General features: G+C 45.1%; 1 long non-coding RNA gene across 1 annotated transcript; it reads right to left on the bottom strand.

Annotated features, from left to right (window-relative positions):
• Window positions 1-10,848: 10,848 nt before the first annotated feature.
• On the bottom strand, window positions 10,849-76,569 carry LOC140485493 (uncharacterized). Its single transcript, XR_011962354.1, has 6 exons — window positions 76,476-76,569; window positions 51,760-51,896; window positions 47,634-47,761; window positions 37,454-37,588; window positions 21,237-21,348; window positions 10,849-11,084 (listed from the first exon to the last, which is right to left on the bottom strand). It is a non-coding gene; the product is annotated as an uncharacterized lncRNA (long non-coding RNA).
• Window positions 76,570-130,725: the final 54,156 nt, after the last annotated feature.

Here is a 130,725-nt window from a genome sequence, read left to right as displayed (position 1 = left end):
TAGGTGGCTGAGGGGTGACCGTATAAAGGTTTATAAAACCATTAGAGGTACAGGTTATCCAACGTCTTTACCCCAGGGTAGTGGAGTCCATAACTAGATGGGATTGAACTGCAGAAGGATAAGGTGTTAGCAATTCTGGTAAGTGAAAGAAAATGTCCCCTGGGCCAGATGGGATTTATTCTTGGCTTCTCTGGGAGGCCAGTAAGGAGATTGCTGAGCCTTTGGCTTTGATCTTTATGTCATCATTGCCTTCAGGAATAGTGACAGAAGGCTGAAGGACAGCAAACATTGTCCCCTTGACCAAGAACAGGAATAGAGACAACCCTGGGTAATTATAGAGCTGTGAGCCTCTCTTCGATTCTGGGCAAAGTGTTGGAAAGGCTCGTAAAAGCTAGCATTTATAATCATCTGGAGATGAATACGTTGATGAGGGACAGTCAGAACGGTTTTGTGAAGGGTAGGTCATTCCTCACAAACCTTGTTGACTTCTTTGAGGTGACCAAACAGGTGGATGTGGGTAAAGCAGAACTTGATAGTGCAGATGAGCAGAGAGATCACTGTGTCCATGAACATGGATTGCTGAAAGTTGCCACCCAGTTTGATAGGGTTGTTCAGAAGGCATTCAACGTGTGAGTTTTTATTGGTACAGGGATTGAGTTTCGGAACCATGAGATAATTCTGCAGCTGTACAAAACTCTGGTGCTGTCGCATTTGGAGTGTTGCCTATGGTCCAGGTCACCGCATTAGAAGAAGGATGTTAAAATATTCGGAAAGGGTTCCGAGGAGTTTTACTACGATGTTACCTGGTACGGAGGGAAGGTGTTATGAGGAAGGCTGAGGGACTTGAATCTGTTTTTGTTTGAGAGAAGAGATTAAGTTCAATTAATTGAGACATATAAGATAATCAGAGGGTGACATGGTTGGGACAACGAGAGCCTTTTCCCTCGGATGGCAATGCCTAACACGAGGGCAAATAGCTTTATATTGAGATAGTAATTAATATTAATATTAATTAATAGATATGGGACAGATGTCAGAGGTAGGTTCTTTACTCAGAATAGTAGTCTGGCGCACTGACCTGTACACCGCTGAAGCCATATGCCAACTCGAGGACACCTCTTCCTATTGCCCCCTCGACCAAGACCCCACCCCCCATCACCAAACCATCATCTCCCAGACAATACAGAACCTCATCACCTCAGGAGATCTCCCACTCACAGCTTCCAACCTCACAGTCCAGGAACCCCGCACTGCCCCGTCCTACCTCCTTCCCAAGATCCACAAGCCTGACTACCCTGGCCGACCCATTGTCTCAGCATGCTCCTGCCCCACTGAACTTATCTCTACCTATCTCGACACTGTCCTATCCCCCCTATTCCAGGAATACCCCACATATGTTCGAGACGCCACCCATGCACTCCACCTCCTTCAAGACTTCCGTTTCTCCGGCCCGCAATGCCTCATTTTCACCATAGATATCCAATCCCTCTCCACCTCCATCTTCCATGACTTGGGCCTCCAAGCCCTCTGTTTTTGCCTCTCCAGATGTCCCCAACAGTACCCTTCCACCGACACTCTCATTCGTTTGGCTGAACTGGTCCTCATCCTTAACAATTTCTCCTTCGAATCCTCCCACTTCCGCTAGACCAAAGGGGTAGCCATGGGCACACGTATGAGGCCCAGCTATGCCTGTCTCTTTGTTGGCTACGTAGTTACGGTGTAACTTCCATAGTTACACCGGCACCACTCCCCACCTCTTCTGCCGCTACACTGATGACTGCATTGGTGCCACCTCATGCTCCCGCGAGGAGGTTGAGCAATTCATCAACTTCACCAACAAATTCCACCCTGACCTTAAATTTACCTGGACCATCTCTGACACCTCCCTCCCCTTCCTGGACCTCTCCATCTCCACTAATGACAACCGACTTGACACTGACATTTTTTACAAACCCACCGACTCCCTCAGCTACCTGGATTACACTTCTTCCCACCCTACCTCTTGCAAAAATGCCATCCCGTATTCCCAATTCCTCCGCCTCCACCGTATCTGCTCCCAGGAGGACCAGTTCCACCACAGAACACACCAGATGGCCTCCTTCTTTAGAGACCACAATTTTCCTTCCCACATGGTTAAAGATGCCCTCCAACGCATCTCGTCCACATCCCGCACCTCCGCCCTCAGACGCCACCCTTCCCCTGGTGCTCACTTTCCACCTTACCAACCTTCGCATAAACCAAATCATCCACCGACATTTCCAACACCTCCAAAAAGATCCCACCACCAGGAATATATTTCCCTCCCCACCCCTTTCCGCCTCCGCAAAGACCGTTCCCTCCATGACTACCTGCGCTCACACCTCCTCCCTCACCTCTATCCAAGTTCCTAAAGGAGCCTTCCACATCCAAAGTTTTACCAGCACATCCTCTAATATCATTTATTACATCCGTTGCTCCCAATGCGGTCTCCTCTATATTGGGGAGATTTACCCCCCCCCCCCCCCATAGCAGAGCACTTTAGGGAACATCTCCAGCACTAAACAACCACACCGCCTCGTGACCCAACATTTCAACTCCCCTTCCCTCTCTGCCGAGGACATGGAGGTCCCGGGCCTCCTTCACCGCTGCATCTATCCTTTTATCCATCCTCCATTCACCTTAAAATTACACCCCCTTGTAATAGTCATTAATTCCATAGGAGAAAAAGCCTCTGACTATTCACTCTCTCTGTGACTCTCATCATCTTGTTCACCTCTACCACATTGTCCCATCCCTTTCTTCACTCCAATGAGAAAAGCCTTAGCCCCCTCAACCTTTCATCATAAGAAATGCCATCCATTCCAGGCAGCATTCTGGTAGATCTCCTGTGTACACTCTCTAAAACTTGCACATCCTTCCTGTAAAGACAGGACCAGAACTGAACACAATATTCCAAGTGTGGTCTCACCCAGACACGATAAAGATGCAGTAAAACCTCACTGTTCTTAAAATCAATCCCCTTGCTAAGGAAAGCCAACACAACATATGCATTTTTAACAACCCTATCAACGTGCGTGGCAACTTTGAGGGATCTATGGACATGGACCCCTTGATCTGTCTGATCCTCCACCCTGCCAAGCATTCTGCCTTTCACCCTGTATTCTGTATTCAAATTCCACCTTCCAGAATAAATCACTTCACACTTTTCCAGCTTGAACTCCATTTGCCATTTCTGGCTCAACTCTGCGTCCTGTCAATGCCCCATTGCAACCTACAACATCCCTCGACATTATCCACCACTCCACCAGATTGGCAAACTTACTAACCCACTCTCCAACATCCACATCCAAGTCATTTATAAAAATCACAAAGAGCAGAGTCCCAGAGCCGATTGTTACAGAACCCCACTGCTCACCGAGCTCCAGGCTCAATACTGTCCATCTGCTCCTATACTCTGTCTTCTCTGTGCCATCCAATCCTGTATCCAGTCAGACAGATTTCCCTGTATCCCATGCCTCCTTATTTTCTGAATGAGCTTCAACATATTCTGCCATATCCTCAAAGAATTCAGTAAGATTTGTGACGGATGACCTGCCCCTGACAAACCCATGCTGACCTTCTAAAGTTTAACTATGGTTTTCCAAGTAGTTATAAATCCTGTCTTTAGAGTCCTCTCCAATAATCTGCACTTCACAGACATTCGACCAAATCTGTAATTCCCAGGATTCTACCTCCGTAACATGGCTCGGACTCGACAAATCTTCCCTCCTCTGCCAGGTTCCCCAAAAGGGCACTGGGTGGTGGAGGTTACAGAGATAGGGAGGGATATCAAGAGAGGAGGATTTTGCAGACATTAGGAGGGTTGCAGTACCAAAAGGAGGATACAGTAATTGTGAGGTTACATGGTAATGAACGCATTTGAAGAGAGAGGGAGGGAGGATTGTAGGGAAATGAAAAGTTTCACAGTTTAGGTGTTTTGTTCAGACTGCAAGAGGTTACTGAGTTGGGGAAGGTTTAAGCACTGATGGATTTATCATAAACATGATTTTGATTGCAATTTCAGGAAGCTGGAGAGAATAGGGTCTGAACGAGGTTACACAAATGGGTAGAGTTGTCAGAGGTGGAGGTGTTTACAGAGATAGCAATGGTCTGATCTGGAGCAGAGGACCCAGATTGGGAGGGATGTGGGGACTGGAGGTGGTTTCACAGGGAGGGAGGACCATAGAGCCACAGGAGGTTACAGAAATGTGGAGAGCTGTCGGGAGTTCATGGAGATGGGGAGGTTGAGAGGGATGGATCAGTTTACAGGGATAAGGATAGTGGTAGGACAGTGCTGGTTTATACTGACAGGGACTATTTAGGGAATGGAGCAGATTACAGAGATAATGTAGGTTGTATAGGCTGGAAGAAAAAACACACAGATGGAAGTTGTCAGGACTGAACAGGTTTAGAAATATCGAAATTCTTCGGTTCTGGGGTTATTTAGACATGGAGAATATGGAATCGGAGAGATTTTCCTGGAGATTAGAACAGCAATTTTGATTGGAGACAGTTACACAGATAAAGGAGCATTAGTAATCTCCTCCAGTTTGGTCTAAGTGGGGAAGTGTTGTTGGGGAGGTTGTTGTTAACACAGATAGGGGTGTAAGAGCTGAAGAAGTTTATGTAGATGAGTAGATGGGTGGAAATATTGGAAGAGCTTACATTGACAGGGTGGGTGATACTGATGAGAGCATGTTACACAGACCGTGGTTCCTTTTGGAACTGGATCGGGACAGTCACAGGGACTGGAGTGGGTTCTACAGGTCGGAGTGTGGCAGAGACCTGAGAAGATTATAGGGTCGCCACAGATTGATTGTGTCTTTCGGGCTGGAGGAGGTTCGGTAGATATGGAACCCTTAAACCCAATGTATACCATCTTCATTTGCCAGACCAGAGCCTCAATATCCCTCATCAGCCAGGGATCTCTAAACCTGCCATTCTCCCTTCACCCTAACAGGTACATACTGACCCTGGATTTTCAGTATCACACTTTTAAAAGCCTCCCATTTTCCAGTCGTTTCTTTTCCTTCAAACAGACTCACCCACCCAAGCTCTGCGAGGTCCTGCTTCATGGCCCCAAAACTGATTGTGTTCCAGCATAGCTTCTTAACCTGTGAACCTCTCCTATCATTTTCTGTAGTTATGTTAAAACTAAGACAGTTGCGGTCACTGGACACAAAGTGCTCTCTGACTGACACTTCAGTCACTTCCTCATCTCATTTTCTCAGGGAATATTCAATGTTGCGCCCACCTGAGTAGAGTAGGATCGTCTACATATTGGTCAAGGAAACTTTCTTGGACCCATTTGACAAATTGTTACCCATATGGGCCTTTTAGTCTCTGAGTGTACAAGTCAATCCAGGGGAAATTAAAACCTCCAATAAATACTGCGCTCTTATTCCAACACCTATCTACAATCTCTCTACACATCTGCTCTTCTCATACCCGCTGGCTATTTGCAAGTCTGTAATACAGTCCCAACAAAGTGACCGCCCCCTTCTTTCTAACTCCTAAAAATATGGCCTAATTTGATGACTCTTTAGGAATATCCTCTCCGACCACTGTTGTTATGCTCTCCCTTATCAAAAGCGCATTTATCTTTCTGTCACACTTGTACCTTCTGTATCCCGGAACACTGAGCTGTCGGTCCTGCCCTTCTCTCAGCATGTTTCTATTATGGCTATAACATCCCAGTCCCCAGAGCCAATCCATGCTCTGAGCTCACCTGCCTTCCCAGTCAGGCCTCATGAAACAAATGCCCTTTAAACCAGAAGTCTTTTCTGTCCCTTGACTGTGCCCCTGGATATCCTGAATAGGAAACTTGCTCTCAGTGGCTGGTGTATTTTCCTCTGACTGGCCGATGGTCTCTCTCTTTTGCAGAATCCTAATCGCCTGGCAACCAGATTAAGCCCTCGCAGGTAACACTAGCAAATCTCCCTCTGGTTCAAGTCTAACCAGTCCTCCTTGTCCAGGTCACCTCTACTGCAGAAGAGATCCCAATGATCCAAGACGTAAAAACCCTTGCCCCTCCACCAGCTCCTCTGGCACTCATTCATCAGCTTATCTTTCTATTTCCGTAATCAATGATGAGCGGCACTGGGAGTAATCTGGAGCTCACTGCCCTTGTAGTCCTGTTTTTTAACTTCTTACCTAACTCTCAATACTCACTTGACCAGAACCCACCTAACTGTATCGATGTCATGTGTACTGATGTGCACAATTACCACTGATTGTTCACCTTCCCCCTGGAGAAAAGGGCAAAATCTGACCTCCCCTTGGGGAAAAAGGTAGGGAAAGGGACTGAGGTGTTAGTTGGGGAGCACTTTGACAAAGTGACCACAACTATATTAGTTTGAAAACAGTTATGGAAAAGGACAGGCCTGGTCCATAAGTGAAACAGCAACATTGTCCTGCGCCAATCCAGAAGGTATTGGTCAAGAGCTTTTAACAGTTGATTGTGGAGACTATTTGCAGGTAAATGGATCTCAGGCAGGTGGGAAGTTTTCAAAAGAGCGATAAAATGAGAGTTCAGGGTGAGAGTATTTCTGTTATTGTGAAGGATAATGCTGATTACAAGTAGACAATTCTGGATGACTGGGGATATTGAGGTTCTGGTTAAGAAAATGGCAGTCCACATCATATATGACCAGCTGGATTCCTTGAAGAATATTGTGGGTACAGTAATACACTGAAGAAGGAGAGCAGTAGGACAAACAAGAGACCTGAGTAAACTTTGGCTGATAATGCTGAGGAAAATCCAAAGGGATTCTACATGAATACTAATGACAGAAGATTAACTCGGCACAGAATGTGTCCCCTTGAAGATCAATGGGATAATCCATGTGTGGAACGACAGGAGATGGGTGAGATCCTTAACGAAAATTTCACATCAGAACTTAAAGACTGGGGAAGTCAGGGAAATAAAGTCTTCAAAAGACTCCGCATATCAGAACAGGAGTTGCCGGAGATTTCAAAATGCATAAAAAAATAGACAAATCCCTGGAGCTAATCATGTATATCCGAGGACATTGGGGGAAACTCAGGAAGAATTGCCCCTTAAAGAGGTATTTATATCAGTGACAGCCCCGGGTGATGAGCTGGAAGCCTGCACAAGTAGTGTCTCACAAACTTGACTGAGTTTGTTGAAGAAGAGGTGACTAAGAAGATCGGTGATGACAGAACAGGAGACTTTGTCTATACTGACCACAGCAAGGCCTTGGACAGGGTTCAGCGTGGAACATTGGTTGATAAGGTGAGATCACGTGGGAGCAGGGAGAGCTATCCAACTGGATACAAAATTGGCTAGACACTGGGAGACAGAGAGTGGTGGGAGAGACTTGTTGTGCAGACGACGGGCCTATCACCAGCAGTGTGCCATAAGGAACATTACTAGATCCACTGTTATGCATCATTTACAGACATTATTTCTGTAAGAGCATAGGAGTCATTGTTAGTAAGCTTGCTGATGAAAGTCCGGATAGAACACAGCTTATAGTGCGCAGGGAATACAGTTATCGAAGGGGATCTCCAACAACTGAGCCAGTGGGCCAAGGAATGAAAGATGGAGTTGAATTCAGGTGATGGATTTTGTTGAAACAAACTAGGGAAGACTAACACAATTAATGGTCGGGCCCTGGGCAATGTTGGCGAACAGAGAGAGAGACCAAGGAGTCCAGTTACATTGATCCTTGGATGTGGCATCACACAGGGACAGGGTGAGGAAAGGGCATTTTGCAGACTTACTCTCATGGGTCACAGCATTGACTACATGAGTTGGTACATCATGATAAGGCTGTATAAGGCATTGCTGGGTGGCTAGTTGGAGTACTGCATAGAATTCTGATCTTCCTGCTTTAGGAAGCATTTCCTGAAACTGTAAATGGAGTAAAGATTGACGAAAATGTTACTGATACTGGAGGGTTTGACAGAAACTGAGAGGCTGGGTAAGGTGGAAAGCAGCATAGGGGGATGAGATAGATTTGGCATTTTAGGTCAATGAGAATGCAAGGAAATTCTACAGCACACAAGTACAAAAAAGCAACTAGAGGGACACTAGGGCCCTGCAAAGATCAATAAGGCCATCCATGAGTGATACCCTACATGAACATTTTATGTCAGAAATTACTGCAGACAAGTCAGTTAAAGAAATGGTGATGGCTTGAAAAGAGTTCTCTTTCCAGAAGAGGTGGTGCTGAGGTCTTAGAACACAAAGGTAGAGAAAGCACTAGGTCCTGAACAAGTGTATCCCAGAACATTGTGGCAAAGTAGTGGCAGGGACCCGAGCAGAACTATTTGTATCATTGTCCTTCGATGATACAAATCGCAGGACGATGATTAAAACCACGAGGGATACAGGTAAGATGATTAGCCAACGTCTTTACCCCATGGCAGTGGAGTCCATAACTAGATTGGATCGAAGTGCAAAAGGAGGAGATGTTCGCAATTCTGTAAAGTCTAAAAATAGATAAGTCCCCGGGGCTGGATGGGATTTATTCTTGGATTCTCTGGGAATCCAGGAAGGAGATTGCCAAGCCTTTGGCTTTGAGGTTTATGTCATCAATGTTTACTGCAATAGTGCCAGAAGGTTGGAGGAGAGCAAATGTTATCCCCCGAGATAAGATTACTTGCAGTGTGGAAACAGGCTCTTCAGCCCAACAAGTCCACACTGACCCTCTGATGAGCAACCCACCCAGACCCATTCCCTTAATTCATCCCTTCACCTAACACTATGGGCAATTTAGCGGCCAATTCACCGAACCTGAACATTTTGGACTGTGGGAGGATACCGGAACACCTGGAGGAAACCCACGCAGACACGGAGAGAATGTGCAAACTCCACACAGACAGTTGGCTGAGGCAGGAATTGAAACCCGGTCTGTGGCGCTGTGAGGCAACAGTGCTAACCACTGTGTCACCGCGCCACCCCAAGCAGGGGAGTGGAGACAATCCTGGTAGTTATAGACCTGTGAGCCTTAATTTGATTCTGGGTAAAGTGTTGGAAAGGCTTGTAAGGGATAGGATTTATATTCATCTGGAGATGAGTAAGTTGATAAGGGATAGTCAACATGATTTTGTGATGGGTAGGTTGTGCCTCACAAACCTTATTGAGGTCTTTAAGAAGGAGAACAAAGACAGAGATGGATGACGGTGAAGCAGTTGATGTGGTGTATATGTATTTCAGTAAGGCGTTTGCTAAGGTACCTCATAGTAGGCTATTGCCGATAATACGGAGGTATGGGATTGTGGGTGATTAAGCAGTTTGGATCAGAAATTGGCTCACTGAAAGAAGACAGAGGGTAGTGGTTGATGGGAAAGACTGACCCTGGAGTTCAGTTACTAGTGGATACTGCCAGGATGTGTTTTGGGTCCACTGTTGCTGTCATTTATCTCAATGACCTGAACGAGGGCATTGAAGGATGGGTTAGTAAATTTGCAGAAGACACCAAGGGTTGGTAGAGATGTGGATAGTGACGAAGGATGTTGTAGGTTACAGAAAGGTATAGATAAGCAGCACAGCAGGACTGAAAGTTCGTAAATGGAGTTTAACGTGGAAAGGTTGGTGCGATTCACTCTGGAGGGAGTAACAGGAACACAGAGTACTGGGATAATGGTAAGATTGTTGTTAGTGTAGATGAACAGAGATCTCTATGTCCATGTACATAGATCCTTGAAAGTTGCCTCCCAGGATTAAGAAGCCATTCAGTGTGTGAGCTTGTATTGGTCGAGGGATTGAGTTTTGGAACCATTAGATCATGCTGCAGCTGTACAAAACTCTGGTGTGGCCACATTTGTTCAGGTCACTGCATTACGGGATGGATGTGTAAGCTTTGGAAAGGATTCCGAGGAGATTTACTCAGAAGTTACCTGGTATGGAGGGAAGGTCGTATGAGGAAAGGCTGAGGGACTTTAAGCTGTATTTGTTCAAGAGAATGTGTTTGAGGTCAATTAATTGAGATATATAAGAGAAATCAGCAGGTGAGATGGGTTGGACAGCGAGAGCCTTTTCTCTTGGATGGCGGTGTCTAGCACGAGGGGAGATAGCTTTAAATTGAGGTAGATAGTAATATTAATAAATAGATATGGGATAGATGCCAGAGGTAGGTTCTTTACTCAGAATAGTCGGGGCCAACTTTAAAGGCATTTCAACAGTCTTTGGGGAGGCATATGGACAAGAATTGGAATAGTGTTGGTTCGATTGGCTTCAGATTGGTTCCACACATTGGCCCAAAATTGAAGGCAGAAGGGGTTGTATTGCGCTGTCATGTTCTATGTTCCAGTGGGCATAAATATGAGATGGGAGAGGAAAGACAAAAGATTTTAGGAGAAAATTTTCTACACAGAGGATGGTGCAGTTATGGAATGAGCTTCCAGGGGAAATGGTAGAGAAAAGTACAATTACAACATGGAAATGTTGGGCAGGTACATGGGGAGGAGAAGGTTTGAAGGGATATGGGTCAAATGCTGGGAAATGTGACTCATTCATGGACTCTGGTCAGCATGGATGAGTTGGATTGAAGGAATAGTTTCCGTGCTGCATGGCTCTGTCTCCAGTTATTGGAGGAGGAGACCACCGAGATAAGACATGTTGTGGACAATGAAGCAAGTTACAGCGATAGGGATGGTAGTCCGGAATGCAGTACATTTCAAGTATGTGGAGGGACTATTGGGCTAGTTGGAGGTTACAGAAATAGGAACTGTTATAGGAGTTACAAATTATTGAAGACACTAGTGCACAAGACATGCCATAGATACACTGTTGCAGAGTAGTGAGTCTTAGTACAACAGAACTTACATTAGGAGTAGTGATTGAGCCTGGGGTGTGTCTGTACTGTGCTCCCCCTCCAGAACTGTATCTATGTCATGTCTTATTGCCCGATGTTTGGAGCCATCTTGTTGCTCTCTGTTCTGTGCACTGTGAGTGATCTTACCTCACTGCAGGATTTATTGACGGCTCCAGATCTCCCTGCCCTTTGTCTCTCTGGCTGACCAAACATCTTCAATGTGGTGAAGGACGAGACACCCAGCAGCTGGGAAGTTAATTGAGTCTGACCCTTCCTGAGTACCTACAGGAGAGAGAGGAATAGACAGAATGGGAAATTAGACTGATGCGGTGAGGATTAAAAATGGCACTGAGTACCACCATAGAGATCTGGAAACTCCCAGTCTCCATCCCTGGCCTGTGCTCCCTCATCTATCTGGAGTGGAGAATTCTGTTGGCTCAGGATCTGGTGTAGCTGCATAGAGAGAGAAAGAGGAAGAGAGAGCGTGAAAGCGAGAGCAAGAGCAAGAGACTAAGTGATATCACCAGACTACTGGAAGATATCAGGAACACATAATTGTGTTGGAAGAACAGGTTTTGCTTCATGATGCACTGATATCACTGGTCAAGAATGAGCAACCTGTGAGCAGGTGAAGTGATGGCCTAGTGGTATTATTGCTAGAGCATGTATCCCAAACCTCAGCTAATGTTCAAGGGATGCAGGCTGGAATCCCACCATCAAAAATGGTGGAATTTGAAATCAATAATTTTAAAAATAGTAATTAACAATCCACAAATAAGTATGAGACCATTGCTGATGTACAACAAATCCAAACACTTGTCCTTTAGAGAAGAACATCTGCCCATCCTCACGTGGTCTGCACGACATACACACAGCATAGTGTTTGCCTTTAAATTACCCTCTGAAATGGCCGAGTAAGTTACTCAGCTCAAGGGCAGCTAGTGCTGGGCAAGAAAAGGCTGGTCAGCCAGAGACACCCACATCCCATACCAGATTTAAAAAATACTCTATTCGGATCGTCCCCTGGAAGTGTGCTGGGACCAGTGTCCTGACCAATCACGTCGGTAGGTTTATGGACAGAGAGGATGCAGGGACAGGGTCCAGGTGAAAGGAGCTTTCCAAATCCAAAGAGAAAAGGTGACGAATCGGAACAGCATGGGAATGTGGCTGAAGACAATCAGAAAGGAACAGGATGGGACCAAGTTTAACTAAAATTGAACGTCAGTGAACAGATTTATGACAAAAATTGTGGGAAAGAGTAAGTTATGCTTTATTTTGAATAGACAACGTCGCTGCAATAAGGTAGATGGATTTAAGACTCAGAGATAAATGAGATTTAGACACCAGGGAGATATGGATACAGGGTGAACAAAAATATTCAATGGTTCACAATTTTGTGGAAACTCAGGCAAAATGGGTAACGCTAACAATAATGGATAACAAAGGCATTACAGAGAAAGCATTTGGCTGCAGATCATGAAGTAGAGTCAGTCTGAATGTAAATTCTAGCTACGACTTGCCAAGGACATAAGCAGCAGAACAGTTTTAGTCACCAAACAGCATTCCATTGCTCATCACTGCATTACACAGGAACTCATTGGAATTGTTAACAAAGGCTTGGGGATAATTCAGTGAAACTTCAATATTTGTATTATCTTGTCAATCACACTGACAACAGTGATATTGCAAGAGGGGTTGGGAGATTCTTCTTCAATGTTTCTTTGAATAACACACTGTGCAACTGGCTAGGGATGTAACCATGTCAGACCGACTGTTGTGTGATGGAATTTAGTGACTGAGTAATGTCACCTGGCGAGATCCTCTGGAAAATTGTGATAAAATGCAGTTTGAAGGAATTTAAACTTTTAAAGTGAATCACAGAAAGGACAAATTACAACTAGAAACAAAAATAGCCAGTTACATGAGGTTGAGAGGAGAACTGACCAAGATAAACAGGCTAAACAGACTGAAATATGTGTCTGTAAATGAACAGTGGAAAACATTTGAGGGAAGTGTAAAACACTCAACAGAAGGACATTCCATTGAAACAGATAAAACCTCAGCAAGAAATTCCCACCCGTCCCTCACTCAGGACAAAATGGATCAGAGTAGATTATGAGGCTAAGCAGATCACCAAAAAGTACATCAAATCCTGAAGTAAGAGAATATTTGAGGAGTAAGTGTTAAAGGGATTGCAAAGGGTCACCTAGCAGGAGGAGGGCAGTGGGAAGGGGAATCATGATCAGGGTTTAATGACACAACAGGAACAGGGAGAAGTGAAGGTGCTGGAGGTGGTGAGAGTGTTACAGAGAGTGGTTCTGGACTGAACGGTGTTACAAAGTCAGTACGGATTGTTGAAGATGGAGGGGTTTGCAGAGATAAGTAGGGACATATGTATTTTAATTTATTCATTAATGCGATGTGGGTGTCACTGATTGGACCAGTATTCTTTGTCCCACTGTGAATTGCCCAGAGGGTAGCACAGAGTCAGCAATATTGCTGTGGGTCTGGAGTCACATGTTAGCCAGACCAGGTTAGAATGTCAGATGTCCTTCCCTAAAGGAGGTAAGAGAACCTGATGAGTTCTCCCTACATATCAGCAATGCTTTTACGGTGACCTCACCAGTGTCTTGTGCAGATACAACATGGTAAAAACAAGGGCAGCAGATGCTGGAAACCAGAGTCTAGATAGTCGTGGTACTGGAAAAGTACAGCAGGTCAAGCAACATCTTGACATCCCAACTCCTACTCTCAATGCTCTGCCCAATGAAGGTAACCACCCCAAACACCTGTGTCACCAACCTGTCTACCTGTGACACCACTTTCAAAGAACTGTGTACCTGCATCCCTGGGTCTCTGACTGACAATACTACCCAGGGCCCGAACATTAACTGTACAAGTCCCACCCTGGTTTGTTTTAAGAAAATGGAACATTTTGCATTTATCTAAGTAAACCCCATCTGCTATTCTTCAGCCCACTATCCCAGCAGTAAAGTTCATCCTGTTGAACCACAGACAACCTTATTCACTGTCCATTTTACCACCAATGTCAGTGTCACCCAAAAAAAACTTACCAGGAAACCAATACTCCCATCCAAACCATTTATCCAAATGACAAACAACAGGGGACCCACTCCACTGCTGGTCACATGTCTCCTGTCAGAAAAACATGTCTCCCATCACCCTCTGTCTCTGACCATCAAGCCCAATTTTGTATCCAGTTGACTAGCTCCTCATGAATGCCATATCCTTTTATATTGATCTGAACTTATTACCCAGTTTTCCATACAGAACATTGAACACAGAACAAAACAGCAGAAGACCCTTCGGCCATGATGCCATTCCAACCTTTTGCCCGACTGTAAGATCAAATTAACCTACATAACCTTCATTTTACTATCATCCATGTGCCTAACCAAGAGTCTATTAAATCTCCAGTTACACCCACCCACCACTCTCTGTGGAAAGAACTTACATCTGAAATCTCCCCTTAGCCATCCTCCAATTACCTTAAAATTATGCCAACTTGTACCATGTATGCCATGGGATAAAGAAAACTCTCACTATTCACTCTATTTTTGCCTCAGACCATCTTGTTTACCTCTACCAAGTCGCCCCTCACCCTTCTTCACTCCAATGAGAACAGCCGAAGCTCCCTCAACCTTTCGTCATAAGACATGCTCTCCAGTCCTGGCAGTATCCTGGTAATCTCTTCTTTACGCTCTCTGAGGCTTTCACATCCTTCCTATAATGAGAGGGTCCAAACTCAACACTATATTCGAAGTGGGGTCTAAACAGGGATCTCGAGAGCTGCAGCATAACTTCATGGCTTTAAAACTCAATCCCCCAGCTAATGAAAACCAATACAACATAATCCTTCTTAACAACATTTTCAGCTTGGGTGACAAATTTGACAGATCTCTGGTCATGAAATCCAAGATCCAACTGTTCCTCCACACTATCCAGTATTCTGCCTTTACCCCTGTATTCTGAAAAATGAGTCACTTCACACTTTTCCAGATTTGACTTCACCTGCCACTTCTCAGCCCAGCTCTACATCCTGTCAATGTCCCGTTGCAACCTACAACAGCCCTCCACACTATTCACCACTCCACCAACCTTCGTCTCATTGGCAAAGTTATTAACCAACTCTTCCACTCACACATCCAAGTCGTTCATAAACTCACAATGAGCAGAGGTCCTGGAACCTCTCCATGCAGAAAACCACTGGTCACCGAGTTCCAGGCTGAATGATTTCCATCTGTCATCACCCTCTGTCTTCTATGGGCCAGGAATTCTGTATCCAGACTGGCAGGTTTCCCTGTATCCCATGCTCTGTACTTTCTCAATGAGCCATAAATGTGTTTTGTCACATTCTCAAAGGATTCAGTAAGATTTGTGAGGCATGACCTGTCCCTTACAAAGCCATGCTGACCCTCTGTAATCAAACTATGGTTTTCCAAGGAATCATAAATCCTGTCTCTCAGCATCCTCTCCAATAATCTGCACATCACAGACAGTAGACTGACAGGTCTGTAGTTCCCAGGATTATCTCTATTCCCTTTATTGAACAACGCATGGCTGATTCACCAAACCTGCTCATCTTTGGACTGTGCGTGGAAACTGGAGCACGTGTTGGAAACCCACGCAGACATGGAGAGAATGTGCAAACTCGACACAGTCAGTCGCCTGGGGCTGGAATGGAAATTGCGTCCCTGGTGCTGTGAGGCAGCAGTGCTAACCACTGAGCCACTGTGCTGGCCCATGTAACTCTCTAAAGCCCTGCTTCTGATCCTTGGTTCCTCAACCTAAATTTAGCTTCCTTCTTCCTCTTGACTAGATGTTCTACATCGCTTGGAACCTTCGCAAGTGCTTTGCTGAAGTCCAAGTAGACAACTCTGCCTTCATCTATCTCTTGGCCAACTCCTCGAAGAGTCAATCCGGTTTGTGAAATATGGTTTCCCACTCACAAAGCCATGCTGACTATCTCTAATTAGCCCTTGCCTTTCCAAATATATGTAGCTCCTTTCTCTCAGAATCTCCTCCAGCAACCTCCCCATCACTGGACTCACGCGGCTGTAATTTCCTGGCTGCTCCCCGTGGCCCTTAAGTGATGGAACAGCATTAGCCACCCTCCAGTCTTCCAACACCTCACTGTGTCTGTTGATAATATAAATATCTCTGTTAGGGACACCGCAATCTCTTCGCTAGCTTCCCATAATATTCAAGGATAGACCTAATGAGCTACTGAGGATTGATCTACCTTTATTTGTTGTAAGATTCCAGCACTTTCTCTTCTCTGGTGAGGATTCTTTCCATGACATCGCTATTTATTTCCCCAACTTCCTGGGCTTCCATCTCTTTCTCCACAGTAAATTCTGACATCACTATTTTGTCTAATATCTCACCCACCTCCTGACAGTTAAGGTGCCCTATTCTCTACCAAGTTACTCCTTAGTCCTTATTAAAACTTGTGTAAAGGTTTCTGAAAATTTAAATTAACCGTATCCTCGGTACAACCACTCCTACACCCGTATCTATCCTGCCATTTATATTCACACCAATAAAAATACAATCCAACAGGCTCAAAACCACATTCTCTTTTTATTAAATGTGTTTCTGAGGGTCCAGTTATTATTTATTGACATATCCTTTCAAACACATTCCAGCTCCCGACCTACTGTCAGCGTAACACTATATGGTTTCACACTGACAGGAGAAAGGGTTATGGGAATTCTTGTTTCTCAATCTGAAAAAGGTAGCTTACAGGTTCAACAGGCTTTGGAAATAGGGACGGTCTTTAGATTAGATTACTTACCATGTGGAAACAGGCCCTTCGGCCCAACAAGTCCACACTGACCCGCAACCCACCCATACATTTACCCCTTTACCTAACACTATGGGCAATTTAGCATGGCCAATTCACCTGGCCTGCACGTGTTTGGACTGTGGGAGGAAACCGGAGCACCCGGAGGAAACCCACGCAGACACAGGGAGAATGTGCAAACTCCACACAGACAGTCGCCTGAGGCGGGAACTGAACCCAGGTCTCTGGCGCTGTGAGGCAGCAGTGCTAAACCCTGTGCTACCGTGTCATGGTGACTGAAGAACAATATGGATATGGGGAGTGATGTGGTGCTTGAAAGAGGCCAAAGAGATATGGAGGGCTGTTGGGATTTAAGGAGGTTACACAGATCAGGAGGATCATATTACTTAAAGTGTGGAAACAGGCCCTTCGGCCCAACAAGTCCACACCGACCCACCGAAGCGCACCCACCCAGACTCATTCCCTTACGTTTACCCCTGCACCTAACACTATGGGGAATTTAGCATGGCCAGTTCAACTAACCTGCACATTTTTGGACTGTGGGAGGAAACCGGAGCACTCGGAAGAAACACACGCAGACACGGGGAGAATGTGCAAACTCCATACAGTCAGTGGCTTGAGGCGGGAAATGAACCCGAGTCTCTGGCAATGTGAAGCAGCAGTGCTAACCACCGTGCCACCGTGCCGCCCACTAAGATTGAAGGAGGTTACTCTGAATGGGAGGGTCATCGGGTCTGGATGAGATTATGGAGATCAGGAGGGTCGTTGGGACTTTTGGAGGTTATGGATTTAGGGAGGTTTGTGGGGAATGATTCAGGTTACATGGATCGGAAGAGTCGTGGGGACTGAAGGAGTTTTTGGAGACAGGGAGCGCTGTGGGGACTGAAGGGGCTTACACACGTAGGGAGGATTGTGGGGACATGAAGGAGTTTATGGTGCTAGTAAGTTTATAGAGAAGCACAGGAAAGAAGAGCAGGTATCGGCCATTTGACTACAGAGTCAGTCCCACCATTCAATATGATCACGACTGATCATCTAACCCAGTACAGTATTCCTGCTTTCACACCTTATTCTGATATTATAGTGACTACTGGCCTTTAGTGATACAGCGGGCTGCAGTAACTGGGACAGGGGTGTATCTTACAGAGAGAGGGAAGGTTGTGGAAGCTGGAACAGGTGACAGATACAGGGAAGGTTTTAGGAATGGGAGGACTTTACACGGATTTGGAGGAATGCAGGGATGGGACGTGGTAACAAACAAAGGGAGGATTTTGGGAGCTCGATCTGAGACGGGTACAGCTGAGAACAGAAGTGAGTCAAACAGTGAGGGCAGGCAGGGACAAGGTAGGAGTAATAAATTAAACTGCATTTATTTCAATGCAAGGGGCCTAACAGGGAAGGCTGATGAATTCAGGGCATGGTTAGGAACATGGGACTGGGATCTCATAGCAATTACAGAAACATGACTCAGGGATGGGCAGGACTGGTAGCTTAATGTTCCAGGATACAAATGCTACAGGAAGGATAGAAAGGGAGGCAAGAGAGGAGGGGAAGTGGCATTTTTAATAAGGGATAGCATTACAGCTGTGCTGACGGAGGATATTCCCAGAAATACATCCAGGGAAGTTATTTGGGTGGAACTGAGATATAAGAAAGGGGTGATCACCTTGTTGGAATTGCATTATAGACCCCCTAATAGTCAGAGGGAAATTGAGAAACAAACTTGTAAGGAGATCGCAGCTATCTGTAAGAATAATAGGGTAGTTATGGTAGGGGATTTTAACTTTCCAAACATCGACTCGGATTGCCATAGTGTGAAAGGTTTAGATGGAGATGAATTTCCTACGTGTGTACAAGACAGTTTTCTGATTCAGTATGTGGATGCACCTATGAGAGAAGGTACAAAACTTGACCGACTCTTGGGAAATAAGGCAGGGCAGGTGACTGAGGTGTCAGTGGGGGAGTACTTTGGGACCAACGACCATAATTCTATTTGTTTTAAAATAGTGATGAAAAAGGATAGACCAGATCTAAAAGTTGAAGTTCTAAATTGGAGAAAGGCCCATTTTGAAGGTATTAGGCAAGAAATTTCAAAAGTTGATTGGAGGCAGATGTTCAAAGGTAAAGGGACGGCTGGAAAATGGGAAGCCTTCAGAAATGAGATGACAAGAGTCCAGAGAAAATATATGCTGGTCAAGATGAAAGGGAAGTCTGGTAGGTGTAGGGAATGCTGGATGATGACAGAAGTTGAGGTTTTGGTTAGGAAAAAGAAGGAAGCATATGTCAGGTATCGATAGGATTGATCGAGTGAATACTTAGGAGAGTATAAAGGAAGTAGGAGTATACTAAAGAGGGAAATCAAGAGGGCAAAACGGGGACATGAGACAGCTCTGGCAAATAGAATTCAGGAGAATCCAAAGGGATTTTACAAATGTATTAAGGACTAAGGAAAAGTATGGAGAAAATAGGGCCCCTCAAAGGGCAGCAAGCTGGTCTTTGTGTGGAGCCCCAAGAAATGGGGGAGATACTAACTGAATATTTTGCATCAGTATTTACTGTGGAAAATGATATGGAAGATATAGACTGCAGGGAAATAGATGGTGACATCTTGCAAAATGTCCACATTACAGAGTAGGAAGTGCTGGATGTCTTGAAATGGTTAAAGGTGGATCGAGGACCTGATCAGGTGTACCCGAGAACTCTGTGGGAGGCTACAGAAGTGATTGCTGGGCCTCTTGCTGAGATATTTGTATCATCGATAGTGACAGGTGAGGTGCCAGAAGACTGGAGGTTGGCAAATGTGTTGCCCGTGTTTAAGAACGGCGGTAAAGACATGCCAGGGAACTATAGAACGATGAGCCTGACCTCAGTGGTGGGCAAGTTGTTGGAGGGAATCCTGAGGGACAGGATGTACATGTATTTGGAAAGGCAGGGACTGATTCGGGAAAGTCAACATGGCTTTGTGTGTGGGAAATCATGTCTCGCAAACTTGATTGAGTTTTTTGAAAAAGTAACAAAGAAGATTGATGAGGGCAGAGCAGTAGATGTGATCTATATGGACTTCAGGAAGGCGTTCGACAAGGTTCCCCATGGGAGACTGATTAGCAAGGTTAGATCTCATGAAATACAGGGAGAACTAGCCATGTGGATACAGAACTGGCTCAAAGGTAGAAGACAGAGGGTGGTGGAGGAGGGTTGTTTTTCAGACTGGAGACCTGTGACCAGTGGAGTACCACTGGGATCGGTGCTGGGTCCTCTACTGTTTGTCATTTCCATAAATGATTTGGATGCGAGCATAAGATGTACAGTTAGTAAGTTTGCAGATGACACCAAATTTGCAGGTGTCTTGGACAGCGAAGAGTGTTAACTCAGATTACAACAGGATCTGGACCAGATGGGCTAATGGGCTGAGAAGTGGCAGATGGAGTTTAATTCAGATAAATGCGAGGTGATGCATTTTGGAAAAGCAAATCTTAGCAGGACTTCTACACTTAATGGTAAGATCCAAGTGAGTGTTGTTGAACAAAGAGACCTTGGAGAGCAAGTTCATAGCTCCTTGAAAATGTAGCCACAGGTAGATCGGATAGTGAAGAAGGCGTTTGGTATGCTTTCCTTTATTGGCCAGAGTATTGAGTACAGGAGTTGGGAAGTCATGTTGCGGCTGTACAGGACAGTGGTTAGGCCACTGTTGGAATATTGCATGCAATTCTGGTCTCCTTCCTATGAGAAAGAGGTTGTGAAACTTGAAAGGGTTCCGAAAAGATTTACAAGGATGTTGCCAGGGTTGGAGGATCTGAGCTACAAGGAGAGGCTGACCAGGCTTGGGCAGTTTTCCCTGAAGTGTCGGAGGCTGAGGGGTGACCTTACAGAGGTTTACAAAATTATTAGGAGCTGGGTTAGGATAAATAGACAAAGCCTTTTCCTTTGGGTCGAGGAGTCCAGAACTAGAGGGCATAGGCTAAGGGTGAGAGGGGAAAGATATAACAGAGACCAAAGGGGAAACGTTTTCACACAGAGGGTTGTACGTGAATGGAATGCGATGCCAGAGAATGTGGTGGAGGCTGGTACAACTGCAACATTTAAGAGGCATGTGGATGTGTGTATGAATAGAAAGCGTTTGGAGGGATACGGGCCGGGTGCTGGCAGGTGGGACTATATTGGGTTAGGATATCTGGTCGGCATGGACAGGTTGGACCGCAGGGTCTGTTTCCATGCTGTATATCTCTATGACTCTATTACTCATGGAGGTTATAGAAATAAACTGTGTGGTCGCACCTGGAGGGTAAGGAGAAATGTGACAGAACCTGGGATTAAAAGCAAAGGCAGAGACATGGAGGCTTGTACTGGTAGGAAGAGCTTACATGGATAGGCAAGATTGTAGGGGCTGATAGAGATAGGGGAAGTGGTATCGATGAAACAGACAGTGGAGAAAATGACAGACATAGGGAGGTTCTGTGGAACAGATGAAATTACAGACAAGATGCTGATAATGAAGCATGAGACTTTTCTCATGTTCCTTGCCCAGCATTGTTCCTACATCATGCCCTCAGGGTTTGAATTAAAGTCCACTAACTCCTCCCTGTGCTGTTTACTGTGAGTGATCTTACGGGTTGCAGGAATTACTGAAGGCTCCAGATCTCCCTTTCCATCTCTCTCTGGCTGACCAACCGTCTTCAATGAGGTGATGGACGAGACAGGAGTTAGGAATATCCTAATGACCTGCATGAGACAGAAATAGACAGAATGGGAAATTAGACTGATGCAGTGAGGATAACTCATGCAGAGTGGCACTGAGTCCAGCAGAGATCTCGATAATCCCAGTTTCCATCCCTTGCCCGTGCTGCTGCATCTCTCTGGAGTGGACAATTCTGTTGACTCAGGATCTCAGACCATCTGTAAGAGGGAGGAATGCGGACAGAGGCAGCAAACAGACCGACACAGCGAGGGATACTACATGGAGAGATACTGAGTGATATCACATTATTAGACATTGCATTAACAGGGAATTGTTTGAATTTGTAACAAAGGCACTGGGATAATTGTGAGAGGATTCAACCTTCCTATCTCATCATCTCTTTGACGGTGGGTCACAGACGAGGCTGACTCTCTCCCACTCTCAGTGGGTGGGTGGAGGGGGGGGTGGGGGGGTGGAGATGGAAGATGTCTGGAGCTGGCTGTACAGACCGATGTGGCCTTCCACACACACTGTTACACTTGGGGCAGAAGGTGGACATGGAAAGGGGGTGGGTGGTGTGTTGATATGACAGCGCGCTCCTTGTGCTGTTTTCTCCTGGATTCCCATTTTCCCCACAGTAAGTCTCGAGGTGCTCGACACCTTCCCAATGCTCCTTCCCCACTTCAGACGGTCTTGGCCCAGGACTTAACAGATTTGATAAAGAAATGAAAAAAACCTATCAATTCTGAAGAAGCCAACGTTTAGAAACTTGGACACTTATGTTACAGAGATCGCTATGGATTGTCCGAGCAGGAGGAGTGCAGTAGAAAGAGGAAACATTGTCAGATGAGAGGAATAGGGACAATTGAAGGTGCTGGAGGTGGTGAGTGTGTTACAGAGAGGGGCAAAGGCATGAACAACATTACAAAGCCATTACGGATTGCTGCAGCTAGAGCTGTTTGCAAAGGTAGGGATGGACATATGTATTTTTCATTAACTCATTCACGGCCTAAGGATGTCACCGGATGGACCAGCATACATTACCCCACTGCTAATTACTAGAATCAGAGTCAAAATGGCTCAGAGTCAGCCATATTGCTGTGGGACTGGAGTCACATGTGAGCCAGACCAGGTAAGAATGCCAGATGCCCCTCCCTAAAAGGACATACGTGAACAAGTTGATTTTTACCAGATAATCACCAATGCTTATACGGTGGTCTCACTAATGTCCTGTACAGATACACCATGACATCCCAACTCCTACTCTCAATGCTCTACACAATGAAGGGTAACCATCCCAAACGCCTGCTTCACCAGCCTGTCTACCCGTGACACTACTTTCAAAAAACTGCGTACTTGCATCCCTGGGTCACTGATTGACAACAGTACCCAGGGCCCGAACATTAATTGTACAAGTCCAGCCTGGTCTGCTTTACCACAATACAACATCTTGCATTTCTCCACCTGTTATTCCTAACCTCACTGGTCCAGCAGTACTGTTGATCCCATTGTACTCTTCGATAACCCTCTTCACAGTCCACATTATCACCAATTTCCGTCTCACTTACAAACTTGCTAACCATGACTCCTGTTTATCATTTATTATATAAATGATGCAAAACAGTGACCCAGCACTGAACCCATGGCACACTGTTGGTACAGGCCTGTAGTTTGAGCAGCAACCCTCTATGAACACGCTCTGTCTCCTACCATCAATCCTGTTTTGTATCCAGTTGGTGAGTGCTCCCTGGTTATGTCTGATCTAAACTTACTATCCAGTCTGCCATGCAGAACCTTGTCAAAGGCCTTGCTAAAGTTCATGTGGACATCATGAACTGCTCTGCTTTGACCTCTCACTTGTCTACCTCCACACTCACATTTGAGACATGATTCCCCGTGCACAAAGCCATGCTGACGATCATTAATCTGTCCTTACCTTTCCAAATGCATGATGACCGTTTCTCTCAGAATCTCCTCCAACAACTTACCACCCTGCCATCAGTCTCACTGGTCCGTCGTAGCTGTTGATGATGCAAATATCTCTGGTCCTGTAATTTCCTCCCTCGCTTCTCACAAGGCGCTGGGATACATCTGACCATGTCCCAAGGTTTTATCTAACTTATTGCATTTTGAGACATCCAGCACCTCCTGTTCTCCAATGTGCACTCTTTTCAAGACATCCCTATGTATTTTCCCAAGTTCCCGAGCTTCCATGTCTTTCACCACAGTAAATCCTAACACAAAATATTTGTTCAGTATCTCACCCATCAGCAGTGATTCCACACAGACAGCCTCATTGACCTTTCAGGGGCCCTATTCTCTCACGAGCAAAGTTTTAGCCCTGGTTGAAACTTGTCTAAATGCTTCTAAAATTTCAAATATTCCTCTACCGCAATTAGCCTCCCCACCCTTATCTATTCTGCATTTATGATCACACCAAAATATAGAATCCAACAGATTTAAAAATATTCCCCTTTTATAAAATCATACACCTCCCATTGTTTCTAAGTATCCAGTTATCATTTATTGTCATATCCTTCATAACACATTCCAGCACATTCCCCACTTACTGTCAAGCTAACACCGTTTGGTTCAGACTGACTGCACAAAGGTTTTGGGAATCCTTGTGTATCAATCTGAAAAAGGTAGCTTACAGGATCAGCAGGTCATAGAGAAGGCAAAGGGAATGGAGTCTAAAAATAAGGAGGTCTTGCTAAAACGGTGTCAGACCACACCGAGATTATAATGAACAGTATGCATGCCCTAAGCAAAGACATTCTTGTGTTGGAGGCAGGCCAGGGAAGGTTCACTCAGCTGATCCTGGAGATGGCGGGATTTTGCAATGAGAAGAGGTGGAGTAGATTGCCCTTGAACCTATTGGGGTTTTGAAGAATGGGAGAGAAATTGAATGAAACATCCAGGATTTGGAGGGGCTTTGACAGGTTAGATGTCGTTAAGTTAGAAAATCGAACAGTACAGCAGAGTAATCGGCCCTTCGGCCCACCATGGCTGTGCTGACCATGATGCTATTCTAAACTAATCCCATCTGCCTGCACATCGGCGATATCCCTCTATTCTCTGCCTGTTCATGTTTCTGTCTAAATGCCAATTCAAAACTTTGCTCTCATTGCCACCTCTCCCACCTCCTGAGCAGCTTCTACCCTCTCAGTAAAGACAACTGGCCTCATTCATCTCACTTAAAACTTCTCACTCTCACCTTAAACCGATGCACCCTAGAATTTGATATTTCTACATTGGAAGGAGGATTCCAACTATCCACACTATTCACACCTCTCCTAATGCTATATACCTGTACCCGGTCACCCCTCAGTCTCCGATACTCACGCAAAACAATCCAACTGCATCCAACCTCCTTACAGTAAACACATTCTCATCCAGGCAACATTCTGCCAACCCTCTGTTACACCCTCCACATCCTTCCTGTAGTGTGGCAACGAGAATGACACGCAATCTTTCAAACATGGCTGACTGAAGTTTCATTCAGTCACAACATGACATGCAAACGTCTGTACTCAATACTGTGCCCAATAAAGGTAAGCATACCATACTCCCCCCTCGACCACCACATCCTACTGTGTTGTTATTTTGAGGGAGCTACGGACTTGCTTCCAATGTCTCTCTGTTTATCAATGTTTCCAACTAGTCAATTAGTGCACTTCTCTCTTCCATTTGGCTTCATAAATGCATCACTTCACACCTGTCCCGATGAAATTCAATTTGCCACATCTCTGCCCAGCGTTCCAGCTGATCTACATACTGCTGCAACCCTTGAACACTCTTCCTCACTATCCACAATTCCCCGAACTATCCCTAATCATTACATGCCTTTCCAAATGTCATCTGCAAAATACTAATCAAACTGCTGACCTTTTCATCTGAATCACAGATATAAATTACACACAGACATCGCAGCACTGATCCTTGTGAAACAGCATTGGCCACAGACGTCCAATCAGAAATTGATCACTCCACATGCCTCTGTCTACTATCACCAAGAAAATATTGCATCCAACTTACCAACGAGCATGGATTGTGATTTGATCTTCCAGATCCCCCTTGCTATTTGGAAGCTGTCCATTCAAAATGACTCTATATTTTGATTCCCAGATTAAATTGGCTGTCTTACTAATGCGCTGACTGCATCCTTTCTTCACAACAAAACGTGACCTTGTTTGGTTTTTTTGCTGATCCTGCCTAAATCCCTACAACCCCTCAATAATCACATTGCTGTCATGATCAATCTGCAGCCACCCCTCCACAATGACAGTTCGATCATATCTGTTCCCTTCAGTTAATGCTGTCATTCCATCTGCCTTGTTGCAAATGCATGGCGCGTGTCACCGAGAGAGAGTCTTGGAGGGATGGATAGAGGTCACAGAGTGGGAGAGATGTTTGGGGGCGCAACAATGTTGCAGGGTTAAACATAGTTACAGTTGCTACAGAATGTTCACAGGAGAAAACATTTTATTGTTTGGAGGAAGTTAGAGAGATAAAGCGTCTTTGATTAAACTTCAGAGAAAGGGATGTGTGTAGGGTTGTGGATCATTACATGAGAATATCACAGTGATAGGGAGGATGGTATGGACTGGAGAATATTACTGGGAAAGGGAGGGTGATATGGACTGGAGAATGTTGCAAACACATGGAACATGATATAGACTGGAGAATGTTGCATGGATAGGGAGGAAGTTGTAGACTGGATAAAGTTAGAAGGAGAGATGATTTTATGCACTGGAAGGTATGCCAGAGAGAGTGAGTGGTGTGCATGCTGCAAGATATTACAGGGATAGGGAAGCTTGTAGACACTGGAGGAGAGAGTCATAGAGAGGCTTGTGAGAGACCAGATTCACTTATGAGCATAGGATGTGCTACAGTGAACAGAGCCTTTTGCAGATATAACTGAGGATACAATGGCCACAAAGCAGTCACACCAATACATAGGTATATAGGAACTGAAGGAATTGAAGAGACTACACAGGCTAGGAGTGTTGTGTGCAGTGGAGGAGATCAAACTGATAGGGATGGTTTTGGAGACTCAACAATGTTAGGAAATAATGGGAGTTACAATGGTGAGAGCAGGTTTCAACAATTCGGAGGATATAGACCTGAAGGAGCTTTGACAGATAGCGATGGTGCAGTACAGGGAATTGTAGTGGCTTCCCTTTCATAAGCAATCCATAAGCACTTAAAATAGCCTGATTAACATGTACATTATCTCTCGACAATTCATCAAATTCTTCACTGCCTCCGCCGACCAGCTTAGACTGAACTAGCATTACCCAGAAGACCTCGGGCCACTCTACCGGTCTGTGCAATTTTTCAAATGAAATACAGAGTTCCTTGACAGTAGAGTCACAGGTAGTCATGATAGCGAAGAAGGCGCTTGGTATGCATTCCTTTACTGGTCAGAGTATTGAGTACAGGAGTTGGGAGGTCATGTTGCGGCCATACAGGACAGTGGTTAGGCCACTTTTGGAAGACTGCATGCAACTCTGTTCTACTTCCTATCAGAAGGATGTTGTGAAAATTGAAAGGGTTCAGAAAAGATTTACAAGGATGTTGCCAGGGTTGAGCTATAGGGAGAGTTGAAAAGGTGATGGTTGTTTTCCCTGGAGAGTCGGAGGCTGAGGAGTGACCTTATAGAGGTTTATAATATCAAGAGGGGCATGGATAGGGTAAACAGACAAAGTATTTCCCGTGGGGTGTGCGAGTCTAGAATTGTAGGGTGAGGTTTAGGGTGAGAGTAGAAAGATATAAAAGATAATTAAGGGGCAACTTTTTCACGCAGAGGATAGTACATGTATGGAATGAACTGCCAGAGGAAGTGGTGGAGGCTAGTACAATTGCAACAGTTAAAAGGCACCTGGATGGGTGTATGAATAGGAAGGGTTTAGAGGGAGATGGGCCGGGTGCTAGCAGGTGGGACTACATTGGGTTGGGATATCTGATCTGCAGGATGGGACCATGAATGTGTTGTGGAACCTGGAGGATGTTATGATTTAAACCACAGGTAATATTTGATTGGATCTTTCAGCCAATCTTACAGATGGTACAACTGCAACATTTAAGAAGCATTCTGATGGATATATGAATAGAAAGGGTTTGGAGGCATATAGGCCAGGTACTGGCAGGTGGGACTAGATTGGGTTGGAATATCCTGTTGGCATGGACGGGTTTGACTGAATGGTCTGTTTCCATGCTGTACATCTCTATGACTGTAAGATCGGCTGAATGGTCCAATCACAAATTACCTGTGCTTCAAATCATCATATCCTCCAGGTTCCACAACTCATCCACAGTCGCATCCTGCAGGTTCTATGAATCCCCCAACCTCCTGTAGGTCCCACGTCCCTTCCGTCATTTGTACCATCCTCCAGGTTCTGCAGCCCTTCATACCTCATAACATGGCCCAGACTCTCCAACTCCTCCTTCCTCTGCAATGTTCCCCAAAAGAGCACTGGAGGATGGTGGTGGTTACAGAGATATGGAGGGACATTGGGACGGGAGGATTTTGTAGACATTAGGAATATAGGGACTTGAGGAGGTTTCACAGTTTATGAGTGTTGTAGGGACTGGAGGAACTTACAAAGATAGGGATAGTTTTAGGTTGGAGGATTCTGCAGAAAACCTTTACGTGGTTAAAGGCAGGATTCATAGCAGCATGCAGGAACAAAGGGATCCAGTGTCCCTCAGGTTACCACCCAAGTTGACAGGCTGTTAAGAAGGCGGATGGTGTGTTGGCTTTCATTAGCAGGGGGATTAAATTTAAGAGATGTGAGATTTTGCTGCAGCTCTACAGAACCCCAGTTAGACCACACTTGGAATATTGTGAACAGTTCTGTTCACTTCATTACAGGGAGGATGTGGAAGCTTTAAAGACAGTGCAGAGGAGATTTAGCAGGATGCTGCCTAGACTGGAGGGCATGCCCATAGAAGGTCGGTTGTGGAAGCTCGGGCTTTTCTGATCACAGCGAAGGAGGAAGAATGGTGACTTGTTAGAGGTGTACAAGGGAATGAGAGGCATAGATAGAGTGGATAACCAGAGACTATTTCCCATGGCGAAATGGCTATCACAAGGAGACATAAGTTTAAGGTAATTGGCGGAAGGTTTACCTTAGATATCAGAGGGATATGGGCCAGGTACTGACAGGTAGGACTAGATTGGGTTGGGATATCCTGTCGGTATGGAAGGGACTGGTATGTTATTTACACAGAGTGTGGTGGGTGCGTGGAATGGACTGCCAGCCATGGTAGTAGATTCAGACACATTACAGACATCTCAGCAACTCTTGGATAGGCACATCAATGATAGTAAAATGTAAGGTATGTAGGTTCGTTTCATCTTCAGAGTAGGCTAAAGGTCAGCACCATATTGAGGGCGGAAGGGCTTGTACTGGAATGTGCTATTCCATGTTCTAAATAGCAAGGGTTATGATGGCAGCAAGAGGGTTCGGGAAGCGGGAGAGGATGCGATCTGAATGACACAAATAGGAGGCGTCGCTAAAGTTGTATGAGGTAACAGAGACAGCAATGGTCTGATCTGGAGCAGATGACCAGACTGCGAGAATTGTGGGGACTGGAGGTGCTTTCACAGGAAGGGAGGAGCATAGAGCCACAGGAGGTTACAGAAATGTGGAGAGCTGACGGGCCTACAGGAGGACATGGAGATGGGGAGGTTGGGAGGAATGGAGCAGTTTACAGGGATAAGGATGTTGGTAGGATGGGGAGTTTTACACAGACAGGAATGTTTCAGGTGAAAGGAGCTGAGTACAGAGATAAAGTGGGTTGGACAGATTGGAAAAACAACTAGACGTATGGAGGGTAGTCGTGACTGAAGATGTTTATAGACACAGGAAGGCTTAGGTTCTGCAGGTTATTTAGATAAAGGGGGTGTGGAATCAGACAGATTCTCCAAGTGACAAAGACAGCAATTTTGGTTGGAGACAGTTTCACAGATTAGGGAGCATTAGTAACCTCCTCCAGTTTGGTCAGAGTGGGAAGGGTTGTAGGGGAGGGTGATGTTTACACATGGAAGAGCTGGAGACGATTGTGGAAATGAGTAGATGGATGGAGACACTGGAGGAGCTTACATTGACAGGGTGGGTGCTGGCAATGAAAAGATATCACATCGATAGAGGGTCTTGTAGGAAATGGATTGAAAGAGTCACAGGCATTGGAATGACTTCTGCAGATTGGGAGTGTTACAGGGACTGAGAGGATTGTAGGGTCTCCACAGATTGATCGTGTCTTTAAGAATATGTAGATACGGAAATCTTAAACCCAATGCATGCAGCCTTCATTTCAAGACCAGACCTTATTATCTCTCATCAGCCAAGGATCCCTAACCCTGTCAGCTTTTCCCTTTACCCCAATGGGGCATACTGGTCCTGGATTCCTGAGATCACACTTTGAAAAGCCTCCCATTTGCCAGTTGTTCCATTTCCTTCAAACAGACTCACCCAATCGATTAGAATCATAATGTGGAGGTGCCAGTGTCGGACTGGGGGTGTACTAAGTTAAAAATCACCCAACACTCGGTTCCAGTCCAACCGGTTTATTTGAAAGCACTAGCTTTCAGAGCACTGCTTCTTCATCAGGTGGTTGTGGAGCACAATCCTAAGGTACAGAATTTATAGCAACAGGATGGCAGTGTCATGGAATATAATATGAAACAAATTTAGTTTAAGCCTTTCATCTGTTACAGTGATCACAAGCGCTTCCAAAGCGAGTTGGATTATAACTGGGCATTGTGCAATTTTAAATTCACAGCATTGACGCTGGCCAGATCCTGCAGAATGGCCCCAAACCTGGCCCTGTTCCAGTTTTCCTCTTCAATCTGTGGACCTGCTGATCTTTTACCATAACTATGTTAAAACGAAGACAGTTGTGGGCACTGGACCCAAAGTGCTCTCTGAATGATAGTTCAGTCACTTGCCCAACCTCGATTTCTGAGGGAGGTTCAGTGTTGCACCCGCCTGAGTAGAGTAGGGCCCTCTGCATATTGATTTAGGAACCTTCCTTGGACACATTTGAAAAATTGCCCTCCATCCAGTTCTTTTTATACTCTAGGTGGCCCAGTCAATACAGGGAATATTAAAATCTCCAGCCTGCACTCCTCTATTATTCCTATAGTTATCTGCAATCTCTCTACACAGCTGCTCCTCTGGTATCTGTTGGGTCTACAACAGTCTACAATACAATCCCAACAAAGTGACCACCCCCCTTCTTCTTTCTAACCTCTAACCATGTGGAATTTTAAATGAATATATGTTTTAAAAATTGGAATTAACAATCCATAAATAAGTATTGATAAAAATCCAAACACTTGACCTTCAGAGAAAGACAACAGTTCACTCTCATGTGGTCTGCACGACATACCCACAGCAAAGTGTTTGCCTCTCAATGACCCTGTGAAATGGGCGAGCCAGCTGCTTAGCTCAAGGGCAGCAAGGGGTGGGCAATAAAGGCTAGTCAGACAGAGACACCCACATCCCATACCTGATTATTAAAAAATCCATTCAGATTGGTCCCAGCACAGTTCCAGTGGAACAATGTCCTGGCCAATCACGTTGGTAGATTTATGGACAGGGCTTTAAACTGACAGAGAGGATGCTGGGACAGGCTTCAGGTGAAAGGAGCTCTCCAAATGCAAAGAGAAAATGTGAAGCATTAGAGCAGCGTGGGAATGTGACCGAAGACAACAGAAAGGAACAGGATGGGACAAAGTTTAACTAAAACTGTAGATCAGTAAATCCATTTGTGCCAGGAAATTGTGGGAACGAGTAAATTATGTTTTTTTTATTAATGAACAAAGTCTCTGCAACAAGGTAGATGGATTTGTGACACAGAGATAAAAAGGATTTAGACACCAGAGAGATGTGGTTACAGGGTGAACAAAAGGTGGAACATAAATATTCAATTGTTCACAACCTTGTGCATAATCAGTCAAAATGGACGACGCTAACAATAATGGGGAAGAAAGGCATTACAGAGAAAGCATTTGGCATCAGATCATGAAGTAGAGTCAGTCTGAATGTAACTTCTGGCTACTACTTGCCAAGGACACAAGCAGCAGAACAGTTTTAGACCACCCACCGAACAGCATTTCATGGCTCGTCACTGCAATAAAGAGGAATTTATTGGAATGTTTAATACAGGCATGGTGAACATTTAGTGAAACGTCAATATTCGCAAAGTCTGGGACAATCACACTGACAACAGTGATATTGGAAGAGGAGTTCAGAGAATTTTTTTCAGTATTTTTTCGAATAACACATTGTGCAACTGGCGAGGGACGTAACTGTCTCAGAGAGACTGTTGTGTGATGAAACGTAGTGAATGAGTAATGTCACCTGGAGAGATCCTCTGGGAAATTGTGATAAAGTGCAGGTTAAAGAAATATAAAGTTTTAAAGTGAATCACAAAAAGGACAACCTACAACTAGAAACAAAAATAGCCAGTTACATGAGTTGGAGAGGAGAACTGACCAAGATAAACAGGCTAAACAGACTGAAATATGTGCCTGTAAATGAACAGTGGAAACCATTTGAAGGAACAGTGTAAAATACTCAACAAAAGGACATTCCACTGAAACAGACAAAAACTCAGCAAGAAATCCCCACCGGTCCCTCACTCAGGACAAAATGGATCAAATTAGATTTTGAGGCTGAGAAGATCACCACAAAGTACTTTAAATCCTGAAGTGAGAGAGAGTTTTAGAGTAAGTTTTAAAGGGATTGCAATGGGTCTGCTCGCAGGAGGAGGGCAATGGGAAGGGGAATCGTTGTCAAGGTTTATTGACACGATACGAACATGGAGAGGTGAAGGTGCTGGAGGTGGTGAGAGTGTTACAGAGAGTGGTCAGGGCCTGAACGGTGTTCCAAAGCCAGTACGGATTGCTGCAGCTGGAGGGGTTTGTAGAGGTAGGGAGGGATATATGTATTTTAATTTATTCATTCATGGGATGTGGGTGTCACTGCCTGGACCAGCATTCTTTGACCCGATGCTAATTACCCAGAGATTTTTGGGGCCCTGGTGGATAAATATAATACTTTGCTGGCGACAGGTGAAGTGCTGAATGACTGGAGGATCGCTAATGTGGTTCCTTTGTTCAAGAAGGGCAGCAGGGATAGGCCAGCTAATTGCAGAGCAGATAGTCTGACAGCAGGGGTAGGGACATTATTGGAAACAATTGTGAGGATGAATCAACACTTGCAAAGGTAAGGATCAACTCGGTTTAGTCATCACGGATTTGGCAGAGGAAGATACTGTCTGAGGAATTCAGTTCAGTTTTTTTGAAATTGTGCTTAAGTATATTGATGCAGATGATATGGTTTACATGGACTTGAATAAGTCCTTAAACAAGATCCAACATGGAAGGTTGGTCCAAAAGGACTGGGTTCCAAGGCAAGTTGGCAAATTGGATGCAAAATTGGTGGATAGAGATCTGTGCAGGAACCATTGAACATTAATAACTCGGATGTGAAAGCAGAAGATATCATTAGTCGGTTTGCAGATGACATGAAAGGTGAGGGTGTTGTTCACAGTGAGAAGGATGGTCTCTGTCTACAGTCTGATGTCGATCGGATGATAATCTAAGCAGAGTTTAGGTCTGATCGAAGTGAGGGAATACTCTGTGGGAGGTATAATAAGCGAAGAACAGACATAATAAACGGTAGGTCCTTGCGGAGTACTGAGCAATACAGGGACCTTGGTGGACAAGTCCATAGATCCCTGAAGGTGTCAGCACAGGGAGACAGGTTGGGAAAGGCACCTCAACTGGGAGCGAGAGAGGGACCCATATCCTGGTGGGGTGAATTGCTAGAGCTGCTTGAGAGGATATGACCCAGTCTGGCAGGGTGTTGGACCTTAAATAAACGTAAGGCCAGAAAGAAGATTGAGACTGGTACACAAGTTAAAGACAGCAATTTCAGCAGACAAGGCAGGCAAGAACATAGCAGGGAATGGGGGAAAACTGATTATTAAACTACATTTATTTCAATGCAAGGGGCCAGACAGCTAAGGAAGATGAACTCAAGGCATGGATTAGAACATGGGACTGGGATATTATAGTTAGTACAGAAACACTGATGAGGGAGGGGCAGGATTGGCAGTTCATTGTTTCAAGGTAGAGATACTACAGGAAGGGGAGGCAAGAGAGGACGTGTGGTGGTGGGTTTTGATTGCACGAATCATCACAGCAGTACTTAGAGAGAATATTCCTGTGGGATTGCCCAGTGAAGCTATGTTAGTGGAACAGAGAAATAAGAATGGGTCATCACTTTGATACGATCGGACTGCTGACCCTGAATAATCTGTGGCAGACTGAGGAACAAATATGTCGGGACATCTGAAATATCAACCATAATAATAGGGCTGTTATGGTAGGGTTTTTTAAACTTTCCAAACCTAGACTGGGACTGCCAGTGTTCAGTGTTTGCAAGGGAGAAACTTGGTAATTGTGTTCCAGAAAACCGCCAATCAACATGTAAATGGCCTGAAAAGAGAAAGGGGCAAAACCTGACCTCCACTTGGGAATTAAGGTAGGGAGAGGGACTGAGATATGAGTGGGAAAGCGTTTTGCCAAAGTGACCACTGTTCTAGTAGTTTGAAAACAGCTTTGGAAAAGGACAGGCCAGGTCCACAAGTGCAAGTTATAAAATGGAGCCTGACCAATCTTGATCGTATTAGCCAGGAACTTTCAAAATGTGATTGGGGAAGGGAATTATTTACAGGGAAAGGGAAGTTTGGCAAGTGAGAATATTTTAAAAGTGAGATAAACTGATCGATCGGCGCCAGCATTTTCCTGTTTGTGTGCAGGTCAATGCTGACAGCATTCAGAAACACTGACTGTCTATTCAGGGTCTGGTCAAGGAAAAGGGGGCACATGTCAGGTAAAGCCAGCTGGATCAAGGGAATCCCTGAGGATATACAGGGGCTGTAGGAATAGAGTAGAAAACAGGAATGGAGAAAGGCTAAATGAAATAGCCTCAGCAGAGAAGGAAAGGGGAATCCAAAAGTGATTGTATCAGTATATTAAGAGTGCATAAGTAAGTCAGGACAAAATAGTGTTCATTAAAGATCAATGAGGCCATCGATGTGTGGAACTGCAGGATATTTGCTAAGATCCTAAACATTGTTTTCACTCCAGAACTTACTGTGGAGAAAGACTGGGGAACTCAGGGAACAAGAGAAATTGTTAGACCACAATTGGAGTTCTCTGCAATTCCAGTCTCTCTGCTATAGGAAGGATGTTGTGAGACTTGAAAGGGCTCAGAAAAGATTAACAAGATATTGCCTGTGTTGTTGCTGAATAAGCTGGGGTTACTGTCACTGGAGAATTGGAGACTGAGGGATGACTTTACAGAGGTTTATATAAACATTAGGGGTATGGATAGGGTAAGCATTCAAGGCCTTTTTCCAGAAGTTGGGGAGTCCAAAACTAGAGGGCATAGGTTGAAGGTTAGAGGTGAATGGTTTACCGAGGGACTGAAGGGACAGCTTCTTCACACACATGGTGATGTGTGTATCGAATGAGCTGAGAGAGAAAGTAATGGAGACTGACAGAATTACAACATTTAAAAGGTGTCTGGATGGGCATCTGAATAGTAAGGGTGTAGATGTATATGGGCCAAATGCTGGAAAAGGGAATGGATTTATTTAGATCTTCTGGGAAGCCTGGACGAGTTGGGGACCGAAGGGTCTCTTTCTATGCTGTATATCTCTATGACTTGAAAAGAGTGCATGTTATAGAAGAGGTGGTGCTGGAGGTCTTAAAACACAAAGCTATGGCAAGTCCCAGAACCTGATTAAGTGTATCACAGGACACTGTGGGATGCTAGGGAAGAAATTGTGGAGACCCTAGCAAAGGCATGTGTACTACTGACAGCCATGTGTGATGGGCTGGCAGGCTGGAGGGTGGCATCATTGACAGTGAAGGAGGTTTTCTGAGATTACAAAGGGATCTTGATGAAGGGAGTGAATGGGCTGAAAAACTAGAGATGGAATTCAATCTGAATAAATACGAGGTAATGCATTTTGTAAAACAAACAAGGGTAGAGCTTATACAATTAATGTTTGGGCTTCAGTTAATGTTTTAGAGCAGAGGGTCCTCCGGGTTCAGGTACATAATCCTTGAAGGTTGCATCACAGGATGGATAAGACAGTGCTTTGCATGCCTGACTATTGCTCAGTCCATTGAGTGGAGGATTTGGGACGTCATGTTGAGATTGCACAGACATTTGTGAGGCCTGTTCTGCAATACTCTGTCCAGTTCTGGTCGCCCAGTTATAGAGAGGATATTATTAAGCTGCAGAGCATTCAGAAGAGATTTCCCAGGATATTGCTGGGTATGGAAGGCCTGAGTTCTGAAAAATGGCTGGATGGGCTGAGTCTTTTTTCACTGGAGCCTGGAGGTTGAGACATGATGCTTTCAAGGTTTATGAAAAAAAAGTGATTTATAGATCAATTTAATGGTAGTTGCCTTTTCCTCAGAATGGGGGAGTCTCAAGAGGAGGGGCCACATTTTTAAGGTTAGAGGAGAGAGATGTTCAAAAAAAAGATATGGGGCAATTTGCTACACAGAGGGTGGTTTGAGTGTGGAATGAACTTCCTGAGAAAACGTTTGATGTGGGTACAATTACAACATTTAAAAGATATTTGGATAAAGAGGTGAATAGGGAAGGTTTGGAGTGATATGGGCCAGCAACAGGCAGCTGGGAAGAGTTTAGTTTTAGATGATGGTGGGTATCAACTGCAGGGTCAGTTTCCATGCTGTATGGCTCTATGACAAGAATATGGTTTGATTCCATTATTGAAGAAAGGCTCAGGGCTGGGTCCACTGATGTGCATCATCTACATAAACAATTTGGGTGAAAATATAGGAGTGATTGTGCGAAAGTTTGTTGATGATCAAATGAATGGTGTTGTGGGCAGTAAATACGGTTATCAAAGGGGATCTTGACCAACTGGGCCAGTGGGCCAAGGAATGAAAGATGGAGTTTAATTCAGGGGTTGGATTTTGTTAAGACAAACCAGGGAGGACTAATACAGTTAATGGAAGGGCTCTGGCCAGGGTTGTTGAACAGAGAGAGGGAGACCAGGGGGTGCAAGTTACATTGTTCTTCGGAAGTGGCATCACAGGTGGACAGGGTGGGGAAAGTGGCATTTGGCACATTTGACATCATTGGCCAACACTTTGTTGCACACTTTGGAGATATTTGTAACATTGCCCTAAATATTTCCCTTGGGCAGAGGAGGCCACGGGGTGACCCGAAGAATGGTGAATAACCAAGAGTAGGTGAGTCCAAAACTAGAGGGTATAAATGGGAGGTGAGAGAGAGCAAGAATTTAAAGAGGGAGCTGAGGGGGAACATTATCCAGAGAGGATGGTGCACAGACAGAACAGACTGCCTCAGGCACATGGGAGAAACAAGAACAATTATAGCATGGAAAAGACATTTGGGAGGTACATGGAGAGGAGAAGGTTTGAAGAGATAAGGGCCAAATGCAGGGAAATGAGACTCATTCAGTTTAGGTAACATGGGCAGCATTGGGGAGTTGGACCACAGGTTCTGTTTCAGTGCTGTATCACTCTGTATCCAGCTAAAGAGGATTAGTGTACCATAATAAGGCATGTTGTAGACACTGAAGCAAGTTACAGCGATGGGGATGGTCGTCTGGAATGCAGTACGTCTCAAATATGTGGAGGGACTGTCGGGAATGGAGCAGGTTACAGGGATAACTACTGTTATATGAGTTAAAAATGACTGAAGACACTGGTGCACAAGCCATGCCACAGATACAGTGTTGCAGAGTAGTGAGTCTGAGTACAGTGTTGGAGGGAGAACACAGAACAGAAAGATCCCAGGCAGCATTCCCAACCTCTCGTCGGAGGCCTGCTTTAACCTCTGTTGTCCTGATGCTCACTAAGACAGCGCAGGCCTGGATTGATAACTCTGAACTCCCATTGCTTTCTCAGTGCAACATAAGTTAAAGTAGACGTGGTGATTGAACATGGGATATGTCTATACTGTGTTCCCCATCCAGCACTTATCTATATCATGTCTTGTCAGCGATGTTTGGAGCCCTCTCATTGCTCTCTGCTCTGTGCACTGTGAGTGATCTTACCTCACTGCAGGATTTATTGAAGGCTCCAGATCTCCCTGCCCTTTGTCTCTCTGGCTGACCAACCATCTTCAATGAGGTGATGGATGAGACACACAGCAGTTGGGAAGTCTATTGAGTCAGCAACTTCCTGAGTACCTACAGGAGACAGGGAAATAGACAGAATGGGAAATTAGACTGATGCAGTGACAATTACACAAGGAGAATGGAAATGAGCCCCACAGATATCTGGAAAATCCCAAACTCCATCCCTAGCCTGCACTGTTGCGTCTCTCTGGAGTGGAGAATTCTGTTGGCCCAGGATCTGGAGTAGCTGCAAGAGCGAGAGACAATGACAGAGGCAGCAATTAGACCCACACAGTGAGGGATACAACATGGAGAGATACTGAGTGATATCACTGGAGTGCTGGAAGTCTTCAGGATCACACAATCATGTTGGAAGAATGGGTTTAGCTTCATGTATCAGTGCTCAGGGATGAGCAACCAGTGAGCAGGTAAAGTGATGGCCTAGTAACATTATTGTTAGGGCATTTGTCCAAAACCTCAGTTAGTGCTCAGGGGAGGCAGGTTTGAATCTCATCATAAGATATGGTGGAATTTAAAATCAATAATTTTAAAAATATCAATGAACAATCCATAAACAAATATGAAACCATTGCTGATGTAGAAAAAACACAATCCCTTACATTACCTACAGTGTGGAAACAGGCCTTTCGACCCAAGAGTAACCCACTCAGACCCATCACCCTCGACCTAATACACCTAACATTAGGGGCAACGTAGCATGGCCAATTCGCCTGACCTGCGCATCTTGGGACCGTGGAAGGAAACCGGAGCATCCGGAGGCAATTCACACAGACATGTGGAGAAAGTGCAAACTCCACAAAGTCGCCCGGGGCTGGAATTGAACCTGGGACGCTGGTGCTGTGAGGCAGGAGTGCTAATCACTGAGCCACCGTGCTGCCCACTTGTCCTTGTGACAACAAAATCTGATCATCCTCACGTGGTCTGCACGACATACCCACAGCAAAGTGTTTGACTCTCAATTGCCTTCTGAAATGGCCGAGCAAGCTATTCAGCTCATGGGCAGCTAGGGATAGGCAATAAAGGCTGCTCAGCCAGAGACACCCACATCCCCTACCTGATTTATAAAAAAATCCATTAGGATGGTCCTACTGGAACTGTGCTAGGGCCTGTGACCTAGCCAATCATGTCTGTAGGTATATGGATAGGGCTTTAAATTGACAGAGAGGATGCTGGGACAGGGTCCAGGTGAAAGGAGCTTTCCAAATCCAAAGAGAAAAGGTGAAGTAATGGAGCAACATGAGAATGTGGCTGAAGGCAATCAGAAAGGAACAGGATGGGACAGAGTTTAATTAAAACTGTACATCAGTGAATAGGTTTGTGACAGGAAATTGTGGGAAAGAGTAAATTATGATTTTTTTTGAATGGACGAAGTCTTATCAATGAGGTAGATAGATTTCTGACACTGAGATAAAAAAAGATTTAGACACCAGAGAGACGTGGTTACAGGGCGAACAAAAGGTGGACATAAATATTCAATGGTTCACAACCTTGCAGAAACTCAGGCAAAATGGGTAACACTAACAATAATGGATAAGAAAGGCATCACAGAGAAAGCATTTGGTCTCAGATCATGAAGTAGAGTCAGTCTGAATGTAAATTCTGGCTACAACTTGCCAAGGACACAAGCAGCAGAACAGTTTTAGCCACCGAACAGCATTCCGTTGCTCATCACTGCATTACACAGGAACTGATTGGAATTTTTTAACAAACACATTGTGATAATTTTGGAAAATTTCAATATTCACATAATCTGGGACAGTCACACTGACAACAGTGATATTGGAAGAGGAGTTCAGAGAAGTTTTTTTCAGTGTTTCTTTGAATAATAAATTGTGCAACTGGCTAGGGATATAACTGTCTCAGAGCGACCATTGTGTGATGAAACTGAGTGAATGAGTAATGTCACCTGGAGAGATCCTCATGGAAATTGTGATAAAGTGCAGTTTAAAGAACTATAAAGTTTTAAAGTAAATCACAGAAAGGACAAGCTACAACTAGAAACAAAAATAACCAATAACATGAGTTTGAGAGGAGAACTGACCAAGGTAAACAGGCTAAACAGACTGAAATATGTGCCTGTCAATGAACAGTGGAAAACATTTGAAGGAGCAGTGTAAAACACTCAACAAAAGGACATTCCATTGAAACAGACAAATCCTCAGCAAGAAATCCCCATCGGTCCCTCACTCAAGTAAAAAGGATCATATTAGATTATTGGGCTAAGAGGATCACCAAAAAGTATTTAAAATCCTGAAGTGAGAGAACGTTTAAGGAGTAAGTTTTAAAGGGATTGCAAAGGGTCTGCTCGCAGGAGAAGGTCAGATGGAAGAGGGAATAATTGTCAAGGTTTTATGTCACAAAAGGAACCGGGAGGGCTGAAGGTGCTGGAGGTGGTGAGAGTGTTACAGAGAGTGGTCAGGGACTGAATGGTGTTCCAAAGCAGGTACGGATTGCTGCAGCTGGAGGTGTTTGCAGAGGTAGGGAGGGACATAGGCATTTTTATTTATTCATTCATGGGATGAGGGTGTTACTGATTAGACCAACATTCTTTGCCCCACTGCTAATTACCCTGAGTATAGCACAGAGTCAGCCATATTGCTGTGGGTCTGGTGTCACGTCCAGGCCAGACCAGGTTAGAATGTCAGATGTTCTTCTCTCAAGGACGCAAGTGAACCAGATGAGTACTTCCTAGTGGTCAACAATGCTTTTATGGTGGCCTCACCAATGTCCTGTACAGCCACAACATGACGTCCCAACTTTTACTCTCAATGCTCTGCCCAACGAAGGTAACCATCCCAAACGCCTGCTTCACCAACCTGTCTACCTGTGACATCACTTTCAAAGAACCGTGTACCTGCATCCCTGGGTCTCTGACTGACAACACTACCCAGGGCCCGAACATTAACTGTACAGGCCCCACCCTGGTTTGTTTCACCAAAATGGAACACTTCACGTTTATCTAATTAAACTCCATCTGCTATTCTTCAGCCCACTATCCCAGCAGGACTGTTCATCCTGTTGTATCACAGATAACCTTCTTCATTGTCCACTTTGCCACATATTTCAGTGTGAACCAAGAAGCTTACTTACCACAAAACCAATATTCCCATCCAAACCATTTATCCAAATGACAAACAACAGGTGACCCACTTCACCGCTGGGCACATGTCTCCAGTCAGAAAAACAACATGTCTCCCATCACCCTCTGTCTCCTACCATCAGGCCAATTTTGTATCCAGTTGACTAGCTCCTCCTGAATGCCATATCCTTCTACATTGATCTAAACATATTACCCAGTTTACCATACGGATCGTAGAACACAAACAGTACAGCACAAGACCCTTCGGCCACGATGCCATGCCCATCTTTTACCCGACTGTGAGATCAAACGAACTTACATACCCTTCATTTTGCTATCATCCATGTGCCTATCCAAGAGTCTGTTAAAATGTCCCGTTCCACCCACCCACCACTCTCTGTGTAAAGGACCAACATCTGAATTCTCCCCTTACCCATCCTCCAATCACCTTACAATTATGCCCCCTTGTACCATGTATGCCATGGAATAAAGAGATCTCTCACTATTCAATCTATCTATGCCTCACACCATCTTGTTCACCTCTTCCAAGTCACACCACACTCTTCTTCACTCCAATGAGAAAAGCCTTCGTTCCCTCAACCTTTCTTCATAAGACATGCCCTCCAGTCCAGGCAGAATCCTGGTAAATCTCCTCTTTGCCCTCTCTAAAGCTTCCATGTCCTTCCTGAAATGAAGGGACGAAACCTGAACACAATATGCTAAATGGGATCTGAACAGGGCTGTATAGAGCTGTAGCATAACTTCACGCTTTAAAACTCAATCCCCCAGCTAATGAAAGCGAATTCAACATATTCCTTCTTAACAACATTATCAGCTTGGGTGGCAAATTTGACGGATCTCAGATCATGAAATCCAAGATCCGTCTGTTCCTCCACACTATCCAGTATTCTGCCTTTATCCCTGTATTCTGCATTCAAGTCTCACCTTCCAAAATGAATCACTTCACACTTTTCCTGATTTGACTCCATCTACCACTTCTCAGCCCAGCTCGACATCCAGTCAATGTCCCGTTGCAACCTACAATAGACCTCCACACTATTCACCACTCCACCAACCTTCATGTCATTGGCAAACTTACTAACCCACTCTTCCACGCACACATCCAAGTCATTCATAAAATCACAACGAGCAGAGGTCCTGTAACCTCTCTCTGCAGAAAACCACTGGTCACTGAGCTCCAGGCTGAATGATTTCCATCTGTCATCACCCTCTGTCCTCTATCGGCCAGGAATTCTGTATCCAGACAGGCAGGTTTCCCTGTATCCCATGCTCTGTACTTTCTCAATGAGGCATAAATGTGTTTTGTCACATTCTCAAAGGATTCAATAATATTTGTGAGGCATGACCTGTCCTTTACAAAGTCATGATGACTTTCTCTAATCAAACTATGGTTTTCCAAGGAATCATAAATCCTGTATCTCAGAGTCCTCTCCAATAATCTGCACATCACAGACAGAAGACTGACAGGTCTGTGATTCCCAGGATTATCTCTATTCCCTTTCTTGAAAAACGCATGGCTGATTCACCAAACTTGCACATCTTTGGGCTTTGGAAACCTGAGCACCTATTGGAAACTCACACAGACATGGAGAGAATGTGCAAACTCCACACAGACAATTGCCTGGGGCTGGAATCAAAATCACGTCCCTGGTGCTGTGAGGCAGCAGTGCTAACCACTGAGCCACCGTGCTGCCCCATGTCACTCTCCAGAGCCCTGCTTCTGATTCTTGGTTCCTCAACCTCAGGTTAGCTTCCTTCTTCCTCTTGACTAGATGTTCTACATCCCTTGGAACCTTGTTAAATGCTTTGCTGAAGCTCATGTCGACAACGGTGACTGCTCTGCCTTCATCTATCTCTTGGCCAACCCCTCAAAGAATCAATCCGGTTTGTGAAACATGGTTTCCCACTCACAAAGCCATGCTGACTATCTCTAATCAGCCCTTGCCTTTCCAAATATATGTAGCTCCTTTCTCTCAGAATCTCCTCCAACAACTTCCCCATCACTGGGTTCACGGGACTGTAATTTCCTGGCTTTTCCCTGCAACCCTTAAGTGATGGAATAACATTAGCCACCTTCCAGTCTTCCGGTAACTCATTGTGTCTGTGGATAATATAAATATCTCTGTTAGGGACACCGCAACCTCTTCCCTAGCTTCCCACAATATTCTAGGATAGACATAATGAGCTACTGAGGATTGATCAACCTTTATTTGTTTTAAGACTCCAACACTTTCTCTTCTCTGTTGAGGATTCTTTTCAACACATCACTCTTTATTTCCCCAAGTTCCCAAGCTTCCATGTCTTTCTCCACAGTAACTTCTGACAACACTATCTTGTCCAATATCTCACCCACCTCCTGATAGTTAAGGTGCCCTATTCTCTACCAGGTTACTCCTTAGCCCTTATTGAAACTTGTGTAAAGGTTTCTGATAATTCAAATACACCGTATCCTCACTACAGCTACTCCTTTACCCATATCTACTCTGCCATTTATACTCACACCAATAAAAATACAATCCAACAGGCTCAAATCCACATTGTCTTTTAATTCAATGTGTTTCTAAGGGTCCAGTTATTGTATATTGACATATCATTTCAATCATATTTCAGCTCCCGACCTACTGTCAGGCTGACACTGTTTGGTTTCAGACTGGCAGCAGAAATGGTTATGGGAGTTCTTGTTTCTCAGTCTGGAAAAGGTAGCTTACAGGTTCAACAGGTAATACAGGCTTTGGAATTAAGGAGGGAATGATGTGGGGACTGTATTAGATTATGGATATAGAGAGTGCAGTGGTGACTGAAGAACATTATGGAGATAGGGAGTGCTGTGGGGCCTGAAAGGGGCCAAAGAGATCTGCAGGGCTGTTGGGCCAGAAGGAGGTTGCACAGATCAGGAGGATCATGGGGACTGAAGGAGGTTACTCTGAATGGGAGGGTCATCGGGTCTGGATGAGATTATGGAGAGAGGGAGGGTCGTGGGGCCATTTGGAGTTTATGCAGTTAGGGAGGTTTGTGGGGAATGATTCAGATTACATAGATAGGAAGAGTCGTGGGGACTGAAGAAGTTTATGGAGACAGGGAGGGCTGTGGGGACTGAAGGAGGTTATATGGATAGTAAGTTTATAGAGATGCACAGTGACTACTGGCATTTAGTGATGCAGCGGGCTGTAGTAACTGGGACGGGGGGGCTGTCTTACAGTGATAGGGAGGGTTGTGGAAGATGGAACAGCTGACAGATACAGGGCGGGTTTTAGGAATGGGAGGACTTTACAGGGATTTTAAGGAATGCAGGGATGGGACGTGGTAACAATCACAGGGAAGATTTTGGGAACTTGATCTGAGATGGGTACAGCTGAGAACAGAAGTGAACCAAACAGTCAGGACAGGCAGGGACAAGATAGGATTAATAAATTAAGCTGCATTTATTTCAATGCAAGGGGTCTATCAGGGAAGGCAGCTTAACTAAGGGCATGGTTAGGAACATGGGACTGGGATCGAATTGCAATTGCAGAAATATGGCTCAGGGATGGGCAGGACTGGCAGCTTAATGTTCCAGGATACAAATGCTACAGGAAGGATAGAAAGGGAAGCAACAGAGGAGGGGGAGTGGTATTTTTGATAAGGGATAGCATTACAGCTGTGCTGAGGGAGGATATTCCCAGAAATACATCCAGGGAAGTTATTTGGGTGGAACTGAGAAATAAAAAGGGATGATCACCTTATTAGGATTGTATTACAGACCCTCCAACAGTCAAAGGGAAATTGCCAAACAAACTTGTAAGGAGATCGCAGCTATCTGTAAGAATAATAGGGTAGGTATGGTAGGGGATTTTAACTTTCCAAACATTGACTGGGACTGCCATAGTGTTAAAAGTTTAGATGGAGAGGAATTTTTTAAGTGTGTAGAAGATAATTTTCTTATTCAGTATGTGGGTATACCTACTAGAAAAGGTGCAAAACTTGACCTACTCTTGGCAAATAAAACAGGGCAGGTGACTGAGGTGTCAGTGGGGGAACACTTTGGGGCCAGCGACCATCATTCTATTTGTTTTAAAATACTGATGGAAAAGGACAGACCAGATCTAAAAGTTGACATTCTAAATTGGAGAAAGGTCAATTTTGACGGTATTAAGCAAGAACTTTTGAAAGCCGATTGGCGGCAGATGTTCGAAGGTAAAGGGATGGCTGGAGAATGGGAAGCCTTCAGAAATGAGATAACAAGAGTCCAGAGAAAGTATATTCCTGTCAGGGTGAAAGGGAAGGCTGGTAAGTATAGGGAATCCTGGATGACTAAAGAAATTGAGTGTTTGGTTCAGAAAAAGAAGGAAGCATATGTCAGGTATAGACAGGATAGATCAAGTGAATCCTTAGAAGAGTGTAAAGGAAGTAGGAGTATACTTAAGAGGGAAATCAGGAGGGCAAAACGGGGACATGAGATAGGTCTGACAAATAGAATTAAGGAGAATCCAAAGGGTTTTTAAAAAATATATTAAGGAAAAAAGGGTAACTAGGGAGAGATAGGGCCCCACAAAGATCAGCAAGGCGGCCTTTGTGTGGAGCCGCAGAAAATGGGGGAGATACTAAATGAATATTTTGCATCAGTATTTACCGTGGAAAAGCATATGGAAGATATAGACTGTAGAGAAAGAGATGGTGACATCTTGCAAAACGTCCAGATTACAGAGGAGGAAGTGCTGGATGTCCTGAAATGGTTAAAGGTGAACAAATCCCCAGGACCTGATCAGGTGTACCCGAGAACTCTGTGGGAAGCTAGAGAAGTGATTGCTGGGCCTATTGCTGAGATATTTGTATCATCAATAGTCACAGGTGAGGTGCCAGAAGACTGAAGGTTGGCAAAAGTGGTGCCACTGTTTAAGAAGGGTGGTAAAGACAAGCTAGGGAATGACAGACCGGTGAACCTGACCTCGGCAGTGGGCAGGTTGTTGGAGGGAATCCTGAGGGACAGGATGTACATGTATTTGGAAAGGCAAGGACTGATTAGGGATAGTCAACATGGATTTGTGTGTGGGAAATCATGTCTCATAAACTTGATTGAGTTTTTGAAGAAGTAACAAAGAAGATTGAGGAGGGCAGAGTGATAGATGTGATCTATATGGACTTCAGTAAGGCGTTCCACAAGGTCCCCCATGGGAGACTGATTAGCAAGGTTAGAACTCATGGAATACAGGGAGATCTAGCCATTTGGATACAGAACTGGATCAAAGGTAAAAGACAGAGGGTGGACGAGGAGGGTTGTTTTTCCGACTGGAGGCCTGTGACCAGTGGAGTGCCACAAGGATCGTTGCTGGGTCCTCTACTTGTGTTGTTTACATAAATGATTTGGATGTAAGCAGAAGATATACAGTTAGTAAGTTTGCAGATGACACCAAAATTGGAGGAGGTGGAGTGGACAGCGAAGAATGTTCCCTCAGATGACAACAGGATCTAAACCAGCTGAGCCAATGGGCTGAGAGCTCGCAGATGGAGTGAAGTTCAGATAAATGCGAGGTGCTGCATTTTGGGAAAGCAAATCTTAGCAGGACTTATACACTTAATGGTAAGGTCCGAGGGTGTGTGGCTGAACAAAGAGACCTTGGAGTGTGGGTTCATAGTTCCTTGAATGAGGAGTCACAGGTAGTCAGGATAGTGAAGGCGGCATTTGGTATGCTTTCCTTTATTGGTCAGAGTGTTGAGTACAGGAGTTGGGAGGTCATGTTGCGCTGTACAGGACATTGATTCGGCCACTGTTGGAATATTGCGTGCAATTTTGGTAGACTTCCTATCGGAAAGGTTTGTAAAACTTGAAATGGTTCAGAAAAGATTTACAAGGATGTTGCCAGGGTTTGAGAATATGAGCTACAGGGAGAGGCTGAACAGGCCGGGGCTATTTTCACTGGAGCGTCGGAGGCTGAGGAGTGACCTTACAGAGGTTTACAAAATTATGAGGGGTATGGATAGGGTAAATAGACAAAGTCTTTTCCCTTGGGGTCAGGGAGTCCAGAAATAGAGGGCATAGGTTTTTGCTGAGAGGGGAAAGATATAAAAGAGACCCAAGGGGCAACTTTTACACAGAGGGTGGTTCCTGTATGGAATGAGCTGCCAGAGGATGTGGTGGAGGCTGGTACAATTGCAACATTTAAGAGGCATTTGGATGGGTATATGAATAGGAAGGGTTTGAAGGGATATGGGCCAGGTGCTCGCAGGTGGGACGAGATTGAATTTGGACATCTGGTCGGCATGGACGGGTTGGACCGAAGGGTCAGTTTCCAAATTGTACATCTTTATGACTCTATCACTCAGAGGTTTTAGAAATAAACTGTGTGGTTGCGTCTGGAGGAGGTTAACGGTATAAAGGTTTGTAGTTACCGAAGGAAATTCCATCAATCGGGACCTGCAGAGTTTACAGAGACTGAATTCGTTTTAGAGACAGGAAGAGTTCATAGTCATCATCAGAAATGCAGAAACTAATTTATGAGAGAAGCAGGGTCACTCTGCTTTGTGCCCAGAGATAAGGAGGAGGTTACTAAGGTACAGAGCTTTTTTGTTGTCGTGACGGGAAGGTTACAGAGATCATGAAGGTAGTAGGAGTTCAAAAAAGACACAAAGACAGGGAGGTTTTTCAGGTCGGGAAAGGACTACACTGACCAAGATGGCTTAAGGAACTGAAGAGTTGTTTTTCTTCAGTTAAGGAGAGATGTGACAGAACCCGGGATTAAAGGCAAAGGCAGAAACTTGGAGAGTTGTACTGATATGAGGGATAAGCAGGATTGTAGGGGCTGATAGAGATAGGGGAAGTGGTATCGATGAAACAGACAATGGAGAAACTGACAGACATAAGGAGGGTTCTGTGGAACAGATGAATTTACAAGATGGTGATAATGAAGCCTGAGAATTTTCTCATGTTCCTTGCCCAGCATTGTTCCTACATCATGCCCTCAGGGTCTGAATTAAAGTCCACTAACTCCTCCCTGTGCTGTTTACTGTGAGTGATCTTACCGGCTGCAGGATTTACTGAAGCCTCCAGATCTCAGTCTTCACCTTTCTCTGGCTGACCAACTGTCTTCAATGTGGTGATGGACGAGACAGGAATTGGGAATTCGGCTGAGTCAGGGACATCAGGAATACTAACAGGAGACAGAGAAATAGACAGAATGGGAAATTAGACTAATGCAATGAAGGTTTAGATTAGATTACTTAGTGTGGAAACAGGCCATTCGGCCAACAAGTCCACACCGACCCGCCACCCATCCATCCATTCACCCCTTTACCTAACACTATGGGCAATTTAGCATGTTTTACACATGGAGACTGGCACTGAGTCCCACAGAGATCTGGAAAATCCCAGTCTCAATCCATGGCCTATGCAGTTGCTTCGCTCTGGAGTGGGGAATGCTGTTGGCTCAGGATCTGGAGTAGCTGCAAGAGCGAGAGACACTGACAGAGGCAGCAATTAGACCCACACAGTGAGGGATATCACATGGAGAGAGACAGTGATATCAGCAGAGTGCAGGAATGTATCAGGATCACACAATGGTATCATCAGAAGTGGTTCTGACCAGTGAGCACTGCTACCAGTACTCAGGGAGGACTGAGCTATTTTATTGGGATAGGCTCCTCTGGGACCAGGATTATGCAGTGTGATATAAATGGGCACAGATGAGGAGGGGGACAGGTCTGAGGTGAATGGAAATTCCCAAGTCCAAAGAGAAAGGTTGAAATATTGGAACACCATGGAGATGTGAATGAAGACCAAAAGAAAGAAACAGTAAGGGACTGAGTTGAATAAAAATATGACATTGTCAAACAGATTTGTGACGGGAAATTATTGGTTAAAATAAAGTAAATGCCATTTCAGTCCCTCACAATTCCTCATACACCACAAGTGACATCACTTCCGCCCCTCACATCATCGCTGATGTCACATACTCAGTGACTTCCTCCCCCTCCCTCACCCTCCCCCTCCCTCCCCCCCCCCCCCCCACCCCTGCCCCCACCAACGCCACTCACCTGCATTCTGCTGACACCACCCCCAGGTCCCACTGTCACCATCCCTGCCCCCCAGAACCCTGAGGGGAATCCCACCCCTGCTCATGACTCCATCCCCATTCCCCCTAACACCACACCCACTCCAGTTACAGGCTCCGTCACCTCCCCCAGCTCCACACCTACGCTTGGTCCCAGCTCCCAGTCCTGCTGAGTTTTCACCATCCCCCTGACCTCCCCCTCACTGAGGACAAATGATCAGTCCTCAGCAAAGGCCTCACCTTTATCCCCCTCCATCCACACATCAATTAATTTAATACACGCCGTGACATCGAACACTTCTTCCACTGCCTCCGCCTCAGTGTTTAATTTTACAATGAAGACTCCCGCCTATTTTCTGAGGACCCCTTTGCCGGCCTCCAATACACTCCATCCACCTGGACACCCCGCGTTGGCCTATTTCCAACTTCCACCGAGACATTAACCGCCTCACCCTATCTACCCCCTCCCCCACTCCAACCTCTCACCCTCACAACGCGCAGCCCTCCACTTCCTCTGCTCCAATACCGACCTCACCATCAAACCAGCAGATAAAGGGGGTGCAGTGGTAGTTTGGTGCACTGACCTCTACACCGCTGAAGCCATGATGCCAACTCAAAGACACCTCCTCCTACCACCCCCTCTACCATGATCCATCACCAAACCGTCATCTCCCAGAGCAGACAGAACCTCATCACCTCAGGAGGAGATCTCCCACCCACAGCTTCCAACCTCATTGTCGGGGATCCCCACTGCCCGGTTCTATCTCCTTCCCAAGATCCACAAGCCTGACCACCCTGGCCGACCCATTGTCTCAGCATGTTCCTACCCCACCGAACTCATGTCTGCCTACCTCGACATTGTCCTATCCCCCAGTCCAGGAACTACCCACATTCGCTCAAGACACCACCCACACCCTCCACCTCCTCGAAGACTTCTGCTTCCCCGGCCCCCAACGCCTCATCTTCACAATGGATATCCAATCCCTCTACACCTCCATCCATGATGACCATGACCGCCAAGCCCTCCATTTCTTCATCTCCCGACGGCCACAACAGTACCCTTCCACCGATACTCTCATTCGTTTGGCCGAACTGGTCCTCACCCTTAACAATTTTTCCTTCAAATCCTCCCACTTCCTCCAGACCAAAGGGGTAGCCATGGGCACCCGTATGGGCCCCAGCTATGCCTGTCTCTTTGTTGGCTATGTAGAACAGTCCATCTTTCTTCATTACACTGGCACCACTCCCCACGTCTTCCTCCGCAACATTGATGACTGCATTGGCACCACCTCGTGCTCCCGCGAGGAGGTTGAGCAATTCATCAACTTCACCAACACATTCCACACTGACCTTAAATTTACCTGGACTGTCTCTGACACCTCCCTCCCCTTCCTGGACCTCTCCATCCCCATTAATGACAACCGATTTGACACTGACATTTTTTACAAACCTACCGCCTCCCACAGCTACCTAGATTACACATCTTCCCACCCCACCGCTTGCAAAATTCCCAACTCCTATTCCCAACTCCTCCGCCTCTGCTGTACCTGCTCCCAGGAGGGCCAGTTCCACCACAGAACACACCAGATGGCCTCCTTCTTTAGGCATCGGAATTTCCCTTCCCACGTGGTAAAAGATGCCCTCCAACGCATCTCGTCCACATCCTGCAACTCCGCCCTCAAACCCCACCCCTCCAACCGTAACAAGGACAGAACGCCCCTGGTGCTCACCTTCCACCGTACCAACCTTTGCATAAACCAAATCCTCCGCCACCTCCAAACAGACTCCAACACCAGGGACATATTTCCCTCCCCACCCCTTTCCTCTTTCCGCAAAGACCATATCCTCTGTGACTACCTGATCAGTTCCATGCCCCCCCAAAAACCCACCCTCCCTTCCTGGCACCTTCTCCTGCCACTGCAGGATTTGCAAAACCTGCGCGGACACCTCTCCCCTCACCACCATCCAAGGCCCCAAAGGAGCCTTCCACATCCAAAGTTTTACCTGCACATCCACCAATATCATTTATTATATCCGTTGCTCCCGATGCGGTCTCCTCTACATTGGGGGTGACTGGACACCTCCTAGCAGAGCGCTTTAGGGAACATCTCTGGTACACCCGCACCAATCAACACCACCGCCCTGTGACCCAACATTTCAACTCCCCCTCCCACTCTGCCAAGGACATGCACGTCCTGGGCTTCCTCCACCACCACTTCCTCACCACCCGACGCCTGGAGGAAGAACGCCTCACAATCCGCCTCGGAACCCTTCAACCCCAGGGCATCAATGTGGACTTCAGCAGTTTCCTCATTTCCCCTTCCCCCATCTCACCCTACCTCCAGCCTTCCAGCTCAGCACCGCCCTCATGACCTGTCCTAACGGCCTATTTCCCTTCCCACCTATCCATTCCACCCTCCTCTCTGACCTATCACCCCCATCCCCATCGTATTCTTTGCTACCTTCCCCCATCCTCCACTCTGACCTATCACCTTCTTCCCCAGCCCATTCATCTATTGTACTCTGTGCTACTTTCTCCCCATCCCCACCCCCCTCTCATTTATCTCCCCACACTGCAGGCACCTGCCTCTGTTCCTGATGAAGGGCTTTTGCCCGAAACATCGATTTTCCTGTTCGTCAGATGTTGCCTGACCTGCCATACCTTTCCAGCCCCACTCTAATCGAGACTCTGGTTTCCAGCATCTGCAGTTCATGTTTTTACTTTATTGAAGGAGACTACCGAGATAAGGCATGTTGTAGACACTGAACCAAGTTACAGGGATAGGGATGGTAGTCTGGAATGCAGCACATTTCCAATATGTGGAGGGACTATCGGGAAGGGAGGAGGTTACAGCAATAGGATCTGTTATAGGAATTAAAAATTATTGAAGACACTGGACCCTAAGACATGCCATAGATACAGTGTTGCAGAGTAGTGAGTTTTAATATAACAGAACTTACATTGGGATGGTGATTGAGCCTGGGGTGTGTGTGTGTGCTGTGCTCCCCCTCCAGCACTGTATCTATGTCATGTTGTGTTAACAGATGTTTGGAGCCCTCTCATTGTTCTTTGCTCTGTGCACTGTGGGTGATCTTACCTCACTACAGGATTTATTGAAGGCTCCAGATCTCCTTTCCCTTTGTCTCTCTCTGGCAGACCAACTGCATTCAATGAGGTGATGGACGATCCACCCAGCAGCTGGGAAGGCTATTGAGTCAGGACTTTCCTGAGTACCTACAGGAGACAGAGAAATAGACAGAATGGGAAATTAAACAGATGCAGTGAGGGTTACACATGGAGAATGGCACTGAGTTCCACAGAGATCTGGAAAATGGAGCGATATTAAGTAATAGTCCCAGATTGCTGGAAGATGTCAGGATCACACAATTGTGTTGGAAGAATGGGTTTAGCTTCATGATGCCCTAGTATCAGTGCTCAGGGATGAGCACCCAGTCAGCAGGTGAACTAATGGCCGAGTGGTATTATTGCGAGAGAATGTATCCAAAACCTCAGCTAATGTTCAGGGGAGGCAGGATTGAATCCCGCCATCTGAAAAGGAGACATTTGAAATCAATAATTTAAAAAATTATAATTAATAATCCACAAATAAGTATGAAACCATTACTGATGTACAACAAATCCAAACACTTGTCCTTTAGAGAAGGACATCTGCCCATCCTCACGTGGTCTGCATGACATCCCCACAGCAAAGGGTTTGCCTCTCAATTACCCTCTGAAATGGCTGACCAAGCTACTCAGTTCAAGGGCTTCTGGGACTGGGCAAGAAAGGCTGGTCAGCCAGAGACTGACACATCCCATTCCTGATTTTAAAAAAAAAACCAAGAGGATGGTCCCCCTGGAACTGTGCTGGGACCAGTGTCCTGGCCAATCATGTCGGTAGGTTTATGGACAGGGCATTAAACTGACAGAGAGGATGCAGGTGAAAGGAGCTTTCCAATTCCAAAGGGAAAAGGTAAAGCAATGGAACAGCATGGGAATGTGGCTGAAGACAAGCAGAAAGGAACAGGATGGGACAGAGTTTGACTAAAATTGTACATCAGCAAATAGATTTGTGACAGAAAATTGTGGAAGAGATTATATTTATTTTTTTTAAACGGACATCGTTGCTGCAATAAGGTCGATGGATTTGTGACACAGAGATAAATGATATTTAGACACCAGGGAGACATGGATACAGGGTGAACAAAAATATTCAGTGTTCGTAATCTCGTGAAAACTCAGGCAAAATGGGCAATGCTAACAATAATGGATAACAAAGGCATTACAGAGAAAGCATTTGGCTTCAGATCATGAAGTAGAGTCAGACTGAATGTACATTCTGGCTACTCGTTGCCAAGGACACAAACAGCATAACAGTTTTAGCCACCGAACAGCATTTCATTGCTCATCACTGCATTACCCAGGAATTAATTGGAATTTTTTAACAAAGGCATTGTGATAATTTTGGAAAACGTCAATATTTGTATAATCTGGGACAACACACGGACAACATTGATACTGGAAGAGGAGTTCGGTTAATTTTTTTTCAGTGTTTCTTTGAAAAACACATTGTGCAACTGTTAAGTGACATAACTATCGCAGAGCGACCATGTAATGAAACTTAGTGAATGAGTAATGTCACCGGGAGAGATCCTTCGGGAAATTGTGATAAAGTGCAGTTTAAATAAATATAAAGTTTAAAAGTGAATCACAGAAAGGACAAGCTACATCTAGAAACAAAAATAGCCAATGACATGAGTTTGAGAGCAGAACTGACCAAGGTAAACAGGCTAAACAGACTGAAATATGTGCCTGTAAATGAACAGTGGAAAACATTTGAAGGGACAATGCAAAATACTCAACAAAAGGACATTCAATTGAAACAGTAAAATCCTCAGCAAGAAATTCCCACTGATCCCTCACTCAGGACAAAAGGGATCATACTAGATCATGAGGCTGAGAAGATCACCAAAAAGTACTTAAAATCCTGAAGTGAGAGAGTGTTTTATGAGTAAATGTTAATGGATTACAATGGGTCTGCTTGCAGGAGGAGGGCTGTGGGAAGGGGAGCCACGGTCAGGGTTCATTGACACAATAGGAACAGGGAGAGGTGAAGGTGCTGGAGGTGGTGAGAGTGTTACAGAGAGTGATCAGGGGGTTACAAAGCCAGGAGGGATTGCTGCAATGGAGGGGTTTGCAGAGGTACGGAGAGACATATGTATTTTTATATATTCATTCATGGGATGTGGGTGTCACTGCCTGGAACAACGTTTTTTTTCCCCTCTGCTAATTACTGAGAGGGCAGCTCAGAGTCAGCCATATTGCTGTGGGTCTGGAGTCCCATGTCGGCCAGACCAGGTTAGAATATTTGATGACCTTCCCTAAAGGCAGTTTGTGAACTAGATGAGTTCTTCCTACTGATCAACAATGTTTTAATGGTGGCCCCACCAATGTCTTTCACAGCCACAACATGACATCCCAACTCTTAATCTGAATGCTCTCCCGAACGCCTGCTTCACTAGCTTGTCAAACTGTGACACCACATTCAAAGAACTCTGTACCTGGGTCACTGGATCTCTGACTAAAAACCCTACCCAGAGCCCGAACATTAACTGTACAAGTCCCACCCTGGTTTGTTTCACCAAAATGGAACACCTCACCTTTATCTAATTAAACTCCATTTGCTTTTCTTCAGCCCACTATCCCAGCAGTACTGTTCATCCTATTGTATCATAGATATCCTTCTCCACTATCCACTTTCCCACCAATTTCAGTGACACCCAAAACAATTACTTACCAGGAAACCTTTATTTCCATCCAAACCATTTATCCAAATGACAAACAACAGTGGGCCCACTCCACCGCTGGTCACATGTCTCCAGTCAGAAAAACAACATGTCTCCCATCACCCTCTCTCTACAACCATCAAGTAAATTTTGTATCCAGTTCACTCGCTCCTCCTGAATGCCATATCCTTTTACACTGATCTGAGCTTATTACCCAGTTTACCAGACAGAACACACAACACAGAACAGTTCAGCCCAAGACCCTTCGGCCATGATTTCATGCCAACCTTTTATCCAACTGTAAGATCAAAGTAAACTACATACCCTTCATTTTACTATTATCCATGTGTCTGTCCAAGAATCTATTCAATGTCCCAGATGTGTCTAATTTTACTACTGCTATTGGCAGTCCATCCAACCACCAACCATTCTCGATTCTCTTATCCATCGTCCATTCAGCTTAAAATTATGCCCCCTTGTAATAACCATTTATGCCATAGGAGGAAAAGTCTCTGACTATTCACTCACTCTGTGCCTCTTATTATAATCTTGTTCACCTCCACAAAGTCGCCCCGCCCCCTTCTCCAATGAAAAAAGCCTTAGTTCCCTCAACCTTTCTCCATAAGAACTGCCCTCCATTACAGGCAGCATCTTGGTAAATCTCCTATGTACACTCTCTAAAACGTGCACAGCCTTCCTGTAAACAGGGACCAGAACTGAACAAAATATTCCAAGTGTGGTCTCACCAGGACGCTATAAAGATGCAGTAAAACCTCTCGGCTCTTACAGTCAATCTGAGGGGAGCCATCACAACATATGCCTTTTTAACAACCCTACCAACATGTGTGGCGACTTTGAGGGATCTATGGACACGGACCCCATGATCTCTCTGTTCCTCCGCACTGCCAGGTATTCTGCCTTTCACCCTGTATTCTGTATTCAAATTTGACCTTCCAGAATGAATCACTTCACACTTTTCCAGATTGAACCCCATCTGCCACTTCCAGCCCAGCTCTGTGTCCTGTCAATGTCCCATCGCAACCTCCAACAGCCCTCCACATTCCCCACGGCTCCACCAACCTTCAGGTGATTGGCAAACTTACTAACCCACTCTCCAACATCCACATCCAAGTCATTTACAAAAATCACAGAGAGCAGAGTCCCAGAGCCAATCGTTACAGAACCCCACTGGTCACTGAGCTCCAGGCTCAATACTGTCCATCTGCTGCCACTCTCTGTCTTCTCTCGGCCATCCAATCCTGTATCCAGACAGGCAGATTTCCCTCTATCCCAATCATCCTTCTTTTCTGAATGAACCATCAACATATTCTGCCATATCCTCAAAGAATTCAAGAAGGTTTGTGAGGTATGACCTGACCCCTCACTAACCCATACTGACTGTGGCTAATTTAACTATGGTTTTCCAAGTAGTCGTAAATCCTGTCTTTAGAGTCCTCACCAATAATCTGCACACCACTGACATTAGTCCAAATCTGTAATTCCCAGAATTCCACCTCCGTAACATGGTCCAAACTCTACAAACCTTCTCTCCTCTGTCATGTTCCCCAGAATGACACTGGAGGGTGGTGGGGGTTACAGAGATAGGGAGGGATATCAGGACAGGAGGATTTTGCAGATATTAGGAGGGTTGCAGTGCCAAAAGGAGGCTTCAGTTATTGTGAGGTTTCATGGTGATGAAGGCATTTGAGGAGGGAGGGAGGGAGGGAGGATTGTAAGGAAATGAGAGTGTTCACAGTTTAGGTGCTTTGTTAGGATTGCAAGTGGTTACTGAGTTGGGAAGGGTGTAAGCACTGGTGGATATGACATAAACATGTGGTTTTGGTTGCAGTGCAGGAAGAGGATTCAGGAAGCTGGAGAGTATGGGGTCTGAATGAGATTACACAAATGGGAAGAGTTGTCAGGAGTGCCGGTGTTTACAGAGACAGCAATGGTCTGATCTGGAGCAGAGGACCCAGATTGGGAGGGATGTGGGGACTGGAGGTGGTTTCACAGGGAGGGAGGACCATAGACCCACAGGAGGTTACAGAAATGTGGAGAGCTGTAGGGCTGACAGGGGTTCATGGAGATGGGAATGTTGGGAGGGATGGAGAAGTTTACAGGGATAAGGATGTTTGTAGGCCAGGGCTGGATCACAGACAGGGACTGTTTTAGGGAGCTGAGCAGATTACAGAGATAAAGATGTTTGTATCGACTGGAAGAACAAACAGAGATATTCAGGGTAGTCGTGACTGAAGATGTTTATAGACATAGGAAGGCTTAGGTTCTGGGGGTTATTGAAGCTGTGGAATCTGGATTTCTTTTCAGAGACTGGGATAACAATTTTGGTCAGAGACAGTTTCACAGATAAGGGAGCATAGCACAAACAGGAGGAAGTTGTAGGGGAGGGTGGGTGACGTTTAAACAGATAGTGGTGTAAGAGCTGGACAAGGTTATGGAGATGGGTAGATGGTGGAGACACAGGAGGAGCTTACATTGACATGGGGGTGATAGTGACAGGAGGGTGTTAAATAGATAGTGGGTTTTGTAGGGACTGGATTGGGAGAGGCACAGGCATGGAGTGAGTTCGACAGATCAGGAATACTGCAGAGACCTGAGAGGATTACACTGATAGGGATGGTGGTCGGGTCTCCACAGACTGTTGGTGTTTAGGGACTGGAAGAGATTTGGTAGATAGGGAGGGATGTAAGAGCTGCAGGAGTTTATGGAGAGTTGAAGAGTTGGAGCAGTTTGCAGAGGTAGGTTTCTCAGACAGGAGTAGGTTATAGATAGTGAGGGTTGTGTGGTCTGAGTAAGTCAAAAAGAGGAGAGTTTTCGCGTCTGGAAGAGGTTACACTGACAGGAACAGTTGAAGAGACTGAAGCAAAAATGCATGGAGAAGGTTACACAGATAGGGAGGTGAGTAGGGACTGAAGGTGAATACACAGACATGGAGGGTTGTATTGTTAGACGGAGCTGAGAGGGATAGGGACCGGTGTAGGGATTTACACAGATAGGGAAGGTTGTGTTTTTGGAGAAGGTTACACTGATACAGTGTTAGGGAGTGTTTAGTGGACTACAGAGGAGCTTAGAGAGAATGTATTATGGGGAGTGGAGGAGATTACAGACACAGAGATGGCTGTTGGGTTGAAAAGAGCTTCTACAGATCCTCAGTGCTGTAAGGCTGGAGGGAGATTATAACAGTGACTTAATTCCTTCACTGATATAGAGCAGGTCTCAGCACGTAACTGTCAAAGGGAAGTTGAGACAGTCCAGATGAGTTTTCAGAGATACAAGTGCTTATGGGAGTTTCAAGAGGGAACAATAATTGGGAGTGCTGTACCAAATGGTAATAGTTATAGGGAGGTTTCTAAAAGCAGGAAGAGGTGACAGATATATCGATCTTTGTAAGGACTGGAGAAGCTTACATAGGCAAGAAGTGTTTTAAAGTCTGGAGGAGGTTACAGTGTTAAGGAGAATATTGGGGATGAGGCAAGGTGTAAGAGACGGGGATGGTTGACAGGGCTGGACAATAACCTGAATAGAATCGCCATTGTGTGCAACCAGGCCATTCGGCCCAACCAGTCCATTCCAAAACTCTGAAGAGCATCCTACCCAGACCCACCCCTCTACCTATACATTAAACCCTGCATTTTTCGTGGTGAATTTACTTAAACCACACATTCATGAATACCACAGTCAATTTATGATGGCCGATTCACTGATGGTGCAAATTGTGGACACACACACACAAAACACAGCAAGGGAGCGACACGCATACACACACATTGAGGGAGATACCCACAGACACACAGAGAGGGAGTGACACACACGCAAATCGAGGGAGGGACACACACAGCGAGGAAACAACACACACACACGAAGCGAAGGTGGGACACGCACACACGAAGCGAAGGTGGGACACGCACACACACGAAGCGAAGGTGGGAGACGCACACACGAAGCGAAGGTGGGAGACGCACACACGAAGCGAAGGTGGGAGACGCACACACGAAGCGAGGGAGGGACACGCACACACGAAGCGAGGGAGGGACACGCACACACGAAGCGAGGGAGGGACACGCACACACGAAGCGAGGGAGGGACACGCACACACGAAGCGAGGGAGGGACACGCACACACGAAGCGAGGGAGGGACACGCACACACGAAGCGAGGGAGGGACACGCACACACTGCGAGGGAGGGACACGCACACACACTGCGAGGGAGGGACACGCACACACACTGCGAGGGAGGGACACGCACACACACTGCGAGGGAGGGACACGCACACACACTGCGAGGGAGGGACACGCGCACACACTGCGAGGGAGGGACACGCGCACACACTGCGAGGGAGGGACACGCGCACACACTGCGAGGGAGGGACACGCGCACACACTGCGAGGGAGGGACACGCGCACACACTGCGAGGGAGGGACACGCGCACACACTGCGAGGGAGGGACACGCGCACACACTGCGAGGGAGGGACACGCGCACACGAGGCGAGGGAGGGACACGCGCACACGAGGCGAGGGAGGGACACGTGCACACGAGGCGAGGGAGGGACACGCGCACACACTGCGAGGGAGGGACACGCGCACACACTGCGAGGGAGGGACACGCGCACACGAAGCGAGGGAGGGACACGCGCACACGAAGCGAGGGAGGGACACGCACACACGAAGCCAGGGAGGGACACGCACACACGAAGCGAGGGAGGGACACGCACACACGAAGCGAGGGAGGGACACGCACACACACTGCGAGGGGGGGACACGCACACACACTGCGAGGGGGGGACACGCACACACACTGCGAGGGGGGGACACGCACACACACTGCGAGGGGGGGACACGCACACACACTGCGAGGGGGGGACACGCACACACACTGCGAGGGGGGGACACGCACACACACTGCGAGGGGGGGACACGCACACACACTGCGAGGGGGGGACACGCACACACACTGCGAGGGGGGGACACGCACACACACTGCGAGGGGGGGACACGCACACACACTGCGAGGGGGGGACACGCACACACACTGCGAGGGGGGGACACGCACACACACTGCGAGGGGGGGACACGCACACACACTGCGAGGGGGGGACACGCACACACACTGCGAGGGGGGGACACGCACACACACTGCGAGGGGGGGACACGCACACACACTGCGAGGGGGGGACACGCACACACACTGCGAGGGGGGGACACGCACACACACTGCGAGGGGGGGACACGCACACACACTGCGAGGGGGGGACACGCACACACACTGCGAGGGGGGGACACGCACACACACTGCGAGGGGGGGACACGCACACACACTGCGAGGGGGGGACACGCACACACACTGCGAGGGGGGGACACGCACACACACTGCGAGGGGGGGACACGCACACACACTGCGAGGGGGGGACACGCACACACGAAGCGAGGGAGGGACACACACACACACACACAGCAAGGGGGAATGTGCACACACACTGCGAGGGGGGGACACGCACACACACTGCGAGGGGGGGACACGCACACACACTGCGAGGGGGGGACACGCACACACACTGCGAGGGGGGGACACGCACACACACTGCGAGGGGGGGACACGCACACACACTGCGAGGGGGGGACACGCACACACACTGCGAGGGAGGGACACGCACACACACTGCGAGGGAGGGACACGCACACACACTGCGAGGGAGGGACACGCACACACACTGCGAGGGAGGGACACGCACACACACTGCGAGGGAGGGACACGCACACACACTGCGAGGGAGGGACACGCGCACACACTGCGAGGGAGGGACACGCACACACACTGCGAGGGAGGGACACGCACACACACTGCGAGGGAGGGACACGCACACACACTGCGAGGGAGGGACACGCACACACACTGCGAGGGAGGGACACGCACACACACTGCGAGGGAGGGACACGCACACACACTGCGAGGGAGGGACACGCACACACACTGCGAGGGAGGGACACGCACACACACTGCGAGGGAGGGACACGCACACACACTGCGAGGGAGGGACACGCACACACACTGCGAGGGAGGGACACGCACACACACTGCGAGGGAGGGACACGCACACACACTGCGAGGGAGGGACACGCACACACACTGCGAGGGAGGGACACGCACACACACTGCGAGGGAGGGACACGCACACACACTGCGAGGGAGGGACACGCACACACACTGCGAGGGAGGGACACACACACACACTGCGAGGGAGGGACACACACACACACTGCGAGGGAGGGACACACACACACACTGCGAGGGAGGGACACACACACACACTGCGAGGGAGGGACACACACACACTGCGAGGGAGGGACACACACACACTGCGAGGGAGGGACACACACACACTGCGAGGGAGGGACACACACACACACTGCGAGAGAGGGACACACAGCGAAGGAGGGACACACACACACACTGCGAAGGAGGGACACACACACACTGCGAGGGAGGGACACACACACACTGCGAGGGAGGGACACACACACACTGCGAGGGAGGGACACACACACACTGCGAGGGAGGGACACACACACACTGCGAGGGAGGGACACACACACACTGCGAGGGAGGGACACACACACACTGCGAGGGAGGGACACACACACACTGCGAGGGAGGGACACACACACACACTGCGAGGGAGGGACACACAGCGAAGGAGGGACACACACACAGCGAGGGAGGGACGGACACACACAGCGAGGGAGGGACAGACACACACAGCGAGGGAGGGACAGACACACACAGCGAGGGAGGGACACAGACACACACAGCGAGGGAGGGACACAGACACACACAGCGAGGGAGGGACACAGACACACACAGTGAAGGGGGGGGATATGCATCCGCAAACACACACAGACACAGCGAGGGAAGGACACGCACACACAGTGAGGGGAGGACATGCACACACACAGCGAGGCAGGGACACGCGCATACAGCGATGGAGGGACACACACAGCGAGGGAGGGACAAGAACACACACAGCAAGGGGGACTCGCACACACACAGTGAGGAAGGGACACTCACACACAGTGAGGGAGGGACACGCACAGACACGCAGCGAAGTGACACACACAGCAAGGGAGGGATACACACACACAGCGAGGGAGGGATACACACACACAACGAGGAAGAGACACACACACACAGAGGGGAGGGACATACACACACACAGTGAGGGAGGGACACACACAGCGAGGGAGGGATACACGCATTACACACAGTGAGGGGATTACCCCCAGACACACAGCGAGTGAGGCACACAGACACACATGCACAGCGAGGGAGGGACACATACACACACACACACACACAGAGGGAGGGACGCGCACACACACACACACACACACACACACACATAGAGCGAGGGAGGGAAGGACATGCGTGGGAGGGGCACGCAAACACAGCAAGGGAAGGACGTGCACACACACAGCGAGGGAGGGACACCTTCATACACAGCAAGGGAGGGACACACACACAGGGAAGAAGGGACGTTTACAGAAATTGAGAGGGGATATGCACACATAGCGAGAGAGGACACGCACAGACATGGCGAGGGAGGGACACGCACACATAACGAGGGGGGACATGCACTCACACAGCGAGGGGAGAAGCGCACACACAGTGAGGGGATATACACAAAGAACAATGGAGGGACACACACAGACACAGTCACAGACACAGACACACAAACACACACACACATATACAAATAGCAAGGGAGTGACACGCACACAGAGCAAGAGAGACACACACAAAGCGAGGGTGGGACACGCACACATACACACAGTTAAGGGGATACCAACAGACACACAGCAAGGGAGGGACACGCACACACACAGCGATTGAGGCACACAGACACACATACACAGCGAGGGAGGGACACATACAGACACGCAGCGATTGAGAGAGAGAGACACACACACAGAGGGAGGGACACGCGCGCACGCGCGCACACACACACCGCAAGGGGGGATATGCACTCACACACCGAGGAGAGATGCGCACACGCAGTGAGGGGCATATACACAAAGAGCAATGGACGGACACACACAGACAGCATGGGAGTGACACGCGCACACACATCCAGGGAGGGACATGCACACAGAGCGAGGGAGGGACACACACACACACGGCGAGGGAGGGATACACACATACACAGCAAGTGAAGGACACGCGTGCATGTGCACGCACACGCATACACACACACGTACACAGACACACAGCGAGGAGGGACACACACGGCGAGGGGGAGAAAATGTGCACAGAAAGTGAGAGGGGCACGCACACACAGTGAGAGGGGACACAGACTGACACGGCGAGGGAGGGACACATGCACACACCGCAAGGGGGGACATGCACTCACACTGCAAGGGGGATATACACAAAGAGCAACGGAGGGACACACACACAGCGAGGGAGTCACACACACACACACACACACACACACACACACACACACACACACACACACACACACACACACACACACACACACAGCGAGCAAGGGACACACACACAGCGAGGGAGTGAAACATACACACACACACAGAGTGAGAGAGTGCCACACACACACACACACACAGTGAGAGAGTGCCACACACACACACACAGTGAGAGAGTGCCACACACACACACACACACACACAGTGAGAGAGTGACACACACACACACACACACACAGTGAGGGAGAGAAGGACATGCACACACACACAGCAAGGGAGGGACATGCACACACGCAGCGATAGAGGGTCATACACAAACACACACAGCGAGGGATGGACACACACACACAGAACACAAAGCGAAGGAGGGACACGCACACACATCACACAGCAAGGGAGTGACACACAGGCACAGTGAGGAATTGACATGCATGCATGCATACACACACAGCGAGGGAGGGACACTCACATACACTGCAAGAGGGACACACACTCACAGCAAGAGGGGGACACGTGCATGCGCAAGCACACATACACAGACACACACAGAGAGAGTGGGACATGCACACACAGCGAGGGAGGGACGGACACACACACCCACCCACCCACGGAGGGAAGGTAATGCACACACACAAGGGAGGACACCCACACACAGCGAAGGAAGGACGCACACACACACAGCGAGGGAGGACATGCACACACACAGCGAGGGAGGGATATACACAAACACACAGAGCGAGAGAGGGACACGCACATAAACAGCAAGGGAGGGACATGCACACACACAGGGAAGGAGGGACAAGCAGACACACGGCGAGGGGGAGGGCATGTGCACAGTAATTGAGAGGGGGCACGCAACACAGCGAGAGGGGACACGCACAGACATGGCGAGGGAGGGACACACGCACACACAGAAGGGGGGACAGGCACTCACACAGTGAGGGGCAATGCAGACACACAATGGCGGGATATGTACAAAGAGCAAGGGAAGGACACACACGCACACAAGGGACGGACACACACTCAGAGCGAGGGAGTGACACGCTCACACACAGCAAGAGGCGTACACAAACACGCACAAAGCAAGGGAGGGACCCCCCCCCCCCCACACACACACACAGTGATGGAGGGACACGCACATACACGGCGAGGGGGAGGAAATGTGCACAGAAAGTGAGAGGGGGCACGCACACACAGTGAGAGGGGGCACGCACTGACACGGTGAGGGAGGGACACACGCACACACAACAAGGTGTGGACATGCACTCACACAGCGAGAGGATATACACAAAGAGCAAGGGAGGGGGAGACACACACACACATACACACACACACACAGCGAGGGAGGGACACACACACACAAGCAAGAGGGACACACACACACACACACACAAAGCGAGGGAGGGACACACACGCGCACACACACAAAGGAGGGACAAGCAGACACATGGCGAGGGGGAGGGCTTGTGCACAAAAATTCAGTGGGGTGCACGCAAGCACAGCGAGAGAGGACACGCACAGGCACACAGTGAGGGAGGGACACGCACATACAGCAAGGGGGGACATGCACTCACAGCAAGAGGGGAGATGCGCACACACAGTGAGGGGGATATACATAAAGAGCAATCAAGGGACACACACACACAAGGGATGGACACACACAGACAGCAAGGGAATGACACGTGCACACACATCCAGGGAGGACATGCACACACAGCGAGGGAGGGACACACACATACACAGCAAGTGAAGGACATGCGTGCGCTCGTGCACACACACACAGCAAGGGATGGACATGCACACACTGAGAGTGAGGGACACGCGCACACAGTGAGAGAGGGACATGCACACACATGCACAGCGAGCGAGGGAGACACAAACAGTGAGGGAGTGAAACGTACACACACACACACACAGGGAAGGAGGGACAAGCACACACACGGCGAGGGGGACGAAATGTGCACAGAAAGTGAGGGGGCACGCACACGCAGTGAGAGAGGGACACACACTGACACGGTGAGGGAGGGACACATGCACACACAGCAAGGGGGGACATCCACTCACACAGCGAGGGGGATATACACAAAGAGCAAGGGAGGGACGTGCACACATACACACAGTTAACGTGATACACGCAGACACACAGCGAGGGCGACACACATACACAGCCAACGAGGGACACACAAACGAGAGAGCGAAACGTACACACACACACAATGAGAGAGTCACACACACACACACACACACACACAAACAGAGGGAGGGAGGGAAGGACTTGCACACACACAGAACGAGGGAGGGACGTACACACACACACACGTACACACACAGCGAGGGAGGGACATGCACACACACAGAGCAAGTGAGGGACACACACACAGCAAGGGAAGGACATGCACACACACAGCGATGGAGGGTCATACACAAACACACGCAGCGAGGGATGGACACGCACACACAGAGAGTGAGGGACACACACACACACACACAGTGAGGGTGGGACACACACAGCGAACGAGGGACACACACACAGCGAGGGAGTGAAACGTACACACACACACATACACAGTGAGGGAGGGACACACACACACGTACACACACACAGCGAGAGAAGGACACACACACACAGCGAGCGAGGGACAAACAACGATGGAGTGAAATGTACACATACACAGTGAGTCACTCACACACACACACACAAAGTGAGGAACACACACACAGAGCAAGGGAAAGACATGCACGCACACACACAGCGATGGAGGGAGACACACACACACACGCGTGCGTGCACACACACAGGGAAGGAGGGACAAGCAGACACACGGCGAGGGGGAGGAAATGTGCACAGAAAGTGAGAGGGGGCATGCACTGCCACAGTGAGGGGGATATACACAAAGAGCAAGGGAGGGGGAGAGAGAGAGGGAGAGACACACACACACACACACACACACACACACACAGAGGGAAGGAGTGACACGCACACACAGCAAGAGGGACACACACACAAAGCGAGGGAGGGACACAAACACACTCACACAGCGTGGGAGGGACACACAAGCACAGTGAGGAATTGACACTCATACATATACACAAACACACACACACACACACACACACACACACACACAGTGAGGGAGGGACACTCACATACACTGCAAGAGGGACACACTCACAGCAAGAGGGGGACACACACAGTGAGGGAGGGACACGCGCATGCACAAGCATACAAACACAGACACACGCAGGGAGGGAAGGACATGCACACACAGTGAGGGAGGGATATACACAAACACACAGAGCGAGAGAGGGACACGCACATAAACAGCAAAAGAGGGACATGCACACACACAGGGAAGGAGGGACAAGCAGACACACAGCGAGGGGGAGGGCATGTGCACAGAAATTGAAAGGGTGCAAGCACACACAGCAAGAGGGGACAGGCACTCACACAGCGAGGGGCGATGCAGACACACAATGGTGGGGATATGCACAAAGAACAAGAGAGGGACACACACACACACACACGGGACGGACATACACTCTCAGAGCGAGGGAGTGACATGCGCACACACAGCAAGAGGTGCACACACACACACACACACACACACACACACACAAGGGACGGACATACACTCTCAGGGCGAGGGAGTGACATGCGCACACACAGCAAGAGGTGCACACACACACACACACACACACACACACACTCACGCATACACACAGACACACAGCAAGGGAGGGAAGGACACTCACATACACTGTAAAAGGGTCACACACACTCACAGCAAGAGGGGACATGCACACACAGCGAAGGATGGACACGCTCATGCTCAAGCACACAAACACAGACACAGACACACAGCGAGAGAGGGACACGCACATACACAGCAAGGGAGGGACGTATATATACACACACACACAGAGCGAGGGAGGGCCACACACACACGCACAGAAAGGGGGACACACAAACACACACAGAGCAAGGGGATAACTCAAACATACACAGCGAGGGAGCGACATGCACACACACAGCGAGGGAGGGACATACAGCGAAGTAGGGACAAGCACACACACCGCGAGGGGGAGGGCATGTGCACACAAATTGAGAGGGGGCACACACACGCAAAGCGAGAGAGGGACATGCACAAATACACACACACACACGGAGGGACACACACACACACACACGGAGGGACACGCACATACACACAGTGAGGGGGATACACGCAGACACACGGCGAGGGAGGGACACCCACAGTGAGGGACAGGGACACACACACGCAAAGCGAAGGAGGGACACGCAAACACACAACAGTGAATGGAATACAAGCAGTCGCACAGCAAGGGAGGGACACACACACTGTGAGGGATGGGGACACACACACAAAGCGAATGAGGGACACACACACACACGGCGAGGAAGGGACAAACACACACATGTCGAGGGGGAGGGCATGTGCACAGAAATGGAGAGGGGGCACACACATGCAAAGCGAGGGAGGGACATGTACAAATACACACACACACAGCGAGGGAGGGACATGCACAAATACACACACACACAGCGAGGGAGGGACATGCACATGCACACAGTGAGGGGGATACACGCACACACACAGCGAGGGAGGGACATGCACATGCCACAGTGAGGGGGATACACGCAGACACACAACGATGGAGGGACGGGGACACACACACAAAGCGAATGAGGGACACACACACACACACACACACACACAAAGCAAGGGAGAGATGCGCACACACAGCGAGGGAGGGACAAACACACACACTTACGGTGAGGGAAATACACGCAGACACACAGTGAGGGAGGGACACGCACAAACAGCGAAGTAGGGACAAGCACACACATATCGAGGGGGAGGGCATGTGCACAGAAATTGAGAGGGGGCACGCAAACACAAAGCTAGAGAGGACACACACGGACACGGCAAGGGTGGGACATGCGCACACAGCAAGGGGGGACACGCACTCACACACACACAAGGGACGGACACACAAAGTGAGGGAGGGTCACGCACACATACATACACACACAGAAGCACAGAGCAAGGGAGGGACATGCACACACGCACACACACACACAAGGGACGGACACACACGTAAAGCGAGGGAGGGACACACACACACACACACACACAGCAAGGGAGGGACATTCACACTTGCACACATACAAGGGACGGACACACACGCAAAGCGGGGAGGGACACACACAGAGCGAGGGAGGGACACGCTGAGACATGCAGCAAGGGAGGGAGCATGGACACACACAGCGTGGGAGGGACACGCAAACACAAAGCAAGGGAGCGACATGCACACACACAACGTGGGAGCGACACACAGCGAAGGAGGGACAATCACAGAAACCACGAGGGGGAGAGAATGTGCACACAAATTGAGAGGGGGCAAACACATCCAAGCGAGGGAGGGACACGCACAAATACACACACAGCGATGGAGGGACATGCACGTATGCACAGTGAGGGGGTACACGCAGACACACAGCGAGGGAGGGACACACAAACACACAGAGCAAGAGAGGGACACTCACAAACACAGCGAGGGGGAGACTCATGCACACACAGCGAGGGAGGGCCACGCATGCACAGCGAGGGAGGGTCTCTCTCTCTCTCTCACACACATACACACAGAGCAAGAGAGGGACAAGTGCACACACAGTGAGGTGGAGACACATGCATACACAGCCAGGGAGGGACATGCACACACAGCGAGGGAGAGAGTCACACACAAACACACACACAGAGCAAGAGAGGGATACGCACATACAAAGTGAGGTGGAGACACATGCACAAGCAGCGAGGGAGGGACACACAAGCACACACAGCGAGGGAAGGACGGACACACACAAACAGCGAGGGGGGACACGCACACTCACAGCGAGTGAGGGAGACGCACAGAGAGAGAGAGAGACATACACACAACGTGAGGGAGTCACACGCAGCGAAGGGGGACACACACAAACACATACTGTGAGGGTGTGACACATACACACACACAAAGAGGAAGGGACACACACACACACACAGAGCGGGAGAGGGACACACAGAACCACAGTGAGGAATGACACGCACACACAGCAAGAGGGTCACACACACACACAAAGCGAGGGAGGGACACGCACACATACACACAGTTAAGGGGATACACGCACACACACAGCCAGGGAGGGACACCCAGACACACAGTGAGGGAGTGACACTCACATACACATCAAGAGGGATACATACTCACAGCAGGAGAGGGACACGCGCGCGCACACACACACAGAGCAACGGAGAGAAGGACATGCACACACAGCATGGGAGGAACACACACACACAGCAAGGGGAGACATGCACTCACACACGCACAGCAAGACACACACACACACACACACACACACAGGGGGGGTGAACTGATACATACACAGCGAGGGACACGAACACACACAGCAAGGGAGGGACACACACATACACAGAAAGGGAGGCACATGCACACACATAGACAGCGAGTGTGGGACCGCGCACACACACACAGCGAGGGAGAGGCACATACACACACAGAGCGAGGGAGAGACACGCACACACACAGCAAGGAGGGACACGCACATACACACACACACACACAGAGCGAGTGAGGGACACACGCAGCGAGCGAGCGGCTTGCTGAGACACGCAGCAAATTAGGGACATGCACATGCACAGCAAAGGAGGGACATGCACGCACACAGCGTGGGAGGGACATACACAAACACACAAAGTGAGAGGGGCCACGCAAAGACACGGCGAGGGAGGGACACACGCACACACAGCAAGGGGGTCATGCACTCACACAGCAAGGGGAGATGCGCACATACAGTGAGGGGGATATACACAAAGAGCAAGGGAGGGACACACACACAGACACGCACACACACACGAGGGACACACACACACACACAGCAAGGGACTGACACGTGCACACACAGTGAGAGAGGGACATGAACACAGCGAGGAAAGGACATGCACATACACAGCGAGGAAAGGACATGCACACACACACACAGCGAAGGAGAGACACACATATACACAGCAAGGGAAGGTCACGCACACACACACACACACACACACACAGAGGGAGGGATGGAGACAAACACACACAAACACACACACAGAGGGGGGACACGCACACTCACAGCGAGGGAGGGAGACCCACACATAGCGAGAGACACATACACACAACACGAGTGAGTGACACACACGCAACCAGGGAGTGAGGGACATGCAGCGAAGGGGGACACACACAAACACATACTGTGAGGGTGTGACACATACACACGCAGCGAGTGAGGGACTTGCTGAGACACACAGAGAGGGAAGAACAAGCACACGCACAGCGAGACAGAGACACATGCACATAGCAAGGGAGGGACACACACACAGCGAGGATGGGACACACACACACACACAGTGAGCGAGAGACACACAAACAAGGGAGGGAAACGTACAAACACACAGCGAGGGAGTGAGGGACACACACACACACACACACACACACACACACACAGAGCGAGGGAGGGAAGGACATGCACACACACACAGCGAGGGAGGGACACGCACACAGCAAGGGAAAGACATGCACACACTCAGCAAAGGAGGGTCATAAACACACACAGGGAGGGAGGGGCAAGCACACACACGGTGAGGGGGAGGGCATGAGCACAGAAATTGAGAGGGGGTACACACACAGTGAAAGGGGACATGCACAGACACGGCAAGGGAGGGACATCACAGCAAGGGGGGACATGCACTCACACAGTGACGGGGATATACACAAAGAACAAGGGAGGGATACACTCACACACAGCGAGGGAGTGACGAGCACACACAGCAAGAGGGTCACTCACACACACACAAAGCGAGGCAGGGACACACACACTCACACAGCGTGAGAGGGACATACAGATCCACCGTGAGGGAGTGACACACACACCCACCATGAGGGAGTGACACACATACACACACACACACACAGAGCGAGGGAGGGACACTCACATACACTGCAAGAGGGACACACATACTCACAGCAAGAGGGGGACACGAGCATGCGCAAGCACACATACACAGACACACAGCGAGAGAGGGACACACAAATACACGGCAAGGGAGGGACACGCACACACACAGCGAGGGAGGGACACGCACACACACAGCGAGGGAGGGACACGCACACACACAGCGAGGGAGGGACACGCACACACACAGCGAGGGAGGGACACGCACACACACAGCGAGGGAGGGACACGCACACACACAGAGCGAGACAGAGACACATACACACAATGCGAGGGAGTGATGCACACACAAACAGCAAGTGAAGAACACGCAGTGAAGTGGGGACACACAAACACATACTGTCATGGTGTGACCCGTACACGCACACACACAACGAAGAAGGGACACACACACACACACACGGGGGGGGGGAACTGACACATACACAGTGAGGAACACGCGCACACACAGCAAGGGAGGGACACACACATACACAGCAAGGGAGGGACATGCACACACATAGACAGCGAGGGTGGGACCGCGCAAACACACACAGCGAGGGAGAGGCGCATACACACACAGAGCGAGGGAGGGACATACACAGACACAGCGAGGGAAGGACATGCACACACACAGCGAGGAGGGACATGCATGTACACACAGAGAGGGGGGACATGCACGTACACAGACCGAGGGTGAGACATGCACACACACAGCAAGAAAGAGACAAACACACAACGCAAGGGAGTGACACAAACACAAACAGCGAGTGAGGGACACACAGCGAAGGGGCGAGACACAAATACATATTGTGACGGTGTGACTCGTATATACACACACACACACACACAAGGAAGGGACACGCGTGTGCACACACAGACACACACACACACACAGCGAGTGAGGGACACGCGCAGCGAGCAAGAGGCTTGCTGAGACACGCAGCGATGTAGGAACATGCACACGCACAGCAAAGGAGGGATATGCACGCACACAGCGTGGGAGGGACGTACACAAACACACACAGTGAGAGGGGACACGCAAAGACACGGCGAGGGAAGGACACATGCACACACAGCAAGGGGGTCATGCACTCACACAGCAAGGGGAGATGCGCACATACAGTTAGGGGGATATACACAAAGAGCAAGGGAGGGACACACACACAGAGCAAGAGAGGGACATTCACACGTGCACACATACAAGGGACGGACACACACGCAAAGCGGGAAGGGACACACACAGAGCGAGGGAGGGACACGCTGAGACATGCAGCAAGGGAGGGAGCATGGATACACACAGCGTGGGAGGGACACGCAAACACAAAGCAAGGGAGCGACATGCACACACAAAGCAAGGGAGGGACACGCACAAATACACACACAGCGATGGAGGGACATGCACGTACGCACAGTTAAGGGGTACACGCAGACACACAGCGAGGGAGGGACACACACACAGCAAGGACGGAGACACACACACAAAGCGAAGGAGAGACGTGCACACACAGCGAGGGAGGGACAAACACACACGTCAAGGGGAGAGCATGTGCCCAGAAATTGAGAGGGGGCACACACATGCAAAGCAAGGGAGGGACATGCACAAATATACACATACACACGCGCGCGCAAACTGATGGAGGGACACGCACACATACACACACACAGAGCAAGGGAGGGACATTTTCTCACACACACACACACACAGAGCGAAGGAGGGGACGCGCGCACACACACACACACAGAGCAAGGGAGGGACATTTTCTCACACACACACACACAGAGCGAAGGAGGGGACGCGCGCACACACACAGACACAGCGCGGGAGGGACACGCGCACACACAGCGAGGGGAGAAGCGCACACACAGCAAGTGGGATATACACAAAGTGCATTGGAGGGACACATACACAAGGGATATACCCACACACAAAGAGCGAGGGAATGACACGTGCACACACAGCCAGAGGGACACACATACACACACAAAGCGAGGGTGGGACACACACACACACAGCAAGAGAGACACACACACACAGAGCAAGGGAGGGACATGCGCATGCACAAGCACACAAATAGAAACACACACAGCGAGAGAGACACACACACACACAGAGCAAGAGAGGGACAAGTGCACACACAGTGAGGTGGAGACACATGCATACACAGCCAGGGAGGGACATGCACACACAGCGAGGGAGAGTCACACATAAACACACACACAGAGCAAGAGAGGGATACGCACATACACAGTGAGGTGGAGACATAAGCACACGCAGCGAGGGTGGGACACACACACACACACACACAAACAGCAAGGGTGGTACACACACACGCACGCACAGCGAGGGAGGGAGGGACGGACACACACACACACACAGAGCGAGGGGGGACACGCACACTCACAGCGAGTGAGGGAGACGCACAGAGAGAGAGAGACACATACACACAACGCGAGGGAGTCACATGCAGCAAAGGAGGATACACACAAACACATACTGTGAGGGTGTGACACACACACACACAGAGCGAGGGAGGGACATGCGCGCACACAGCGAAAGAGAGACACATGCACATAGCGAGGGAGGGACACACACACACACACACACACACACACATAGCGGGAGAGGGACACACAGACCCACAGTGAGGAATGACACACACACACAGCAAGAGGGTCACACACACACACAAAGCGAGGGAGGGACACGCACACATACACACAGTTAAGGGGATACACGCAGACACACAGCCAGGGAGGGACACCCAGACACACAGTGAGGGAGTGACACTCACATACACATCAAGAGGGACACATCCTCACAGCAGGAGGGGGACACGCGTACACACACACAGAGCAAGGGAGAGAAGGACATGCACACACAGCGTGTGAGGAACACGCACACACAGCAAGGGGGGACATGCACTCACACACGCACTACAAGAGGGACACACACACACACATACGGGGGGAACTGACACATACACAGCGAGGGACACGCACACACACAGCAAGGGAGGGCCACACACATACACAGCAAGGGAGGCACATGCACACACACAGGCAGCATGGGTGGGACTGTGCACACACACACAGCGAGGGAGAGGCACATACACAGACACAGCGAGGGAAGGACACGCACACACACAGCGAGGAGGGACAGGCACACACACACACGCACACAGTGAGGGAGGGACATGCACACACAGAGCGAGGGTGAGACATGCATACACACAGCAAGAAAGAGACAAACATACAACGTGAGGGAGTGACACACACACAAACAGCGAATGAGGGACACACAGCGAAGGGGCGACACACAAATACATACTGTGACGGTGTGACTCATATACACACAACACACACACACACACAGACACACACACACACACACACGAGGAAGGGAAACGCACAAACACACACACACACCGAGCGAGGGGCACACGCAGCGAGCGAAAGGCTTGCTGAGACACGCAGCAATGTAGGGACATGCACACACACAGCAAAGGAGGGACATGCACACACACAGCGTGGGAGGGACATACACAAACACACACAGTGAGAGGGGCCACGCAAAGACACGGCGAGGGATGGACACACGCACACACAGCAAGGGGAGATGCGCACATACAGTGAAGGGGATATACACAAGGAGCAAGGGAGGGACATACACACACACAAGGGAGGGACACACAGACACACACACAGCAAGGGAGAGGGACATGCACATACACAGCGAGGGAGGGACATGCACATACACAGCGAGGGAGGGACATGCACATACACAGCGAGGGAGGGACATGCACATACACAGCGAGGGAGGGACATGCACATACACAGCGAGGGAGGGACATGCACATACACAGCGAGGGAGGGACATGCACATACACAGCGAGGGAGGGACATGCACATACACAGCGAGGGAGGGACACGCACATACACAGCGAGGGAGGGACACGCACACACACACACACACACACAGAGGGAGGGATGGAGAAAAACACACACACACACACAGAGGGGGGACACGCACACTCACAGCGAGGGAGGGAGACCCACACACAGCGAGAGACACATCCACACAACACGAGGGAGTGACACACACGCAACCAGGGAGTGAGGGACATGCAGCGAAGGGGGACACACACAAACACATACTGTGAGGGTGTGACACATACACACACGAGGGGACACACACACACACACACACACAGCGAGTGAGGGACTTGCTGAGACACACAGAGAGGGAAGAACACGCACAGCGAGGATGGACACGCACATACAGTGAGAGAGAGACCCATGAACATAGCAAGGGAGGGACACACACACACAGCGAGGATAGGACACACACACACACAGTGAGCGAGAGACACACAAACAGCAAGGGAAGGAAACGTACAAACACACACAGCGAGGGAGTGAGGGACACACACACACACACACACAATGCAAGGCAGGGACACACACACACTCACACAGCGTGAGAGGGACACACAGATCCACCGTGAGGGAGTGACACACACACACCCACTGTGAGGGAGTGACACACATACACACACACACACACACAGCGAGGGAGGGACACTCACATACACTGCAAGAGGGACACACATACTCACAGCAAGAGGGGGACACGCGCATGCGCGAGCACACAAACACAGGCACACAGCAAGAGAGAGACACACAAATACACGGCAAGGGAGGAACACACACACACAGACACAGAGCGAGACAGAGACACATACACACAACGCGAGGGAGTGACACACATACAAACAGCGAGTGAGGAACACGCAGTGAAGTGGGGACACACAAACACATACGGCGAGGGCGGGACTCGTGCACACTCACAGCGAGGGAGGGACTCGTGCACACACACACACACACACACACAGGAAGAGCAACGCGCAGACAATGAGAGAGGGACACCCACGCAAATGCTCACACAGCGAGGGAGGGACACACAGACACACAGTGAGTGAGTGATACACATACACACACATGCAGAGTGAGGGGAGGACACCCTCACACACTGCAAGAGGGGCACGCACACACACAGCGAGGCAGCTTTCAAATATGTGAAATAATTGGTGAGAGGGGAGGAGATGACAGAGATAGGAACTGTTATAGGAGTTAGAATGATTGAAGACACTGGTCCTCAATACAAGCCATTGATACAATATTGGAGAGGGAATAGGGAACAGAAAGATCCCAGGCAGCATTTCCACCCTCTCGTGTGAGGCCTGCTTTCCCCTCAGTTGTTCTGATGCTCCCTAAGTAAGCACAGGCCTGGACTGATAACTGGGAACTCCCGATGCTGTCTCATTACAACAAAACTTGCAGCAGGCGTGGTGATTGAGCCTGGGTTGTGTCTGTACTGTGATCCCCCTCCAGCACTTTCTCTATGTCATGTCTTGTTAGCTGATGTTTGGATCCCCCTTATTACTTTCTGCTCTGTGCACTGGAATGAGCTTACCTGGCAGCAGGATTTATTGAAGACTCCCGAACTCCCTGACTTTGTCTTTCTGGCTGACCAACCATCGTCCCAACCAGCAGTTGGCAAGGCTATTGAGTCAGGAACTCCATGAGTACCTGTAGAGGACACAGAAATAGGCAGAATGGGAAATTATACAAATGCTTTGAGGGTGACACATATAGAATGGCACTGAGCCCCACAGAGATCTGGAAAATCCCAGTCTCCATTCCTGACCTGTGCTGCCTCATCTCTCTGGAGTGACGAATTCTGTTGGCTCATGGTCTGGAGTAGCTTCAAAAGTGAGAAACGCTGACAGAGGCAGCAATTGGACCCACACGGTGAGGGATACCACATAGAGGTACTGAGTCACATCAGTACTGAGTCAAGCAATTGTGCAGGAAGAAAGGGTTTTGATTCATGTAGCACTGGGATATACAAACTGTGAGCAGGCGAAGTGATGGCCTAGTGGCATTTATGCAGAAACTCAGCAAGTGTTCTCTGGACACAAATTCAAATCCCACCATTGCAAATGATTGAATGTGAAGTAAATGCTTCAAAAACGATGTAATTAAAAATCTGTAAGTGAGTATTAAACAATTGCTGATGTTAAGAAAAATCTATCGGATGCAGTCCTGTCTTTAGTGAAGTAATCTAAGGTGGGACTGGGATATCACAGGTATTACAGAAACAACAGCTGAGGGAGGGACAGGACAGGCAGCTCAATGTTCCAGGGGACAGATGCTGCTGGAAGGACAGAAGGGGAGCTGAGAGAGGAGGAGAGCTGCTGGTTCTGATGGGGTGAAACATCCCAGCAGGACTGAGAGAGGATATTCCTGCAGGATCGCCCAGTGAAGCTGTGTCCGTGGAATTAATCAATAACAATGGGACTTCCCTTTCCTCTGAATGTTCGACAGACCCCGAGAGCCCCGCCCACCTGCGCTTTTACCTTCTGAAGATGGCGGCCCTGAGGCCCGCGCGCTCCCTCTTCCCTCAAACAAATGGCGGCCGTGACTCTGGGCCCCTTCCCTGATCAGCGACCGCCACCTCCTTACCCGGGCCTGGAGGGTCTTTTTCAGGTTTTTTTTAACCTTTATCCGGGACTTGTGAATTCTCTCCGCTCCTTTCTCCCAGCGAGGCTCCCGCACACCGGCTCTGAGCACCGCTTTCTGAAGCCAATCGCAGCCGCTTCCGGAGAAAGCAGCTCCATGTCTCTCTCTCTCTGTCCTGACCAATGTGACACTGCGCATGCTCTGCATAGAAACCAAACCGCGCGTGCGCCAAAGGTTATCAGTGAGTTCATAGAGAATATTCATATCTGCACAGACTGATGGGTAAAACATTAGTCATAAACAATTGCTTTTTCGAGTTATAGTCATAGAGATGCCTAGCACGCAAATAGATTGTCCTGTCCAAATTAACAATAACGGCCAGGTATGTAAATTACTAATCGTTCTGGGAGTTTGAAAAGAAGTTTCTTACTCGAGTTATGCAAATCGATTTGAAATATGGACGTTATCAGATTTACATTTCAACTACAGGATTTCTTAAAATCTCACATTGATTTATGAGAGAGATTTAATGCTCCACTATGTAGTGAGAATGATCAATCCTGCAAAATTGTTTGCTCTCTGACCAATCTTGAAGCGTTCACTCCCCGAGAATACTTTGGCCCCGCTCCTCACTCACTCTGGTTGGAGGACCGGTCGCTACTCGGTCCTCCTGTTCCGCCCCTTCCTCCCAATTGCGCAGTTGATTCAGGCGAGACTTCGCAGGCAAGGGACAAAGGAAGTTCGAGTCGATGTTTTGTGACGCGGTGAAAATTTCCCGAATCTTGGACGGAGAGGCCTGGGTTCAATTCACAGCTTGTGCAGGTGTGTGTAACATCAAATGTTAGCAGGTTATTTAGGAAAAACAAGGGAAGTCAGGTACAGGGAAAACAATAGAAAATGCATGCAATGCGGTGGGGCTCTCAATGCTCAGATGATTTGACTCTTTACCAAGCGTTTCAGGGTCCCAGTACAGACTGTTGCACTCCTCTTAGTGCACAGCCAGAAACCACGATTGTGGGGCAAAATGTTGTGGTGGGATATAGAGGTGCTTTTCTGGAAGGCGCTCGGTTTTTGTGGTGAAAACAGTTGAGAAGGAGTGGGGTTTTATATGGAACTACCTGTCCCCCTCCTGTTGCAGCATCTTATTATTGCCCTGACTCTACCTCGGACATGGAGAAAGTGAGGACTGCAGATGCTGGAGATCAGAGCTGAAAAATGTGTTGCTGGAAAAGCACAGCAGGTCAGGCAGCATTCGCTACCTCGTACATGTTTGGTTGAGATCAGTGACACTTCATAAGTTCACAATACAAGATCCATCACTCTGTTTAAGACAGTAAAAATCTCTTGTAGTACAATAGCCAGAGAACAACACAGCGCAGAACAGGCCCTTCAGTCCTTGATGTTGCGCCGACCCCCTCAGCTCGTCCCCCTCCACTATCCTGAAATCACCCATGTGCTTATCTAAAGGACTGTTTAAATCTCACTAACGTGGCTGAGTTAACTACATTAGTAGGTAGTGGATTCCACGCCCTAACCAGTCTCTGAGTAAAGAACCTGCCTCTGACATCTGTCTTAAATCTATCACCCCTCAATTTGTAGTTATGCCCCCTCATACACACTGATGTCATCATCCTAGGAAAAAGACTTTCACTGTCTACCCTATTTAAGCCTCTGATCATCTTGTATGTCTCTATTAAATCCTCTCTTAGCCGCCTTCTTGCCAATGAGAACACGTTTAAATTGCTCAACCTTTCCTCATAAGACCTTCCCTCCAGACCACACAACATCCAGGTAAATCTCCGCTGCACCTCTTCCAATGCTTCCACATCCTTCCCGAAATATGGGCACCAGAACTGCACACAATATTCCAAATATAGCCGCACCAGTGTTTTGTATAGTCGCAGCATGATATTGTGGTTCCAGAACTCAATCCATCTACGAATGAAACCGAACACACTGTATGCCACCTTAACAGTACTGTACACCTGGGTGGCAACTTTCAGGCATCTAAGCACGTGGACTTCAACATCCCTCTGCACATCTACATTACCAAGAATGTTTCCATTGACCCAGTACTCTGCCTTCCTGTTATTCTTCACAAAGTGCATCACCTCACATTTAGCTGCATTGAACTCCATTTGCCACCCTTCAGCCCAATTCTGCAGTTTATCCAAGTCCCCTTGCAACCTGTAATATTCTTCCACACTGTCCACTACTCCACTGACTTTCATGTCATCTGCAAATTTACCAATCCATCCACCTATGCCTGCATCTAAGACTTTGATAAAAAATTACAAACAGCAGTGGTCCCAAAACAGATCCTTGTGGCACACCACTAATAACTGCGCTGGAGGCTGATTATTTTCCATCATCCACCACTCACTGCCTTCTTTCAGAAAGCCAGTTTCTAATCCAAACTGCTAAATCACATTCAATTCCATGTCGCTGAATTTTATCCATTTGGAACCTTATCAAAGGCTTTACTGAAGTCCATGTATACCACGTCAACTGCCCTACCCTCATCTATATGCTTGGTCACCATCTCAAAAATACTCAATGAAGTTTGTGAGACACGACCTGCCCTTGACGAAACCATATTGACGATCTGAAATCATATTGTTGTTTGCCAGATGATTACAAATAGTGTCTCTTATAATCCTTTCCAAAACCTTTCCTGCAACAGAAGTAAGGCTCACTGGTATATAATTACCTGGGTCATCTCGATTGTCCTCCTTGATCAAGGGCATAACATTTGCAATCATCCAGTCCCCTGGTACTGAACCTGTAGGCAATAATGACTCAATATCAAAGCCGAAGTATTTGCTATCTTCTCCCTAGCTTCCCAGAAAATCCACGGATAATTCCCATCCAGCCCAGGGGAATTGTCTACTTTCAGTCCTTCTAGAATTGATAACACCTGTTCGTAACTAACCTCGATCCTTTCTCGTCTAACATCTTCTACCTCATTATTGTCTGCAATATTCTCATTTTCCTGAGTGAAAATCAATGAGAAATATTCGTTTAGCACCTCTCCAATTTCCACAATGTCCACACTCAACTTCCCACTTCTGTCTTTGATTGGCCCTATTCCTACCCTATCCTTTATTCCTCACATACCTATAGAAAGCCTTAGGGTTCTCCTTTATTCTACTTGCTAAAGACTGCTCTTGTCCTCTCTTTGCTCTTCTTAACTCTCTTTAAATCCTTCCTAGCTGATCTGTAAGTCTCCATCGCCTCATCTGTACCATTTGCCTCATCAACACATAAGCCTCCTACTTCTTCTTAACAAGAGATGCAATTTCTGTGGTAAACCACAGTTCCCTTACCTTATCACTTCCTCCCTGCCTGACAGGGACATACCTATCAAGGACACACAATATCTGTTCCTTAAACCAGCTCCACATTTCCATTGTCTGCATCCACTGCATTTCGCTCCTCCATCCTATGCATCCTAAATCTTGCTGAATTGCATTATAATTGCCCCTCCCCCATCGGTAATTCTTCACCTGTGGCATGTACCTATCACTTTCCATCGCTAAACTAAACATAACTGAATTGTAATCACTCTCTCCAAAGTGCTCACCTACAACTAAATCAAACACCTAGTCCAGTTCATGACCAAGCGCCAGATCCAATGTGGCCTCGCCTCTTGTCGGCCCTTCGACATACTGTGTCAGGAAACCCTCCTGTACACATTGGACAAAAACTGATCCATCCGATATACTAGAGTTATAGCATTTTCAGTCAATGTTGGGGAAGTTAAAGTTCCCCATAATGACAACCATGTTACTTTCACTCCTACCCAGAGTAATTTTGCTAATCCTCTCTTCCCCCTCCCTGGAACTCTGCAGCAGCCTATAAAACAGTCCAAGCAATGTGACCTCCCCTCTCTCTTTCTAACCTTAGCCCACACTACTTCAGTAGAGAGGTCCTCATCAAAAGTTCCCTCAGCCACCGTTATACTATTCTTGACTAATATGACATGCATGGGCCCATTGTGGTGCTTCAAATTCCATGAAGCAGCCATACTCTCTCTGACAGACAGACTCAGTCCAGAACCTCCTCTGTCCTTAAGACCTTATGCACTGCTTGCACTCCTCGATTTCGCCTTTGGACGTTCCCTTTCCAACCCACCCCACCTGCATCACTCCACAATTGGAGCTGCCAAGGACAGAAGTCTGTGGAATAGCCTCCCTAACCTTCTCTATCCTCCGTTAAGATGTATTTTAAAATCATTCTCTTTAATCAATGTTTTGATCATCCATGAAGCACCTCAGGAAATTTGCTATCGTGAAAGATTCCAAACAATGCAAGCAGTTGTTTTTATTGCCATACATTAGGAGAAACAGGAATGATGCTTTCAAAGTGTTAACAAGAAAGTCAGTGATCGGCGCAGTGTGTAGGCCAAATAATAACGTCACGTTGGGATGGGCAATGAACAAAGAAATAACTAAAGCCTGTAAAAATGGCATGTCTATTACCATGGGTGATTTGAATCTACATGTAGATTGGTCAAACCAGCTCAGTCAGGGTAGCCGTGAGGAGTTCATTAAGTGTATCCATGATAGTTTTTTTGAACAGTATGAAATGGAACTGACAAGGAGCAAGCTATCCAAGATCTGGCCCCTGTGCAATGAGACAGGAATAATTCATGACCTCAGTGTTAGGGATCCTCTTGGAAGAAGTGAATCACTGTAAGGTTGAAGTTAGAACACACATGGAGAGTGTAAAGATAAAATCTAATACCTTGGTCCTGTGCTTGAACATGGGGAACTAAAATAGAATGAGGGAGAACCTGGATAATGTAGACTGGAAACAAATATTTTATGGTGGGACAGTTAATGAGCAGTGAAGATTTTCAAAGACATTTTAGGAAGTGTTCAGCAAAGGCATATTCCAGTGAAAAGGAAGGACTGTAAGAAAAGGCGGTGGACAAAAGATAGGGAATTCTACACCAGTTAGTTTATTCTGTGGAGTTGGAAAGATGCTTTGGTCTGTTATCAAGGAAGAAATAGCAGGGAATCTCGATAGAAATTTTCCCATTGGGCAGACAGAGCATGGATTCATGAAGGGCATTTCATGCTTGACAAATCGTTTTAAATTCTATGAAGACAATTCGAGCAAGGTGGACAACGGGGACCTCGTGGATGCGGCGTGTCTGGATTTCCAAAAGGCCTTCAACAAGGTGCCACGCAAGAGGCTGTTGTATTATATAAGGGTGCATGGGATAGAGTATTAGCATGGATAGAAGATTGGTTGATTAACAGGAAGCAAAGAGTGGGGATAAATAAGCCTTTTTCTGGCTGGCAATCAGTAACTAGTAGCGTGCCTCTAGGATCAGTGTCCGGACTGCAATTATTTAGAATTGATACAGATGATTTGGAGTTGGGGACCACATGTAGGGTGTCAAAGTTTGCATATGAGACTAAGATGAGTATCAGAACAAAGTGTGTGGAGGACTGGGAAACTTTGCAGAGGAATAGAGATACATTGGGTGAGTGGGCAATGGTTTGGCAAGTGGAATATTATGTACATAAATGTAAAGTCATACTCTTTGGTTGGAGTAATATTAGTAAAAAGATTATTACTTGAATTTTTAAACAAATGCATTATTTGCTATGCAGAGGCACCTGAACATCCTTCTGTAGGAGGGTTGGTCACCAGGTACAACAATCAATTCAGAAGGCAAATGGAATATTGTCCTTCATTGCTGAAGGGATTGTGTTTAAAAGCAGAGGTGGGCTATAGTGGGTGCTGGTGATCCCACACCTGGAGTACTGCATGTAGTTTTTATCTCCTTTCTTGCTCAAGGATGTACTGGAACTAGAGGGGGTGCAGGGGAGGTTAACTATGTTGACTCCGGAGGTGAAGGCGTTGGCTTAACAGAGACTGAGTAGATTGGGATTATATTCACTGGAATTCAGAAGAATGGAAAGATATAAAATAATGAATGGAATGGATAAAATAGAAGTAGAGAGGATGTTTCCACTGGCAGATGAAGCTAGGACAAGAGGGCATCGCCTCAAGATTAGAGGCAGCAAATTTAGGACTGAATTGAGAAGGAACTTCTTGACCTCTATGGAATGCATTGCCCAGGGAAGTAGTTGATGCTAGTTCAGTAAACGTTTTTAAAGCTAATTTAGTTTTTTTTAAAAAAAAGAAATAATTAATTAAGGAATACGGTAAGAACGTGGGTAAATGGTTCAGCACCCATAAAATGATCAGCCATGATCTTATTGAATGGTAGAGCAGGCTCGAAGGGCAGGATGGCCTTCTCCTTTTCCTAGGTCTTTGGTTCTTATATTATGCATTCCTCCATCACTCGTGACTTGGAGGTGCTGGTGTTGGATTAGGATGGACAAAATTAAAATTCACAGAACACCAGGTTATAGTCCAACAGGTTTATTTCGAAGCACAACTTTGCTGGTCCTTCATCAGGTGGTTGTGTGATTTTTAACTTTGTCCCTCACTCTTGTAACTGAGAAACAGCAACAAAAGCCACGAAGCAGTGCGCAAGCTCCAGCCAACAGTTGGTATGGACAATGAAGAAGGTTATCTCAGATTACAATAGGATATTGTTCAGATGGGCCAGTGGGCTGAGGAGTGGCAGATACGATTTAATTTAGATAGATTAGGTTAGGATATCTGTTTGTCATAGACAGGTTGGACCGAAGAAGTGATTGATCTCAGGGGCGGACCAATGCCTAGGAAGGGGCGGAGCTGGAGGACCTGGCGGGGCAGTTGGTCCTCCGGCCAATCAATGAATGAGGGCGGGACTAGACTTTCTTGGGGCGCGGATGTTCAGAGTGGGTGCGGATGTTGGGGATGTATGTGCGGAGAGCTGTCGGTAAGGAAAGAAATAAACAGCAGGAAGCGGGAGGGAAATGGTGTTGGTATGGTCTGAGAGGTTTTACAATCATTTGGTATACATCGGACAATACAAATTTGAAACTTTTGCAGCAAACGGGAAAATGCCTCGTTGAGTAATCGCCGCCATCTATATTCGGGGCAATGATTCCCTGGACACGTGCGCGGCCGCCAGCTTTGTAGGGGGCAAAGTTCAGAGGGATGTATGTACAGCCTTCCCTGGTAAAAAGAGTCATAGGACAGGATTTACACAGAGCACATTCAAACCCAGAGAAATGGATTTTTTTCTGGATTTGTTTCGTCATTCATTTAAATGATTTGGATGTGAATAGAGGCCGTATAGTTTGTAAGTTTGCAGGTGACACCAAAATTGGAGGTATTGTGGACAATGAAGGAGGTTATCTCAGAGTACAGTGGGATATTGATCAGATGGGCCAATGGGCTAAGGAGTGGCAGATAGGATTTAATTTCGATAGATTAAGCTAGGATATCTGGTTGGCATAGGTTGAACCGAAAAAGCCTGTTTCTGTGCTAGACATCTTTGACTGTGGGATCATAAAAGTGAACTCTGCTCTGGTTCACCTCTGGATTCTCTGATGTCCACTCGTTCATTATCTAGCTTCCTCAGTCTCTCATGGGTATATTTTTTGCTCTGTATAGTATTGTACTATTACTTTCACAGCTGTTTTGTAAATGAATTGAAAAATATAGAGCTGGAAAAACCCAGCAGGCCAGGCAGCATCCGAGGAGCAGGAGAATCGACGTTTTGGGCATAAGCCCTTCTTCAGGAATGTAAATGAATTGTCCACTGCTGCCTGGCTCCTGACCATACGCTGTTCCATTATCAGGTTATTTTTTCCACAATATCTTTGACAGTCAAGAATTCTTTTGTCCAATAAGCGAGTGCATTTTCCTTCCATTTCTGACAGTCAAATTCTGCACCATTTTCATTCGCTGTAATTCATATTGCACTCCCTGAAACATCAACTGTGTGTTTCTCTTTCCACAGAAACCAGTGATCAATGCCAAAGCCTTGTTGCCTATGGAGAGGGTGATATTTGACTTCCTTGTACAGCTGCAGTTTGTATGGTGAAGGTGGTTGGGTAAGAGACATTAAAGATTATTCACTCAGCGATATTGAAGAATAGAAGATATCTGTACAAATCATCATGGTTTTAATTTCAAAAAAATATTATTGAGAACTTTTGACATAAGGCTACAGATGGAGAATATTGTGTCCAATGGCCACAACCATTGCCAAATAAGCAGTTTTTCTGGAATGCCTTAAAGGAAGAAAGTAGATCTTAGAGGGTTAGAGTGGGGATTCCAGACCATGTTCCCTTGGAGTCTATAGAAACAGTAACACAGGTGAACTCAAAAATAAACACATCATTGAGAGTCTGAACTAAAATGAGTTATTGAGATATGAAAGGGTGTGTGGTGCAGGGAGATAGGAATGATTACAGCCAGGAATTAATTCAAAGGTGCGAAAATAAGTTGTTGTTGCTTATTGATCTTTTGATTGATCAGCAAGTTTTGGTACAAGTGAGCACTTCGGCAGTAGAGTTTTCAATATTTTTGAGATTATCGGGAGGGTGAATGTGCAGTGAATAATACAATGACTGATTTGTTGGCCCATTGTCGGCTTCCTTTCCCTCAAGGACATTGTCAATGGCAGAAAAAAAACATCCCTAATGGTTCCATGGCAAACAGTTGATTCTTCATTCCAGTTTCTTTATTTTTCTTGACTTCAGAGCAACCCTCTACCAATTTGGGATTCAAACCTGAACTTCAGTTGTTTATTTTAATATTCTTGATAAATGATAAATATGACAGGTTTGTTCACTTATTTTTAGAATCACTATCACAGGTTTTGTTTTTTATTATTTCGAAAACAATGTCCAATATCCTGTCTCCTCCATCCTCCCTTCCAATAACAAGAGTGAGGAGCACATGGAGTTTCTCTGTCAATAACATTGAGATTATCCGACCAGCTGCCTCTGCTTCTTTCCTCCCTCTGCACGAGCCCACCGAGCCATTCTGCCTCACAAGGATGCTCCTCATTTTAATCCTAAACTTGCATTTCCTGGAGTCCCTTGTCAAGCCTTATTAGAGGTCATCTTGACCATTTACCCTAGAGTAGCTAAATCATGGACATTCCAAATCTTTCTCTCATCCTCCTGCTTGTCACTGCAACCCCCCCCCCCCCCCGCCCCTCCCCTTGCAATTCACAGATATTACTCCATGATCTGTCTGTCTTTTCTGGTTATGGCCTTCTCTCCCATTCTGCTAAAAACTGATATTTGACCTCACCGTAATTGAAAAATCCTGCTCCATCTCCACTCTCCCCTTCCTTTCTGAATTCCTTGTATTTGGTGTCCCTCCAGGATTTTTCCTTGGTCCATCCTGTTTCTCACCTACATACTGCCAGGAGGTAACATCGCCCAAAAGCACTGTGTTAGGTTTCACATGTACACTGACAATGTCCAGCTCTCCCTCCCCTTCATCCGTCTCCATTACTCCACTGTTACTCAGTTATCAAACTGCTTACCAAGCTTTGATTAGCTACAATTCATTCCAATGAAACACTGCAATTGTTAAACCCATTGCCTTCAGTTGTTATTCCAAATACATTTTCCTTACTGCTGTGTACCTCCCTTTCACTGGGAAGTGTCTGAGGCAGAACTACATAATTCACAATATTGCTTTCATATCTGACCCCAAGGTGACCTTCTGATCAGACATCTACACAATCACAAACACCAGGAATTCCAATCTCTAAAACGTTGCTTATCTCCTTCTCACCCCAGCTCCATTGCTACTGAAACCCTGACCTATGTCGGTGTTGCCTTTAACTTGACAAATCTGAAACAGAACCCTTGATTCTGCGACAGACCCAGAATCTGGTTCAAGACTCACCCGTAATAGGACACATCCTCTCCATATTTACCCTGTCAAACCTCGACAGAATTCTGTATGATTCAAAGAGATCTCCTCTCATTCTTCCAAAGTCCAGTGAGTAGATTCCCAACTTGTTCAGCCTTTGCTTACAGGATAATCCCTATAAAACAGGGATCATCCCAAAGGATCTTCTCTGAAATGCCTCCAATCAACTCCTCTATTTCGTTAACTAAAGCGACCAAATCTGTTCACGTTACTCCAGTTGTGGTCTCACTTGCCATTTGTTTAGTTGCCCTAAGGTATACATTCCAAACTCTTATGTTGCAAATTCCTTGAAATAAGGGACAGCATTCCATTCCCCTTCCTGATTCCCTGTTGTAACTGTGTGCTCGCTTTCTGTGTTTCCTGCTCATTTTCCCCCAGTCCCTTTGTGGTGCAGCTTTCTACAGTTTATCCCAAGTTATACTCTATTTGCCAACTTGTTGCCCACTTTTCCGGTGAATATCTCTCTGTAAACTGTTTATAATCCTCTTATGCCTTGTCTTGATTTCCCCCTCATTATTTGAACCATGTACTGAGAGCACTGGGCAGTCTTTCAGGCTATCTTTCAGGGATACTCTGTTTAATGACTGGGAGGATCTTGCTGCCCATTGGTCAGAATGTTGACAACTTGCCCATCGAGCTGCATGAGCCTTTCACACCCCATGTCTTACTGATGAGGCACAGCGGCAGCACGGAAGGAAAGAAAAGGAAGCAAATCCTGCTCTCCATATCTGACTGAATCTTGGAACATTCTGTCCCATGTTCAGTCACATGAAGTCCCAAGGTGGAAACTCATAGAAACCTACACAGATTTGCCCCTGAATTGCCTGCTGACCTCCACCAGGGGTAATGTGTACAGTCCTCCTGGGCCGGGAGGAGGGGATTGTATGAGTTTCAAACTTGAACTGACAGTGACGGATTGTATAAACTTGTATTACAGGCAGATATTCAGATGGTAATCTCAGTCATTGTAATGCCAAACTGACAGAATTACACAATACATCAGGACCTGGATATTCATATTGTGTGAGAGTATTGTGTTCTAGATCAATACCATTTGCTGCATAAAAGTTCTTCTTTGAAACAAACCAGCCTATCAAGAGATCTTCCCAAATCTTCAACATGTGTCCTGGAATCCTTGTATAATGAGCTGACGGGTGTAAGATTTATTATTATAATGTGTAACTTTTGTAAACTGCTCTGTCACAGCTCCCCACAATTTCCTTTGCTACAAGGAGAATACTCTCAGTTTTTCATCTGCCATTGCCTCCATAGGCCTGCGACAATGAGAGTACACAGACAGTATGTTCCCTTTAAGGCCAAGGCTGGGAGGCGTCGAGAATGCTGCATGACCTGAGAAATTGAGGCTCTGGTCAAGAAAATGAAGAAAGGATATGGCAGGTACAGACCACGGGGTTTGAGTGAGTCCCTAGGGGACTATAAGGGCAGTAGGAGTATACTTGCGGGAAACCAGGAGGCAGAAAAGAGGACATGAGATAGCTTTGGGAAATAGGTTTAAGGAAAAACCAAAGAGAATCTACAAATACACTAAAGACAAAAGAATAAGGAGGCAGAGAATACCGAGCCTCAAAGATCAACAAGACTGTCTATGGAACAGCAGGAGGTGGGAGAGATTCTGTAATTATTTCATGTCAGTTTTTACTGAAAGGGGATATAAAACTTAGAGATGTTGGAGAAATAAATAGTGATAACTTGGCAAGTGTTAATATTACAGAGGAGGTGGTACTGGATGTCCTAAAATGCATAAAGGTGGATAAATCCCTGGAATTTAATCAGGTGTATCCCAGAAATTTGTGGTTAACTAGGGAAGCTTTTGCTGGGCCCCTCGCTGTGATATTTGTATCATCGATCGCCACAGGTGAGGTGCTGGAAAATTGGTGCCATTATTTGAGAAAGGTGGTAAGGAAAAGCCAGGGAACTATAGACCGGTGAGCCTGAAGTCAGTGGCAGAGAAGTTGTTGGAAGCGATTCTCCGGGACAGGATTTACATGTCATTGGAAAGGCAAGAAATGATTAGGGAGAGTCAGCATGGCTTTGTGCATTGAAATCAGTCACTTGGACTTGAGAAAGACAGAGTTTCACAGAACACACTGGTTAGCAGGTTCAATACCATAGAATTCTGGCGGAACTAGCTGTTTGAATACGGAATTTGCTGGAAGGTCAAAGAGTCATAGATGGACAGCACAGAAACAGAGACCCGTCGGTCCAACCAGTACATGCTGATCAGATATCCCAATGCAATCTAGTCCCCCCTGTCAGCACCCGGCCCATATCCTTCCTATTCAAATACACATGAAGATGTCTTTTAAATGTTGCAATCGTAATGGCCTCCACCACTTCCTCTGACAGCTGATTCCATACACGTCCCACCCTCTGTGTGAAAACGTTGTCTCTCAAGTCTCTTTAAAGTCTTTCCCCTCGTACCATAAAACTATGCCCTCTAGTGCTGGGATCCCCCACGCCAGGGAAAAGTCTTTGTCTATTTATCCTATCCATGCACCTCATGTTTTGATATGCATCAATAAGATCACCTCTCGGCCTCCGCTGCAGGGAAAACTGCCCCAATCTATTCAACCTCTATTTAACCCCCCAGCCTAGCTCAAATCCTCCAATCCTGGCAACATTCTTGTAAATCTTTCCTGAACCCTTTCAAGTTTCACAAAATCCTTCCAATAGGAAGGAGACCATATTTGTACGCAACGTTCCAAAAGTGGCCGAACCAATGTCCTGTACAGCCACAACATGACCTCACAACTCCTGTACTCAATACTTTGTCCGATAAAGGAAAGCATACCAAATGCCGCCTTCACCATCCTCTCTACCTGCACTCCAAGGTCTCTTTATTCAGTAACACTCCTCAGGACCTGACCAGTAAGTGTATACGTCTTGCTAAGATTTGCTTTCCCAAAATGCCACTGCTCAGCCCATTCACCCATCTGATCAAGATCCCATTGTACTCCGAGGTAACCTTTTTCACTGTCCACTACACCTCCAGTTTTGGTGTCATCTCACTAACTATACCTCCTATGTTCACATCTCAGTCATTGATATAAATGACGAAAGGTAGTGGATCCAGCAGTGAACCTTGTAACACTCCACTCGTCACAGGCCTCCAGTCTGAAAAGCGACCTTCCATCACCACCCTCTGTCTTCTACCCTTGAGCCAGTTCTGTATCCAAATGGTTAGTTCTCCCTGTATTCTATGAGCTCTAACCTTGCTGAGTAGTCAGTGTCATAGTGGAGGGTGCTTCTTGAACTGGAAGCCTGTGATGAGCAATATGCTGTCAGGCTGGGTGCTGGATCCACTGCTTTTTGCCATTTATATAAATGATTTCTATGTGAATATAGGAGCTATGGTTAGTAGGTTTACAATAGACACCAAAATTGGAGGTGCAATGGACAGCAAAGTTACCTGAGAGTACAATGAGACTCCGATCAAATGGGCTGAGGAGTGGCAGATTCAGTTTAATTTAGATAAATGTGAGGTTCTGCATTTTGGAAAAGCAAATCAGGGCAGGACTTCTACACTTAATGGTAAGGCCCTGGGGAGTGTTGCTGAAGTAAGAGATCTTGGAGTGCAGGTTCATAATTCCTTGAAAGTGGAACCATAGATCGGCAGGGTAGTGAAGAAAGTGTTTGGTGTACTTGCCTTTATTGGTCTGTGCATTCAGTACAGGTGTTGTGACGTCATTTTGCGGCTGTACAGGACATTCATTCAGCCACTTCTGGAATTCTGCTTTCAGTCCTGGTCTCCCCGCTATTGGAATGATATTGTGAAACTTGAAAGGATTCAGAAAAGATGCAAAGATGTTGCCAGGGTTGAGGGATTGAGCTATAGGGAGAGGCTGAATAGACTGAGGCTGTTTTCACTGGAGAATCGGATGCTGAGAGGTGACCATAGAGGTTGATAAAATCGTTCAGGGCAAACAGCCAGTGTCTTATTCCTGTTAAGGTGAGTCCAAAACTAGAAAGCACAGGCGTGAGGGAAAAGATCGAAAAGGGATATTAGGGGCAAAGTTTCAATCTGAACGTAGTATGTGTATGGAATGAGCTGCCAGAGAAAGTGTGGAGGCCGGTACAGTTACAACATTTAAACGGCATCTCATTGGATATGTGATTTGGAAAGGTTTCGAAGGCTATGGGCCAAGGGGTGGCATGTGGGACGAGATTAATTTAGGATATCTCGTCGGCATGGACAAGTTGGACTGAAGGGTCTGTTTCTGTGCTGTACATCTCTATGGCACTAATAAATTAAAATTAAGATAGGTTTCTCTTTTATGGAGAGTTAGCAGAAGGTCTGACAATTCTCCTTGGAGCTGAGAAGGTTAAGCAGTGATTTCGACCAGGAGTTGATTTGTTTCCAGGCTATTTCATTTACAGAGAGACAGAGTGAGAATTTTTTAACGTCACAATTTTTTAGTAACTATTTTCAGGAAACTGTCAAATAATGCAGAGGAAAAATGTGAAGATTATTTTACTCACGAAGTTCTTAGCATCTGGAACAGTTTAAAAGATATCTGGATGCAGATACAGTAGTTATTGTCAAAACAAATTTGAAATTTAACTTTTTTAAGGAAGGATTTGGAGGGCTATGTCCAAATATGAGGTGAGTTGGGATAGACTGGCACCATCTCCAGAGGGAGAGAGTACAGCCCCAAAGGGCTGAATAGCCTCCAGTCCCTGTTCTCTGTGATACTGACCCATTCACTGTGAATGATGAAGCTCATCACAGGGCAGAGCTGTCGAGATGTACAGCATGAAAATAAACCCTTTGGTTAAACTGGTCCAAGCTGACCAGATATCCCAACCTAATCTAGTCCCATTTGCTAACACTTGGCACATATCACGCTACACACTTCCTGTTCATATACCCATGCAGATGCCAAATTGTTTAATTGTACCAACATCCTCCACTTCCTGACAGAAGATCCCATACAAGCACCAACCTCAGTGGGGAAAAAGAATTGCCCCTCAGATCCATTTTAAATTCTTCTCCTCTCATCTTAAACCTATGCCTTCTCATTCTGGACTCCCCGACCCCAGGGAAATGACCTTGTCTATTTATCCTACCCAGGCCCCTCATGGTTTTATAAACCTCGATGAGGTCACCCCTCAGCCTCTGATACACCTGGGAGGATCCCACCACTCAGGTCATAATGTAGCCTGGCTGATTGACACAGTTTCAGACCAATAGGAGAGTTGGCGTGATCCTACAGCCAATGGGAGTGAATGAGGGGTGGGTCCAGCTGGTCAACACATGACAATCAGCTTTGCAGGCGCAGTGTCACTGTGAGGGGGGACTGAATATGAAGGAGTGGGAGAGACAGCAGATACTGGGAGAGAGATGGAGTTAGTGTGGACTGGGAAGGTTGATAAACACTGTTTCAGTCTGCTGGACCTGAACTAGATACTCCGGGTAAATTAAAACCAAAAGAACTGCGGATGCTGTAAATCACACACAACAACCAGAAGGTACTGGAAAAGCTCAGCAGATCAGGCAGCATCAGTGAAAGAAATCAGTTCGCATTTTCGATCCAGTGACGCTTCCTCAGGAACTGACGTTACTGAGAAAAAAAGTCTGTTTTTATGCAGAAGGTAGGGGTTAAGGAGTAAATGATAAGTGGGGATAGAGTCCAAAGAGAGAGATACGAGCAGTTGGACAAAGGAGTGAATAACGATCGGATGTGGGGGAAGGTTAATAGCTGTTTATGGGACTGTTAGTGGCTAACCATAGGTAGTGTGTAATGGCAGGCTATGTAACAACAAGGCCTGGTATGTGGGGTAGGGGGCAAAGACACTAGGACGTGGGAGAGTTCAGGACCTAAAATTATTGAATTTGATGTTGAAGCCAGAGGGTTGCAGGGTCCCCGAGTGGAAGATGAGGTGTTGTTCTTCCAGTTTGTGTGAAAGTGTGGCGCTGGAAAAACACAGCAGGTCAGGCAGCATCCAAGGAGCAGGAGAATTGCCGTATTGGGAATGTCAGCACTTCATCAGAAATGTGGGTGGTGGAATACGGCTGAGAGCTAAATAGGGAGAGGTGTTTGAGGTTGGGGTGAAGGAAGCTCGGGAGGCAATAGGTGGTTGTAGATGGAGGGTAGTGGTGAGAGGGTGGAATGAACAATTGGGAAGGAAGATGGGGAGGTGGGACTGTTCAAGAGGCCAGTGCCGAGTTGGAGGGTTGAATCTGAGATAAGTTGGGGGAGGGGAGATGAGGAAACCTTGATGCCGTGTGGTTGAAAGTTCCCAAGGTGGAAGATGAGGTGTTCTTCCTCCAGATGTTGGGTGGCTCGGATTTGGTGATGGAGGACTTGCATGTCCTTGTCAGCGTGGTGGCGGAAGGGGTGGGGGGGGGGTAGCTGAAGTGGTCGGCCACAGGGCGGTGGGGTTGGTTGGTGCATGTGTCCCAGAAATGTTCCCTGAAATATTCCACAATTTGGCGTCCCGAGACCAAGGGACACACTAGGTGAGGTGTTTGGGTGGGCAGGGAAATCTCTGCTGGATGTGGGAGGATCCAGTGGTGGCTTGGATGGAGTTAAAGGGAGGGTTTGGGCAAAGATTTTCCATCTCTTGCAGTGGCAAGCGAAGGTGCTTAGAGTGGAGGGTGGGTTGGTGGGGAGTGTGGATCCAAAGCGGTAGTCACAGAAGGTATGATCTCTGTGGATTGCTGAAAGGGGTGGGGAGGGAAATATATCTCAGGGGGTTTGATCTGATGGTGGAAAGAGCAGAGGATGAGGCGTTGTATCTGGGTGGAAGGTGAGGATGGGGGGATTCCATCTTTGTTGCATTTGGAGGGATGGGGTTCAAAGGCAGTGGTGTGGGAAGTGGAAGAGATACACTGGAGGGCATTGTTGACCACATGTGAGGGGAAATTGCAGTCTTTGAAATAGGAAGCCATTTGGTATGTTCTGAAGTGTTCTTCCAGCTTGCATCAAACTTCACTGGAACACTGCAGTAAGCATGAGACAGAGATGTTGGACAGGGAACAGTCTTGTGCGTTAAAGAGCAGGCAACTTGAAGCTCAGGGTCTTTTTTGCAGGCACAATGTAGATCATCAGCTTCCATTTCCACCACCACCACTGAGATGCTACAAGGTTCCTGTCTCCTCCATTAACAACTTTCCAACTTCCCACTCCTTTATCTTTCCAAATGTTCCTGTGTCTCTTTGGGCTCTGTCCCCACCTATTATTTACTCTTTAACCCCTATCTCCTGTAGTCCAAAGATCTACAGGTTAGGTGAATTGGCCCAGCTAAGTTTCCCGTAGTATTCCGGGTTGTGCATTAGTCCAGGGAAATAGAGAGTAATAGAGTAGGAAAATAGATCTGGGTGGGATAGACTTCGGAGGGTGGGTGTTGAATTGTTGGGCCAAAGGGCCTGTTTCCTGAAGGGATTCTAATTTTCCCAGCTGTCATCGGTTCTGAGGAAGGGTCATTGGACCCGTGATGACCCATGGTGTGTGCAGGAGATGGAAAGGGCAAAGGGGAGAGTGGCAGCAGAAACCGGATGAAATGTATCGGTGTAGACTGGGAGGGTTTAGTTACACTCTGGGCAAGTCCTTAGTCTGAATTAGAAACTCTTGGTGCCACGTTTGGAGCTAAGGGGAAGATGGCTTGGGCCTCAGGCAATGAGAGTTCCTGGGTTATAGCCGCCATCTTTATTTGGGTCAAAGTACAGTAAAGAGCATGAACGTGTCCTCTTCCTGGGTGGGGGCGGGGTGATTTGAAGAGGAGAATTTACACATCAAACACATACCGAGAGAAGAGTTTACCTTCACTGTTCATCTTGCACTGATTGAGCTTTGTTTTGTGAATTCATTTTATAGAATATTAATTGAGAATAGTTGAGACTGGGATCTCAATAAACATTTTTCTACAGTCAGCGGAGTCATCAGGATCTGAATATCATTGAAATTTAACTGTGGAACGAGAAAGGTTTGTCTGTTCTGTCTGTGGGAAAATATCTTCAATATTTTTGTCAAGCCAAAAACAGAAAGATGTTCAAGTTCATGGTTGGATCACCCTTGGGGTATATGTTCAATTTTTGGACCTGCAGCTGTGGAAGGAGGTATTGGCCCGAGAGAGAGCACAGATTTATCCAAATTACACTTCGTCTTTTTGCAGGAACTGTCAGATTTAGTCTCAATCATCCACTTTATAATGTTAATCTGTAAACTCCCTACTTCCAATTCTCTGTAAATTTCTCATTGAAATTCCTTGTGGACTCAAATTCCAGCACCATTTCAGGTCGAATGTTCCAGATTCTGACAACTGTCTGTTCATTCAGAAACTGCTGAAGTCCATTTTGACTCTGGGGTTACAAAGGGCTGAATTGAAAGATTCAATGCTGATCCTGAGCTCCCATTGAGGTGTATTGGAACAGTACAGTGTAGGTATGAGCAGACAATGAAAATGCCCGGGCTGCACTGTGAGGGCTGCTTGGCTCAATGAGAGTGTTTTGGAGTTGGGTGTAAATAGTGAGTTGAGACAGGGAGAAGGTGAAGCTGAAACTCAGTTTTAGTTCAGGCCTTTCAGAAATTCACAGTCCCAATGGGAATAGCCAATTTGTCAGTGATACCTGTGGAGTATTTAAGTTTTTAAAGAATGACATATCATCTTAAGTAAATATATTTTTTGTTATTATAATAGACATGTTTGAAGTGAAGGAAGGTTACTCACTCATTTAAATTCTCTTAATGGGAGTAACTAGATGAATGTAGAGAGACGTTGTGACAGGAGCCCTCAGACCCGTGGTGTGCTCCTCTTGCACAATGTGGGAAATAAGGGCCGCTTCCAGTGTCCCTGACGGCTATGTGTGCAGCAAGGGTTCCCATCTGCAGCTACTGGGAAACTGCTTTTCAGAGCTGGAGCTGAGAGTGGACTCACTGTGGAGCATCTGCAATACTGAGAATGTTATGGACAGCACGTTTAGTGAGTTAGTCACCCTGCAGGTGAGGGTTACACAGGCAGAAAGGGAATGGGTGAAATCAGATCTCGTAAAAGGCTCAGGAAGCGAGTACAGGAGTTCCCCGTTGTTATCCCCTTCTCATACAGATACTGTACACCACTTGGGATTCTGTAAGGGCGGGAATGGGTGGGGTGGCTTCTCGGGAAATCAGAAACAGCCAGGTTCATGACACCACAGAGAGCTCTGCTGATCAGAACAAGAGGACTGAGAGTGGCAGGGCTATAGTGGCAGGGGATTCAATAATCAGGGGTACAGCCAGGCACTTCTGTGCCCACAGACATGAATCGAGGATGGTATGTAATCTCCCTGGTGCCAAGATCCATGATATCATGGAGTGGCTGCAGGAAGTCCTGGAGCTGGAGGGTAAACAGGCCGTGGTGGTGCAACACACAGATACTAAGGACATCGCTAAACAGAGGGATGAGGGCCTGAAAGCTGGAAATAGGGAGAGCAGTGACACATTAAAATGTAGCTCCTGAAAAGTAATAATGTCAGACTTATTCCCAGTGCCATGTGCTCATGAGAGCAGGAATGAGAAGGTAGATCAGCTGGATGTGTGGCTGGGGAAATGGTGTACCAGAGAAGGGTTATGATTCTTCAGGCACTGGGACTGTTTCTGGGTGGGACCTGTACCAGCCTGACCGGTTACCCATGGGCAGAGCTGAGGCAAATCTGGAGGGGGCTTTTGCCAGTTCTATTGGTGAGTTTGTAACTAGTCTGGCAGGGGGATGGGAACAAAAGTGTAGGCTTATATGGGTGAGATTCAGGACAGGGAATGGGAGGTAGAACATTAGTGATGTAGTTAGTGGCTCAGAAAGCCAAAGGAAAGGAGGATTAAACGAAGATTGAGTCCCTCTTCAGCCATCAGTCCTGAGATCCCAGGAATGTGAGTCAACAAAATATGGAGCTGTTTACATGTCTGTGACTCTATGTGCTTCTGCAAAATAGTGGAAATCTGCAATAAAAACAAAAAGTGCTGGAGTTCCTCAGCAAGTCTGTCAGCATCTGAAATGGTGACAGATGCAGGAAACGTTGCAGCCTTGAAGAAGTGTTTAGATGATCACACCAAGCACTACAATATCGGTTACACGCTGAGTGCCAGAGCGTGGGACTAGCATAAATAGGTGCTTGATGACCAGCATGAATACGGTGGGGCTGGAAAGTTGACGTTTTGGGTCAGGGTTATTTATCAAGACTGACAAAGGGTCCCGACCCAAAACATCAACCTTCCTGCTCCTCTGATGCTGCCTGACCTGCTGCACCTCCCCAGGTCCACATTGTACAGACTCTTACTTCCAGCATCTGCGGTCCTTAACTATCTTCACATCCCAGGACTTATCTGGTGATCCTCCTTTACTCTCATTCAATAACCAGGAGAGCCTTCCTTGGAAAAGGGGAACAAAGATGTATACAGTACTCCAGGTGTGGTCTCACCAAGGCCCTTCCAGAAAGGGATCCCTGCCCCCATCTTATCCATAATGGTCATCAAGCACACATGCCTGGTGTGATCATCTTAACACTTATTCAAGGCTGCAATGTTTCCTGCATCTGTCAAAATTTCAGATGCTGCCAGACCTGCTGAGGATCTCCAGCACTTTGTTTTCTCTACTGTAATGTGTTGAAAGGGGGGATTTGCAGTTGAGAAATTCAAATTGAATTTCATGTTACTTGATCAGTGCCGATCTGAATATCATTGGCCTTTTCATCTGGAAGGAAAGGTTTGCATTCTGTCCGTGGGCGAATATTTCAAATGTCAGTGTGACTGGAGAAAAGTACTGAGACAGTGAAGTCCATGTTCGCGTGGGGACTTGGTTTTTGAAAGTCTCAAAAATCAGGGCACATTTCCCTGGAACAGTCAAGCCACAGATTGGTTTTGTATGAGGACAATTAACCATGAAACCAGAAAGACCAAAGGATTCCTGCATCATGGAAAAAGCTATGAAAATGGGATTGTTGTAATGGAGTGAATTATCGAGCCTTGATTGTAATCCATTGGTGTTGTCACATCGGTTCCAGCGCCGTAGGGAAACACGGGAAATGTGATGAATGCAGTGTCAGTTTAAGTTATTCAACTGGAAAGGTGAAGAAGAAATTTACAAGGATGATGCCAGGTCTCAGGGGTCTGAGGTACAGGGAGAGGTTGGACAAGTGAGGACCTTTTTGTTTAGAGCAGAGGACACTGTGGGGGAATATTTTATAGAAGTGTATAAGACCATGAGAGGCATGCGTAAGGTGAATGCACTCGTTCCTTTTCGCGGGGTCTCGAGGATTGGAAGGCATCAGGTTAAAGTTAGAGGAGAAAGAATACATGGGACACTGAGGGGCAACTGTTCTACACAAAGGTGGTATGTACATGGAATGAGCTGCCAGTGGAAGTGGTTGAGGTGGGTATATGAACAACACGTAAAAGACATTTGGACAAATACATGGATAGGAAAGTTTCAGAAGCAGATGGGCCAAGAGCAGGGAAATGGGGTTAGTGTGGATGGACATTCTGATTGGTATGGGCCAGTTTGGGCCAAAGGGCCTGTCTCTGCTGCAGGACGTTATTTCTCTAAGTGCATTTGCTATTTCTCCCCCTAACTCTGTTGGTATCATGGAATGTATTCTATCAGGGCAAGGAGACTTGTTTACCTTTAGCTCCATTAGCTTGCCCAGCTCTAACTCTTTCGTGATAATGATTGTTTCTAGATCCTCACATTCCTCAGTCTCCGAATCAATTTCTGGCATGTTCATCGTATCCTCCACTGTGAAGACTGACTACTGTGTGCTTATATTCCTGAACTCTGCTGGATAGGAATAAACAGGCACAGAACTCTGAGAGGCCTTCTTTGAGTCTTTTATTGATGAGACATGGCAGTTACCTGGATAGTGTACATGCAAAACACCTCCAGGCAGCATCAGGTAACTCCCCGCCTGTCCGATGTGCCATTCCCATTCTTAAACCTTTGTGGTTTGGGACTTTGAATAGAGACTGTCTCTCAGTATTATCTCCATGGCAACGGCAGTTAGAAAGTCTCGTTCAGTTCAGCACTTTGTGGTTAAACCACACACCCCTCCCCCCGCACACCCCCGTGGCTCCCTCAAGTTTCTGACAGGCACTTCAGTTTCAGTGGGGTATCTATCAGGATTCTGATGTGGAGGAGCCGGTGGTGGGGTGGACAAAGTTTGAAAATCACACAACACCAGGTTATCGTCCAACAGGAGTATTTGGAAGTACAAGCTTTTGGAGTGTGCTGTGATTTTTAACTTGATCAGGATTATCTCTCTGGTAACAGTTACGTGCTTCAACAATTACAGAGGCCATATGTTCCCCACACAATAGGTTTCCCTCTAGCAGTGTAAACTGCTATTCTGTCCCTGGGAATAGCTACTCATCACTTTTTATCCCCAATCCCATCATGCTTTCTGTTGATCTTTGAAGTTTTTCCAATCTCCGAATTTCTCCTTGGTCTTTGACAGTTTGTATGCCTTCTACTTCAATTTGATAGACTCCCTTATTTCCTTAGACATGGCAGATTATTCCTTTTCCTACAGTCCTTCCTTTTCACTGATATATAATTTTGCTGAGAAATTTGAAAAATTACTTTGATATTCCTCCACTGTCTGTCAACTGTACCACAGTAAAGTCTTTGCTTCCAGTCTGCATTAGCCAACTCCTGCCTCATCCTATTGCAGTCTCTTTTGTTTAAGCACAGTATCTTGGGATTGGATTTAATCCTCCCGCTTTCCATCTGTGGTCTAAATTCGATCAGATTTATGACAAGTCTTATTATCAGATTACGAGGGGAGGCAATGTTTCCTGGGTGTTTTGGGTTTCATTGTCAGCGACCTTGGCTTTATAATAAAGTGCAGGATAGATATTCACAACAGAGTATTCTGGACGCTGTGAATGTACTACACAGTCTAAAACCATAAATCACTGTCTCCCCTCAGTTTAAAATTGCAAAATCATTATCTCCTACACGCTTCCTCACTACCTAAGTTTGGAACGCTAATCCACCTGACTATCCTGCTGTTTCTAAAAATCTCCTTTGGTGAAGATGGTGAGTTTTGGATTCATCTTTCTGGTTATTACCGTAAGAAGATAAGCACTGGGCACAGGGGAGGCAATGCAGCCCTTCGAACCAGCTCCACCATTTAATACGGTGATGATTGAGCTCACCTCGGTCTCAGCTGGATTTTCAGCCTGCTCTCTCTCTCACGCTTCAACTCATTGCAAATTAAAAATCTGTATCTCTTCATTAAATTGGCTCATATCTTGGCATCCACCACATTTTGAATAAGAAATTCCACAGATTCACAACACATTGAGATAGGTACATTCTTCTTCATGAGAATAGAATAGAGTCCCTATAGTGTAGAAACAGGGTATTCATCCATCGATTCCACACCAACCCTATGATGAGCATCCCATTCAGACCCACCCATTCCCTGTAACTCTGCATTTCCTGTGGCTAATTGCCTAACCAGCACATGTATGGACCCTGTGAGCAATTTGGCCTGACCAATCCACCTAACCTGCACATCTTTGGACTGTGGGAGGAAACTGGAGCACCGAACAAAACCATGCAGACATGGGGAGGATGTGTAAATTCCACTTAGTTGTCGAATGCTGGAATCAAACCCGGGTCCCTGACGCTGTGAGGCAGCAGTGCTAGCTACTGAGCCACCTCTGCTTAAAATCTGCTGCCCATTATTAACCTTCTCACCCCGCAATTGGCCGAATTTATATTCCTTACGTCACAAGTCCAGGTGTCTAAGCGGATGTCTCAGTAAATCCCAGTGACAGCCCACATGTCCTGTGTGTCTGAATGGATATCATATAGACAACACCCTCCAGCCCACACTTCCTTTCACTTTCCAGGGACAGGTCTCCAGAGGCTTCATGGGGACGACAACTCCCACAGTCCCTGAGGCAGGGACCACAGGTGTGTGGGGAAACCCAGCACTGTACATGTACAGAATGTGGGCGGGATTTGGAGCATGTTCTTTGGGGTAACTAGCGGAAAGCATTTCACACTGTGATTGGCTGGAGAAGGGACGCATCTGCCTATAGTATTGATCAGTTTGGGGGGGGGGGGGGTCAAAGTGACACTATGCCCAGATGGGACCAAGTTCCATTCGCAACTTGTCATAACACTGGGAATTGACCAATGGGAAACAAGGAAGAATCTGACCCATTCTCCCAGACTGAAGGTTCCTCTTCTGTCCAGGATCTGCCACCTCCCATTCTGTTTCCTTTTGTTTCATTCTGCTGTTACATTATTGACTTGCAGCAACTGAAGGGAAAGGAAGTGAACCCAGAAAGGGTGCAGAGTCTAACCAGGGATGGGAAGTGGTGGCATGGATCTGTTTATCAGTAATGCTATGAGAATGGGGAGGGTGTACATTAGGGGGTAGTAGAGTCAGAATGGTGGGAGAGAGTAAGTGGGCTGCAGGGTTACAGCTTTGGGGGAAGAAAGGGGAATTGGGTATTCCAGAGAAACTGGAATTGTCTGCTCTGAATTTCTAACCTGTACATATTCCTTTATACAGGGTGCTAGATGTTGAAGATTTGCAGACTGAAATCTCAAAATCACGTGCAGATTGTGATTAAGTTACACAACATTTGATGAACCAAAGATGGAGAATTACTGGGCCAAGATACTGCAACACTCTCCCTCCCAGCATTGTCGGTCTATCTGCGCCAAATGGACTGTGAATGGTACAAGACAGCAGCTCGCTACCATCTTCTGAAGGGTAACGAGAGATGGGGAATAAATGCTGGCTGAGACCGTGATGCCCATATCCTGGAAATGGGTTCTATCTCTTGTTGCTGAAACCCGGTTGATGTTACTGCAGGATGATGAGGGAGGCTGAGTGCATCCTCCAGGAGGCAGCACCATCACATTACCCCTGCCTACACCCACACAGTAACACCGCAACGCCACTGGAACAAAAGGCAGTGAAGCTAAATGAGGACTTAGATATAGTTCTTCAAGGTAAAGTCACGAAAGGGGATTGGAACACAGCAGGAACAGGAGACTGAGCTGGATGGTCAGCTGTTTCCCATTGAATGGTGGAGCAGGATTGAAAGGCTGAATGTTCTCCTCCTGTTGCTATCTCCCAGGTATGTATATATTCATGGAGCCCGGGTAGGAAGAAGGGGGCAGGGATTCTCCAGGAGATTGCACTTCCACAACAGTTTTCAGTGAGGGATGGTTTGATGGATTTTATTTAACATTTATCTTTAACACAAGGTTTCTAAATTTTCGCTTTAGAATGTTGCAAAAGCTTTTTGCACAGCAAATAAAATTAAAGAAAATAACGTAAACTGTCTGAATATAACAGTTTTAAAGCTTTCAACCTCCTGTAAAACAAAATCCTGTCTATTCCCGGACACCATCACTTTCCAGCTACTCAAACTCCAGGGAAATATTCCCTCCCTGTCTGAACCTTTGGTTTGATTTAACAGCTTTTCAGTTCTCGTTCTGAGCTGTGAAGCATTCTTTTTCCCCATTTCTCTGACCCAGAAATGTGAGCACCCTTCCCACCATCAAAATCATCATTATGCCATTTTGCTTTTGGTTAACCTATAATCTCTAGCAGTGCAAAAGTGAGGACCACAGATGCTGGAAACCAGAGCCTAGATTAGGGTGGTGCTGGAAAAGGCCTCTCGCCAAAACGTTGATTTTCCAGCTCCTCTGATCCTGCCTGATCTGCTGTGCTTTTCCAGCACCACTCTAATCTAGACATATAATCACCAGCAGTAAACCATTTGTGTCACCAATTGAATATTTCCAAACAAAGCCCATTACAGGCCAAGCAAACCATTGCAAGTGACAGAGTGAGAAGGGACTAAATCAAAGTAGAGTTGTGGGGAGGGGGCAGCGGTGGAGATAAAGTACTGTATCCCCTGCGGTGCCCACCTCTATCTAAAGGCAGTGAGAGCGTTGATCCACACTACATGCTCCTTCTCCAAGGAAACCCTGCTGTGTAGCCTTTATCCTCAATCATAGAATAAAATCCCTACAGCGTGGAAGGAGAGCATTGGCCCATCAAACCGCAGCGACCATCCGAAGAACATCACGCCCAGAGCACTGTAACACTGCATTTCCCATGGCTGATCCACCTATTCTGCACAATGCTGGATACTGTGGACAATTTAGCATGACTGATATACCTAACCTGCACATCTTTGGACTGTGGGAGGAAACCAGAGCACCTGGAGGGCACCCACACTATAATGGGGAGAATGTGGGAACTTCACGCAGGGCGTTGGACAAGGCTGGACTCCAACCTTGTACCTGGTGCTGTGAAGCAGCCGTGCTACAGTCACAATTTAAATAAAAACAGATGATCCCTGATCCTTGTCACATTGCTGTTTGTGGAGACTTACTGCCCAGAGAGACATCCTGAGGTTCAGAAAGTGGCAATGTAAGTTCAGTCACCTCCAGCCCAGTTAATGTGGTTAACAACAACAACATCAATACTCCAACAGTGTCATCATGTACAAGGTCCCCTCCTGACGCTGATGGACAGTTACATCAGAATCAGAGTCCTGCAGTCCACACAGAGCAGGGGGATGACCCCTTCCCTGTGAGCACTCACTGGGCTCTCAATCGTGTTGAAGACACAGCAAATCCCTTGTCACACAGAGGGGTGAACAGCTCCTTCCCAGTGTGAACCCGCTGGAGTCTCGAGCAGGATGAATCACTGAATCCCTTCTCCCATACTCATCATCTGAATGGCCTCTCCTCTGGTGGGTTCCTTGAGGTCTCAGCAGGAGGGATGAATCACTGAATCCCTTCTCCCACACTGACCACCTGAATGGCCGCTCCCCCTGTGTGGGCTCACTGGGGATTCCGCAGGTGCTGCAATTGAGTGAATCTCCCCCCACACTGGGAACAAGTGAATGATCTTTCCCCAGAGTGAGCTCGCTGGTGTTTAAGCAGGTCAGAGGACTGAGTGATACCTTGCCCCCACACTGAGCAGGTGAATGGCCTCTCCCCAGTGGGAATGCACTAATGTCTCCGCAGGTGAGAGATTTGATTGAATCCTTTCTCACACATGGAGCAGGTGAAGGGTCTAAATCCACTGTGCCATCTCTGGTGTCTCAGCAGATTGTAAGATCGTGTAAATCCCTTCCCATACGTGGGGCAGGTGAACGGCCTCTCCCCAGTGTGACTGTGTCGGTGGGTGTCCAATTGGGAGGGGGAAGTGAATTCCTAATTCTAATTGAGTACGTCCTCCTGTTTTCTCGTTTGTTATTGACAATCTCATTCCCCTCGCACCAGAGCCTGTTGCAGTGTTACAGAAACAGCAGAATGGTTAGCTGCAACTGGTCACCTGACTGATCACTGGACACGAACGGTTCACTCTCCACAGATGCTGCCAGACCTACTGAATTTTTCGAGCAATTTCTGATTTCCCAGCATTTGCAGATGTTTAGTTTTCTGATACTCATCTTGTGTGTTTCAGAGGAGTTTATTGGTGAAATTAGACTGTTTTGAAAGTTGTACGTTAGGTCACACATCAGCTATGATCATCACGAATGGCAGAGCAGAGTTGAGGGGCTGAATAGCCTCCTCCTGTTCCAATGAAAGTTATCCATCTGCAGCTTGTTGTTACATTTCCCCTCACTGCTCACTTAACCTCCATGTCTAACACACTGTTACTGACTGAACTAACCTCCTGTGTTTGAACTAAACCTGCACATGTTCAGTGGCTCCCTCTCCTGCCACCCGGGTTTAACTCTCATCATGGAATGCTGTCTTGTATTACTGCAGGAATGCCCACAAGGACTAATCCTGGATGTTCAAAGTTTGGGAGAAGATTTGTAGCTCGGGTGCTCGTTGTTGTGGTTCTGTTCGCCAAGCTGGGAATTTGTCTTGCAAACGTTTCGTCCCCTGTCTAGGTGACATCCTCAGTGCTTGGGAGCCTCCTGTGAAGCTCTTCTGTGCCGTTTCCTCCAGCATTTATAGTGGCCTGTCTCTGCCGCTTCCGGTTGTCGGTTCCAGCTGTCCGCTGCAGTGGCCGGTATATTGGGTCCAGGTCGAAAATTTGTTGATAGAGTCTGTGGATGAGTGCCATGCCTCTAGGAATTCCCTGGCTGTTCTCTGTTTGGCTTGCCCTATAATGGTTGTGTTGTCCCAGTCGAATTCATGTTGCTTGTCATCTGTGTGTGTGTCTACTATGGATAGCTGGTCGTGTCGTTTCGTGGCTAGTTGGTGTTCATGGATACGGATCGTTAGCTGTCTTCCTGTTTGTCCTATGTTGTGTTTTGTGCAGTCCTTGCATGGGATTTTGTACACTACATTGGTTTTGCATGCAATGTCCCCTAGTAACAGCTGACTCCATACGCGGAAAAAGGTTCTCACTGTCAACCCTATCTAAACCCCTAATCATCTTGTCCACCTCTATCAAATCTCCCCTAAACCTTCTTTTCTCCAATGAGAAAAGTCCCAAGTGCCTCAGCCTTTCCTCATACGATCTTCCTACCATGCCAGGCAACATCCTGGTAAACCTCCTCTGCACTCGTTCCAATGCCTCCACATCCTTCCTGTAGTATGGCGACCAAAACTGCACACAATACTCCAGATGAGGCCGCACCAGAGTCTTATACAACTGCAACATGACCTCAGGACTCTGGAACTCAATTCCTCTACCAATAAAGCCCAGTACACCATATGCCTTCTTCACAGCACTATTTATCTGAGTGAAATCTATGGACATGAACCCCACGATCCCACTGTTCCTCCACATTGTCAAGAATCCTGCATTTAATCTCAAATATGCATTCAAATTTGAATTTCAAAAATGAATAACTTCACATTTTCCCAGGTTGAACTCCATCTGCCACTTCTCAGCCCAGCTCTGCATCCTGTCAATGTCCTCTAGCAACCTACAAAATCCCTCCACACTATCCACAACTCCACCAACCCTCGTGTCATTGGCAAACCTCCTAACTCACCCTTCCACTTCATCATCCAAGTCATTTGTAAAAATCACAAAAGAGCAGAAGTCCCTTAACTAATCCCTTCAGAACACCATTGGTCACCGTGCTCCAAGCTGAAAACTATCTATGTAATCTCACCCTGTCTTCTCTGGACCAGCAAATATATTATCTTACCAGGCAGGTTTTCCTGTATCCCATGCCTCATTACTTTCTAAATGAGCCTACCATGGGGAACCTTATCAAACACCTTGCTAAAATCCATATACACCACATCCACTACTCTGTCCTCACCGATGTGCTTGTCACATCCTCAAATAATTCAATAAAGCTTGTGAGGCATAATCTGCCACTCACAAAGCCATGCTGACCATCTCTAATCAATCTATACTTTTCCAAATAATCATCAATCCTGTCTCTCAGAATCCTCTCCAATAATTTGCCCACAACTGATGTAAGACTGACTCATCGATGATTCCCAGGATTATCTCAATTGCCTTTCTTGAGTAAGGGAATAACGTTTGCCTCCCTCCAATCATCTGGTATGACTCCAGTGGACAGTGAGGATGCAAAGATCATCGCCAAAACACAGTAATCTCTTGCCTCCCTTCCCATAACAACCTAAGTTATATCCTTTCTGGCCAGGGGACATATCTATCCCCATGATATTTCAATATTTTCAGCACACTCTCAGACTTAACATCGACCTGTTCGACCATATCAGCCTGTTTCACGCTGTCCTCACAAAGAACAACGTCCCACGCACTCGTGAATACTGAAGCAAAGTACTCATTAAGGACCTCCCCTACCCCTCTGACTCCTGGTACAAGCTTGTTTTACTATAAGGGGTATAAATGCGGAATTACGCCTCAGCACTGAATTAATGTAAAGATATTGCAGTGTACAATCACACGATTACTTTGAATATTGAACTGTATTTTAACTGAGAAAACACAGTTGAATTGATTTGATTATATTTCACTTCATGCTAACGTTTTTTGTAATTCGAACCACAATAAGATTTTCATTTTTATATATATAAATCTTACTTAAAATTCATCACATGGTTATGTACAGAAACTAGAATTACCATCTGCTTGTTCCTTCCTTTTTCAATGACTGTTCATTTTGAGTTTGTGAAAGTTGTACATTGTTGAAAGGAAGGGAAATGGTCTTCAGCTGAATTTTCACATTGAATGACTGATGCATTTTTAAATCAAAGTACAATGATCATGCAGTTTTGTCAATTTGTCTTTTAAAGAATTGTCATGAGATTCCTGTTTATTTAAGACTATCATTCATTTATTCTATTGTTATTGCAAAATTTTGCTTAATTTCCAGTCCATTACACACAGAAACTACCTAATTAATTCCCATTCAAATTACAACAATAAACGGCTGATTAGTTTTCATTTGAGAAACCAGATGAAACACAATATTGCAGTCCTGCTGTCCTGAGTGGGAACATTATGAAAGGAGCTTGTGGAGCTGTGGTAGTGTCTCTATTACTAGACCCGAGGGAAGGTTTCAAATCACACCTTCAACAGAAATATATCAAGAGCTGCTCTGAATGTTGATTAGAGAGTACCGAAGCACAGACTGAACTGCTTTTCAATCCCACATTAGATCTGCTTTTATCTATTATATCAATAATCACAAAATCTGATACTTATTTGAGTCAGGTTACCAAGAAATATGTTTTGGAAAATTCGCTTTAGCCACTTTGCTTTTACAAAAGACTTACATCTGTCCCTGTTTTCTCTAACTGAAAGAAATATGAAGAGGATTTTCACTTTTACACAGAAAGGGGAGATGTTTCCCATATAAATTAATGCTTCTTCGACGAACGCCTTTTCAGATTATGTTAGGTTTCATAATAACGCTCTACTTTTGGATAGTGGGGATACCTGCATCTAATTCTGTTGCTTATAAGTTCCTGGAGAATATTTGAAAATGTTGCAGAATTCAAGATTACGATGTCTAAGTAATTAGATTGATCTTTTTTTTCTTGCAAAGGGGCAAGTCCATACAATTGAAACACATTAAACATTATTATCTCGTGCTATAAATTGGAAATAAAGTTGATAGCTACTTCAGTAAACTAACAAATGCTACCAACTATTACTTGTCGGTCAGCTGATTACCTACTTTGTAACTAAATGTTGTGATTCATCTAAATATTACTTTGTCCTTTGATCAAAGTGAATTTGTAATTGTTGTTCAGTTTATGAATTGTCAGAAACTTGTTTTTATTTTCACATTCACCTGTTCATTTTGATCGTAAGATTGAAATGCTTTAAAAATATTGGAGTTTGTTCATTTAAAAATAAGGTTTGCACATCTCTCACATATCCCATTTCTTGTATTATGATTCAAGAATGTTTTCTGGTGGAATTCGAGTAAATTCCAAACATTTGTTCACTTCAAATAAGATCTTTAACACAAAGTTATCAATCTGTTGTTAATGTTTCAGCTGTTCACATTGACATTGATTAGGAACTCATTCAGTGAGATCAACTGACAATTATAAACTATTTGCAGAATTATTGAATTGAAAGAAAGATGCAGACATCCAAACATTTTTTGGAAGGAATTGCTTTTTCATTCAAATGTGTAGGCTGTTCAAGAATTCTATATCGCCTTCCACTGGTTTTCTTGTCGAGAAATCAAATTTATAATTCACGTGAATTTTAATGTGTTATGTATTTTGAAATTTGTATCAGATTTAAGATGAAAAAGAGGAGCAATTAACATGAAAACTTCAGTGAATAGAACGCACAGTAAATTAAATTGACAAAGGCAACATTTAGTATTATCTCTGAATATGCAGTCAAATATTTCTAATGTCAAAAGAGCATAGAACATAGAACATAGAACATAGAACAATACAGCACAGAACAGGCCCTTCGGCCCACGATGTTGTGCCGAACTTCTATCCTAGATTAAGCACCCATCCATGTACCTATCCAAATGCCGCTTAAAGGTCGCCAATGAATCTGACTCTACCACTCCCACGGGCAGCGCATTCCATGCCCCCACCACTCTCTGGGTGAAGAACCCACCCCTGACATCTCCCCTATACCTTCCACCCTTCACCTTAAATTTATGTCCCCTTGTAACACTCTGTTGTACCCGGGGAAAAAGTTTCTGACTGTCTACTCTATCTATTCCTCTGATCATCTTATAAACCTCTATCAAGTCACCCCTCATCCTTCGCCGTTCCAACGAGAAAAGGCCGAGAACTCTCAACCTATCCTCGTACGACCTACTCTCCATTCCAGGCAACATCCTGGTAAATCTTCTCTGCACCCTCTCCAAAGCTTCCACATCTTTCCTAAAGTGAGGCGACCAGAACTGCACACAGTACTCCAAATGTGGCCTAACCAAAGTCCTGTACAGCTGCAACATCACCTCACGACTCTTGAATTCAATCCCTCTGCTAATGAACGATAATACTCCATAGGCCTTCTTACAAACTCTATCCACCTGAGTGGCAACCTTCAAAGATCTATGTACATAGACCCCAAGATCCCTCTGTTCCTCCACCTGACCAAGAACCCTACCATTAACCCTGTATTCCGCATTCTTATTTGTTCTTCCAAAATGGACAACTTCACACTTGGCAGGGTTGAACTCCATCTGCCACTCCTCAGCCCAGCTCTGCATCATATCTAAGTCCCTCTGCAGCCGACAACAGCCCTCCTCACTGTCCACAACTCCACCTATCTTTGTATCATCTGCAAATTTACTGACCCACCCTTCGACTCCCTCATCTAAGTCATTAATAAAAATTACAAACAGCAGAGGACCCAGAACTGATCCCTGCGGAGCTCCACTTGTAACTGGACTCCATGCTGAATATTTACCATCTACTACCACTCTCTGACTTCGACCGGTTAGCCAGTTTTCTATCCAATTGGCCAAATTTCCCTCTATCCCATGCCTCCTGACTTTCCGCATAAGCCTACCATGGGGAACCTTATCAAATGCCTTACTAAAATCCATGTACACTACATACACTGCTCTACCCTCATCCACATGCTTGGTCACCTCCTCGAAGAATTCAATAAGACTTGTAAGGCAAGACCTACCCTTCACAAATCCGTGCTGGCTGTCCCTAATCAAGCAGTGCCGTTCCAGATACTCGTAAATCCTATCCCTCAGTACCCTTTCCATTACTTTGCCTACCACAGAAGTAAGACCTGCCGGAAAAGCACAGCAGGTCAGGCAGCATTCGAGGAGAAGCAGAATTGATGTTTTGGCCATGAGCCCTTCGTCAGGAATCTTTTCTGATGATGGCCCGACAGGTTGATACTCCTGCTCTTTGGATGTGCCTGCCCTTTTCCAATGCTACCGCATTCCTCACTTTCTCCAAATATGTTTAATGAACACGAACTGAAAATGTTCGCATCAGCAGTTGAACAAGACCAAATTAACACATTTTTTTGCAATATTTATAGTGAAAACCTGTTTGAGAACATGCAACAAATCAGATCGAACATCTCTTGCTGTTAGAACTCTTGGCCATTCTTAATAAAGAATAACCATGCTTAAAACAACCAGTATGTTGTATAACTACTGAACTGAAATATCAGAGGACAACGATTGCATTTATTGGAGGGAATGATAACCAGATCTTTTATGTGATAATGGTGATTGATCTCAGGAACAGTAAGATATTCCACTGTGATTATTCCACTGAACAGTAATTAGATGGACTTTGTGTGGCTTTATGTGCAGTGTTTTGTTTGAACATTGATTTCAGTAACATTGAGATATTTTACAAGATTGACAATTGACAGTTAAAGATAAGTTTTAAATGCAACATTTTAAAAAAATTGTCAGTTTTGTTTAGCGAAACACAATTCTAAGTTTATGGAATCCCTACTGTGTGGAAACAGGCCATTTGGCCTAACAAGTCTACACTGACGTTCCAAAGAATAATCCACTCAGCACCATTCTGCTCTCAGATTACTGGACATTTATCACTGACTAATGTATCTAACCTACACATCCCTGAACAGACCGTGCAGTTTAGCATGGCCAATTTACCTAATCTGCATATTTTTGGATTGTGGGAGAAAACCAGAACATGCAAACTCCACACAAACATGTGGCCGAGGATGGAATCAAACCCAAGTGCATAACACTGTAAGACACAAGTGCTAACCACTGATCTTCTGTTCTCAATGCCCAGCCCCCATGCAAGAAGTGAGATAAGTGAGAGACGTGCGAAGTCAAATTTCAAATGAACACTCTGATGTTGCCAAAGTGTACCAATCTTACATTCAATATGAATAGATGAATGGAAAACAAAAAATATTCATCACAAATCATGAATGAACAATAATTATAAAATTAATATGATCATAGGGCACAACAATATTCAGATGAATTGCATTGTTTAATTACAAATTTGGGAATGAGCTAACTAATGAATAACGGGAAGTGACCTTTGTTTACTGATGAAGAAATTGACTTGCTTTTCATCTTTGTAACACTGCAGAATAGCAATGTATGTGCCTGAAATGTTTGAATGCAGCACTTTCCAATAAAAAAAGTAAAATCACATTGACTTCTTCATCTTTAAGACTGCAACAGTATCAAATACTTTCCAGGAATTTAGAACCAGCAGAATTGGTTAATTTGGTTGCTTGGGAAGTTGAAGAGAATAAACAGCAGATTCTGTGACTTAGTCATTCAATGTGATTATTCAGCTGAAGACAACATCCCTTCTTTGCAAAAATGCTCAACTTTGAAAAATTCAAAATGCATTGTCATTGTTTAATGAAACAATACAGAAATGTTAATTCTTTTTCATTTGACTTCACAAGACACAAGAATTTTACATGATTTTGTGTCATGAAAAATACTTAAATCTTAATATGGTGAGAAAGACAGTAAATGTTCACACCAAAGTGAAATATATTTAAATGATTTCAACTATGTTTCCGCAGGTAAAATAAGAATTAATATTAACAATGATTGAGAGATTGCACATTACAATAGTTATTCATGTAAAGAGCCGTAATTCCACATTCACAGCACATACTGGATTGAATAATTATTAGGTATGAGCAACAACTGAATTATAAAATTCGATCAATGAATTTCGAAACCATGAGAAATCTCGTTTTGCTATGTGACTGAGGAATATGTGCAAACAAACAGGAATTATTGCAATGAAAAGTAATTGCAGGTCTGTGAATTTAAAGTCTGTGATTACAGGGATCATTCAAATAAGCAAACATTAGACGTTCATAATTAGTGTTGGATGGGAAGTCCTTGGATCCATAGTGGGAAATGTGACCTGAAAATAAAGTTTCATATTGCAGTGCTGGTACTCAGAAATAATTGGTTAAATTAAAATGTGAATCACACTTTACTAGTTCAAAACACTTTCTTAAATAATTGCGCAATTATTATCATGACAATGACTTGATAATGTTGTTATATGAGCAATTAAAATGATTCAATATTTCAAAAATACTTTGCTGTTATGTTGATTGGATAATTATTAAAATTGGTAAATTGTGGAATAAAATATCGAACTTTATGAATTGAAGAAAAAATGAGCCATTCAGTGATTATAGAATTTTCTTTCTTTCTTTACTAAAAAATGAAGAAAACACAAGAAATATGAATTTCAATAAAATGGTTTCATCATAGAGACATGTTATTAATTTAGATGATTAATATTATGATCAGAGTTCAGACATTTGTGTCAGAATTTGGAAGAAAGTTAATAGATAATGAAAGTGAGCATGAAAGTGAACAAATGATGCAGTCAATGACATTTGGTACATAAAGGAATTATAATAATTGTTCATTATTGTACAGTGATGAATAATGTTGGAATAGAAAAGACAAAAAGAATTAACATGTTCAAAACAGTTCTTTTCTTACAATTAAATGAAACCAATAATCATTTTTTTAGAATCACAAAACTTTTGTTGTTTGCATGATTGTATTACAGTCAATATGCGTGACAAAGTAGAAACATTGTTTTAAGCAACATAAATCATCTTTAACTACTGAACTGAAATAGAAGATATCAGTTCCACTTGTTGCATGGAATAGTAAACAAATGCTTACTGTTGTCATTGGTTTCAGGAGCAATAAGGTACTTACTCAGGTTATTCTACTGAACAATAATCAGATGGTGATGGAAGTCTTTGTGTTGCTTTACGTGTATTGTTTAGTGTGAACATTGGGTTCGATAAAATTGAGGTATTTGCATGAATTAGGAACAGAGTGATAATTGGGTGCGAATGATCTGATTTAAAATCAGACAGTTTTTGATATTTACGAGGATTGCTGAATGAAACGTTCTTTAACCATCATGCAATCAATGGGATAAGTGAGAGATATGCAAATTGAACTTTCAAATGAACACACCCTGATATTTTCACACCATTTCAATGTCACATTCAATATAAATAGATGACTGGAAAGCTAAAAACACATCTCACACAATTCATAAACTGACCAATAACCAAAAATTGATAGATAATATCAAGTGACATTTGTTTATTTTACTGAGAAGTAATTGATCTTTTCTCATATTTATAGCACTGGAGCATAAAATTCTGTGTTGTTTTAACTAAGATCTACAGAACAAGAGAAAATTAATGACTATCATGACTTTGCATATTTCAGCTTTATGACTGCAACATTCTCAAATATTTTCTGAGGAATATTGATTGAGTGGAATTAGATATATTTTGCTATGAGTGACTAGAAGAAAGTATATAGCAGATACTGTGATTATTGGAATGGACGATGATACCTCCAAATAATCTACTGATATTGTGATTGGATATACAGTAAGTGTCAGAATCAAAGTAAATTATAATCAAATCAATTCAAAAATGTTTCCAAGTTTAAAATAAATACAATATTCACAATGATTGAGAGATTGTACATTGTAATGTCCTTGCAGTATTTATTGTACAGAAGCATAATTCCACATTTGTAGCCCTGACTAGATTGCACAATTATTAGACATAAGATATATTAGCAACAAACGGATTTTAAAAATATATATTCGTGAATTTGAGAATAATGAGATACCTCATCTTGATAGGATCATTAGACTGAGTAATATGTAGAAATGAAGAGTTATATTGCAGGGAAAAGTAATTGGAGTTCTCTGAATTTCAAAGGCTGAGATAATTGTTATATTTCACCTGAGCAAAAATCAGACATTTACAAAGAATTTTGAAAGGGATATTATTGGTCGTTTGGTATGTGCATGGGCCTGAACAAATAGGTATTAATATAGTAGCATTGACAATAAGAAATAATGAATGGAATTTTCAAAAAAACACTGCATTTTTACAAAGTCTATGTTAAATTGCTGTGCAATTATTGTAATTGATAATTGCTTAATAAATTGACTTAATATTTTGAAAACACTTTGCTCTGATGTTGATTGGATATTCATTAAGATTAAGAAACTGAAAATTAAAGCATAAAACTTAGCTGTATGATGTGAAAAAATCATTCAGTAGCAATTGAAAAAAATAATTTTGTCTAAAAATGCAGGCAATGCAAGATTTATATGGTTCCAATAGTTTTCTTGAAGAGTCATGTCAATTTTGTTGATGTAATTTTTACCACAATAAATGTTCTGATATTTATTTTAGAATTAGGAGGAAAAGAATTAGGCCACGAAAGTGACTATTATTGTGAACAAAATACAGGGTCACTGACATTTGATACGGAAAGGATTTCTCATAATTGTGTGATGATTGTTCACTGACATCTAATATGGGAGGAAAAGGAGAATTGTCAACATTTCCAAGCATTTTTTTTCTTATAATGAAATGAAAATAAAAATAATTTTGTAGGGCAATTTGTTTGAAAAAAGGAAACAGTCATTTCATATGACATTTGAGCTGAAGACTCGTCCCCGTTTCCCCCATTGTTGTCTTCACAATAATTTAAAACTTAGTGTTGGTTGAATGAAAGAACAAATGGATATAATCGAAATGTTTTCTTGTACACCAAAAAAAGTAAATGTAAAGCAATTTTATCATGAAAATTATATCGCTCTGAATGTAATCATTTCACACACAATAAATGTATGTGTTGAATTGAAATGTCATCATAGCTGTAGAATTGTTTTCACTGCAGGGAATGAGGACTCAGGAGGCAATCTGAGCTCAGGCATGTGGAAGATGTTTACTCATGCAGCAATCAGTTAATGAAGGGATTGTCCCCCGAGTCCAATCTCGGAAGGGAGATCCATAACACACTGTAACATGTACAGTAGAAAGCAGCATTTTTATGGACTTATTGCATCACAATGGCCACGTGCAATGTGATTACAGCCCTTCCCTCCTCATCCAGCCACCCAATTGAAACACATAATCGCAGATGGGCATTCTAATGGACATCCCCAGATTCCTATTGGGATCTTTCCATGCATCTTATTGACTTAGATTCCAAAGTTATTCCTGAACTCCCTCGGGCCTCTCAGGATACCTTATCGGCTGGGACATTTTGAGTTCTGCTATTCATTATATTTTATTTTATCAAAGCCAATTACTCCTCATATCGTTCACTGTCTTAATTATATATGTACAAAGAAATAGAAAAGACAGTTAATTTTAGCTTACTGGCTATAAGATTAGTAATATGACTTGTGTTATAAAGTTCGTTATATTGTGTAAAATTATACAGCTACTCTTCCTGTCAGGACTTTATAATTAATGAGCAGTCAACATCATACCGTGAAGTTAATTCCTAAAACTAGCTAACTTCAAATCTCTGTCTAAATGCTTTTCTATAATGGTTACATATATCAAACTTATGTTGCAACTTTCCCCTATTATACTCAAGAATCTGTAATTAGAACCTTTGTTTAATATTCTGAGTAACTGTAAAATAATAACTATTTCTGACAAATGAACTCTTCTGTTGTCATGATAGCTGCTTAGTGAGTTAACTGGGCTGCACCCTGCAGCTGTTGTTTATTCATTTACTGGGACAATTATCCTTTCATTTATGAAGATCAGGATTGGTCATTTGTCTGTATGTCGGCATGCTCTTATCAAGAAATTTCTGGAATGCTGTAGTCCTGGCGTTGGAGTAGGTCCATTGGTAGTGTGCTTTCTTTTAATTTAAGGCTGGAACAGAATGTTAGTCTAGTTTATCACCCCCCTGACACCTTGTATTTTAGTTCTCAGGTAGGCTGCCTGTTTTTGATTGTCAGGCATTTTGTATGAGCCAATATGGACCATTCTATTCCAGGTGGGGGCAGGCCATGCCCAGAACAGCAAATCAACTAAGATTCAAGTATTGAAATAAAAATCACCATTCGCTACCATTGGTTTCTGTACAATGCAATATGTTTACGTTACTGAGCCTTAATTTCACACTTAAAGCTAGATATACTGGATTTGATCAATTCTTAAATATTAGATATAAGCAACAATTAATCTTAAAAACATTTTATAGCAAACTTAAAAATGATTAGAAATCTCATATAGCTGCCCGTCATGTGTAAAAATGAACAGCATTTATTGGTGTGTAAAATAATCAGACATCTCTTAATATGTAAGGACGAATATTAATCCAATGATTTCTGTGAATGCTCAAATGAGAAGGGAACAGATATTATCTGTGAGTGTTGGATAGGGGATCATTAATTAGTTTGTGTTTGTGTTATCCTGAAATAAGAGAACTATTATTCTTCTTTTAATATTGACATTAAGAAATAATGGATTAAATTAAAATGTGAATTTGACGATGATTGTTACAAAACCTAAACTGAATTACTGTGTGATTTTTGGAATGGCAATGAATTGATAATTAATTTTAGAACTTTGGCAAAGTAAATGATTCAATATTTCCAAATGGATTTGCTCTGATGTTGACTAGATATTTCTTCATCTGTCAGTTGAGAATGCAAATTCTGGCATGATGACATGGAAAGACATTAGACATTCAGTGAACGTTGTTCAGAAATGGTTTGTCATTCAAAATTCTCAGATCGTCAAGATTTCTATACTTGGTTTCTCTATTTTTCTTCTGGAGAAATATAATATATAACAAGAACAAATTCTGCAATGTATTTAATTCATGCAATTTTTCATATCATCAATATTTAGATATTTGAGTCAGAATTATAATGAAAATAAGTCAATAAGGAAGATTTATTTTCACAGAAGTATACAGTCAACAGCATTTATCAATGTATTTGTTTCAATATTGTCTCTGAATAAATGGATAAATACGTTTAATGGGGATCTGTTGACAATGTAATGAACCACAATATCATTTTTATCATAATTTTTGGATTGGAAATCTATCAGAAAAAAAATCCTATATTCAGGACTTGCTTCATCTTGATACATGTTACACATAGTATCCTCAGTCATAACGTGTCATCATGGGTCTTGGAAAGATGAAGTGTGTAAATTATAATAAGGTGTCTTCTACATATGTTTGGATCTGGTGAGACTGTGATGTTTGCTATGATTATTCATCCTGAGCACAATAAGGCACGTACAAAGTGTTTTTAACCGAACAGTAATTAGGTGGTCTTGAAGACCATTACAAGTACTTTGATTTCAATAATGTTGAGCTGATTTCCATGATCTGGGAAATGTTTCACAACATTTTACCAAAATTCTGGATTCTAAGCATTCAATGGGTTTCGTGCAAACACCCTTAACTTGTCGTCATTCTCAAGTGAGGTGTCTAATGCTCAGGCACTGGCTGGAAGTCAAGGTGCCAGGAAGTCTGATTCAACCTCTCCAAAACACAGCTCTTAGGCTGGTTGTAACAGGATCTCCCAAACCTTTGTGAGCGTTTTGACCGGGCTTTCCACTGTTTTCTGGATCTGGTTACTTTGTCTACTGTTTCTTTTAGTTTGACCTTTTTAGCTCTGCTTTCCCCAACTGTAGGAATATTTAGAATGTTCAATTATGGGCCACAGGTCACTTGACCTTAGTGGACAGATAAAATATGGTTCATTTATTGTTGTAATAACGAATTGAGAATGAATCTTTGCATTTTAACAAATAAAATGTTTCAATTTTATCAGTGGTTTGCAATGACATTGATTAGATAGTCATTAAGAGAGATCAACTGAAAATTATAAGCTCATTGCAGGATTATTGAATTGAAAAAGGATACAAACGTACAGAGATTTTTTGGAAGGCATTGCTTTTTCATTCTAATATCTTTGTTGTTCAAGAAGTCTATGTAGCTGTTCATTGGTTCTCTTGTCCAGATAGTAATTTTATAATTCATATCGCTTTTATTGTGCCCGGAGTATTGAGATTTGTATCAGATTAAGAAGAAAACGAGGAGCTATTAAAACGAGAACTTGAGTGAATAGAAAGCACAGTGAATTTAAATTACAGAGGAAACAGAGTATTTGCTCCAAATAGGCAAATATTTTTTATGTCGAAAGTGTGGTGGTGGAAAAGCACAGCAGACCAGGCAGCATCCATGGAGCCGGAGATTCCCGATGAAGGCTTATTCCAGAAACATGGTTTCTCCTGCTCCTCAGATACTGCCTGACATTCTGTGCTATTTCAGCACCACATTCTTTACTCTGATCTTCAGCATCTGCTTTCCTCACTTTCTCCAAATATTTGTAATGGACATGAACTGAAAATGTTAGGCTCAGCAGTTGAACAAAACCAAATTTACACTTTTTTGTGCAATATTTGGACTGAAAATTGTTTGTGATCATGCAACACAGTAGGACATATGAACACCTCTTCCGTTAGAATCCTTTGCCATTCATAATAAAGAATAACCACTGCTTTGTACAACCAGTATCCTGTGTAATTACTGAACTGAAATACCAGAGGACAACTTCTGCATTTATTGGAGGGAATGATAACCACATCCTTACTGTGGCAGTGGGGATTGATCTCATGAACAATCAGATAGTTATTCTGATTATTCCACTGAACAGTAATTAGATGGTCATGAAGACCTTTGTGTGGCCTCATGTTCAGTGTTTTGTGTGAGCAATAATTTAAAAAATATTGAGATATTTTACAAGATTTAGGAACACTGATAATCAAGTGTAAAGGTATTAACTAAAGTCAACTTTTAAAAAGTTAGAATTGCTTAGAGAAACGCAATTAAACTATTGTAGAATCCCTGTTAGCACAGTGTGGTAACAGGTCATTTCGTTGAAAAAAATGACCCTCCAAAGAATAACCCATCCAAACACTTTCCCAACTGTAGTCCTCAACATTTACTGCTGACTAACATACACATCCCTGAATACAATGTACAATTTAGCATGGCCAGCTGACCTAACCTGCACGTCTTTGGATTGTTGGAGGAAACCACAAAAAGTCACATCGACTTGGGGAGAATGGGCAAAGTACACAAAGACAGTTACCCGAGGATGGGATCAAACCGAGATCCCTGGCACTGTGAGGCAGCATTGTTAATGACTGAGCCACTGTGCAACTACATGCAATAAGTAAAATCAGTGAGAGGTATGCAAAGACAAATTTCAAATAAACACCCTCCGCTATTGTCAAAGCATGTAAAATTTACATTCAATACGAATAGATAAATGGAAAACAAAAAAAACTCCAACAATTCACGTTTGAAAAATAATTAGAAATTTAATTTGATCAAAGGACATTCCAATATTTAGATGAATTTCAATTTTTAATAACAAATGTAGGTAATTAGCTGACTAATGAATAATTGGAAGTGGCATATGTATACTTTACAGACGAAGAAAGCGACTTGTTTTCCACCCTTGTAATACAGTAGAATAAAAATGTGAATGTCCGAAATGTTTGAATCAAGCTCTTTTGAACAAAAAACTAATCACTTATGATCACATAGCTTTTTACCTTTAAGACCGCAACATTCTCAAATATTTTCCAGGAATTTAGAACCAGCAGAACTAGTTAATTTCTTTTCTTGGGAACCCAAAGAAGAGAATAAACAGCAGATACTGTGAAGAAGTTATTCAATGCGAACATTCAACTGAAGACAACATTCCTTCTTTCTAAAAATGTTCAACTTTCAAAAATTCAAAATTTATTGTCATTGTTTAATGAAACAATAAAGAGATGCTGATGATTTTTATTGGATTTTGTTGCATGAAAAATGCTGAAGTCTTAAGTGTTAGCATTGAAGTGAAATATATTTACATTAATACAACTATGTTTCAACAGGTAAAATAAATATTGATTGTTACAATGAATGAGAGATTGTACACTGCAATACATATGAAGAATTAACATGATTCAATATTTCAAAAGCACTTTACTGTGATGTCGATTGAATATTTATTAAGATCAGTGAACTAAGGAATAAAACATAGTAGCTAGCTTTACGTATTAAAGAAAAAATGAGACATTCAGTGATTATTGAACAAAATTCTTTTTGAACTCAAAAATATATGTAATATACAAATTGCGAATTTCTTTCCACTAGATTCCTTGTAGAGATGGTACGTTGATTAATATTGTAATCAAAGTGTCAGAATTAGGAAGAGAATTAATAGATCATGAAAATGAGCATGAAAATAAACAAGCAATGAAGTCACTGCTGGGTGGTATATGAAGCGATTGTAATAATTGTGTCATTATTGTACAATGATGAATAATTTAGAATTGAAACAACAAAAAATTCAACACTTCTTCTCTTACAATGCAATGAAAGCAATAATCATTTTGTAGCATGCATGTTTGGAAAAAGCAGTCTTTTAATATGACATTTAGTGAAGACTAACTTTTTTGCAAAACTGTAAGAAGTTCATAAATTCAAAATGTAGCGTTTGTTGAATTTGCAACAAAAATGGTTATAATTTGAATTATCTTTTGCACACACACAACAGAAGAGGAGCTTAAAGATTGTTAGAATATTTTTTAAAAAATGTTTCCAGTGTTATTGTATTACAGTCAATATCCATGATAAATTAGAATTATTGGTTTAAATAACATAAGTTGTCATTAACGACTGAACTGAAATATAAGATATCAAATGCACTTACTGCATGGATGAGTAAACAAATGCTTACTGTTGTCATTCGTCTCAGGAAGAATAAGATACTCAGGTTATTCCACTGAACAGTAATCAGCTGATGATGAATATCTTTGTGTCGCTTTATGTGCACTGTTTTGTGTGAACATTGACTTCAAGAAAATTGAGATATTTACATGAATTAGGAATAGATTGGTAATTGGGTGTTAAGGATCTTATTTAAGATTAGACTTTTTAAATAGTTGATAGAATTGCTGAGCAAAACACACTTCAGACATCATGCAATAAATGAGATAAGTGATTGTGAGAAACGAAGTTCAGTCACTTCAATAACTTCAGTCCGGAACAAGACCTGAATCAGTAATATCGTTTATTACGCTGTTGCAAGAGGGGTGTGGTGTCCATTGTCCACAAGGCACACACACACACACACTGAATTTAACGAGTACACAATATTTATGTAATTCATTTCTCTTCCCTCCTCCCGCAGCTCCTTCACTGTTTACAACTATTTCTAATCTAAACCGGCTGTTTATCTCTGAACTCATCCAGCCTCGTCCCTGACAAAATGTTTATCTCTGGCCTCATAAGGCCGTTTGACCACCTCCCTCTGTGGTCTTATTGTTATTTATCTTTCTTCACTGCCATCTATTTCCGTGATAACCAAAGCATAATTTCTTTTTATTCTTTATTTACACCGAGCCTTATGACTTTTTGATGGTGGTTTTTTTTGTTCCTGCTGACGCGGGAAACAGATGCTTGTAACTGTTTGTCCAGGCATATCTAGCTTAACCTACACCCCCTCCCCTCACAGCACCTTATCTATTTGTCTGTAACATCTACAATTATTTGCAGACACATTTCATTCTTGTATGCACATTTTAGCTAATACAAAAGCAATAATATATTTCCATCACATAGTTTTCATTCTTGTTAACTCAGCTCTTGGCTGAAACAATGAAAACTAACCAGTGTTCATTCCGATAATTGGGCTGGGAATTAGACTGTTTCTGTGTCATGGACTGAGAATGAAATAGTAATTCACTATAATACTGGTACTAAGCACATATGCTCTTACTTACAAATTAATATCAGAATAATTGGAAGAAAGAAATCGAAATATCATGAGCTAATTGTAAATTCATAAAAAATACAACTGCTGAATACATTTAAAGCAGTTTTTCTTATAAAGAAAAAGATAATGAGAATGTTTAGCAGTCGGACAGAATCTTTTTCCTGCTGCATTCTTTGACAACCTTCTATATTATTCACAACTGCACTGAACATTGTATCATCTGCAAGCTTATTAACTCACCCAATTAGATTTTAATTCATGTCACTTCTATATATTTGTATCGTAACCAGAAGGGTTCCAGTACAGATCCCTGTGGAAAAAAGACAGAAAATGAGGGAAATTTCTTGAACAAATGTGTTTTTTTCAATGATAAAACAATTCTGATGAATAATCTGTGAAGTTGTGATTTTTGTTTTAAATTAACCCAATATTTTAATTCTCAGTTTACTGATCTTAATGAATATCCAGTACAAACTGCTTTGAATATATTGAATCAGTTTAAGTGTTGAGTTCTAATATTAATTATTATTTGATTGTCATTTCAATTCTCACACCATCATGAGATTCACATTTTAGTTAAATCCATTATTTCTTAGTGCCAGTATCACAATGAAATATTAACATTCTTTTCAGGTCAACACACCTGCAATCAACCAGAGTTTTCTCACCCAACACTCATAGTAACTATCTCATTCTCTTTCATTTGAATTCTCGTATTAATGGAAGGATTATTAATCAGCCTTATCAATTAAGAGATTGCTAATTATTTTTCACTTCAATATTTCAGTTTTTTCAGATATACCGCACAATTACATTGCAATAAGGATTTTCTTATCAACCTTAAATTTGGTTTCAGCCATTTTAAAACTAATTATTGCTAATGTCTAACTGGTAATCATTGTTTAAATGCAATATATCCGGCTGTCGATGTGGAACAATGGCTCAATACATCAACTGACAAACAATATTGCACTCTACAATCTCTTAATCTTAGCAAAGTAATTTTCAGTATGGAAGCTTAGTTGGATTGAATTGGCTGTGAGCAAAAATACATTCTGAGGAAGGGTCACTGGACCCAAAGTATTAACACTGAATGCTTCCCACCGATGCTGCCAGATCTGCTGTGTTGTTTTCCAGCAATTAGTGATTTTGTTTCTGAGTTCCAGCATCCACAGTTTTTTGCGTTCTTGTACTGATTGTATTTCACTTCAATGCTAACATTTCTATATTTCTGATTATTACAAAAGAGCTAACTATTTTTCACATTTAACATTATTTAAATTTCATGTGTTTCTTGTGTACACAAACCTGAATTAACCAATGGTTGATCTACTCATTTACAATAAATCTTGAATTCTTAGAAATCACAATTTTGTGAAACTGAGGAAAGTTGTCTTTCGCTGAGTAGTCACGTTGAATGTCCAATGCTTTATTTCCAATTCAGGTGCATTACAAAGCAGATCAATGTTAATTTATGTATATGAATAACTGCTTCAAACATATTGAATTATTTGATTATCATGAGACTTATATTTATTTAAGATCATTGTCGCTTCATTCCATCATTATTAGAAATTAGGAATTCTTTTTATCCCTTACACACTGGAAGTGTCTAATATAATCCGAGTCCAATTATCATGATAAATATTTGAGCAATTTTCCCTGTGAGTAACCACAGTATGTATGTGATTATAGTCCTGCCCTTCCTGCATGGGAACATTACGGAGGGCTCTGGTAATGTCTGTACTAATAGACCAAGAGGCAGGCGTTCAATTCCTACCTTAAACAGAGATGTGTCAAAGCACCTCAGAGTTGATTAGAAAATATCTAAGTGTCAATTGAATTACTTTTCAATCCAACATTTTCTCAACTTGTATCTTTTGTTGATTATAATGGTCACAATATCTTGAATTTATTTGCTTCAGGTCACTGATTAAAGCATGAATGTTATTAAGGTGAGGGTGAAAGTTTTAAAAGGGATCTGAGGGGTAACTCTTTTCACAACGCGTGTTTGGCATATTGAGATGAGATGTGAGAGGAAAGGCAGCGGCTGGTACAATTACAACATCTAAAAGACTTTCGGACAGTTACATGGATAGAAAACATTCAAAGGAATATGGGACAAACACAGGAAAATGGGACTAGTTTAGTTTCGGAAAACTGGCCGGAATGCCAAGTTGGGCTGAATGGCCTGTTTCCGTGCTGTATCAGTCTAACTTTCTACAATTCAAACTTGACTGTGATCGGTAAAGGAAAGCAAAAACGGGTGTTAATTCTATTTTGTGTCCATAAAAAAGTGACATGAATTTTAAATAATTGTGTCACATGAAATAGTTCACTCTTATTGTGATTAGAAATACAATGAATGTGAGCATTAAAGTGAAATATAATTGAATTAATTCAACTGTGTTTCCATGGTTAAAATAAAAATTGATTTTCACAATGATTGTGAGTTGGTACACTGCAATATATTCACATCAGTTCACGTACTGAGCTATTATTGCACATTTATACCCCTTACTGAAATGAACAATAGTTACTTATTAGCAACACATACATTTTTGAAAATATATCAGTGCACTTCAAAGAAGGAGATATTTAATGTTGCTATGTGACTGTGCAATGTGTAGACATGAACAGCAATCATTGCAGTGAAAAGTAATTACAGTTCTCTGAACTTATAAGGCTGAGATTACTGTGATTATTCAAACGAGCAAAAGTCAGTTTTCAAAGCATGTTGGATGCAAAATCATTGGTTCCATTGTGGGATACTTGACCTGAAAACAATAGTATTGTTACAATGGATTAAATGAAACAATGGATTAAATTAAAATATGGATCTGACTATACATGTTAGAAAGACAAACAAATTATTCTGTAATTATTATAAGGATGATGAATTCATAATTAATGTTGTAATCAGAGCAAATAAGTTGACTCAACATTTTAAAAGCACTTTGCTCTGATGTTGATTAGACACCATTAAGATCGGTAAACTGAAGACTAAAATATAACAGCTGGATTGATGGATTGAGGACATGAGCCATTCGGTAATGATTGAAAAGAAATGACTTTTGCTCAAAATGCAGACAATACAGAAGTAATTTATTTCACTCAATTAGTTTACATGTAGAAACATATGTTTTTAAATTATTTAATTTTATCCTGATCGACGTTCAAACATTTGTGTCTGAATTAGGAAGAAAATAAGGAGATAACGAAAGTTAATATCAGAGTGACCACAAGATACAGTCCATGACATTTCATAGAAAAAGGAATTTACATAATTTTGTAATTATTGAACATTGATAACCAATTAACTCCTCAGGTACTGAAGCAGTCCAACCCCAAGAACAACAAGATCTGGACAATATCCAGGTTTGGGCTGACAAGGGGCAAGTAACATACATGCCACACAAATGCAGGCAGCGACCATCACGTATAAGAAATGACCTAACCACCATCACTTGACATTCAATGCTGTTACCATCACTGAACACCCACTGTCAACATTATCCTGGGGATTATCATTGATCAGAAACTGAACTGGTCTCACCACACAAACACAGTGGCTACAAGAGTAATTCAACTCCTGGCTCCTGAAAGCCTGCCCAACAGCTACCAGGCACAAGTCAGGAGTGTGATGGAATACTCCCCACTTGCCTGGATTAGTGCCGCCCTAACAACACTCAAGGAACCCATGGCCACTTCCATCTCGAAGGACAAAGGCAGCAGCTAGATGGAAATACAACTACCTTCAAGTTCCCCTCCAAGGTACTAACCCACCCTGACCTTGATCAGTTATGGTTAGTTAAGGAAGCAAAGGGTTGTATTAGATTAAATGAATGCCAGAAAAAGTGGTAAATCTGAGCAATCTGTTCAGAGATATTGTTACACAAGTCTTCTGCAGGTTGAACTTGAATCCAGTTCTCCTGGCTTAGTAGTATGGACACTACCCAGACACTAGAAGAGCCCTTACACAAGTCAACACCAAAGCTATGCTGATTTGTAAGATCTGTTAGCACAACTTGTGAAAGGAAATTTTTTTGAAGAAAATTGTGCAGTGAAATTCACAAATTAAATTTTGGACTTCCTTTGTGTTTTGAAAGCTGATAGCTGGCTAACATGTTATGGCCTTCACATAAAACAATGAAAATTTTTGGTTTTACTGGGGACATATATGATTTGTACTTGAGCAGTCTCTTGGTTTGGCTTACCAGTATAAGTGACTAAACCTTCTGTCATTCCACTTATCATACGAATTCAAATTCATGAAAGGCATCCAGTCTAGATATAACATTATGTTTAATTTTGCAGGGTTAGCTTTGAAAATAGAGCACGTAAGGTTTTAGTCAACAACCTGCCAACATTATTACATTATATATTGTAGCAACCACAAACCAAATGAACAGAAATATATCAACCACATTTAGGACGGGCATACCACTTGCACAGCACCACATGCAATGACGCCATCTGACCTGCATTTTGTTTCATGGAGATGATTGTTAAATTGAGAACATATGGCAATGTCTAAGAAAGAAGTGTTGTCACTGGAATTTAAGCAGCTATATAACATTGATTTAATTCCTAACTAAATTATGCTATATGCTATAATGTTGCATTTAATAATAAATTTAATAAAGAGCAAGGGGTAGGATCCAACTTGCAGTGCTGTTCCTAGTTGTATCAGAATCAAAATAGTTGAATATTTAAAGCTTTGTAAAGTATAATCCGTATCAAAAACTTATGTTTATCCATATCCTAAATGAATATTAAGCTAAAAGAAAATTGCTCTGTCAAGAATGGAATAATTTTAAAATGTTTCACTTTTTTACATGTGGTAATGCTGCAGTATTTTTCAGAGGTCGCACATTTTTGAAAATAATTTGAGTGGTAGGAAATTGATTTCTTTAAGTTCACAGAAGTTTTATCATGTGAATACTTTTTTCTAAATGGGTAAAACAATTGGTGCATCATAATTATATTTGCAAATCCAATTTTGCAGCAAATCTATAGCAAAGGGCTGCATTCATAGATTTTTTTTGAACCTCCAGTTATTATATACAATGGCCTAGATGAGCACTTTTTACTGGTTGTTGTGATTTTCTTTTTAAGACAGCGCTGAGAATTTATACCTGAGTGAAAGAACTACATATTGTGTCACATATTAGAGTAGATTTAATTTTGGGCATTTGTAAGCTTTCAAATGTTTAGAGTTACTTATTATTATAAATGGTCATGTTGAAATCTCAAGTAATGTATCGTTTCATCCATATTGTGAGGAGTCAGACAGAAAAGTTTACAAATGGTACAAGCATTGGGAAAATATTAATTTAAAAAATATTTTGCATGTTAGGCCACTTGGTAAATAATCATAGTATTTGCGACACTCAACTCCTTATCTTTTTAGGGTCTTAGTGGAGCTGGTGTTAGAGGATGTTATTTGAGTTGCTCCCTGTGAAAACTCAAAAGTAGGGTAAACCCTTTCACTGAAGTGTTATATCTGTGGAGAACAGCAAATGAGAACATATCTATGGCTGATGGTTACGGAGTGAGTGTGAGAAGGTCATAGTGATGATGATGGAGTCAATGTCAGGGTGTGAGTGTGACAATGATGTTGTGAATGTGAATGGCTCAGGGTGACAGTGACAGAGTGACTGTAAGGAGGTCAGGGAGGGAGTGAGTGTGACGGGGTCAGTTTGATGGTATCAGGGTTATTGTGATGGAGTCAGTGTAAGCGGGTCAGTGTGATGGTGTGAGAGTGAGTGTGTGGGAGACAGTGCGACAGTGACGGATAAGAGCGAGGCAACGAGGAGATGGTGACAGAAAAAGTGTGAGGGGTGATTGGTATGGTGATGCGGGAGTGTGACGGTGACAGGACGACTGTCATTGCAGGGAGTGTGTCAGGGTCTGAGTGCAGCAGAGAGTGGCGGTTGCTGGGAGGAAGTGAAGTCAGAGCACAGAGGCTATTTGGGAAGTTGAGCGACTGTTATTTAAGTAGGTGTGTTATAAGTCCCAGGTCCTATGGTGACATGGTGGTTAGCACTGTTGCCTCCCAGCGCCAGAGACCCGGGTTCAGTTCCCGCCTTGGGCGACTGCCCATGTGGAGTTTGCACATTCTCCCCATGTTTGCGTAGGTGTCCTTGACTGCGAAGCTGGTTCAGTGTGCTGTGTGCATGATGTTGGAGGTCAAGTACTCTGGTGTATCTGGTTCGTATAACTGTGGAAAGTGTGTATACGTTCAGCTTCTGACAGAGCATATTGAAACACTGACAAAGAACTCGATGACCTCATGCTCATCCAAGCGAATGAGATCTTTCTGGACAGTACCTTCAGCGTGGTGATTACACCGAGCATACCAGAAGGGAAATGACGGTGAGGAAGGCAGAGAGGAGACAAGTGCTCGAGGCCCTAGTCGAAGCATCTGTTAGGAACAGGTTGAATCTTTTGGAAACAGGAAAGACAGATGACACTGCCAGTCCGCGAGGCGGTCAAGTCTGCCAATCAAAAGTTGGCGTAGGAGGCAGACCCGAGGAGTCAGACATCATATAGAGCCGTGGTAATAGGGGACTCCATAGTGAGAGGAACTGAACGGGGTTTCTGTGGCAACAGGCTATCCTGAAATCCCGCTTGCAGGATAAAGGATGTTGCAGACAGAGTGCTCAAGGGAGAAGGTGATGGTACATGTCGGCACAAATGATGTCAGGAAGAGGAGGAGGGACATTCTACAGCGGGAATTCGGACAACTCAGAAGAAAGCTGAAAAGCAGCACGTCTCGTGTGGTTATCTCTGGTTTGCTTCCAGTTCCTCGGGTTGGAGAGGACAGGAACAGGGATATAATTGATTTGAATGTGTGGCTGGGGAACTGGTTCAGGAAGCAAGGATTTAAATTCTTGGATCACTGGGGTATGTTTTGCGGTCAGGATAAATTATACAAGAGAGACGGCTTACGGCTTAATAGATGGGAGACCAGCATTCTGGCAGGCAGGTTTGTCACTGCAATACAGTTGTGTTTAAACTAAATAGCGTGGGTGGGGGGACAAACTGGAAGTTTAAGAAGGAAATTGAAGGGAAAGTTAGAACAAGAGAAGTCAAGAAAGACAACGGAATCAATAGAGCAGAAAACTCACAAAGGGATCATGCCGTAAGGTTAAGTGAAATAGGGATTGATAGGAAGGGTGAGGGCAGTAACAAATTAAAAACATTATATTTGAATGCACAAAACATTAGAAATAAGATGGATGAGCTTGCGGCTCATTTGGAAATTGGCAATTACGATGTGGGGATAACGGAGTGGACAGGGCCTGGGAAATGAATATTCAAGTCTATACGTGCTATCGTAAGGACAGACTGACGGGCAGAGGAGGTGGGGTGGCCCTGTTGGTCAGGAATGGTATTCAGTCCCTTGCGAAGAAGGGCATGGAAGCAGAGGATGTGGAGTCAGTGTGAAGAGAGCTGAGAAATTCTTAGGGTAGAAAGACCCTCGTGGGAGTTATCTACAGGTCCCCAAACAGTAGTCTGGATGTAGAGTGTAAGTTGAATAAGGAGCTGAAATTGGCCTGTCGCAAAGATATGGTGGATTTCAACATGCAGGTATACTGGGAGAATCAGGATGGTACTGGAACACAAGAAATGGAGCTTGAGGAGTGCCTCAGAGATGGATTCTTAGGACAGTTGGTGCTGCAGCCTAACAGGGAGAAGGCAATTCTGGATCTGGTGTTGTGCAACGAACCAGATTGGATCAGGGACGTCGAAGTGAAGGAGCCATTAGGAGGTAGTGACCATTCAAAGTTTGGGAGAAGATTTGTAGCTCGGGTGCTCGTTGTTGTGGTTCTGTTCGTCGAGCTGGGAATTTGTCTTGCAAACGTTTCGTCCTCTGTCTAGGTGACATCCTCAGTGCTTGGGAGCCTCCTGTGAAGTGCTTCTGTGATGTTTCCTCCAGCATTTATAGTGGCCTGTCTCTGCCACTTCCGGTTGTCAGTTCCAGCTGTCCGCTGTAGTGGCCGGTATATTGGGTCCAGGTCGATGTGTTTGTTGATAGAGTCTGTGGATGAGTGCCATGCCTCTAGGAATTCCCTGGCTGTTCTCTGTTTGGCTTGCCCTATAATGTAGTGTTGTCCCAGTCGAATTCACGTTGCTTGTCATCTGTGTGTGTGGCTACTAAGGAAAGCTGGTCATGTCGTTTCGTGGCTAGTTGGTGTTCTTGGATACAGATCGTTAGCTGTCTTCCTGTTTGTCCGATGTAGTGTTTTGTGCAGTCCTTGCATGGGATTTTTTACACTACATTAGTTTTGCTCATGCTGGGTATCGGGTCCTTCGTTCTGGTAAGTTGTGAATGTGGAACCTGAAAGGGTTCAGAAGAAATGACCAAAGATGTTGCCAGGGTTGGAGGGTTTGTGCTTCAGGGA

The sequence above is a fragment of the Chiloscyllium punctatum genome, chromosome 14, assembly GCF_047496795.1.
Source record: "Chiloscyllium punctatum isolate Juve2018m chromosome 14, sChiPun1.3, whole genome shotgun sequence".
Lineage (NCBI taxonomy): Eukaryota > Metazoa > Chordata > Chondrichthyes > Orectolobiformes > Hemiscylliidae > Chiloscyllium > Chiloscyllium punctatum.
This window is presented reverse-complemented; position numbering and strand designations above follow the sequence as displayed.